A 119,256-nucleotide genomic window follows, 5' to 3' on the forward strand; every position below is an offset into this window, starting at 1 on the left:
TGTTGCAGAATACAATTGCACTCAGACACAGTTAAAATATTTCTTAAACTACAATGAATATCTAAGTGAGAAATTCTTTTAAATGGGGAAAATATATGCATTATATTTGTGGGCTAGTTCTCAAAAGTAGACAATCTGGAATGAGAATGACATCTTAAACAGGGCTCTTTGTAAAGATAAATGACAATCAAAAAGTGGCATTTTTTTTTATCTCTTTATTTGGCTGGTTTATTGCTCTGTATTTAATTCTTTACAAATTTTATTTAATATGTACACTATTTTATTTATATATACATGTAGAGTTTGCATATTACAGTAAGAATGAGTACAGTACAGTATTATGCTCTGTTATGTTAGATTAGACAATGACTGAGAAGATTGTCATACCAAAATCTGGCAATGGTCCATCCCTGAGGGTGACACATATTCAAACATATATCCTAAAAAACTAACTTACCTTATTAAAAATTCTAATAATCCAAAAAACACAAACTTTGATTTATATTAATATTAACAAATTGGAATTTGAACTTATTTATACATACATCACAATACCATTATTATGCAAGTTTGAAGAATTTAATATATATGTGGTGTGATCAAAAAAGCTCAGGGACTTACTTTAAATTTTGAAACTACAGCATAATAACAAGTTGTGAATTGTTGCAACATGTTCAGTGACTCGTCTAGACATAGAAATATATAAATCATCTGTTTAACTATTCACAAAGTTTTTAGAAAAATAGTTATTTCTTATGGTGCATGTCAATTAATTTTAACACAAGATTTGGGAATGCAATACATTTCAGCCAAGTTAGTGCCCTCATTTAACATCACAGAGAGTGGTGAGTTTTTACAAGTCAGGATCTTCATCAACATACTGCTGTAGGCCTACACTTTATTTTTTCTATCAGAACTTGTGATGAATTGTGGGTGTATGGCTATAACTCAGAAACAAAGGCCCAGTCCTCTTAATGGAAGCCGTCATCCCTAAAGAAAGACAATCTCAATCAAACATGAAGGTCATGCCTATCATATTTTTTGACTCTTGGGGATTGTTCATTGTGAATTTGTCCCACATGGTCAAACAGTAAACCAGGAATACTACAAAATAGTTCTACAATTGCACAATGCTATTTAGAGAAAATTGATGGAAAAATGGGCTTTAGGATACTGGAGCTTGCATCATGACAATGCTTTCACATACTCAGTACTTTCCATTTAAGAATTTTTTGCAACTCTAAAACCATGGTCCCCATCCACCTAATGTAGCTTCCTGTGATGATATTTTTTATTATTTCCCAAGTTCAAAAATCCCTTGAAAGGTCACAAATTTGAACAATTAGGAAATTATTCGGACTACAACACAGGAACTATTAGCCATTCCAAAAGAAGCCCATCAGGAATGCTTCCAGAAGTTTCAGAATCAGTATATACAAGGAGACTACTTCAAAGAAGATCTATCCAAATAGCTAGTAGCTTTTTCTCCCAAATTTACTTCAGTCACTGAACTTTTTTCATCACATTATTTATACTCAATTACCCTTTAGTTGCTGTTTTATCTAATTTGTTAGTCAAATGTATATAACAAAGTCCCTAAATGCTTTTGCTTTTTTATTTTAAAAAGCATAATTGCATTAGCAATGAGTGTTTCACCTAAAATCCTCCTTTAAATGATAGGATGTGAAGTAGAGGGGAAACAAATATAAAAGAACAGAATCCTGCATGTACAATATTTATAAGTTAGAAAGTTGTATTTGAAGGAAAAAATTCAAAAATACATACTAGATGAAGGAGGAAGATGGCAATTCACTTGGACAGCAATAGTAGCAGGAACTTGTTTGTGGAAAACAATGCTGAACTGGAAATACAGGTAGCTGCAGAAAGGTAGAAAACATTTAATCTAAATATGAGATATGATGAGAGTTACAACTTCCTTTTATATGAAGTTACCTCCATTTTCACCATTAAGTAATTTTTGTTTTTATTTGTGGACAAATTTAAAGACGACACACACAGAGGTCAGTGAAAAAGTCAGCTATTAGCTTAAAATTTCCCGACCAATTTAATGACACATATAATGGATTAACATGCCACAAATGAGGAGGATGTGTCCATTGCATACAAAATTTACCATACCCCAACTTAAATTGGAAATTATCTTCATTTTAATTAACTCAACCACGTGTTCATAAAATAAGTCTTCAGATATTTAAGAAAGGGATGCTGTACAAAGGCAAAAAAAAACTGAAAATAATAAATAGATACTGATCATAATAATGGTTATATAACACCCATAAAGTAAAATAAAAATTAAATCTATATTTACCATATACTTAACAGAAAATCCTTTGAGACATAATTAAAAATGCCAATGAACATTGGTTTTTTAAATCAACCCTTAGGGTTATAAAATTAGCATCTCAAAACATACACTAGGATCGAAACATACTTTTACAAAATCATCTTTAATGTTTTATCAAGAGGGATGTTGGGGCTTTCAAAGAATGGGTAAGTGACACTGCTTTTTGGTAAATTCATAAAGCATCAGTGCTTCCAAGTTGCTGGTGGATGTAGCTGAGCCAAGTCATATCCAAAAATTGTGTGAAACCATAACAATATTAGATTAAAAAATACAATTATAATTACTGAATACCATATTTCATTTCTTTCAAACAAAATTCTAATAAATACTTTCTTCATAAAAAGTGTCCAGAAAATTCTGTTTGTTCAAGTAGATAAAATGGCAGGTTACTTATTTCAGAATAAAGTGCTGAATTGAGATTCTTATGTTTATGTCCTATGTGGCAGTATGTAATTAAATGCATTTGATACTCGACACAATGGCACCTCTAGGTCTTATAAATTAGTGTGGGGGTGGAGATCTGTGTTCATTTTAAGTTCAAATGCTATATAGATGTTTTTTGAGTAGTTTATATTCCCAATCTATCCTTCAAAGCTCAATTTTTAAATATTTAATTTGCAGTTTCTTCCTTTTAACATTAGCATATTAATCACACATGAATTCTTTTTGCACAAAATGAAATCAGCCTTATTGGGTTCATTTAAGTTGACATTTCATGGATTTATTTACTAATTACACTGGCCTGTGCCAAACCAAGCATAGGGACTTTGCTGTCACACCTTCGGGATTATCTAGAAATCCTGTTTTCTTTTTCTTTTTTTTAAATTTTATGTTAGTTAATCATTATCATATTGTGATATGCTGCATAAAATGCAAATATAAATTCAATTGCAAAAGAAATTTGTAAAATAAAGATAATACATAAATAATGATTTTAAGCAACAGTTGTTTCTACAGAACTTTTTTTATAGAATTGTGGAAGATAAATAGAAAGGGCTGAAAGTGCCATAAAATGTAAACAATCTATTTTTGGTGGAATATGTTGCATATGCTATCACCAAGGACATAGGCAACATTGTAAGTGTCTCAAAAATCTTAAAAATTCCTACAGCTGCTACAAGATGGCACAAATGCTGAACGTCCTGAACAAATTCTGTGGAGAATGATGAAAATGCCACCTGTCATTTTAGATCGTTGTTTATGTGTGTGTTGTAGGCTATTATAACAGCATTTTGTGTTGTTTACTAGCTGGTTTTGATTACTTTATAGAATTTTGTTAATTGTTTTAAGTTTCTTTACGATTTGCTTTGACTGTGTAATATGCAAAAATGGATGACAAGAAAGCATTGACAAAGTCAAGAGTTCATAAAGCCCATCAACTTAAACGGTGATCAGGACAGCCTTATGAAACATGTACAGGGAAGAAAAGGAAGGGTAAGGAGCCACTGAAAAAAAGGACATTATTTGCAATTGCCAGTATCATTGTAAAGAACTATCACGCAAACAGAAAGTGCACTTATTTTTGGAGTTTGATAAGCATCGAGGGACCTGTCTACTTAATAGAAAACAAGATATTGCAAGATTACATAGAAAATATGGCAACCCACAGAAAAGCAGGTGTCAAGTAACAATGAGTTACGTAGTTCTTGATGGAAATGGCAGAAACATGCAAGCATGTGATAAGATTTTTAAATAAATTTTTGTCGTTTTGGTTAGAAAACTCCAAACGCTGTAAGAGAAGAAGAAAAAAAGGCTGTTTCATGTATACTGATAAGAGGGGGAACTCAAATGAGCTCAAAAATAAGTTAACAGAGGATGAGCGACATTTGGGTTCGAGTCGAGTACATGTTTCTTCATTCCCGCATCATATGTCATTATGGATGCAAGAAAAGTTCACTTGAGTAATTAAGCCCAGACTTCAATTTTCATGATGTACCTTGAGTTCAAGAGAAAATACCCAGAGAGCAAGTATCCTATCATTATTATTGCATTGTTTTTAAAAAGGACTTTCCTAAACTAAAATTTTCATCTCCAATTGTTGACATGTAAAAAATGTGACATATATCAAGTTGCTATTTCAAGTGCTTCTAACAATGAAGAAGAAAGGGAAGTGAAGACAGCATCAGAACTTCACCAATGTAAATCAGAGAAGGCGCAGGACTTGATGAGACTTGACCTTATGAACTCACAGCTGCCAAGTCTCATGACATGTATATGCATGGACTTGTGATGTTTGTACCAATGCTTACTCACAGTTCTATGTTTCATTCCTGTCAGCCTACATACAATTTGTGCTTTCATATTGATGACAACAGCAGCAGCTACAATGTGCATGTTGCATGAAGGGATAGCTGGGCAAGGCGGTAATGAAATCGCTTCTTGTTTTTCAAAAGTGTTTACCTCTGGAGTGATAACTAAAGACAGACTTGTAGTATGGTGCAATAACTCTGCTGCACAAAACAAAAATTGCATGCCATTGATGGCTATAATTTAGTTGGTGTCTAAAGGATTTTTTGCATTGACTGAAGTGAAATATCTTTTAAGTGGTCATAGCTACATGTCCTGCAACAGAGACTTTGGAGTGATCAAGAAGCAACAAAAGACATGGAAAGCAATGATCCTGGAAGAGCTGCCAGGGTGAAAAACCCTTTCATCTCATTTCAATGAAAAAAGATTTCATAGATTTCTCCAGTTACGCAATGACTACATCAATGCTCAACAACTACAGATAAGTAAAGTATGTCACATCACAATCTCCAAGGCACACGTCATAAAAACACTGTTACTTTGCATTTGGTCCACTGACATCGGCAAAAACAAACATCTTGAAAAAAAAAACATTGTGTTGAAGACTACCATCTCAAGACAATCTTCCAAAGGTGCAGTTAAAAAACACAATCAGCAAGAAAAAGACAAATGACTTTTATGCTATGTTTGAGTTTTTGAAAGAGCCACGCTGTCCATTTTATGAACAGTTATTTCAGGAACAGGAAGACGATCAGCTCCTACACAGTGAGCAGGATGCCAAAGAAGATGACGCTGTCACATAAGATAAGGTGAAAGAATGGCTAGATTTGCAACTTGTGTTTTGCTTTCTTAATATTCAGCAATGGATTTAAATGAATAATGATGTGTTTAATTTAATGAGTGCTAAAAATAATTAAAAACGATGTAAGTTCATTTTTTTTCTAAAAATAAAGTGCTTTGGGTTAATAAAATTTATAGTCTACTGGTTTCAATGTGAAATTCCTCTGGCATGAACATTTTAAGCTTCTACAAACTGTAGGACAGTGATCACTTTCAAGGATAATACTAGGGCATTTACATTTCTTTCAATGTAAGTAATTAATTTATTTTAATTCATTAAATTCAATTGCATTATCATGAGAGAGATATTTTTTATATTCCTGAGAATTTTTTAAAATTTATAAAAAGGTGCAGTAAACAGACAGTTTTTTTATTGTTTTTGGCACTTTCATCACTTACCATTTACACTCCAGAATTATTCATTGCCTTAATAAACTATTTAAAAATCTCCTTAATTTTTTTTAAGCTTATGGAATAAAAAGTGTATTTTTAGTTTAAGACTAAAATTCTTATCTGATTCTCATGCCATACCCCCTTGCACTTAAGAGCAAAACACACGCACAAAAAAAAAAGTTTATTGGTAGTTGCACGATAGCTTTCTTAAAATTACTAAAATACATATGCCCTACCCATAAATAATCAATCAGTTAAATTTGAGCCATTTAATGACATTTAAATTAAATCAAAAAATATAATAAAGATGATAAGACACAGGTTCATACAATAACTCAAAGGCCTCTCAGAGACCAAAAATCTTAATGCCCATAATTATTTAAAGTTTACGGCTATCAACAAATTCTGGTAAAGAAAGGAAATTCTGTACTATGTGATATATACAAAAGTTAGGCACTTTGTGGAGGAGGACCTTTTTATGATTTTCATCAAAATGTAGCTCTCAACTGGCGATTTTCTTCTTTTAATCTTTCATTTTCTGCAATCAGTTCATCATTAATGGAATACTGCTGCAGCAAGTTCCTGATTTCTGTCTGTAAAATTATTTTAATCAAAGAAGTTTCTTGAAAATGTAAAAATATATTTTATAAATCAATACTATAATGCCAACCTATTAACAGTAATTCCATTTGGGACAAATCATTTTGAAAATAAGTTATTTCAATAAACTAAACACAGCATCCTTATTTTCTGGTGGAAACCTGAACTCATAGTACTCAAACAGCAACAATATCAATTTAAAAATGAATTTGCATTTTATTAAAAATAGTAGAAAACACACACCCAGCCCTATCTGTTGTTCCCCCCCCTCCCACCAATGTTCCATACATTGCTAATGTATTAAAACTTTGTTCCCAAAACTGTTACTGTACTCTGAATATATCTTTCAGTGTCCACAGAAAAATGGAAGGTGCACATATATATTACCTCAAAGCAGTCATCATTAAATACTGATTTAATTTGTAATTTCAGAATTTTATCTTCACTTTATGTAGGTTTTTTTTTTTTTTTTTTTGGAGGGGGGGAAGGTATATTTTTGCAGTGATAACCATACAATGAATGGCCACTTTATTAGGTACCTCTATCTAATAAGGAACAGGTTACTCTTTAGTTCTCAAAACATTTTGGATTCATGGGCTCAATGAGGTACTGAAAGCATGCCACAGGAATGCAGGTTTATGTGACTGAAATGCTTCCTACAGTTGTTGCAAATTGGATGGCTGCAGATCTCTACTCTGAAGAGTTCATTCCACCTCACTACAAATGTGCTTGATTGGATTAAGGTCTGGTCACTGGAGAGGCTACTATAAGAGGCTGAAGTCACTCTCATGTTCCTGGAACCAGCTCTGTACAATTCTGGCCTTGTGACATGACATATTATCCTGTGAAAAGAACCTATTCACAGATGAAGCCATGAAGGGATGTACCAGGTTGGAAACAATTTCCAGATAACCTGTGGCACCCAAATGTTTCCCCCACTGGTGTCAAGGAGTTCAATGCACAAAAACATTTCTCACACTATTAGCATGCATTATTGACACCTAGCAGAAAGGGTCTATGTACTCATGCTGTTTTTGCTATTCTGGTCCGGCAGCACAAAACAGTAGGAACCATGATTTGTTAGACCACGCAAAGTTTTTAAAATGCTCCTCTATCAGTGTTCAGATTCAAGTTTCTTGTTTTATGCCAACAGAAGTGGGACCTGGTTCAGTTATCAGCTGTGATACTCCACTTGTGACAAAGTATGAGCTGTGTTTTCTGAAATGCCTCTTTAGTATCACTTGTACTGAGTTTTTATAGCCTTTCTGTTACCCTGCACAAGTCTTGTCAGCATCTTGCATCAATGAACTATTTCTGACTATAGGATTACCACTGGTTGGATGTTACTTGGTTATTGGACCATTTTGATAAACCCAAGAGATGGTCATACATGACAACCTCAGCAGGGGTGCAGCTGGTATGAGTAATCTCATACCAGCTGTCTGGCACTCCCTGCCTTGCCATGTTAAAAGTCACTAAATCTTTCATCTTGCCCACTTTTGCACTGAATTTCCCATGTATAGCATCCCAACATGCCTACCTAACTGCTTTGTATTGTATAGTACAAATACAAGTCAGAGCTATTACCGAAGGAGTGCTCCGTCTAATGAAAAGCGGAGGTGTATCTAATAAAGTGGCCATTCAGTACTCTTCTAGGTTCACTTCAAAAAGTTTCTCTTATGCTCACTATGACTTCAATTTGGTTTATGTTTATGTCAAAAATACACTGAAATCAACTACTCTAATGAATATATCCATCAGCCCCAAGGGCCTACCTTGACTTTAGGCTTGAAAGTTTTTTCTAATAAACAATCTTATGTAATTTTACACTGCTCAGCTTACAGTTTCTCCTCCTCATGAGAAGAAATTCACAGTTTCTTCTCATCTTGAACAGTCTTCTGAGTTCATAAACAACAAAACAGTCTTGTACAGTTCCCCACAATTGTCTGGGAGGCACCTCCGTGGGCAGGAGCAGTAGTACGTAGCACACGCTTCTTGATTAGACCAGGGTTCGAGCCCATGACCACCCAATATGGAGGATGCGGAAAGGTCAGGGAATGACCACCGCATATCCCCGGAGCAATATGGCCTTAGTTGCTAATGCTCCTAAAAACCAAATAACAAACAAACAATTGTCTGGGATTTTATCACTAGGTATACTGTAACCACTTTGAAAGTACTTTTTTATTTTATAAAATTTGTATACATAACCTTCAATGACATACCTTCAATAAACATGACAAACCTTAAATACTTGAAAAGACAAATATCATCATTCTCAGTTCTGCCTAATTGCTGATATCTTTTAAAATCATACAGCATAATCAGGGCAGTTGTTCTGAAACTTATTGGCTTCTCATCAGCCGGTAGGTGGCTTCCATGAAAAACCATGAATAATGTATATTGTCCAAGTCAGAGCTTTCCAAAGTGGGTGCCAAATTTTGGCATCATATCAGCAATGTTTTCACTATGATTTCCTTTCACTGCATATGTTTATGTAATTGGTTGATTAAAATATAATTATTGAGTAATACATTAAAAATTTAAGACATATTTTCATACTTCATAGTTGATGAGTTCTGGATAATCACTTCTCTTTAAAAGCTAATAACTGACATGGCGATTTCAGATGACCTTGGTTATACTTACATGGATGTCAGATGAACTGATGAGATTAGTGGCAGAGAAAAAAAATGCAAGGGATGATTATAAATTTTCAGGGACATAGAAAATAGTAAGTCTGCAATAAAGTCACTAAGGGTGCTAGGCAAGGTAATTCAGATTATGAGATGTCTTTGGCTAAGAATGCAAAGAAAAGTAGCAAAGAATTCTTTGCCTATGTTAACACTAGAAGGAAAGGATCCACATCGGTCCACTGGATATAAATGGTATAACTATTGATGATCCTGTTCAGAATTCTGACAAACTGAATAAATATTCTGCATCTACATTCATACGTGAAGTTTTTAGAAATAGTTATTTGTTATTTGGTTTTTAGGAGCATTAGCAACTAAGGCCATATTGCTCCGGGATATGCGGTGGTCATTCCCTGACCTTTCCGCATTCTCCGTATTTGGTGGTGACGGGCTCGAACCCTGGTCTAATCAAGAAGCGTGTGCTATGCACTGCTGCTCCTTCCCACCTGGCTACGGAGGCGCTTTAGAAATAGTAATACCACAAGTATACCAAGTTATAACTGAGAACTAAATGATTTTGTGATAACTGAGAAGAAAGTGGAAGAGAAATTCTTGAAGATAAAAGTAAATGAGGTGCTTGGAGCTGATGGAGTCTATCCAAATATATATTACAAGAAGCAGCAAAAGAGGTAAGCAAATCTTTGGCTATAATTATGAGAGAATTCTTGGATCCAGAGAAGCATCTATAGATTGGAGAGGTGCACATGTCTATCCTATTCACAAAGTGGATCAAAGGGTGAAGTGAGTAATTTCAGACCTGTCAGGTTGACTTTCCTCTGAATACAATGGAGTCACTGGTTAAAGAAGTACTGCAAGATCTTGACAGGAATACAGTTATACTGCAGTCACAGTATGGATCTGTTAAGGGGAGATCTTTGACCAATCTGATTGCATAGCATGATACACTAACAAATGAACTGGAATTAAAAAAATTATTTTGACATCATATACTTAAGATTTTAGCAAACCTTTTGACACTGCTCCACATGGAAGACTGCTGTACAGATTGGAGCAGTGTGGAATTAGGGGAAAGTTACTGCCATCAACAAAGAGATGGGTGACAACAGAAGACAGGGTGGTTATAAATGAGCACTTCTCTTCTTGGACTCTTATTAGTAGCATTCTTCAGTGCTGGGTCCCTTGCTGTTTTCAATATTTATTAATGATACTGATGAAGGCATATCGAGCTTATTGTCAAAGCCTGCAGATGATACAAAGGTTGGCAGGGTGGTTAACGATAATTATTAAGGCACACTACTAACAAGAGCTAGAAAAAAATTAAGTAGATGGTCTGATTAGTGTCAATTGAGGTTTAACATTAGTAAATGCAAGGTACTTTTTTTTTTATATAAAGCAATTGTTACACTACACCTTGAGGTACTAAACACAGGTCTGGAAACCATATTTTAAGTAGGAGGTGGATCTGTTGAAATGGGTGCAGAGCAACAAGATCAGTCAAGGACTCAAATTAGTACTCTTACCATGGAAGATTTCAGTTCTGCATATTGTGGCATTTGGAAACTAGCACCTATGAGGAGGCTCAAGTAAAATGTTTATGGCTTTAAACTAAATGCTGATGGCATCCTTACTCTTTCCTGGCCAATAATACATAAGAGGATATAAACGGAAAAAGAATGGCAGCAGCATAGAAAATTTGCTTTTAGCCAGAGAGTAAGTGATTGTTAGAACAAACTACTACCATCTGGTATTGTGAAAGTGGATAGTTTGAAGAAATTTTAGGAAGCATTAAATAGGTTATTATTAGAGGACATGGACAGACAAGGTGGCTACTTTTTTTTTTTAAAGCTTGCTTCTTTACGTCATTTGCTCCTCTTATTACTAACTAAATAGCAAAATTTTATAAAATGTGCAGGGTTAAATTTCTTTAAAATGAAAAGAGTTGTTCACAGGAGGGATTTATTATGGAAATAACAAGAAAGCTGTCATATAACAGTGTTTAACAGGGACTCCTTAAAGCAGGTTTCATTCTATCTACAATGTTGTAGGATGACCACTATTTCTTCTGTTTTTAATCTCAATAAAACACAACTGCTAATTTTCTTGTTGGAATATTTAAAGAATAAAACTTCCATATTAACCATTAAATACAGGTTTGTTAAAATTAAAGTATCCCTATGTAGAGGGCTCTGGAGCGAGTTCTAAGGCTCTTACTGAAGAGAAATTTAGACAACAGGTACAATAAAGAATGCGCTCGCCATTCATTGGAAAAAAAAAATTAGTTACAAAATTTGTTACTGTATGGCACATAACTATCTTTGTTACGATTATGCAAATAATTTAAGTTATTTGCATAATCTTAAGTTATTGCCACAGTGCCACTACTCAGCTCTACTGTACTGTATAAAAGCAAAGCAGTCTCTTCAAAATCATATAGTAGACGTTTGCCTGCACTACAGCAGCAATGCCAACAACGTTGCAGGAAAAGGCACTATTAGTGAAGCTGTACTATCAGAACAGCAACAATGCAGCTGCAGCTATCAGAAGCGCATAAGGCGTGGACCTATGACTGTTTGAAAAATGATTGCAAAATTTGAAGCAACAGGGCATCTTGATGTTCAACCAGGTAGAGGTCAAAAACGAGTGAACTCCTCTCGTGTTCAAGACGTGGCTATGGCTGTCGTGAATTTATCAAGTCAATCTCCATGTGGTAGTGCAAGTGTGCCAGCTGTTTCTCATGAAGTGGATATGCCGTATTCCACTGCAAGGCTAGTAATGCGTCAGGTATTGTGGTACTATCCTTACAAGATGCATATGCTACAGCAGCTAAAGCATGGTGATGCAGATATTTGTTTCGCATATGCACTTGTTTCTGGCATGAATGACAGTGGATATCACTTGGCCATGGAACATCCTTTGGAGTGATGAAGCACACTTCTGCTTAAATGGACAAGTGAATACGCACAACTGTCGCATTTGGGAAACAGAAAACCCTTGAGTCATCCAAGAGGTCCTGTTGCATTCTCCAAAAGTGACAGGGTCGTGTGGATTTATATTCACGATTGGGCCATATTTTTTTTAACAGGTAACACCGACTGGACCTTGCACCTGTTCCGTCACTGGACAGTGATATTATGAAATGCTGGCAAATTTCGCAAGACCAGAGCTGCAACAATGTGGGTGTCTTCAGGATACCATATTCATGCAAGATGGTGTGCCACCCCACATCCACCGTTGTTTCGAGACATCTTGGTCACCCCATGCGACTTCTGGTTGTGGGGTTTTTCGAAGAACCAGGTGTATCGGGAAGGATGTCAAACTCTGGCAGATCTGAAGGACAGCATTAGACATCATGTGCTGGCTATTCCAGTTGACATGTTACGTTCTGCTGTAGAAAATGCTGTTCTTCGAATGGAAACTGTTGTTGACCAAAATGGAGGACACATTGAACAATTACAGTGCTGTTCAAGTGATTTGTATTGCCACAGTGCCATATAGTGACATATTTTGTAACTAATTTTTTTTTTTCAATGAATGGTGAGTGCATTCTTTATTGTACTTGTCCAAATTTCTCTTCAGTATGAGCCTTAGAACTTGCTCCAGAGCCCTCTACATAGGGATACTTTAAGTTTAACAACCCTGTATATATATTTTGGAAGCAATTAAGGTAGTTAGAGAACATGGGATCTGCTCTATTTCCTAGAATACCAGACAGACTAGAAAATTATGCTAATTGTCTAGGGCATGTTATTAAGACACTGTTTGCCACTTGGGAATTTTTTATACATCAACTTCTTTGATTATAATGGGCCAGTTCATATGTTTTATCATTTGTTATGTCTACATATGTCTTTACTGGTTGATTTGCCTGTTGTATAAGCTGAAAAATGTGAAATAATTCATGGAAAAACACTATTCCCTCTGCCTAAGCTCAGCTAACCACAGCTTCTATAGAATAGGCAGCCTTTAATAATTCACAGTCTCCAATGGGATATGTATGAACTAACGTCTTTCTAAATGAGTGATAATTGACAAATGCACTATACAGTCGCAGAAACTGTCATTAAGCAAAATAAAGTAGACAAGTGTATTTAAAAAATCTATTATTGAAACAGAAATTTTTTTAGATTAACTAAAAAAATCTATTACCAGACTGAACCATAAAAGTCAGTATTAGAATTAAATGACTGAAACTATATATTCACATTACTAACCATTTGTTCATGAAACTGCCGCAGAATCTGAACATGGAGATTGAGTAGATCTTTGTGAATATTATCACTAAATTCCTCCATTGCATCTTGGACAATCTGACGGACAAATTCAGTCTAATAAGAGAAAGATTATTATATAAGTAACTTATTAAGTTAAAATTAATCCCTACAAATTATCATTTTTAATGAAATAATATGGCTATACAGGGTAAGTCAAAAGTAGCTTCACTTCTTTGATGCCTTAAAATTTTTTATTATGTTAATAGAGAAGAAATATTGTAGAAAATTAGTACAAATGCAGAGTTGCAATGAAAGTAATGTTTATAGCATTTTGATCTGGCTTCCAGCAGTAATGGTGTGTACCATCTGCAACTTGAATGTTTTAGATAAAACTGCTTAAGCAACATTCTCCATGCTGTTCACTGTAGTACACAAAGTTCTATACAGGATAGTACATTGATTTTTGTGGACTGTGGATGAACCCCCTCCCTTCAATGTTTCCTCACTTACAGTAGGCCTGCCTGTCTTCTTACTGTGACAGACACATAACATCCAGTAGCTATAAAAGTTTTATGCCAATTGTAAATTGAATATCTGCTTGGCAGAATTTTGCCAAACCGTGTACAAAATTTGTACTAAATTTGCATCATAGACTGTTTCTTTCATCCAAAAAATGCACTATGCCTTTTCTGCACTAGCACATGCTGTTTGTTAATGTTATGGCAGAGCCACAAACAGCTACCTCTGCAATCAATAACAAATGCACACAAAAATTCTGATTTTTAGCTATTTTTACCACTTTCAGTAAATGCTAACTATACTGAATATATTTATAAACTTTTAAAGTTGTGAAGCACTTTTCACTTACCCAGTTCAATTTATATAATAAATTAAAATAAAATTTTAAAGAAAACAAAATGTGTTTACTTAATAATATAATTGTTTGTAATTAAAATTACTACAGCATATTTAATAATTATATTAATTTTTTTTAGAAAAACCCTACACACAAAAGGTATTAGAACCTATAGTATTCATATTAGCATGCATTAGTAATAAGTACTGAGATGGTAATAACAGGTAATCAGGCTGAGAAGACTTGAGTTTTTGTAGATTGTAATTTTTAGAAAATACATGGAGGATAGTTATTAGAAAAAGCAGAAGTAAAAGGAGTAAATGAGGAAGAGGAAAACTTGGTTATGTAAGTTTCAAGTTGGATAATGAATGGATGTAGGCTGGTTGCAGAATGTGTTTCGACCAATTTGGAAGTAAACGAAAAACCCCAGTTTTTCCGGGGAGAAGGCCTCCATAGCCGAGTGGTCAGGAGCGGGAGTGTAGTAGCACACGCTCTTTGAGTAGACCGGGGTTCAAGCCCCTGACTGCTAAATACGGTCGATCTGCCAACCCGCACTGGACCAGCGTGGCAGATTATGGTCCATTTCCTTCAGCATGAATTGTTGAGGAGGCTTCCATCCTGCAGTTTAGGGGAATTACAGATGTCAGTTCAGATCAAGATTATCCATAGAAGTATCTATAGAAAAGGTATGCAGCAGAAATTGAATGTCTATAAGATAGAGTGGAAAACCTTTGTAAGAGATAGGTTGTTAATTAACTGGAATGCCTTCTTTTAAATGGAGTCCAGAACCTTGAGAGAGGTTTGAGACACCATTCCACAAGCGGCAACAATATTCCATGGTTGTATGAATTTGAGATTTTCTCATAGTAGTTACAAGCACTCCCTGACTTATGTAACACCCAACTTACATAAATTTGACTTTACATAAGCTTTTGCCAGCTGGTGCAAACTTAAAAAAAAAACATCATGAAACGTATTTTGCGTCCCACAGAAATAAATGGAAGTATTGTGAAAATATCGCAATGTGAACCCAATAACACATTGTTTTTTTTGGTAATTCGTTCCAAGACCTCGGAAGTTGAAATTTTTGCTATATAAATAAGCTATCTCTCTAAAAGGTCATTTTTATAATGGAAATTGCACTATCCTTTCATTGTTATCATATGTTCCATTATAAGAATCAATTTTGAACACCTTTGTTGATATTTTTCTAAAGCACATTTCTGGAAGTCGCAACCATAAAACAATAAAAACAATTTGTACTTTCCAGTTTACTGGGCTTTTCTGTTAGTGCAATCTATTATAAATGGGTAGGAAACTCGATCTTATTGCATTTGCGATAATCCTGATAACTAGAATTGTGTGGGTTTTTACGTTATTATGGTGAAATGTGTTTCCACTTCACTGAAATCTTCAATCATATAAAAAAACAAATAAATTTTCAGGCTCTTCTCTTCATTCCTATTTACTTATTACAATGATGAAGGGAAAATGACCAACAGAAAGTGCAAGTGGTGGCAGTGCTAGAAAGAGAAACATAACTGATTTAGAAATGAGAATGAAAATGATTAAGAAGTACGAAGCAGGACAAAGTTTATCATCTATTGCACGGGAATTAGGTTTCGCTGCTTCAACAGTGAATACTATTTTAAAGAACATTGCATGTATAAAAGAACATGTTAAAGGAGATCAACGTATTTAAGATCAACAGTGATCGCAAAACAGCATTCAGGTGCTATATCGAAGACTGAAAAGCTATTAATATGGATGGAAAATCAGATTCAGAAGCGAGTGCCCCTGAGTCTAATGGCCATTCAAGCAAAAGCAAGAAGTATTTATGAATGGGTGGTTTAATAGGTTCAAGCATCATGCTGGTTTCCACAATGTTAAAGTATGCAGTGAAGTCGCCATTGCCGATTCTGCACCAGCAGAGAAATTTTGTGATGTGTTTGAAAAAAACCCCTTCTAAATTTCCACAGCCCTCAACTGCTGCAGTGGGATACTTATCAGCTGGATATGTTGATTCTGGCAATGATGCTCAAAAGGTAAAACTTGCTGATGTTATGCCTGTCCCCTTTATAATTTTGAAATTTTTGTAATTGCACACTTTTGTAATTTTTCCTATGCATGAGAGAAAAAAATATTTAATAAATAATTCTATTTACATGTTCTTCAAACATTTCTTTTTTGCTTCAATCAAATTCAGCAAGCATAGTTGCGAGTGCTGCATAAGCATTTAGGGAAATTCCAACTTACATAGAGTTCCACAGAATGAAACCCTTATGTAAGTTGGGGAGTACCTGTATTTGGAAAAGTAATGCCAAGAGTAAAAAAGAACCCCCCCCCCCTCTTTTTATTTGGGTTTTATTTTTGCTCTTATGGAAGCAATATTTGTGATGTGTTTAAGCCAAGAGAAATTAGAAGTCAGAGTAATCCCTAACAGAGACATAGTGATCTTGTATAGAACTCTTGAGTGTCATTGAAGATGTGCATAGGAGCAATAGACTCTTTTTTTCTAACTAAGATAAGACTGAGTTTCAGAACGACTGAAGTTAACTTAGTTTTCTTTTCCCCATTGGAGAATTACCTGTAGATTGGCATTTAAGGAATTGGTGGTGAATATTCAAGAAATCCAGGCCATTTGTATGGGGCAAAGTTTATCAAACTGTAAGATGGAATGAGGAGTGCTGTCATCAGCAAAACTATGGATAATATTTCTAGTCATTGGAAGAAGGTCATTAACATACAAGAGGAAAAGAGTGGAGAAAGGACTGAACCAGAATTGGTGGAAAAGTTAGAAGACAGACATATTGGAAATTGGAACATCGTTCTCACATCTGGGGCTTGTTTGTTTGTTATTTGGTTTTCAGGAGCATTAGCAACTAAGGCCATATTGCTCCGTGATATGCGGTGGTCATTCCCTTGACCTTTCCACATCCTCCATATTTGGTGGTGACGGGCTCGAACCCCGGTCTAATCAAGAAGCATGTGCTACGCACTGCTGCTCCTTCCCATCTGGCTACGGAGGCGCCTCTCACATCTGGGGCAGTGCCCCCGTAACCTCTCTCTGGCATTATCAAAAGAGGACAGTTAGGTTAATTAATGAACCATCCCTTACAAAGTCTCTCCACTCTTTGTTTCATAGACATTCTGATTTTGTTGCATACCTTTTCTATAGATACTTTCATGGGCACTGTTCTACTGAATTGGCTTCTATAATTCCCCCTCTCTTCCAAACCAGTGTGAACATGTGACACAACCAGTGAGTATCCTTTTACTGTCCAACTTCAAATCACAGAAAGTGGGTTGATACTAAGTACTATAGGTTCTAATATCTTTCGTGTTTGGAGTTTTCATTAAACACACACACACTGTCACCCCTAAACAGTGAGTAGTCAGAGAGAAAACTGAATATATCCAATTGTAAAAGACAGTTGGCAATCTCTACAATGTGAGCTTATTTCTTAGAAGTGTAAGAAATAATGTAAGTCAACCAATGAAATGACCGATGGAAAATGTTGGAAATCAATGATTAAATGGAAGGTTTCAAGATAGATTTAGGAGTTGGTAGTTGATGAATTTCTTCCTTACTTTGGAAAGAGTATAGGTAAGTGCAATGGGACAATAACTGGATGGGAGGGATTTATCATCCTTTTTAGGAACTGGCTGGATAAGAGAAAATTTCCAAACAAAAGGAAAAACATCAGTAGAACAAGAAAGTATAAAAGGGTAACACAGAACAGGAGCAAGCTCAGGAACACAGCTTTTGAGAACAGGTAGAAAAATACTATCAATACCTAGAGCTTACTTAGCATCAAGATTTTTCGAAAATCTTCTGACATCCTTTTGATGTAAGTATACTCTTCAATGCCTTCTGACAGGAGGCATTGAGGAGTGTACTGGGAACGGTAATGGGTAGTTGAGCAGAGGTTCGTGGGCTTTAACATATAGATTTTGTACTGGACACGTTCTGTAAGCACCTAGATCAGGGATAGCAAACCAATGGCATGTGTACTATTAACAGCATACTGAGGAAAACATATGGGTATGCATCCACCCATAGTTTTTATAATTAAAAAAAAAAAAAAAAAAAAAAAAGAATTTGTCTTACAGCCTATCTATCAGTCACATCTGGCAATGAAAACTAAGTGCAGAAATTATGTGCAGAATTAAACAGCAACAAAGTTCTTATTAGAATATTTCATATATTGTTACTCTTCAGTAACAATATATGAAAAACTGAAAAGACTACTAATTTGAGTTTTTTTTTTTTTATTTATGCCATACAAAAATTGTCATATTTTTGTTTCAGCTTATTTTTGTCACTCAGACCACAAGTTTGCCATCACTATCCTAGAGCAATCTTGAGGACAGAGTATTCAAGAAGGATAAGGCCCAGAATATTCATAAATAGATGTGCTGAAGTACAGACAATATCTGATTAGGGTTATGTAAGATGAGCAGTACATCAATCTCCAACCTATATTAGCATTAGTAGAAGCATCGATGCAAGCAAGCTTAAACAGCATCAGCCAAAAAAAAAAAAAAAAAGAAACATAAAACCTTCCCCATTTCACCCATCCATTCGCTCCAAATTTTTGTCTAGTACTGCCTTGAATTTATTTAAGCTGCCAACTTCTACAACAACAGATGGAAGAGTTGGTTCAAGCAATCAACCACACACTGGCTAAAAGCAAACTTCTGCACATCTATTCTACAACTGACTTTCCTCAATTTGAATTTATGTCCCCTCAGGTGATTAATCTGGGCAAGAGGCAGAATCTCATCAGCATTGAGCTTGCTCAAACCATTCAAGGCACCTCAATCAGATCACCTCGCAGGTGCCTAGTCACCAGACACTGTAATTTGCAACTCTCAAGCCTTTCTTCGTATGAGCAACCCTTTGTTCCATTCAGTAATCTTGTTGCTCTTCTCTGTACTCGTTCCAGAAGCTCTACATCCTTCTTAAAATGAGGCCTCCAGACCTGTATACAGTACTCAAGATGTAGCCTGACCATTGCCTTATACAAGGGGATAATCACCTCCTTATCCCTGCTAGAAAAATTCCTGTATATCATTGACAAGTCACCATGAGCTACTCTTGCAGACTGTCTGTACTGATCAGAAAACTTCATATCTGACTGCACAATTACCCCCAGGTCCTTTTCATTCTCTACCACCTTGAGTGTAGTACCACACAGTTGACATACGTTACTCTGGGGGTTAGTGCTACCCATATGCAATACCTTGGGAAAGTCTGGTCTGACAAATTTGATTGGTTATTATGATGTGCTTACAAAGGAACTGGATGCAAAAAATAATTTTGATATCATATATTTGGATTTCAGGAAAGCTTTTGACACTGTTGCGCATGGAAGACTATTGTACAAATTAGAGCAGAATGGTATTAAGGGTAAGTTGCTACAATGGATAAAAAGATGGTTAAGTGCAAGAAGATAGAGGGTGGTAATTAATGGGTGCTGCTCTTCGTGGACTAATGTTATTAGTGGAGTCCCACAGGATTTGGTGTTGGGTCCACTGTTGTTTTGTATATTTATCAATGATATTGATGAAGGTATATCAGGCTTAGTGTCTAAGTTTGCAGACGATACGAAAGTTGGCAGGGTTGTTAATGACAGTAATTGCAGTGTGCTACTGCAACAGGATCTAGATAATTTGGGCAGATGAGCTAAGAAGTGGCAACTGAAATTTAACCTTGACAAATGCAAAGTACTGCATATGGGTAGAAGTAACCCGAGTGAAAAGTACCAACTATGTGGTACTACACTTAAGGTGGTAGAAAATGAAAAGACCTGGGAGTAATTGTGCAGTCAGATATGAAGTTTTCTGAGCAATACAGACAGGTTGCCAGGGCAGGTCATGGGGTTTTGTCAATGATATATAGGAATTTTGCTAGCAGGGAAAAGGAGGTGATTATCCCTCTGTATAAGGCAATGGTCAGGCCACGCCTTGAGTACTGCTTACAGGTCCGGAGGCTTCCTTTTAGGAAGGATGTAGATTTGCTTGAGTGTGTACAGAGAATGGCAACCAGATTGGTGAGGGGAATGAAGGGTTCCTCTTACCAAGAGAGGCTTAAGTTCTGAAAATTGCAGTAGCTGAAGACTAGGCACCTGCGCGGTGATCTTATTGAGGCGTATAAGGCCGTGAATGGGTTGAGCACACTGAATTCTGATGGGATCCTTCCACTTGTTCAGATAACGAACCTAAGGGGGCATGAAAAGACATGTAGAATAGATGTGCGGAAATTTGCCTTTAGCCAGTGAGTGGTTAATTGCTGGAACAAACTTCCATCTGTCATTATGGAAGTTGATAGGTTGAATAAATTTAAGGAGGAACTGGACAGGCATTTGGAGGGAATGGTGTGATTTTTTTTTTGGCTGATACTGCATAAGCTCATACACTTGCTTTCTTGCATCACATGCCACTACTACTACCTTACATTTGTCAATGTTAAACTTCAGTTGCCACCTCTCAGCCCATCTGTTTACATTTCTAGATCCTCTTGCAGTAGAATACTGTCATTAGTGTCATTAACAACCCTGCCAACTTTCGTATCGTCTGCAAACTTAGACATTAAGTCTGATATACCTTCATTAATAAATAGAGAAAACAACAATGGACCCAACACTGAACCTCGGTGGACTCCACTTATAACAGTCCACGAAGAGCAGAGTCCATTGATTACTATTCTCTGTCTTCTCCCACACAACCATCCCTTTATTCAGAGCAACATTTTGCGCTTAATGCCATGCTGCTCTAATTTGTACAGTAGTCTTCCATGTGCAACAGTTCCAAAAGCTTTCCTAAGATCCAAATTTATGATATCAAAATTATTTTTTGCATCCAATTCCTTTGTGACCACATCATAGAATTCAATCAAATTGGTCAGACAAGACTTCCCCTTAACAAACCCAAGATGTGTCTGAACTATAACCGAAGTGTTGTCTAGATGATCCTGCAGCGCTTCTTTAACCAATGCCTCCATTAATTTCCCCAGAACAGAAGTTAACTAGCAAGTCTGTAATTACTTGTGTCACTCTTTGATCTTCCATTTTTGAATTGGGTCACATTTGTACATCTCCAGTCCATGGGTACCCCCTGAATCCAAGGAAGCTCTCATAATTATGGCTAAGGGTTTGCTGCCTCCTTTAATATAACTGGATAGATCCCATCCACCCTTGAATGGGTTGAGCATGCTGAATTCTGATGGGATCTTTCCACTTTTTCAGATTACAAACCTAAGGGGGCATAAATTCAAATTAAGAAAAGACAGATATAGAATAGATGTGCGGAAATTTGCCTTTAGCCAGCAGGTGGTTAATTGCTGGAACAAACTTTCATTTGTTGTTGTGGAAGTTGATAGGTTAAATAAATTTAAGGAGGAACTGGACAGGCATTTGGAGGGAATGGTGTGATTTTTTTTTTTTTTTGGCTGATGCTGCATAAGCACATACACTTGCTTTCTTGCATCACATGTTACTACTACCACCCCAGGTGCCTTTTTTTATGTTTATCTGCAACAATTTCTCTTCCACTTTGCTCTCAGTTATTAAAAAATCATTTAACTCACCACCATATTTTAATACACCTCTGGCATTCCCCTCCCTGAATAACTCCTCATGTGTGAATGTAGAGGCAAAATACTCATTCAGTTCGTTAGCTACATGAGCAAGATCATCAACAGTTGAACCATCGATATCAAGTGGACCAATCTGATTCATCCCCTTCCTTCTAGAGTTTACATAAGTAAAGAAATCTTTGTTGTTTTTCTTTGCATCCTTTGCCAAAAATTTCTCGTAATGTCTTTGCCTGCCTAACCTCTTTTGTGACTTGATTACAGACCAGCTTATATCTTCCATAGGCTTCTGTGTCACTTGTTAATTTATCTGTATCCCATGCATTTTTCTTCTCCCACATGTCTCAGTTCATTTGACATCCATTTAGGCTAAAACCTTGAACAAAATTTCTTGGTTGGTATGAGAAGCCTAGTAGCTTCCAAGATTAATTCTTTGAATGCTTCCCATTTTGAATTTGCTGTTGGTAACATCATCAGTTGGTCTCACTGTGTAGACTTTAAAAACTGTCTCAGACCTCCGTAATCACCTTTATGAAAGCAAAAACCCTTTCCTTTACCCCTGATGGTAGTTACCTCTTTGAGTAAATCCCACATCAGCATGCTGTGATCACTGCCACCTAGTGGCTCCTTTATCTGCAGCTTCTTAATGAATGAAGAATCACTACTAATAATCAAATCAAGAGTATTACTCCCTCTGGTTGCCTTCTGAACAAGCATATTATAGCAGAAACTGCCTTAAATGTGTGTGAGTGAGAGCATGCACACATACATTTATATATATATATATATATATACAGTGGAACTTCTCTATTACGAACTTCTATTTAAGGAATTTCTCTATATTACGAATTTTTTCGCAACACATTGCGCCTTGAAACAAAATTACATGTAAAATTAACTCCATATAGCGAAGTGTTAGTCTCTCTATAACGAATTTTTTAAAAAATTAGTAAAAGCATTTTTGAAGATTTTCAAGCATTTACTGCTAAACAGCTGCTCAAATATACTGCCTCCTTCTTCGTTCTGAAATTGCGCATTAGCATCTGGAATTAAATAATCATTTTTTTTTGTGAACACATGTGGCCATTGATGCCCATAGGAGGGTCTTTGTTTAATTTTTGTTACAGTTATTAAACCAAATGGGTTTTCTTAAAAGTGGTCGTAAACTTTACAATAAATGGGGTAGATCTGTAATTTGATGTTGGCTCAGGGGAAAACAAAATTCGCTGCAGTAAACCTTTAGCATGCTGCGGCGGCAATACATAGAATGCTACCATAGTCAGTTTTTAGTAACGCCTACTGAGTGACATTCGCTTCTCACCTCAACTGTACCATGTGACCTTCCTGTCAATCATCATATGATATGTCCGTACTCATCTAACTGGACTCCCAGTAAATGGTTTTCATGAATTTTTTTTTTTTTTTTTTTTTTTATTTCATTCTTCATCAATCACGTAGGCTATAATGCTCTTGTATTTTTTTTTTTCTAAAAAGTAACATACAGTATACATTAATCATAAATTTTCTTTCGTGTACATATGAAGGAAAGCAAAATAAAAGAAATTCACAAAGTCATATATTTGTTCAAAGTGATTGATAGGAAAGGTCACGTGATACTGTTGAATTAGCAAGCAAACGTCTTTGAGTAGGCGGTACTAACAATTCACTATATGGCCGGCGCAGCGAAGTTTGCAGTGTATGTATCGGCAAGAGCTGCAGTAATTACAGAAAGAATGTCAAAGAGAAAGTGTTTAAGTATTAATGATAAAGCAAAGACTGTTATGGTACTGACCAGGGTTTTAAGAAAAAAGATGTTGCGGAGAAATATGGCATACCTGCAAGCAGTTTATCTGCGATTTTAAAAAAGTCGAGAATCAATTTTAAATGCAATTGAAGGAGGAGCAGACAAGAAGCGAATTAAGTTGTGTATATACGAAGATGTTGATAAAGCTGTTCTAAAATGGGTGAAAATGATACGTGAAAAGAACATCCCAATATCGCCTAATAATTAAGCAACAAGCTCTGAAATTTGAACAGTCCCTTGGACATATAGAATTTAATGCAAGCACTGGGTGGCTAGATAAATTTAAGAAGCGCCACAGAATTGTGGAAAAGGTTATTTGTGGAAAAAGTGTTAATGTAAGCGAAGAAGATTGCAATAGTTGGAAGAACAATACCTTAAAGAAGATTTGGAAGAATATGAGCGTAAGGATGTTTGTAATGCTGACGAAATGGGTTTATTCTTTAAATGTTTACTGAATGAAGAATACTTGCTTTTAAGGATGATAAATGCTTTGGCGGAAAACAAAGCAAAGAAAGAATCACTGTGCTAGTTGGAGCAAATATGACAGGAAGTGAAAAATTAAGAATTTTAGTCATTGGAATATCAAAAAACCCAAGATGTTTTAGAGGCAGAAAATCTTTGGAAGTTGACTACACCTTTAATAAAAAAGCATGGATGACAAGTGATATTTTTGAAGAATGGATATTAAAACTAGACAAGCATATAACAAAAGAAAAAAGGAAAATCGTGTTGATAACTGACAACTGTCCAGCACATCCTGCCAGTATTTTTGCCAAACTTAAAAGTGCAAAGTTGTTGTTTTTACCACCAAACGCAAACATAACGTAAAAACTCCAGCCAATGGACAAAGGCATTATTAAAAATTTTAAATTTCATTATCGAAAGAGAATAATAATGAAGATTGTCGATGCGTCAATCAATTGTCAATAGAAACTTGGAGGTTACAATTAACCTTAGAGATTGCATCTCTGAACTGGCAAAAGTTTGGACAAACGATGTCACCGAATACACTATTCAAAATTGTTTTTCGAAAGCGGGATTTGCATTGAATACAGAAATCAAACAACAACTGGACGAGCAAGATGAACTGCCAACTGACAACTGACAACTGTCCTGTGTTTTTCACAACTGAAAAACTTTTGGACATTATTAGAATCGTCCGGAAACATCAAAAATGAAATAACACTGGATAGTTATGTTTATGGTGATCAAGATCTGACTACAGCAGAACATCCAAATGAAGATGAAATACTGCTGAACAATGTTAGACGCGACCATGATCACGAAGAAATTAATGATGACGCTGAAGACGCATCAAAACAACCCGTAGAAAAGCCAACTCGCGAAGAAATGATTAACGCTTTTAAAACGGTTCATATGGGTCTACAGTTTTGTGAAAATGTTCCTGATAATGTTTTTAATGCTCTGAACAAATGTGAGGTTTTCTTTGAGAATCAGACATTTTTTAATTGTACTGTGCAAACGAAAATTACAGATTTTTTTAAATTTGTGATACTTACCGGCGAAAATTGTGTAAATGTAATTTAAATAAGTGTTTTTGAAATAAAATACAGTAATACCCCGACTTACGCGAACTCGGAGTTACGCGGTTCTTGATTTTTTCGTTTGGCAACGCTGCCGCCCACTATCTTCAAGGTCGTTTTTCATATGTTATCGATATCCGGTGCGACGGCGGAGATTGAGAGCGAAAGATGAACAAAATTCAACTTTGCTGCTTTTATGCTTTTTATATCAGTGAAGGGGAAACACATTTCACCATAATAACGTAAAAACCAACACAATTCCAGCTATCGGTATAATAGCAAATGCAATTAGATCGAGTTTACTACCAGTTTATAATAGATTTCACTAGCTGAAACGCAACTGGATTTTTATTGTTTTATGGTAGTAACCCCTAGAAATGTGAGGTGTTAATAGTGTATCTCTGCCTTTATGGTGTTGTTTATTCAGTTGCTACATGCGCGCAGCTTTGTTTATGCGTATCAAGCGTGCTCTTCGTTTTGTAATTGTGCTTTATTCCCTAAAAATTAGTAAAATTAAAAGGTGTGAAAAGGAAGCGTCCTGGTGAAGACACTGCAGATTCAGAGAGAAAAAGAAAAGCAATTATCGATAAACAGAGGCAGACTGGATCAAAAATTCTTACCCGGGAAAATTTATAGTGGCCTCACACTATGGTTTATGGCCAAAATCACACTGGCCCACCGGGGTTTCCCCGGTAAGGCTTATGGCCAGTCCGCCTCTGTCGATAGAGAAAAAATATGAAATTGTGAAACGCTTTGAGCGAAATGAAAGACCATGTGATATTGCACGTGCTACAGGCCTAAATGAAGCAACGGCGAAAAGCACATGACAATTGCAAACTTGACAGGTTGAAAATTGAAAAGATCTCAATTGTAAAGGGCTTAAAAATTTTAGAAAACATAGACTCCAATGAAGAATGCGTTATAGCTACAAAGCAAGGAATAAAAAAATTATTAGCTTGCTACGAAGAAATTCTGCGTGAAAAAAAGGAACGCGCTGTGTCGTCAGCCGAATTTGTTAGATTTTATGAAGCCATCGACATCGAAATAACTTTTTAACGTAAGTCATTTGTTTTTTTAATACATATTTTGTATTAATATGTATAAAGAACTGCAATTTTATTAATATTTTTCTTCTAAACTAGTGTTTTTGTTAGTCCTTGGTCCCAATTAAGCAAAATTTATATGTATTTATATGCAAAGTTGTACCCCGACTTACGCGAATTCGACTTACGCGATTTTCGTCGTACCCACCTATCGCGTAACTTCGGGGTATTACTGTACATTAAAAATAAATGTAGATTCATTTTCATTTTCTAATAAAAAAGATATTCTCTGTATAACGAAATTTCTCTGTAACGAATTTTTTTGCTGGATTTATCGAATTCATTATAGGGAAGTTTGACTGTATATATATATATATTTTTTTTTTTTCTCTCTACTGGCTAGAAGATTTATTAGAGGTTTAATATGTTCTAGGAAGTTTTTAAGTTGTTATCAAAAAATTAGACATAGGAAATGAGCACAATTTACAACCAAATAAAATTTTCATATCTTAATGCATTTTATTTCACTCATGGAGATCTTTCTGCTCCCACCAAAGACCAAATACTTGGCATTATATTAGGCTTGGGCTTATGTTTAACTTATAATATTATCCATGGTTCTGCCTCAGCTGCTATCTTTTTAAACTGTACAGCATCACCTGAAAAGCAAATCTGCAATGTCTTTAAAAATCTGAGGCACTACCAGGACAACTATTTCAAAGCTTACTGGCTTCTCATCAGCTAGCAGGTGGTTCCTATTCATTAGATTCCAATTTTCTGCTTTGGGGACTAGATTGTACCCACATAATTGAGTGCTAGGAGAATTAACTGTTTGCACAGATTGAAAAGATCTTTGTCATATGGAAAGAATCTTTTAAAATAAAAACAGCAATGCATTTGAACGGTTTCATGTCAGCAGCAAAGAGAAGCAGCTCAATATTAAATTTGCTAATACAGGTAGGAAAATAATTGATGCAGGTAAAAAATATAAAAGCCCCAAATAACTCTGAAGGAATAAAAAAATGAGTAGATAAAGAACTGTCCACTGTTACTTTGTCTATATCTATGCCACAATGTCTGTGTCTGCAATTCTGCCCAGACACGATAGGAGGGATTATATGTTAAAAGCCTTGTGGATTAACTCAAGACTTGAAGGACTCTGCAAGGCTTTAGGGGGGAAATTTCTATCAGCATGGCCCACACTTGTAGGTAGAAGGAATTTGTTTTGTAGAGAAGGGATACACTTAAACAAAGGTGGTGCAAACGTTTTTGCCAGTATTACTGAGGATACCTTAAAGGTTCAGGGAAACTGCTAGTTAGAGGGGATGTGAGTAATACTGACATGCATTTATCTGATAATATTGGTCAAAGTAACTCTTGCACATACCTTAAGAGTTCTTATCTGTTACACCAACTGGACGTATTATCTAGGTGTTCTGGGGGCAAAAACGTTTCACGTGAGCGGGTAGCTAATGCCAGGGAAGAGAGCCTAAAAAACTTCAAGGGTTGTGTTAGGGTTGTTAAATATACAAGAACAGTAAGTCTTAATTGTTTATACAGTAATGTTAGAAGTGTCGTCAATACAATGAGCGAATTCGAACTGCTGGTTAAAACAAGTAACGTGGACATAATAGGGCTTACGGAGACGTGGTGCCACCCGGAAATTGGGGATGATGAGTTTCAGTACGACTTGTATAATGTATTTAGGAAGGATGGGGTAGATAGAAGGGGTGGTGGGGTAATGCTTCTTATCAGAAGCAGCCTGAGTGCGACGATAGCTTTCCCGGATTCAGATGTTTCACGTGCTAGTATTAAATCTGTATGGGGTGAGTTAGTTGGAAACAAAGGTATAATGCGAGTAGGAGTAATCTACAGACCATGTGATTGTGAAGATTATGACAAAAGCCTCTACATTCAAATGGAATGGGCAAGTAAGGGTCAATGTCTTATTATGGGTGATTTCAATTTGCCTCTAATTGACTGGAGAAAATGGGAAGGAAACTCGACATGGGGAACAAAATTTTTAAATCAACTAGATGACTGTTATTTGTATCAATACGTCATGGAAAGTACTAGAGAAAAGAATATCCTAGACCTCATCATCACCCATGAATCAGATTACATAACAGGGCTGACAGTAGAGGACAGTAGCTGGAAGTGATCACGGAATTCTACAATGGATGATGATGAGAGAGGTAACAGCAGTAAAAGGCAAAGGAATGGGTTTTAATTTCAGAAAAGGAAATTACGATGCCTTAAGGTACTACATGGCCTCTATTAACTGGGTAGATATCGCGCAGAGAATGAACACATTTGAACTGTGGTATGCTTTTAAAACATTAATCACAGATGCCTTGAATGCGTATATACCATTAAAAATCATTAGTGAAGTTGCCACATTACTTGAGCAGAAAAAGGTGGCATGGAAAGGTTACAGAGCAATAAAAAGTACTGAAGCCTATAACAGTTACAAGGTGATCTGTAATAGAGCCACAGAAAAGGTTCGACAGGCAAAGGCAGTTTATGAGAAATCACTAGCAAACAGAGCAAAGAGGGGGAATAAGGAATTCTTCACATATATAAATGCCAAGAAGAGCAGGACAAACCAGATCGGACCTTTATGTAAGGGAAAGGCGATATTATTAAATAAACCAGCTGCTGTTGCAGATGAACTCAACAGTTATTTTGCATTGATATTTACAAATGAAAAACCTTTTGTGGCAATGGGAAATTGTGGGAGCAAAGTTGAAAAATATGTAATTAACGATATTGAAATTTTGCAAGATTATTTAATGAAATAAACTTTCGAGCCTACAGGCTAGTAAGGCTCCTGGAGTTGATGGAATATACCTCATATTCTTAAGGGAGGCGGCAAGTGAGTGCATTGAACCATTGAGGCTAATTATGCGAGCATCACTAGACTCTGAGGAGATTCCCTTGGATTGGAAAAGTGCCAATCGACCTGTCAGTTTGACTTCAGTGGTAGGGAAAATCATGGAGGCAATGATCAAGGGTGGAATTCAGGATCATTTGGATCGAATTGAAATTCTTAAGGATACTCAGCATGGTTTTGTAAAGGGAAAATCATGTTTAACAAATCTGGTTCGCTATTTCGAAAGGGTCACTCGCGAGCTGTATTTAGGGAATAATTTCGACATTGATTATTTAGATTTCAGCAAAGCTTTTGACTCAGTCCCACATGAGCGGTTGCTTTATAAGCTGGAACAGGTTGGAATCACTGGGAAAATCCTTAGATGGATAGCAGAATGGCTTCAGGGCAGGAGGCAGAGGGTTGTGATAAATGGCTATTCCTCAGATTGGGTTGATGTAAGAAGTGGGTTCCCCAAGGATCAGTATTAGGACCACTGTTGTTTTTAATTTTCATAAACGACATGGATGAAGGGATAGAGGGCGTGATGTCTAAATTTGCAGATGATGTTAAAGTTGGTAGAGTGATTAATGATCACTGTCAAGATGAGCTTCTTCAGAGAGACCTAGATAGACTTCAGGAATGGTCAGAAGAATGGCAGCTATGCTTTAATCCAATACAGTGTAAGGTATTACACCTGGGAAACAGTAATCCCAAAATAACTTATTCGCTTGGTGGAGTTGAACTAAACCCAGTACTGGAGGAAAGGGACTTGGGTGTTATGATACGGTCAGATATGAAATTCTCTGAGCATTGTAAACAGGTTGCAAGGAAGGCCCATGGTGTCCTATCGATGATCTATCGAACTTTTGCAAGTAGAGATAGGGACGTGATAATCCCATTATATAAGGCTTTTGTTAGACCACACTTGGAATACTGTGTTCAAGTATGGAGACCGCACCTAAAGAAAGATATTGAGCTTCTTGAAAGGGTGCAAAGATGGGTCACTCGCCTGGTGAGATCGGCAAAAGGGCGTCCTTATGAAGAAAGACCTTGAATATGTGGGTTGCAGAGTTTGGAAACTAGACACCTTAGAGGAGATTTGATTGAGGTGTTTAAGGCTCTGAGAGGCATCAGTAAAATGAAAGAGGACGAAATTTTCAAGATTATAAATGATGCTAGAACTAGGGGACATAAATTCAAGTTACGGGAAGAAATGTTTAGATTGGACTGCAGGAAGTTTTATTTTAGCCAGCGAGTTATAAATTACTGGAATAAGTTGCCTACACGGTTGGTAAAGGCTGACAGTTTGGGGAAATTCAAAGGTCATCTGGATAGTATCTTCGGGTCAGGGAAGTGCATAGGATGATAGGTTTAATTTCCTCTTTTTTATTAATTATTATTATTTATTTATTTTATTTATCATTGTAAGGTTTTTTTTTTTTTTTTTTTTTGGCTGGTGCAGCATAAGCCATAGGCTTTCTTGCACCATGCAGCCATTACTAATATTAATACTTCAGCAGATCTGTTGGATAACCATTGAGAGAACCAGATTTTAGCATATGAACTCTGGGCATGATGCATACTACCAAAAGCTTTGTTTTTGAAGCTACCGTGAACCTGCCTGATAGAAGACCATGCTTGTACTTCAGAACTAAAGGGAGTGAAGCATTCACAATGACTAAATATTACAGTTTCAAAGATTTTGTCTATGGAATTTATGAAGATTGAATTATAATTTTTTTTAGAGCAAAACAATTGCCTGTAATTTTAAAGAATAACACAATGTAGCAAGTTCTGAGATTGGAGGATAAATACTGCAAAGGAGACAGATGTTGAAAAATGAGGTAATTATAAACCAGGGCATGTAATATTTTTTGAATGAACTAATGGACAATCATTCTAAATGAAAGCAAGATGAAGCAAGAGCTGTAGCAATGGGGGGGGCAGTTGCCCCAGGTGCCGAGCTTCAGGGGCACAAACTGAAGGAATTATCTATAACAGGGGTGGCCAACAAGTCAATCACGATCTACCAGTCGATCGTGACTTTAATTTCGATCGATCACGACGAATTTTAAACATATAAAAAAATAGATTACGAATAAAATTTACTCGTATAAAATTCGTAATTTTTATTTGATGATTCTGTCACTAGAGAAGAACTGCTGGGTATGGTTTCGTTAAAAGAAAGAACTAGAGGTCTTGTTATATTTAACACATTCAAAAATTTTATTGAAAAAAAATTAAATTTCCACTATTTAAGCTTGCATCAATAACAACAGATGGAGCCAAAGCAATGACAGAGCATCTTAACGGATTCATCACATTGTGCCAAAAGGATGGTTAATTCCCAGATTTTTTGAGTTACCACTGTATCATCCACCAGCAAGTGTTAGCTAGCAAAAGATTAAATAATAAGTGTTATGGACATAGCTTTCAAAGTCGTGAATTCCATCAGAGGACAATCTCTTCAAAGGAGACTTTTCAAAATGCAACTCAATAAAAATGAACCCGATATGATACTACACACAGATGTGAGGTGGCTGAGTTGGAGTAAATTTCTACAGAGATTTCGAAATTTGCTGAATGAAATTAAAAAATTTGTTGATCAAAGGGGAGATGATTATCAGCAGCTACAAGATACGGAGTGGTTGTGTGATCTGGTTTTTTTGGCAGATTTTACCAGTAAATTAAGTGATCTGAATTTGGAATTACAAGGAAAAAATAAAAATGTGGGTGGCATGATTAGTAATATATTTCTGCATATAAATATCAATTTTTGGCAATGGCTAAGAATCTCAAAGGAAAAAAATTCGATCATTTTGCAAATATGCAAGTTAATTTCCAAAAATATCCTGTTTTTGGATTTAATAGCGAGAAATCTGTTTCTGAAATTGAGAAGGTTGTGGATGATTTTGAAACAATTGAAGACATTGTTCAATATATTTCTTATCCATTTAATGTCGACTTAGATACGAAACAAATTGCAGAAAAAAATCTGCTGGGATTTTTCACATGGAGAAAATATTACTTGAAAATAAAATTATTGCATTGCGAAACAATATGTACTTAAAAGCCAGATCATCAGAAAAAGACTTGGAAATATGTTTGCCGAGAAAAGTACCCAAATGTAAAAAAATGCAGTGAACTTTTAAATTCCTGTTTTGGTTCCACATATTTATGTGAATCAGCCTTTTTGTATTTGAAAAAAAACCCAAAGACGAAGAATCACTCTACTCTTGCGGACTTACATACAGAAGCTTCTTTATGGTTGGCCTTATTACAATATATTCCCAATTTTGAAAGCTTAGCAGATGAGATGAAGACACAAACTTTGCATAAATTAAAAATTTAAATACGTATGAATTTAAAATAAGCTTTCTGAATTGTATTTAATTTTAAAATTTATAAACAACATTTTTCAATATGTGTTGATTAACTTTTTTAACCATGTGCAATGAAATTCTTGAAGATGGTAGATCGCAGCACATTTTGAAGAAAAAAGTAGATCGCACTACAAATTAAGTTGGCCACCCTTGATCTATAACATTCATATTACATTATCACACTCAGGGACACCAGGAAGACATGCTGCCCCCGCTGGCTAAAGGCAAATTTCTACACATCTATTCTATAACTGTCTTCCCTCAATTTGAATTTATGTTTATAGACTTCTTTCAGAGTGTCCTGTCTATAGCACTTCGAGCTGCAGAAAGATGAGGCATCAGTTCCGAGGGAGTTATACATTCCGAATGTATTCACCAGAAACAGTAATCTAAGGCAGTGTTTACAATATACTTACGGAATACTTACAAAACACAAGTTTAGCGGGAGCCAAAGAACTGTTTGATAATATTGTATTACATACGACATACTGTGCAACGGGAGCATCTTTATTTCCAACACATGTAAAGCCGAAATTGAAATAACTGTCTTCATACTTTTGTTTTGGTCTTTTATTAGTTGGTTTCTGTTTTTTCACTTCGGACTTTTGGGGAACAAAAGGCTGCGATTGTTCATTTTCACTTTGAAGTGTGACAATATTGTGTTCGTTTTCATCAACCACAGTTGCACCACTAGAAGTACTTTGCTTCTCGTTTTAAAGTTCCTTTTTTCAACCACAAATCCATGGTCATTTATTTTAATAATAATATTTCGAAATACTGATAATTATCAAAAAAAATTATACAAGGAAGCGAGTTTAGTTATCATATCGGTTCGCTTTCCCCTCTCCTTCAACCCGTGTACTCCAGGCTAAATCGCATACAAATGGCATATTAGATCACCACATTGCTACTTTTTAGCATTAGCATTAGTAAAGGCACATGATGCAAGAAAGCAAGCTTATATAGCATCAGCCAACAAAAAAAAAAAAAAAAAAAAAAAAACCTTCCCATTTCACCCATCCACTTGCTCCAATTGTTTGTTCCAGCAATCAACCACCCACTGGCAAAAGGCAAACCTCCACACATCTATCATACAACTACCTTTCCTCAATTTGAATTTATGCCCTCTCAGGAGATTATTCTGAGCAAGAGGAAGAATGCCATCAGCACTGAGCATGCTCAAACCATTCAAACCATGCTCAAACTTATGCAACCTTGCACTGACCACTCGGTCGAGGGTAGCATCAAGGGACACCTTGACAGAAATCTCTCTCATCAATGATAAGAATTTAAGGAGAAGTTCAGAAGTTTTGCAGTTTTGACTGGTTCAACAATGACTGCAAATATGGAAAGTTGTATGTTCCATTTATGATGCATTTATCTTTAGTCTCTTTGGTAGTCAGGTTGATATAAATCCATGGAAACTGGACTTATGATCTTAATCAATGAGAAGTTTCCATAGTTCCTTCTTATCCTTTAACCTTTGGGGGAGAATAAATTTCTCACCCAGGTTCTAGTCCACCATGTGAAGGTATTTAAGTAACACCACGTAATCTGTCTTCACTCTTGGCCCACACAGACCTGAAATAATCTGTTCATTTGGAAGACTAACTCAACTTCTTTTCAACTGTGCTGACTCAATAAAATATATATTTATTGTATTAATTGCAAGGATTCCCATTACAAGTTTTCAATTTATAACATACTTGCATTGTAAATTTGATCTAAAAAATATGAAATATGTAAATGTCTGATATGTGTTTTTCAATGAAAAACATATCAGACATCGTGCATACCACATGACCTTATTATATACAATAATTCAAAACTTTTGCAACCCAAATTTCAGCAACTCAAAATTTTGGGTTGTTCAAATTTTGAATCACTCTGTAGATCTGACTTTAGTGAAGATCTACTTGCATTACACAACACTGAATCTGCTACAGGGAGCAAAAAACAAAGGAAATTAATTATTAATTTACTATTAGGAACTTAAATATTTAAAATTTTCCAATAATATCTTGTTATCTATAAAATCAGCAAAAGATGCAGTTCTCTTAATTCTAGAACAAGTTCTAAAAATAAACTACCTGAAAATTTTGAAGTGGAGAGGGCAAATCTCCTCTGTCTTTAGCTTGCATTTCAATATCTCTATCATTAGCATGCTGATTCTCCCCTCTGAATTCTAGGTTTTTACAGGCTTCGGGCACTGGCTGTTTGTTGGCATCACATCTAGGATCTTCTAAATTAAAGAGCCTTGGAGCAATGAAACCTTGAAACCTTGTATTTGGGCTGTCTGAAATTGACATGGCAATTGTATGTGTTTTAGTGGCACTTGCGTCAGACCTGCTTACACTTGGCCATGGTATTGGAGATTCAAAAATTAATGGCGGAGAGGTAGTATTTACAAATGGACAAGGTTCTGGACTTCCAAAAGTTTCTGTCTGTACTTTATTCATATTGGATGGAATAAACAAGGATCTTGGGGGAGTCCTGGAATCTGTAAAACACAGTTTGCAGTTAAAAGGAGTCTAAATATACACAACTAGGGTATTTCAGAACTGTGAAAATTCCTCAAAATAACTCAAATCCATGCACCAGTGCAATATGACAAATATCGACACTTTCTATTAGTTAAAAATAACACAAAAACAGTGACAACTTCAACACAGAGGCATCTGCCACTCTGAATTCCCAGACATCTGCATCTCTGTCATGGCTTGCTTATTATTAGCAATCTGACCATGAATGCTTCATTGGTTTAGACTTGTTGATTGGTTCGAGTTGATAGTAAAATTTAAATTTTGCTTTTTGAAGTAATTTTCTGTTTAGAGGATTCTAACCATATTTAAGCATGTGTTTTCAATTTAATTTGTTGTTGCTATTGTTTGCATTGGGGTATCCCTAGTCAGTTCATTGTTAATAAGTAGGTTATGTTAGAAATGTGAACATTTAGGAATTCACAGCGACAGGCTTCTGTGATAAACTGTGTTCATCATTGTAATTATCCATAACTTTTTTTCTGTATTATTATACTGAGGTCATCACTGTAATTATCCATAACCTTTTTTTCTGTATTATTTTTGATTCTATTGGTGAGTGTTAGTATTTGCCTTTGGGGTGGTACATGGATATAGTTTTTCTGTGTTATTCTGAGCAACAACCACACTGTCTTTGTACATTTCTATGCTACTCTAACTATTGGTTCTTGCTTATTAGATTTTTTCATTTTGGATTTTATTTTTGAACTATACATAACTGGGACTATTTTATACTAGCTTTGGACTACACTGTCTTTATTTTAGACTATATCTGTTATGGGATATTGCCGAAAATGTATATTTTGGCAATAAATTGATTATATATATTTAATAATTTCTTAGATGCAATTGATTCACAAGTATAACTTGTTGCAGTTAGTAGCAATTTGCAAATGTGGTAAAAAAATAATAAAAAAATGCTTAATTTTATAAATAATTAGACAATTTATTAATGTATTCAACCTCTATAAAACATCCAATTTAAATCCTACAAAGACATAACATGATCTACTAATAGTAAAATAAAAATGCATACCAAAATTGATTCTAGAAGCAGGAGAATCTGCCATTTCTTCTGTGGTATGCTTGTAACCAAACTTAGTTTCTTCCTGAAAGGATTATGAAAAAAATATGGTCCTTACTGACAACTTTTCTAATGCTAAAGATAATAAAAAAATTACTTCAAAAATTTATAATACAAAAGATGTTTTATTATGTGACCATCAAAGCAAAGACAGAAAAAATTAGAAACCTTTTGACAATAATTATCACATTACTAAAATTAAATCTGATTATAACCTAATATTAATTTTTTAAATATAATATCGGTGTGTAGATACACCATAGACAACTCTTAAAAAACTACAAAGTAGTTGTTGTGGGCATCAACTACACTCTTTCTCATATTGTGCTCTGCCTTCACGACGAGTTGCCATGATATTGCACTACCTCAAATAAGTAATGTTTCACTAATAGAGAAGACTATTGTTACTTATTCTCAGTGAGTACCACCACCCAGACATGTTTCAAGGCTATTGGCCTATCATCAGTGGGTGGGCAGGTACCCTAGTATTGCAGACATTATGACCCAGTTGTGAAGATAATCACACAATATGAGAGATGCCAAAAGGTGTATAAGACAATATTTAAAATAATTAAATGCACAAGGCATAATACATTAAGAGTTTAATATCTATATAATATCGGTGTAAACCTAATATTAATGTTTACATTCTTTATATTCTTTAAGGTCATCATGGCCAGAAGACTAGAACTTCACTGTGACTGTTTTATTGCAGTTAATATACAAGTGCAACATATAACAATGGGCTGTGTATTTTCCATTGTAACGTACAACTCAGTCTCAATGCGTGTACCAAGGTCCTTTTATGTTACTCTGGGATCACAATCAGCATTTGTAACATTATATCAAATTTTCTTTTAACAACAATCTAAACATGAGGTTTATTTTAAGTTACTTCAAGAAATATTTACATGAGACAGATTGATTCAAATGCAATGATGAAGTACTACAAGTCATCAACAGTAGTTTCATCTACACATACTCTCAAAATAAGGAGACTGTCATGGAGTGCTTACTTATTTTGAACACTAGTATGCAATATTTTTTAAAGTAGCATAAATTTGAAATTAGTATTCACACACTAGCTATTCCATTGGACCGCTGTCTTAATTTGCCAACACTGAATCTACGTTGTTCATCGGCAAGAACGGTTACACAGATACTTGTAAATGTTGATTTCTGATGAGAAACAGACAAAAAAAAAAAAAAAAAAAGCTCCGAGTTTAGATAACATTTAGTTTGTTTCCATAATTTGCATATCCTCTATCTAGTGATGTTTATTAACCCTTTCAGCAATGAGTTTGCTACGTGTGGGTAGTTCACTTGCAGTGAATTCTCAATGGCAAAATTTAGGCTCTGCAGAGAGTTTTTTAATGGAATTTTGAACTAAAAAAAAAAATGAAAACTTTCTATATAAATGCTTTAAAATATTAATGTTTTCTTATTTTGATTTTATTGCCTAATGGCAAAGTAAAATTATTGTCAAAAATCAAATTAGAATTTAAAAATAAATAAAATCTGGTTTGTTTTTTTTTGATGCAATAATATCCTCTACATCTGTTTATGTATTACCTGATTCAGTTTTATCAAACTGTTAAACTGAATTCCACAGAAATTCTTCAGTTTCAGTAAGCCTAAACAGGACAATCAAGACCCACAGGTATGATCTCCTATTTTCAAAGCTATTTTTGTGTTACCATCTCTAATAAAATGTGTCTACAATTATTTGGCTGCACTGATAAGAGAAGGCAGCACATACCACAAAAAACTTTAGGACAATTCATATATCAATGTACACATTGTTTTTTGAAAATAAAAGGTGTAAAAAGGTGCAAATTAAAAAATGCAGAAGGTGCGTTTTTTAAATGTTTAATTTTTTATTAAAACCTAAAAAATTAAATACAAGTATTGCAATCTGTTAAGAAAAGATGAAATATTGTATATTCCAAGTAGAATTCAAAAAATCCAAAAACGTTTTCCAGAAATTAAAATGAAAGTTATCATCTGTCAGATCTTTGTTACAACTGAGCATACCATCACTGCCCAGTTAAAATAAATACTTGTCCACGTCCTTTAAAAATTTTTAAAATATATCATAACTCCATTACTGTCCAACCTGTCCAATCTATCCAACCACATTCCTCTCTTTCCTTTCTTTCTTTTTTGTGTTGTGAATGATATCCAAGTAGAAAATTTACAAATACTTATATGCTACAGACAGGGAGATATTGTTAAATGTTACTTCAATGAAAAAGTTCTACACTTCCAAACAAGCCAATAAATTCAACTTATTTCAGATAAAAAGCTTTTCTTATAAGTTAATCCTAAAAACTAAGGAATGACTTTCTCAGAACAATGTAGTATTTTTCTGTATCTGAGTTAAGCAAAAATCAGATATAGGAAATTCATTAAGGTAAAAAAATTGAACTGAACAATAATTTATTTTATTCACAAACAAACTAATATGCACTATGTTACTTTATTATGCACCTTATATTTTTGATGTTACCCAACAAAATAATCATTAGTTATAGCAAAATGCATTTTATTTATGAGTTATCTAATTTCTTGTGATGTCCTCTCAGAAATTATATCAGAATATTTTAAGAAAAGATTTACATCAGCTTACATGAGTTGTAGGGTTTTCAGACAAATCCACTGTTGAAGGATGTTTAGTGACTGGTGAGCTACTACCACTTCCAATTGGTTGTTTCCGGACTATGGCAGGTGGCTCATTGAAACTGTCATCTCTTAAAGGTGAAAACAATGCTTCTGTTAAAAAAAAAAAAAAAAAAAAAAAAAAAAGCGGCTGAAAGGCAAGTTTCAAACTAGTAAAGTCACTTTTCATAGATTATTAATGTATAAACTCAAGAATTTATAAATAACAAAACATTAATTAAAATTTTAAATATAAACTTTTAATCTTAAAAAAAAAAAAAAAAAAAACAAACAATATAAATCAAACTTAAAAGAGGATAAATTACCTGGAAGAGATGGTTTCCTTACTGAGGAACTTGATTCTTGTGTGAGTGTATTGTCTGCAGACTGGGAAAATTGTTTCTCAGTTGTTGAAATAACTGCTTCTAAAATATAATGTTAATCCATATGTAATTATCACATTTATAGCTAATACTTGAAAAAATCTTAATTTAGTGAGTGGGAGATTACATTAATTTTTAAATAAATATAAATGAATAATAATAAAAAATAAGTCAATGACAAAATCTTATATTATATTCATTTACATTCAACTATAGAAAAATTTCTAAATTTCAGCAGTAAAATTCTCTTAGCCTGTGTGTGGATAAGTATTTATTTATGTAATAAGAACTGCATCCATTTTTTTAATAAAACTAGTGAAATGAATGAAGAGACAAGTCTTTTCATTCAGCCTTTGAGATCAATGTCTGAAAAAGCACTGATCTCTCAAACTCCAAAGCTACTCCCCTACACCACTATACTATGAATAAGTCATTATTCTAAAATCGATATATAATGCTACTTATTTACAATATGGTTCTCCTCAACTCCTAAAGTGCTTATTGACACCTCATCAGTAGGAAACCTTATTCTCTTAGGTAAGACAACTTAAGATAGCATTAAGACAACTTTTGATGGTAAACTCACAATTTGAAAGCAATGTTTTGAAATTACTCTTTCAATTTGCCTAAAAGTGGATGCAAGTCCTACAATAGCAATAAATATTTGCAAATATCTAATGAATTCTTTCCCTGCTACTGTACTTCTGCTCTTGGAAACAAATGTCACTGACATGATTTCCAAATTAAAAACCATACATAAATTTTAGCTAACGAGTTTCTTCCTCAGACTGGAAACCTCGATTTGTCATTTTGCTTTAAACTCTATCCTTAAACCTGTTTCTGGACAAAATATAGGGCTTTTCAACATAAGAACAAAGTATATCGCAATGGAGGACAAGATGGTTCCTCATATTTAAGTTTGATGTTTGTTTACAGTCAATCCTGTGAAAGTAAGTTATCTTGAGACAAAAACAGATTACAACTATCAATGAAATAATAAATTTCTCTTTATTCTCTAGACAGCCAAGTCAGAAGAGATTACATATTCATTGTAACTGCGTACATATTGTGTTATTAAGAGCAGCCAAATTTTTGGAACCATAGTTCATAGCTCATGCATTTTCATTGCAATGTATGGGATGAAACTCACGAAATATCACTGCTTATGACTGCACTAGTTGCAACAATTGTTTTAATTTCTTTATTATTTAAGTGATGAGGTTTTGCTCACAAAATAAAGTTCAAAAACAGCATGGTAAATCTTCTCCAATGAATAGGGAAAACCTTACTAACTGAAGGTGCATTGAAAAAAAAGTGAAATAAGCACACACAAGTAAAAAAAAAAAAAAAGTAGGTGTGGCTAAACATTCATCATGGCAATATGATGGATATTTGAAAATTTTCTGGCCTGCCACCAAAAGAATGAGGCAATTGGGAACTGAATTAAGTTTTGCTCAACATAGCTGCTCTAAGGGTTACACAACTGATGCATGTTCCTTCATCTTTTCTAGAGATCCGGTACATAGAAATTGTCTTGGTCCTCTAACCACTCTCCCAATCATATGAATGACACCATTATTAGTCCCAAAATGTACCTTTTTTCAAATGTTTTTTTCAGTGCAGTAAACAGGCCATATCTAGAAAACAAGACAGGTGCAACAACACTTCATAACCTAAATCAGTGGTCTCTGTGGTTACCTGAGCCTTGTGACTGTGAGCACTATAATACAGGAAGAGGATCGATCTGAGGAGTTTCCTGTGACGTTTGTCATTAATTTCTCATGAAATTATAACAGCAAGGAAGAATACTTTCATCCGTAAATAGATTTATTCTTCTGAAGGTAATCAACGACTATCACCCCTTTGTCCCAAAAAACTCATGTCTTCACCTCAGTAGCTGATGACACTCTTTGAAATTCCTTGTGGTGATCCTTCATGATACCAATCCACGGACGGTTTGGTTTCTAGATCACAGTAATGAATCCAAATTCATCCATGGCTCCCAATTTGTTGACAACCTTGTTTGAATCTTGAACAAATTTCAAAGAATTATCATTGCACGATTCACCATCTCCCTCTTCTGGTCTGCATTCAAATCTTCCGGTACTCATTTCGGTGAACTATTTTTTGTGCTCAATTCTTTGTAGACAATGTTATAGACTCATTTTTAGGATATGTTTTGTCCTTTTGCTGGGTTTTGGGTGCATCAGCAACTTAGACTACATTGTGCCATTCAGTATTATGTTTGTACAAGTACGAGTTCACAACCGATTTGTGTTGGGAAAACCCATAATAGTTCACAGGGGGAATCATACTCTCTCTACTTAAAATTGGTTAACTACAGCCCTGAGCAAAGAAGCCTTTAGAAATTTCTCTAGTCTATGGCAGGGCTTGAATACAGACCTGTAATAACGAATGACAAGTGTTGATACTATCATAGAGGACATACATTTAGTGTCTTTATTACACATTGTAATGAAATCTAACAATCTTTCAAAATAAGGTCACGAACAGCATGAATGATTTCAGTGGTTGAAATAAGTACAATTCAATCTGCATACTGGAGATATTATTCTTCAGATGGAAGATTAAAAACTCTATCTTGCCAAAATGAATCTGAACTAAACATAGTTTTGTTCAAAATGGATAATGCATAATAAATCAAATCATTTGTCAGAGAGGTTAAACCTTTTTCGGTTAGGTGTCAAAACAAATAAAATGCTAAAGGTTGCATATTGCACGTACAGTACCTTACTATTAATTATGCATTTTTCAAAATGATTTAATTTTTTGTTGATTAATGTTTATATTTACGGTTTAATTTTTATACGTAATTAAATAAAAAATCAAGCACTATTAACCGAAGACATTAATAACATTCTTTATTATATGGTTGTAACAATACTATTAAACACTGAGGAAGATAAACAAAATATCATAAGAAAGCAATATGGAAAGCAATTACTAAAAACAGATATTTTCAAAAATCTGTCAAATTATACAAGTGTATCTTGCAAATATCAGTTTTAAACTTGGGGGAGGGGAGAAGGGAGGGAGAGCCTAACACTCAGAGCTGCCTATGTAGCTGCAGGTTTGACATCCAATTTATGCAATCCTGATGACTCTCAGGTGGTCAATTTGGGTGAAGAGCTAAATGCACGCCGATGAGCCAAAACATTATGACCACCTACCTAACATGATGTTGGTCCTCCACATGCAGCCAAAACAGCTCGTACCCGGCGAGGCATGGATGCTACAATATTTCTAAATATGTCTTGTGGTATCTGGTACCAACATGTTACCAGCAGATCCTTTACCTCCTGTAAGGTCCGGGGTTGACATGCCGCAAATCGGAGTTGCTGTTCCAACACAAACCACAGATGCTCGATAAGACTGATGTCTGGGGAATTTGGAGGCCAGGGCAATACAGGGTGGAAGTCTTCCTCATGTTTGTGAACCAGTGTTGAACAATCCAGGCAGTGTGGCATGGCGCATTATCCTGCTGAAAGACGGCACCGCCAGAGGAGAAGACCGTTGCCATGAAAGGGTGTACCTGGTCAGCAATGATGTTTAGGTAGCTGGTAGACGTCAGAGTGCCCGGCACATGGATGACTGGACCCACAGTATCCCAGCAGAACATTGCCCAAAGCATGACACCGCCACCACCAGCTTGTTTTCGTCCCACAGTGCATCTAAGCACCATCACTTCCCCAGGTAAACGATGCACTCATACCCGGCCATCCACATGGTGCAACAGTAAACATGATTCATCGTACCAGATGACCTTCTTCCAATCACCCAAGGTCCAGTTTTGATGCTTGCATGCCTATTATTGTAGGTGCTGTTGCCAGTGAACTTTGGTTAGCATTGGCACTTGGAGCATCCTGCAGCTACGCAGCCCCGTTTTCAGCAGGGTTTGATGTACTGTGTGTTGTGACACATTACTCTCGTCACCAGCATTCCAATTACCGGTGAGTTGCGCCACAGTCGCCCTTCTGTTGCCATGTACCATCCAGGAGAGCCTTCGCTCATCTCGAGCATCAATGAGCCGTGGTCGTCCAACACCTTGCCAGTGGTTCGTGGGTTTTTCCTCCTCAGACCACTTTCGGTAGGTACTAACCATGGCTGACCGTGAGCATCTCACCAGCCGTGCCATTTTGGAAATGCTCTCATCCAGTCGTCTGGCCATTACAATTTGGCCTTTGTCAAACTCACTTAAGTCCGCTGCCTTTCCCATCTGAAGAACAAAAGTAACACTGATTAATGGAACTCAATATCAGGTGTTTTTCATACCGTGCCTTGACCTGCGCATATGCATAGTTGACCTGCAGTTGCTTCGATTTGCATAACAACTCGCTGGTCATAATGTTTTGGCTCATCGGTGTATATAACAATAACACCTATTTTTTTCATACATCATTCTAGGCAATTTCAGTTCAACTTATCAAGCTTCTCCTTAGACAATTATAATCCAAGGCATCCTTAGAATTTTCTAAATAGTGACTGGAATAGTTATTTTCAGAAAGTTCTCTCTTAAATTCCCAAGTTTAAACTAGTATTTAAAGCTACAGAAGATTAAAAAAACTCCCAAATGCCAGTTCATATAATCACCATATCCTTCTTCCTTTTCATACTTTTATTTTGATCATTTAGTGAAATATGTATTATTTGTGGGGTGGTTTTTTTTTTTTTTTTTGCATTTTAAAAATTCAAACTCATGCTATTGATCACCCGCACAGTATATCTTCATATTAATTATTATTAAACATATAGAAGTTCAGGAAGAAATGACAATATAATGTAACAGATGGAGTTATAATTGTACCTAATGTCATATTACTGTTTTTTTTTTTCATTCTCAGGATTAATAAGCAGAAAACAAAAGAGACAGTCTATCTATATATTTTATTATTTATTTATTTATTTTTATGTGAACCCCAAACACGAGAGGTATTAGAACCTATAGTACTTAGTACCGTGCTTGGGTATTATTTACTCATTCTATTCTACAGTTTTCTTTTCCTTTAAAGTTTTTTTTTTTAACATAACTGTAAATGCATACACTGGTGATCTAAAACATTATGATCACCTATATCCAAGAGTGGTGCACCCCAAAGTACCTAGGAGTGATGTAACTGAGCAGTGACATACAGTGACAGCATACTAGTGCCTGTTAGTTCATCAGTATGAAGCCTGTGCAATTGGGAAAGGGAAGGACTTGATGCAGTGTTTGAATGGAGAATGATTTGTGGTGCTAGGAAGGCAAAGGCCAGCATCTCGGAAACTGCAAGTATTGTCGTCAGCTATTCAAGAACCACTACAGTGAAGATGTTGTTGTTATTTGGTTTTTAGGAGCATTAGCAACTAAGGCCATATTGCTCCGAGAATATGCGGTGGTCATTCCTTGACCTTTCCGCATCCTCCGTATTTGGTGGTGACGGGCTTGAACAGTGAAGATGTGACAGGAATGGTCTGAAAAAGGAAATGACTAACTATCCAATGTGCCAGGACAGGGAGATCACCACTGTCTGATAGCTGTTGTTATTTGATTTAACGACACAAAGGCTACTAAGGCAAAATTGTGTCTGTTCATTGTTAATTCACAAGAAGCATATTGTTAGAGAGATTAAATTATATGCTTCTGTACAAGCCAATATGTTTTAGATACAATAAAAGTTCTTCAATATTTGCTTAATTTTCTAAGAAATTAGATAAATCAGGTGATATTTTCAACGTGGAGAATGACTGAAAAGTGTTTGATCGGATGGTTGAATGTGAGGGACAATCAACCAGAAAATGACGGACCGTAAGTTGTGTCTGACAGGATGAGCATTGTGGTGGATTTTCTCCCAATAATAGAAGAGATGAATATGATGAGTGTGTCCAATTCTGAGTCTTGCCAGTACCACTTCCTCTCATCTGTTTTGTTGGAAGCCAGAGAGCCACAGCTTTGGATCTTCTTTTATCTGGTAAAGTTTATTGTTGGTGTCACTTTTCCAGATCTGTGACCAACTTATAGTCAGAGTAAGGAATCTGAGGATGTTGCGAGAGAGCGAGTTGAGGATGTTTAGCGACAAAGTCAGCACTTTCATTTCCCGGAATGCCAGAGTGGCCAAGCATCCAGCAAAAACTGATTGGACATACTGCAGGAAAATAGCTGGGAATGAATCTGTTTCAATGTAGCATTAGCACTAGTAGAGGTATACAATGCAAGAAAGCAAGCTTATGCAGAATCAGCCAAAAAAAAAAAAAAAAACCCTCCCATTTCATCCCTCCAAAATGCCTGTCCAGCTCAGCCTTAAATTTATTTAGGCTATTAGCATTCACAAAAAAAGATGGGAGCCTGTTCCACCAATCAACTACCCGCTGGAGTAAGGCAAATTTCCGCACCCCTATTCTATAACTATCTTTCCTCAATTTGAAACTGTGCCCCCTCAGGTTCTTAGTCTGAGCAAGAGGAAGAATCCCATCAGCATTCAGCTTGCTCAACCCATTCAAGGCCTTATACACCTCAATCAGATCACCTCGCAGGTGTCTACTCTCCAGGCACTGCAATTTGCAGAACTTAAGACTTTCTTAGTAAGAGCACCCCCTTTGTTCCCCTCACCAAACTTGTTGCCCTTCTTTGTACTCATTCTAGCAACTCTACATCCTTCCTAAAATGAGGCCTCTAGACCTCTAGGTGTGGCCTGATCATTGCCTTGTATAATGGGATAATCACCTCCCTGTCCCTGCTTGCAAAATTCCTATATATCATTGACAAGACTCCATGACCTGCCCTGGCAGCACGTCTGCACTGCTCAGCAAACATGCATATTTGACTGCACAATTACACCCAGATCTCTTTCACTTTACATTTCCCTGAGTGTAGTATCACACAGTTGGTACGTTTCTCTTCTGTTATGGCTACCCATATGCAGTACTTTGCATTTGTCAATGTTAAACTTCAGTTGCCACTTCTCAGCCCATTTTCCCAACTTATCTAGATCCAGTTGGAGTAGCATACTGTCTTTACTATCGTTAACAACACTGCCAACCTTTGTATCACCTGCAAACCTGGACATTAAACCTGATATACCTTCCTCAATATCATCGATAAATATACAAAACAACAATGGGCCCAACACCGAACCCTGGAGAACTCCACTAATAACATTTGTCCACGAAGAGCAGTGTCCATTGATTACCACTGTATGTCGTCTCCCACTCAACCATCCCTTTATCCATTGTAGCAACTTACCCTTAATGCTATACCTCTCCAATTTGTACAGCAGTCTTCATGTGCAACAGTATCAAAAGCCCTCCTGAAATTCAAGTATATGATATCAAAATTATTTTTGGCATTCAGTTCGTTTGTGACCACATCATAGTATCCAGTCAAATTGGCCAGACAAGACCTCCCTTTAACAAACCCATGCTGTGTCTTAACTATTACTAGTCTTGTTTAGATGATCCTGCAATGCTTCTTTAACCAGTGATTCCATTATTTTCCTCAGAACACAAGTTAAACTAACAGGTTTGTAGTTATTTGTGTCATCTTTTGAACCCCCTTTGTGAATTGGTGATACATCTGCACACCTCCGGTCCATGGGGGACCTCCCCTGAGTCCAAGGAAGCTCTTATAATTATGGCTAAGGGTTTGTTTACTTCCTTTAATATAACTGGATAGATCCTGTCCACCCCAGGTGCCTTCCTTATGTTTAACTTCAACAATTTCTCCTCCACTTTCCTCTCAGTTATTACAAAATCACTCAGCTCGTTGTTAGCATTTGATAAACTTCTGGCACTCTCCTCATTGAATGACTCCTCAGGTGTGAATGTAGATGCAAAATACTCATTCAGTTTATCAGCTACCTGAGCATGATCATCAATAATCAACCTTTCTATGTTAAGTGGTCCAATCTGATTCATCCCTTTCCTTCTAGAGTTTACATAAGTAAAGAACTCTTTGCTGTTTTTCTTTGCATCCTTTGCCAAAATTTCTCGTAATCTGCCTTCGCCTGCCTAACCTCCTTTGTGACTTGATTACAGACTAGTTTATGCTGCCATAGACTTCTGTGTCACCTGATACTTTATATGCATCCCATACATTCTTCTTCTGTGCCACGAGCCTCATTAATTCATCTGAAATCCATTTAGGCCTAAAGCTTGAACAGTATTTCTTAGTTGGAATGAAAAGCCTAGTAGCCTCCAAATTTAAGTCCCTGAACACTTCCCATTTAGAATTCAACGTTAATAACATCATCAGTTGATCCCACTGTACAGAATTTAAAAACTGTCTGTAGGATGAGAAGAGGAATTTTTTTTTTTTTTTTTTTTTTGTAGTTGTTGGCGCATCGGCTTCTGTGGCCATAGTGCACCTCCCAAGGTTTTTGCGGTACTTTGATCCAAGCCCGAGGCGGGATTCGAACCCGCGACCTTTGGGCTGCCAGGCAGGCACTTTACCCACCCGGCTAGCCCGGTCGGCAATGAGAAGAGGAGAAATTCTTCCTTATGGCAGAGACACTTATACAGCACTCAGGGAGTCTGTACAAATTATGGCAGATGAGATGGAAAGCTCAATAATCTTACTAAGTGCTAACTTAATGTCATATAATTCAGCTGTGAAGACACTGCAAGCTAGCGTGGCTGAAATTGTACATAAAGGAAAACTGCTGCAGTACCTACCATACTGTCAGTTTTGGAACCATCTGTATAAATTTTACAGGCATGGCTGTTCATAGTAGCATGAGCTGAATGTAACTGTCTGATCTTGCAGGGATGTATAATATTTTTCCCCCACTGGAGGAAGTGTATATCTTGAGAGACAGACAAATATGTCCAAGGTGGAACAGGTGCAGTCGTGTCTTGAAAAGTTTCATTTAATTTGACATTCCAACTGTGAACAAGCTCTTTGATCCTGAGCGAGACAGGTCTATTTTCATTTGGCTTGCTCTCATAAAAGGCTTCCCACCTTTTATAAAGATACTCCCAACTTGGGTGCAATCGTAGACTCTGGATCTTAGCAGCGTAGCGAAGCAGCAGTGTTTTTCTACGCAGGTGTAATGGGGGATCATGCACTTCAATATAAAGACTTTGGATCGGAGAAGTCCTGAAAGCTCCTAGCGCAGTCCTCAGAGCACTGTGATGGATCACATTTAGCCATTTTAGAGTAGTGTTCCAGGCAGAATCGTACACTGGACAACCATAAACTAGCCGTGAATGGATTAAACTTCTATAAAGATGCAGAAAAGTATATCGATCAGCTCCCCATGACATTGACGAAACTGATCGAAGTATATTCAAATGTTTTATACAAGAAGTTCTCAAATAAGTGATGTTGGCGTGAAAATTTAGTTTGCTGTCTAATATTAGTCCAAGAAATTTAACAGTATTAACGAGCGGGATTGGAGTATTGTTTATTTGTAGTTCAGGTTCAGGATGGAGAGCTCACTTCTTGCAAAAGCGAGTGACAGTGCATTTCTTTTCTGATAGTCTGTAACCATTCCGTGAAGTCCAGGATTCTATTTTGGTTATGGCAAGTTGGAGCTGCCGTTCGATGGTATTCATAAATTGAGATTGACATGAAATGGTAAGATTATCTGCATACATATAAGTCTGAACAGTTTTTGGGATATCTCGTGTCATGCTGCTAACTCGGATTGAAAACAGTGTTGGACTAAGTACTGATCCCTGCGGGACACCCTCTTCCGAATGTGAGATGTAGAGAGTACATTTTTATATTGGATCTGAAAAGAACGCAACTGCAGGAAATTTTGAATTATTTCCGGCAAATGGCCCCGAAGCCCCAGATGGTAAAGGTCCCTAATAATACCATGACACCATGTAGTATCAAATGCCTTTTCAAGATCTAAATTGACCATGACTAGACGTTGTTTCATGACAAAGGCATTGCGGATATGAGATTCGGCTTTGATAAGCACATCCAGCATTGATCTATTCTTCCAAAAGCCATACTGTTGTTCTGGAAGGAGATTCTCTGACTCCAGGATGTAAGTGAGTCTAGTATGAACCATCCTTTCGAAAAATTTTCCTGTGCGGCTCGTAAGAGATATTGGCCTGTAATTTTCAACACGGGAAGGATCTTTTCCTGGTTTTGGTAAGGCGATAAAGAACGAATGGCACCAGGAAGAAGGAAAGGCATTTTCGGAGAAGATCTGATTATAAAAAATTAATAGGGATCTCAAGTCTTCTTCAAGTAAATGCTTTAGCATAACATAATGAACACCATCTGGACCTGCTGCACTACTGAAAGTTCTGTTTAATGATTCTTGAAGTTCTATTAATGTAAAGGGTTGGTTGTATGGGAATGAGCGGTGCATGAAGAAGTTGATTTTATACCATTCTGCACTTGCTATGATGTTCTGGAAGGTGGATGCATAGGAGGCAGAAGCAGAGATTTCAGAAAATGATTCTGCTAGTGCATTGGCAACTTCTTCAGCTGTAGATTGATCTTTCCCTTTCCAATGAAGTATTGGAGAGGGCAGTCGAACGAATTTTCCACTTAGCGGCTGTATTCTTTTCCAGATGACCCATGTATCCGTGTCTTTGGTGATGGTTGAGGCAAAAGCAATCCATGCACGGTTTTTTTCTGTTTGGCAATTAAACGATCTGTATTCCACAAGTGATTTCTTAGTTTGCGATATGGCGTGGATTTTGGAATGGAAGCATTAGCTGCAGTCAGAATCTGATTGGTTATGTAAGTATTTACTTCATCAATATGTTGTTTTTGAACATAAAATCTGTCTAAGAGTATTTGCCACCACAATTTGCCTTTTTAAACTGCCAATTGAATCGTTGAACAGGATTTGGAGTTACCCCTGTTTGTAGTGAGCAAATAATTGGAAAGTGATCACTGTTAAAGGGATCGATTAATACTGACCATGTCATGATTGAAAAGATGGATGATGAACAAATTGACAAGTCTATTGCAGATCCTGTTGGTAGGTGGATGTAGGTAGGAGATCCAGAATTTAATAAATTAAGATCATTATTGTTCATGAATTCCTCCATCAATTTGCCTCTTCTATCCATTGTAGCAGACCCCCACAATGGATGGTGTCCATTAAAGTCACCAAAGAGACAAATTGGAGTTGGGAGTTGTGAAATCAGGTTGTCTGGATACATGGTTACCCTATATGGTAACCATGTATCCAGATGGCACTGGACTCTTTCAACAAGACAATTTCTCGTGTCACAAGCTTGCATTATGCAGGAATTATTTAAGGATCACATCCAAGCATTTCGTGTACTTTCCTGGCTGCCAAATGCCCCTGACATCAACCCCATCAAACACTTGAGGGATGTTGTGGAATGCACCATTTGCCAGTGCTTCGCTCTGATGCCAAACTCCAGGACATCTTTCTGTCCAGTTAGTCAAGGATATCTGAGGACATCATTTGGAGGGAATGGTGTGATTTTTTTTTTTTTTTTGGCTGATGCTGCATAAGCTCATACACTTGCTTTCTTGCATCACATGCCACTACTACTACTATTACATCGTCTGTGGTCTCATGGAACTGATACCACTCTGAATGCAAGCAATCATCATGGTGAAAGGCAGCCCAACATGCTATTACATAGACAATGTAACGAAGTATGAAGGTAGGATGGGAAATTCAAAATTTCATGACAATGTCACTTAGAAATTACATAAGCATAAGTAAGGAAATTATACGGAGGAAGTTTTTATTGTATAGATTATTCTCCTGTTCATTTTATACAAGCAACAAATGACAGGGAATCTCAGAACTACTAAAAATGATGTATACCACACTTTTTTAAATAACAATGAATATTTTCAGAATGGCAGTTCTACTATTCAATTCATTATCTGTACTCTCAAGGTTCATTGAACAAGACATTTACTGAGGTGTGGTATTTTCAAGGTCTGCACACTAACTAGACCTCACACTGCAGAAAATTTATATGATACCCATGAACATGGATAATGTGGAATCCTTTGACTCTAACCACATGAGAACATCATATCAGCTAAACTGGAACTTGAATGACATAATATCTGTCCCAATAATTTTTATACGGTGTAAAAGTTGGCATTATCAGAGAAGGTTGTAATCTTATAACTAATACATTAGCTAATATATGCATATATATTAGCTAATGTATTAGTTTAAAAAAAATGTATTATTTTTTATTAATACAGGCATACCTCGGTTAACGTTACCTCTGATAACGAAGCTTCGATATAACGAAGTCCGCAATTTCAAGCCCCATTTAACATAAAAAAAATATTCCAGTTTAATCACCTGAAATCTAAACAAACTGAAGAAATTACGGAAACCTTTGGGGCTTCTCGTGGTTGGTTCGAGAAATTTAAAAAACGGGCCAGGATTCATAGTGTAAAATTAACAGGAGAAGTTTCCAGAAAAACTAAACGAAATAATTGAACGCGAAAATTTTCCACCAAATTTGGTGTTCAATGTTGACGAAAGCGGTTTGTTCTGGAAACGGCTACCAACAAAAAGCTTCATTTCTATTGAAGAAAAATCAGCTGCTGGGTTCAAAGCAGCCAAAGACCGTTAACGTTACTCTTTGGATCAAATGCCTCTGGCGATTATAAATTAAAATTGTTATTAGTTTACCATTCAGAAAATCCGAGGGCATTAAAAGGTAACATAAAAATGAATTTACCTGTAATATGGAAAGCAAATAGAAAAGCGTGGGTTACCAAGGAGTTATTTACTGATTGGTTTGTTAACCACTTTTGTCCTGAAGTAAAACGGTATTGTCAAAAAAACAACTTTGAAAAAAAAGCTCTTTTGTTGTTAGACAATGCTCCGGGACATCCTACTGATCTTAACACGTTGGACACATGCATTCCTGTCAAAGTTGTGTTTCTTCCAGCAAACACAACTTCCCCGCTTCAACCATTGGATCAGGGAGTAATAGCATCATTTAAAGCTTATTATCTGCGTCGAACATTAAGCAATTTAACTGAACTAGAGGATAAAGGGAAAATGACAGTTAAAACTTTTTGGAAAAACTACACCATTAAAAACGCAATTGAAAACATTGATAGTTCTTGGAAAGAAGTCACTAAGAAATGCTTACATGGAGTTTGGCACAAAATATGGCCAGAAGTTGTACTAGAAGAAGAAAATAACATCCAAGAAATTAGAAATGAAGTTATCCAGATGGCTCAATCAATAGGTTTCGAAAATGTCGATGAAGAGGATGTTAGAAATTTATTGAATGCAGAAGATGATGGTTTTTCAGTGGAAGATTTAGAAAACCTTGTTAGCAACGAAGACAAAAATAATGAAGACGAAGTTAAAGCAGTTCCTGCCGAAAAAGTGTTAACAACCAAAGATTTAAAAGGTGCTTAAATGACATTGAAAACGTTTTAATTTTTTTAGTGAAAATGATCCTGATTTAGGAAGAAGTTTTATTGTTAAGCGATCAGTGTTAAATGCAATAACTCCGTATAGGCAATTGTTAAATGAAAGAGAAAAAAGCATAAGCAATCAACTTTAGACTCATATTTTAAAATGTGATTTCACTTTGTATGTAAGTTGACTGTTTATTTAATAAAACTTTTCTTTGTTCGAAAAAAAAGCTTTTCATTTTCTTTACGTAGGAACGTATCCCTATTCTGGCCATAGTATTTTTACCTCTGAAAACGAAGTTTCGCTTAGCGAAGTAATTTTGAGGAACGCATCCTATTCGTTATTCGAGGTATGCCTGTATATGGTTTGACTTTGCTACCTTATAGTTCAAAATGGTAAAAAAAATGGTAAATTGAAATTATTTCATACTGAATTGTATAACATCATCTTCATTCTCTAGTAATTCTGAAACAGTACTGATAAATGTCCAGTTAAAGCCAAAGTTGAAAATGTACAAACAAAAGTGAGTATTTAAAGAGTTTTTTTTTTTTTTTTTGTCTCCTTTTCACCTGCTTACCTTTGTTGGTTTCAATCACAACATCAGAAGTATTACGAATATTCTGCTCTTCAGTATTTGGTGAAATTTTTCGCAACTTAAAAGAGTCAACAGTATTAGTAGTTTCTGGTCTTGTTACTTTCCTAGTCATTTCAACCTAAAAACAATAAATGTACAATATGAAGATTATTCAATTTGGTATGCTGGACTGACACAAATTACATTTTAAAGACGAGATTAAAACATCATGCAAGTGCTTACTAGATTTCTGATAAATAACTATTATTATTCAAAAATTACATAACATTATTTACAAATTTACCGATTATATTCATTCACTAATTACACTTGTCTCTCTCTCTCTTATATTAATTCAACTAGTATCTTAATATCATGTATATGTCATAATTATTATGATATGTTTGTACAGCAGGGCCTCGTTATAACGCAGTTCGCTTTATGCTGATTCGCTATAACGCTGTTCTTATATTATGAACCCGTATCTGACTATAACGCTCTTTTACCAGCGTACAGAAGATTGCATTTTTGGCATATTTAACGAAAATGTTTCATCTGATGGAGTTGATAACTTGAAAACGAATGGCAAAACAGCATTAAAACATTTCTCACACCGACTTGAGAAATTTTCCCAGGCTTAGTGAAATTTTCTCGAACGCTAATTTAATTGCAGTACAGTGACTTGTTACGTAGTTCTGAGATCAACATTTTAAAAAATGATCAAGTATATTGCTTGTAATATTTGCATTATATGCATTTATCCAAAGTCTAGTCATCACTCAGTATAGTATTAGACATTGTGCGTAACAGACAGTTTACTTGAACGTTGAATCATAAAAATGTAACACTGAAATTTAACTGTGTAACACTGAATTTAACTGCGAATATTGAAAATGTAACTGCATTGAACCAACGCAGTTACATTTTCGAAGAGTTAATAATGGCGGATAAGAATGAAAAAGCAACAATGTCTGGACACAGTACGAAGACTACAAATGTAAGAAAAAGACTGAATTTGAAAATTAAATTACACGTTTTTGAAGCAAATCAATTCTGGTCAACGACAAGTAGATGTGTGCCATAATTTAGGACTGGCAGGTAGAACTGTAAGAACAATTATAAAAATAAAGAACTAATTTTAGCAGTGGGAAAGACAGCGGTTCCACTGCAAGCAACTAGGGCTAGGCTGGCTATTAGGATTGAAATGGAGAGACTTTAACTAATTTTAGATAATATCCAATGCAGAATTCAGTTAAGTTAATTATATATAAAAAAAAAAAAAAAAAAAATGCGAAACCATTTAAAACTAGTAAGGGCTGGTTGAATAGATTTAAAATCCAGGTAGAAGCCGCAAGTGCAGATCAAGGAGCAGAAACTTTCAAAAAAGAGCTTGTTAAAATTATTGAAGAGGGGTATTATGTGTTATACTTCTTAACAGGTTTTTAACATAGATGAAGCAGGACTTTTTTGGAAACGAATGCCTAAAAGAAGTTTCATATTGAAAGAAGAAAAAAAACATGCCAGGTTTCAAAGTGGTGAAGGATCGGTTGACGTTATTGTTGGGTGGTAATGCTGCAGGAGATTTTAAATGATTAAATTCATGATTTTAATTGGAATTTTAAGTTTAATTTTGATAGGTAAGTAGTACCACATAATTATATACGTATGTAATGCAGAATATTTTATATGTACAAATATTTGAATATTAAATATTTTGGCGGACATTTGTGCATCTTTTCACTACCATTTGTTATTGATTAGGAAATATCCTATGGCACCGACTGCAACTCACAAATACACATGTTACCTTATGGGAATGGGGCGCTCGCTTAGCATGGATTCACTTTTCTCCGCTTTTCCGGAACGAATTATCAGCGTTAAGCGGGGGTCACCTGTATTATGCATTTATACTACAGTAATACTGGACTGACATTTGTGAATACAGTATGATGGTTAGCAGGCATAGTAATGAAGGTTCTTTAAAATATTCTAATGAAAACACCAAAAAATGATTGCAATTTTTGGTAGAAAGAATTTATTTTTTGGGTGCCAAAAAGTAGAAAATGTTGCAGAGGTTCTCCACATATGCATATCAGTTCAGAGATATCGATAAAAGTCAAATCTCATGGATCTATCTGTGCAGCAGAACATTAGAAGTCTACAGATTTTCAATGTGGGATGTGGTGAATGCAACGTCAGTAACCTTTTTGTGTGCATAGCTGCAGCTCATTTGTAAGTGTTCCCTATAAAAATTCTAGCCAAAACTTTCCAGAAGATAGCAGAAAGCATGCCTAGGACAGCTGAAACTACCATGCAGACCAAAGGAGACCTACTATATATTAGGATTTTGAATTAAAAGCCTTTTTTGCAATTACCTGCGTGAGTATAATTTTGGTCATATACTGTACATCACTCAGGCTTCTAGCATTCCACTGAAGGGTAAAAGCATTATTAAAAGCATCATTTTTGGACTATATACAAAATATAAAATGTTAGTAATATGGTTACAAAGAAAACATTACTTATAATAAAAAAAATAAAAAAAAAGTCCAAATAACAAATTTAAAAATAGCTTACAAACCTTTGAATTTGCTCCATTAGATGTAGTTTGGAAAGTTAAAGACTGAACTGACACATTATGTGCATTTAAAGTTTTCACCGGAGAAGAAGAGGATCGTAAATCATAAATATATATTTTTCCTCGGCTGCTGCCAGCTGCTACTGTTACTCCATCTTCAAAAAAATCTACAGAAGTGAGTGGTGCTTCACAGTCAAGGTACTTTACATGACTATTGAAGATATAGAATATTTTATTAATATAAATTGTATGATGTTAGGATAAAGCTGAACAGTAAAACAAAGTCATTGAACATTGAAAATAACTACAAATCATCCTCCCTCCACAAAATACCATTCCCACATCTATGATGATTCTCCTGAAACTAAAAATCCTTGACTTACTTTGAAATGAGAATAGAGTAATCTAGTCTCATTTCAAAATAAACTAATCATTTTGTTTCATAAAATCACTTCTGTTAATGGCATGTAAAATTTTGGATAACTTCTTGATCCATGGGCTGAATGAGAGAAGTGACATTGGATGGTAAATAACAGGAAAAAATATTTCCACAATCAGAAACTAATTTGGATTCATGAGGATGAGGCCCTACTATCAAAAGTATGGCATATTTAGAATTTGGACTCTTTTTCCATATCACGTAAATTCTTTCAAATTGCTGGAACGAATTTACGAGTGAACCAATCATGAAAAATTTCCTTATACATCCAAGCATTTTTTTGGGCCTTATAAGTCACTGACAAATGCATAATTTCCTACAAGGTTCATGGACGATGGCATTTACCAATTACTAAAGGCTTAATTCTGTGTTGGCCCAATGCATTAACATATGCATTGGGCCAACAATGCATATGTAATTACATTACAATTACAATGCAATTACATTAGCACACATAAGAACTGTCACTCTTTCTTATTTTGCTTAAACCACTAGCACTTTTTTCTTTGCAACCAGTCAATGTTTTTTGTAGCAAACATTTCCAGTAGAGACCAGTTTCGTCGGCATTGTATATTTGGTTAGCTGTAAGATTACTGTCATTAGCAAGCTTCTCAAATGTTGCACTATATTCTTTACCAATTACTAAAGCCTCTGTGTCAGCAGACTGTTTTTCTCCCACAATGTCTAATTCCGTGTCATATCTTAAATTTAGTTAACCATCTATCAGTAAAAGCAATTGTTGTATCAATGCCCATTTTTTCTTTAAAATCTTTTGCTTTGGCAATAATCATTGACCACCTTCATTTGCCACCTCTTATTGTTAGGTCCTGATATAGCCATAACCTCTGATTTTTAATAAAAACCACTCATGCAGCACTTTAAGTTTTCTAATTTTGGCTTATGTAAACTTTTTCTATCAGCTATCTTATTGTTAGGTTCTGAACATGCAGTAAATTATAAAAGTTTGTGCTTCGAATGTTTAATATCATACAATGTTATATTCTGCCATTAATATACTCCTACTTATGCCCTGTTCTACTTTATTATATTAAGTTTGTCACAAAGCTTTAATGTTGTTGTTCTTTTCTTCTCTGTATGAGGTTTATTAACTTTAGGAGCCATGAGGGGTTTTTAATTTAAAATAAATGTAAAATAGTGGCATAATCTGTGATATCAGTACAGAATTCACTTTCAAAATGGTGAACATAAACAAATACAGTAATCATGTGACTTGCCGTTTTCTTTTTTTTTGCTGCATGCAAACATCCAATCTGAATGTGCCGTTAGCTCGAATTTTCCATTATTTGGGATGCTGTTATTTCAACAGTTTACTGTATAAAAGTTATCAAAAATATTCTTTAGTTGTAACAAATTTAAAGTTCATGGAACTTAATACAAATATAAAGCATACACTCATTTGCTGTATTAAATCTATTTTAGTTAGGAATTAATTTACATTAGGCTAAGAATGTAATTGTGTGTGCGTGCATGTGCGCGTGAGAGAGAGAGAAAGAGAAACAAAATGTGAAATTTCATTTATAAAGCAGAATGTGGTTTTCCACCAAGACTGTTGTAGGGGAAAAAAAAGAAAGCTATTAAACCCCAAACAGTAACAGCATATTAATTCAGCAATTACGGTTAAACTTGGAAAGGTGTGATTCTGCTATCTAAGTACCAAGATACTTCAACATTCAAAATAAAATCGAAAAATTAAAAAAAAAAAAAAAAAAAAACCCTCTATTCTTTCTTGTAGTGTTTTAATTTTATAATTTTAATTTATTTTTGATGTTAAAGTACCTTAGTTCTCAGGCAACAGAATCACACCTTGTCAAGTATAACCTTAATTGTTGTATTAGTGTGCTATACTTGTTTGGTGGATTAATATTGTGTCTTTTTTCTAAAATAACATGTGAAATCATTATTTTTCAATTATTTTTATATTAAACTCTTTGGATTAAAAGACTGGTGCGTAAGTTGATGTAAAAAATAGTGTTGAGTGATTGTCTTGCTGGGATAATAGAAGAGAAACCAACCACCTCAATCTCAGGTTCTTTATTTTAAACTTCCAATCAAAAAAAACCCGACTGAATCCAAATTATTGAAATTTTGAAAAACTGAAATCATGGAACTCATCCAATTCAAGAGCAGACAAGGTACAGCAACAATCTTTATTGTATGTTGGCTTAAAGTAAAGATATCAATGGCTAAACCCAAAGTGTGATCATATACTAGAGAATATACTATTATTGTCAGTAGTGTTTTGCACATATCCAAAGCACCAATATCAAACTCAATAAAAATGCCATTATTAACCCTGGAAGGGAGTTAATTATGGCTGTTTGGCAGGGTACATAACATCCCAAGCATTATCCTTTTTACTGTCAAATTAATATTTTTATAAGAATTGACTGCTGACTAACTTCCTAAAAACAGATTAGCTTTCATCCCTTAGCTGGAATTTTTCTATAGTGACTTTGATATCAGTGCTGCAGACATGGGGTAATCATCCCTTCCCCTTACCAAAAGAGTTACTAAGAGAAATATAAAGCTACTCGATAAATAATCTGAAATATCCAATATAGATATGGGTGATTATGAAAAGAACAACAGAGATTATTAAAGTCGTTGGAGGATGTAAAGACTGGTTGGTTGTTCTTTGATTGCTCCTTAATGCAGTGACTACTTTGAGCATGGTGCAATATTTCATATTATAAATCATTCTTGCTACAACTGTACAAAAATTTTAAACAAAAAATTTGACAAAATAAAATATAAAAGGAAAACAGAATGACATATATATAAGATTATAAAATAGTAAAACCATTTAAGAACTGATAAAAACATTAAAATTCACAGGTAAGAAACCTCTTTATCAACTTAAAATGAATACAACACAGCCTTATTCATAATAGTGATACTGATACAAGTATTTCATATTAAGAGTCCAAGTATATTGATAAACATAAAAAGTTGAGCAGTTAATGAAGTAACAAGGGTATTTGGATGGGCTGATATTTGGAATATGAGGTTAAATACAAAAAAATGCAATTTTATTTCTGGGTGACATTAATACTAGAGTAACGTACTATCTCGGTACCAACAAACTCTATTGTATATAATAAAATGGATTTGGGAGCAACTATATAATCTGTAAATGGTATATAGCAGGGGTGGTCAACAAGTCGATCGCGATCTACCAGTCAATCGTGGCTTTAATTTCGGTCGATCACGACGAATTTTAAATATATATAAAAAATAGATTAGTCAAAATCTAAATGTTATTATTATTATTATGCACCCCACTGCATATGCTTATTACAAATCTGTTGAACCACATGACTACTCTTGTTGCCACGCAGCCGCTAGGTTTGTCTAGTGAAAATTCACGCAGTTACATTGTGGAGAGCATAGTGTATGTGTCGAATTCTTATTTAGCTTACTTAACATTAATAACTGGACAGTGCTTATACGTTAATTTAATACCCTTTGATTTAAAATGAATACAACAAAAGAGTAAAATGTATCATTTTCATCAAGAGTGGGAACCAGAATTCTTTTTTATAATGATAAAAGAAACATGTTGTTTGATTTGAAATGCTTCTGTGGCTATATCCAAAAAAGTAAATTTAGAAAGGCACTTCAATGCACTCCATGGTAAATAGTGACCTTAGAAAAAATAAATTAAAAGAACTTAAATCCAGATTATTTGCGCAACAAAATTTCTTCGTGACACCTAACTTACAATCTACAGCAGTAACAGTAGCATCATTTAAAGTGATTAATCTTCTTGCAAAAAAATGCAAACCATTTTCTGATGGTCAAATCATCAAAGATGCATTTTAAGAAATAACAGATTTTTTTTAAAATTTTAAGAACAAAAATGAAATTAAAAGTGCTCTTCAAGATCTGCAATTATCTTGAAATACTGTGATGCGATGCATTGAAAAAACAAGTAAAAATGTGAGCAAACAATTGTGTGCTCATATTGCTGATTGTGTGTCCTTTTCTTTACAACTGGATGAATCTACAGATGTCAGTGATACAGCTCAATTGCTCGTTTTTGTTCATATGGTTTTTGATGATTTTGCCACTAGAGAAGAACTGCTGGCTATGGTTTCATTAAAAGAAAGAACTAGAGGTCTTGATATATTTAATGCATTCAAAAATTTTATTGAAAAAATTAAATTACCACTATTTAAGCTCGTATCAATAACAACAGATGGAGTTAAAGCAATGACAGGGCATCTTAATGGATTCATCACGTTGTGTCAAAAGGATGACGAATTCCCAGATTTTTTGAGTTACCACAGTACCATCCACCAATAAGTGTTAGCCAGAAAAAGATTAAATACTAAAAGTGTTATGGACATAGCTTTCAAAATTGTGAATTCCATCAGAGAACAATCTCTTCAAAGGAGACTTCAAAATGCATCTCGATGAACATTAATAAGATATTACACACACATGTAAGGTGGCTGAGTCGGAGTAAGTTTCTACAGAGATTTCGAAATTTGCTGAATGAAATTAAAAAATTTGTTGATCAAAGGGGAAATGGTTATCAGTAGCTACAAGATACAGAGTGGTTATGTGATCTGTCTTTTTTGGCAGATTTTACCAGTAAATTAAGTGATCTGAATTTGGAATTACAAGGAAAAAATAAAAATGTGGTTGACATGATTAGTAGTATTTCTGCATATAAATATCAATTTTTGGCAATGGCTAAGAATCTCAAAGAAAATTCGATCATTTTGCAAATATGCAAGATCATTTGCAAAAATATCCTGTTTTTGAATTAATAGTGAGAAATATGTTTCTCAAATTGAGAAAGTTGTGGATGATTTTGAAACCAGATTCAGTGATTTTAAAACAATTGAAGACATTTTTCAATATATTTTTTATCCATTTAATGTCGACTTAGATATGAAACAAATTGCAGAAAAAAATCAGAGATTTTTCGCATGGAGAAAATATTACTTGAAAATGAAATTACTACATTGCAAAACGATATCTTCCTAAAAGGTCATCAGAAAAAGACTTTTGGAAATATGTTTGCCGAGAAAAGTACCCAAATGGAAAAAAATGCAGTGAACTTTTAAATTTCTGTTACAGTTCCACATTAGCATAGGCATATGATGCAAGAAAGCAAGCTTATGCAGCATCAGCCAAAAAAAAAAAAAAAAAAAAACCCACTCCCATTTCACCCCTCCATTCGTTCGAAATACCTGTTCAGCTGAGCCTTAAATTTATTTAGGCTATCAACTTCCACAACAAGGGATGGAAGTCTGTTCCACCAACCAACTACCCGCTAAAGGCAAATTTCCGCACATCTTATCCTACATTGGTCTTTCCTCAATTTAAATTTATGCCCTCTCGGGTGATTATTCTGAGCAAGAGGAAGAATTCCATCAGCACTGAGCATGCTCAAACCATTCAAGGCTTTATACACCTCTATCAGATCACCTCGCCGGTGCCTAGTCTCCAGACACTGTAATTTGCAAAATTTAAGCCTTTCTTCTTAAGAGCACCCCTTTGTTCCATTCACTAATCTTGTTGCCCTTCTCTGTACTCGTTCCAGCATCTCTACATCCTTCTTGAAATGAGGCCTCCATACCTGTATACGGTACTCAAGGTGTGGCCTGACCATTGCCTTATACAAGGGAATAATCACCTCCTTATCCCTGCTAGAAAAATTCCTGTATATCACTGACAAGACACCATGAGCTACTCTTGCAGCCCGTCTGCACTGCTCAGAAAACTTCATATCTGCCTGCACAATTACCCCCAGGTCCTTTTCATTCTCTACCACTGTCAGTGTAGTATCACACAGTTAATACGTTGCTCTGGGGTTACTGTTTCCCATATGTAGTACTTTACATTTGTCAATGTTAAACTTCATTTGCCACCTCTCAGTCCATCTTCTCAACCTTTCCAGATCCTGTTGCAGCAGCATAGCGTCAGTAGTGTCCTTAACAACCCTGCCAACCTTTGTATTGTCTGCAAACTTGGACATTAAGCTTGATATACCATCATCAATATCATTTATAAATACAGAAAACAACAATGGACCCAACACTGAACCCTGAGGGACTCCACTAATATCATTAGTCCACGATGAGCAGTGTCCATTGGTTACCACTCTCTGTCTTCTCCCCCTCAACCATCCCTTTATCCATAGCAGCAATTTGCCTCCAATGCCACACTGCTCCAATTTGTGCAGCAGTCTTCCATGTGCAACGGTATCAAAAACCTTTCTAAGATCCAAATATATAATATCAAAGTTATTCCCTGCATCCAGTTCTTTTGCGACTGCATCATAGTATCCAATCAAATTGGTCAGGCAAGACTTTCCCTTAACCAAACCATGCTGTGTCCGAGCTGTAACTGAAGTCTTGTCTAGATGATCCTGCAGTGCTTCTATGTAAATGGGCCTTTTCACATTTGAAACAAAGACGAAGAATCCTCTACTTCCTCTACTGTTACGGACTTGCATACAGAAGATTCTTTACGGTTGGCCTTATTACAGTATAATCCCTGATTTTGAAAGCTTGGCAGATGACATGAAGACACGAACTTCACATAAATTAAAAATTTAAATACGTATGAATTTAAAATAAGCTTTCTGAATTGTATTTAATTTTAAAATTTATAAACAACATTTTTCAATATGTGTTGATTAACGTTTTTAACCATATGCAATAAAATTCTTGAGATGGTAGATCACGGCACATTTTGAAGAAAAAAAGTAGATCGCATCACAAATTAAGTTGCCCACCCCTGGTATATAGGAACTTTTCCATTAGAGATAAAGAGGTGATATTGCATACAGGCTTGTTGACTCCACTTTAGGAAAAATAGAGATCTGCTCGAAAGGGTATAGAGAAGAATGATAAGATTGGTTAATGGTACAAAGGGATATTTTTATCAAGACAGACTTGATAAAAATATCCCTTTGAGTTATGTGATCTGCAATGTTTGTAAACCTGTATTTGTGGGGATAACCTGTTTCAGGTGTTTAATGCCTTGAAAGATTTGAATAAACTAAATGCTGCAGGAATTTTTATGCTTAGTCTCATGAGATACACAAGGAGGTATAAATTTTAAACCAAGAGGGAATAAATGTAGACTAAATATCTGAAAATTTCTTTCGGCCAAAGAGTGACTGGATATTGGAATAAACTCCATTTACTTTTTTTAAATGGAGTTTATTCCAAGTAACCTGGCAACTTCATTATTCATCCAACTTGGAATCCTCCTTGTGGAGTATTTTTTTAATGGTATATATACATTCAAGGCTTCTGTGATTAATGTTTTAAAGGTATACCATAATTCAATTGCATTCGCTCTCTGTGAGATATCTACCCAGTTAATAAATGCCATGTAGCACCTTAAGCCATTATAATTTCCTTCCCTGAAACTATAACCCATTCCTTTGCCTTTAACTACTGCTACCTCTCTCTTTATTGTCCACCATAGAACTCCATGATCACTTCCTGCTACTGGTTCCTGTACTACCAGCCCTATTATGTTGTCTGGTTCATTGGTAATGATCAGATCTAGAATACTCTTTTTTCCCTAGTACTTTCCCTGACATGTTGATATAAATAACAATCGTCTAGTTGATTTAAAAATTTTGTCCCCCATGTCGAGTTTCCTTCCCATTTGCTAATTGATTCCAATCAATTAGAGGCAAATTAAAATCGCCCATAAACATTCAAGCTTACTTGCCCATTCCATTTGCATGTAGAGGCTCTCATCATAATCTTAATAATACTAATACTAATGTGATATATTGTATGCAAAGGCGCCTCCATAGCCAGGTGGAAAGGAGCAGCAGTGCGTAGCACAAGCTTCTTGATTAGATCGGGGGTTCGAGCCCATCACCACCAAATACGGAGCATGCGGAAAGGTCAGGGAATGACCACCACACCGGAGCAATATGGCCTTAGTTGCTAATGCTCCTAAAAATCAAAAAAAAAAAAAAAAAAAAAAATTGTATTCAAATACAATAAAATCAATTGGAGCCATTAACTGTAGCCAATTAATGGCTCCAGTCAATGTAGCCACATTTGGTGGTGTAAGTGGCCTAGTAGCAGGCGAAGTTCACTGATGTTTGTCACATCGTAAAACTGCAGCCTCCATAACAGGATGTGCCATCCCATATAATGCTCAAGGTCTATTTTCTAACAGTTCATATAGTACAACTAGATGTGATCTGTATCATTTATTATGTATGAATAACTGTTTTCATGGTGCAATCTGCATGTAATGTGAGACTGGGGAACTGTAATTGATTTATTTGGAAGAATCTGCCCCACCATCTCCAAAAATGACTGGTTCATCTGGATTGAAAGGCCTTTGGAGGTTTCTCTTGTGACACAGTTTAAATCCAGACTTTTCCAAACAAGTGACAAAGAGTAAACTACTTATACTGTTAACAAGAACAAGCAAGGATAGAGAAATAAATGATCAAAACTTTGAAAGTGAATCCTGTAAAATAAGAGAAGATAAAGTATGTGACAGTTATCATAACACAGATACAGACAAGGAAAATTGCTCAGATAATGAATCTGAACAACAACCAAAACAAAAGGCAATGGTCAGGCCACACCTTGAGTACTGCATACAGATCTGGAAGCTTCATTTTAGGAAGGATGTAGAGTTGCTAGAACAAGTACAGAGAAGGGCAACAAGACTGGTGAAGGGAACAAAGAGGTGATCTTATGAAGAAAGGCTTAAGTTCTGCAAATTGCAGCTTCTGGAGACTGGGCATCTGTGAGGCAATCTGATTGAGGTGTATAAGGCCTTGAATGGATTGAGCAGACTTAATGCTGATGAGATTCTTCCTCTTGCTCAGATTAAAACCTGAGGGGGGCATAGTTTCAAACTGAGGAAAGACAATTGTAGAATAGATGTGTGGGAGTTTGCCTTTAGCCAGCAGGTAGTTGATTGCTGGAACAAACTTCCATCTGTTGTTGTGGAAGTCAATAGCTTAAATAAATTCAAGGCAAAACTAGACAACCATTTGGAATGAATGGATCAGTGAAATGGGAAGGGGTTTTTTTTTTTTTTTTTTTTGGCTGATGCTGTATAAGCTTGCTTTCTTGCATCATGTGCCTCTGCTGATGCTAATGCTAAAAAAAAGCTCAAGAAAAAATATAAAATGTGTTCCTTTAGATTTCATTCATCAAAAAAAAAAAATAAATAAAGCAATTGGCTTATTTATTTCAATATACAATTAAATTGGGTGCCTTACAACACACTGTATCATATACTGTAACAGATTCTGGTGAAATGAAATTACGCTTTTTGATAAATTATATCTAGCAGGCATCTTTTGTCTATTGCCAGTTAATAGCTCAAATTTAATTTATTTTATATTCTCATAAAATAAAAACAAGTTTTGCCCACACCTGAATGGACTTTGCATTATGTGTTTTCCTATTTCTAGTGGGAAGCAATGAGCTATATAAATTGATCAAATGAATTAGAGGCATCTCAGTATTAAAAACAGCTACATCAATCAGTCTAAAAGTCTGAGTCAAAAAGGCTGTGGCTGTGAAAAAACGTGCATGAAGTGCACAGCTTACTTTTAATATTTTTGTTATCAAAATTTTTATTATGCTTATAAGTTTTAATTAATTAAAAGCTTGAAAGCATAATATAAAACATAATATAGAAAGCATAATATAAAACTCAAATTTCAAGTAACTCTAACATTATAGAATATAATGTTTATTTTTGAAACATACAAAACATACAAATTACCTCAAACAATATATTTATAGTAAAATATATTGTTTGAGGTAATATGTTATAGTATATAAGTTAATCAGAAAAAAAAATCAAAAAAACTACAGTATTTCTTACTTCTTCACTTGCAAATCATAACACACAATCCTTTTGTCCAATCCAGCACTAATAAGAAGAATACTATTAACTGGGGAAAAAGCTAATCCTGTTGCAGGAGCACTATGAGAAGATACAAACTGATGAGATAATTGTCTCGTATTTGTATCCCAGAGACAAACTCCACCATCATCTGAAGCTGAGGCAAGTAAATAGCGCTTAAAGAAACTATACCTCATATCTCTAATACCCTAAAAAAACAAACACACTGTATTTAAATAGCATTAAATCTAACAATTAATTATAAAGTTTCTTCAAGGAGCTATAGTAACATTTCCCTGCAATTATTTGTAGAATAGGGCTGAAGATTTCATGGTCTTTTTATTAGGTATGCAACTGTAATTTCTGCATGCATTATGTATCGCAGAGATACATATGCATGAAGATGGGAAAAGTACTTTATAATTGCTTGTTATATCACACACAAAAGACTTTGAAATGAATAACTATCAAAGAAAAAAATTCATAATTTACAAAATCATCATTATGCAGATACTATCAGACAGTCTCTTATGTCCTACTATCAGAGGACATAAGAGACTGTCTTAAGTGGCATTTACCAATTGCTACTTAGCTTAAAAAGGCAAATCATAACATAAGTTACTAGTATAAAGTTTCTAAAAATGGCAATCATTTTGTGCAACTGCAATATCATAATGAAAATGTCAATTCACCCTTTTATGTAATGATGATTAAGATTAACTTTTTTTTTTTATCATACAATATGTGAAGCATTCAACTTCTTAGCAGATAATACACAGACAAGCGTACTGCCCTTTCTTCAATAGTCAGAAGTAAACTGTTTCGTGTTTTGCTCAAGTATGGCCCATAGCAAAACAGAAAGCAGGCATCGCAGGGTTTCAAACAAACAACAAGAACAAGTGTGCCTCTTGTTTCCATAACAAGAGGTGCACTTGTTCTTATAACATCTGCAAAGAGGCTGGATATTTCATGAGAATATGATAAAAAAAAAAAAAAAGCATAAAACTAAAGGAATAAAAATAAGAATACACATAAAAAAAGAATAAACATTCAATGGAACCCACTTAATACAAAAACAATTAACATAAAACACATGTCAGGTCCATTCAGACACCTGTAATTTCCAATGTATATTCATTTGGTTTAATCAAAATGGACACAAAATACCACTTAACAAAAAATATTTTTTGTCCTAGTAAAAAGGAATATATGTCAACTAAGATTTTCCATTAACCCATCACTATGAAAAATCTCAAGCAAGCCTTGACACTTTCTCTCTATATATACGTCTCCTGCTGTCTCTGGTGAAAGCTATTAATGGTGCAACAGCCACCAATTATGTATACATGATCTCATGAAAGCATTATAATTACGGCACTATACATAAAACAAATAAAATCCATCTTCTCTTTGAATTTTCAAGTTAAAATGTTGCCTGCACAGAGATCTTGTTTTTCTATCAGTTCATTCTATGACAGAGTTATATTTTTGTTTTTTTGTTTTTATTCATATTACAACTCCATATTAAAATTGGCCAGTAAAATCCATAAAAAGAATGAATGCACTACAGCTGAAAAGGAAAATGCAACTCCTACAAGTAGATGATGTTGGTTTGTTCTGCCTCAAAAACAAACATTTGCAAGCAATAAAATATTCCAATTTCATCAATGATTATAAAAAATTGTGAAAAAATAACTTTTGTTTGAGAGTAGCAAGTATGAATTGGAATGCAAGTGTTTACATATGGCAAAACACAAAGATTTAGACACTGCATACTCGACTGGTTAAAACAAGTGAGGGCAAAGAATTCTCCATTTTTGGCCCTCTTTTGATTCAAAAGGTAGCTGTCTTAGCTGCAGAGCTGGGAATTGACCTCAGTTCTAATGAAGAATGGCTGAAAGGAAGAGGAATAATATTATTTAAAAAAATGTTTGTGGTGAATCATGGGAGGTTTCTAATGACATGAGATCAGATCAGACAATTTCTACTTTGCATTCACAACTGAAAAATATTAGTACTATATTGAGGTAAACTCCTCTTATTAATTTACTAATATTATTATCAACGTAGAACATATTGAGTATTACAGCTCTGATTCATACTATCAAACAACTGAAAAATGAAACAGCCAAAGATATTTTTAACGCTGGTAAAATGATTATTAAATTTTATGCTCTGCATTCCAGATAAAACTTTGGCATTTAAAGGGATTATCAGTGTTCTGGGGAGAAAAAGTCAAAAGAACATATTACAGTGATAATTCAGATGGTTCTGAATTATCACATCTGAAGTTTGTGACTGGAAAGTTTATAAAGCTTTTCTGTTTAAAGGAGTTAAGAAATTAACTACTCTAAAATGGAAGCTTTGAAGAAGTAATTTTTTAAAGTTCAATACCCTACCAAACAAGGAATGGAAGCAATAAAGAATCCATCCTACTCACTAGATTTCATACTATGCAATTTTTTCTTTTTCTTGATTATATTATTTACATATTTATGAATAAGAAAAATTTTATTTTAATTTCTGTTTTATTTCACTGAGGATTAGCAGTAAAGCTGAAATGGTAACTGCTATGCCATCTCAAACTGTTCTAATCATGTCATGCTGGTTTTTCTGATTCTAGTTAAATTTCCTCATTTGTTTAATTTGCTGCATACCATATTCAAAGTGTTCGCGCACATTGTTCCTCTTATTTCTAATATGCCAATGTCTTCTCTTTTCTGACTGAGGAACTAATTTATTTTTGATCCCATTGATTTGACCATTTTCTTTTTCTATTATTCTAATGCTTTTTTCACTTAGGGTTATTGCTGGTTATCGCTCATCAGTGAAGACAGGATATTAGAGCTGGAAAAGGAACTAGAAAATGTGAATTGGGATATCATCGGTTTGGCTGAAACAAGAAGAAGAAATGAATCACTTATTTTTTTTTTTATTTTTTTTTTGATTTGGTAGTTGTTGGCGCATCGGCTTCTGTGGCCATATTGCACCTCCCAAGGTTTTTGCAGTACTTTGATCCAAGCCCGAGGCGGGAATCGAACCCGCGACCTTTGGGTTACCCACTCGGCTAGCCCGATCGGCCGAATCACTTATAGGTTTATCAAGTGGAAATCTGCTGTACACCAATGGAAACAGTGAAAGGAGCGAAGGTGGAGTTGGGTTTCTGGTCCATAAAGATATAAAAAACAACATTTTGGAATTCAAAAGTACATCACCAAGGGTTTCAAGACTAATACACAAGATTTCTAAGAGGTACAAACTAAAGGTTATAATGATTTATGCACCAACACTGAGCCATGATGATCAAGAGGTGGAATAAATGTACACTGAGATTGAGAGTCTTCTAGATGAGCAGAAAACCAACTACACTATTATTATGGGGGACTTCAATGCTAAGGTTGGAAAAAGACAAAAAAGTGCAGAAAGAGGAACTATAGGAAATTTGGAATTGGTGAAAGAAATGAAAGAGATGAAAGACTTGTGGAATTTGCAGAATCTCAAGGATTGTCAGTAATGAAAACTTTTTTCAAGAAGAGGGTGAACAGAAAGTGGACATGGAAGAGTCCAAATGGATTAACAACTAATGAAATCGATTTCATCCTCACTAACAGAAGATATACCGCGAATGGTGTTACCGTCCTGAATAAGGTAAATGTTGGAAGTGATCACAGAATGGTAAGATGCACACTTGATATAGATATAGGAAAGGAAAAAACTGACTTGAGTAAATAATACAAAGGTCTTTGAGATAACAGAAGAGGAGAAAAAGCAGCATGTACTGGAACTCAAGAATAAGTTTGAGCTTCTGCAGACTGCTCAGGAGCAAAGATATCGATGAGGAATATTACAACCTTCTGAAAGTGATAAAGCCCATGAAACCTATAGGAAAAAAGAAATCCAAAGAAGAAAAAATTAGTCAAGAAACACTTGTTATGATGAACCGAAGGCGACAAATGAAGAGCAAGATAAACACTGACAAGTAGAAAATTGAGTATACTGAGTTATGCAAAGCCATTAGAAAGAGGCTCAGAGAGGACATAAGATTTAACACAAGAAAAATATAACAAGCATTAAGGGAAAAGAAAGGACTTAAATCAGCAGCCAAGAGCAGTAATACAGAAAGACAAATGATACTGAAACTGAAGGATAGCGATACAGAGAAGGCATAATTCAAATAGCAGAAGACTACTATAGAGAATTATACAAGGAGCAAGGGAATGATGCCAGCAGTGGGGAAGATGGATTGCAAATTAGCAACACATACGACATACCCGATATTCTTCCTGATGAGGTAGAACAGGCGTTGAAGAAAACGAAGAATTAGAAAGCCCGGGGGAATATGACGTTACTGTAGAGTTGATAAAATTGGGAGGAAGAGACATAACACCAAAACTGGCAAGGCTCTTCACAAAATGCATTAGAAAAGGTGTGACGCCTAAGCAGTGGAATAATACAATCATAGTTTTGCTGCATAAGAAAGGAGATAAATCAGAAATAGGAAATTACAGACCAATTAGCTTGTTATCCCAAATCTACAAGTTATTCACAAGGGTCATTACTAACAGATTAGAAAGAATACTTGATGAGAATCAACCGAAAGAACAAGCTGGCTTTAGGACAGGATTCTCAACTATGCATCACCTTCAAGTAATATCACAGCTAATGGAGAAAGCAAATGAATATAAAACACCATTATGCCTGGCATTTGTGGATTATGAAAAGGCATATGACTACATACAGCATAAGGCAATGTTTTGGACACTGGAAAGACAAGGCATAGATACCCCATATATTATGATTTCGAAGAAAATATATGAGAATGCTATCTCCTTTATTAGACTAGACAAAGACAGTAATAAATTTAAAATTGAGAAAGGAGTTTGACAAGGAAACACTATCTCCGAAGTTGTTTACTGGTGCCCTTGAGGAAGCTTTCAGAAGATTAGACTGGTTGCAGAAAGGAGTCAATGTGACACTCAAGTAAAGGACATTCTTATCAAAACTAAAGAACTAAATGGTCTTGGGCAGGACAAAGCTTGAAGACATGATGACAGATGGACTAAGAAAATAACAGAATGGTACCCTAGAGGAGCTAGAAGAAAACCTGGATGACAACGGCGGCGATGGATAGATGAAATTCATGAGTTTGTGGGTAGTAAATGGATGGCCATTGCACAAAACAGAAGGAACTGGAAAGTTGCTGGAGAGGCCTTCATCCTGCAGTGGATTGAAAATGGCTGATGATGATGATTTCTTTTCTGAAAGTGCATCTTTCAATCTCATACTGCATATTCTTATTTTCTTTTCTTATGTTGTTTTGTTTCCATACATACATGTTAATCTTTGGTAAATATTAATCATTTTAACTGATGAGGAACAGCCTGCGATTACTTGTTTTAATTTGTCTCTGTAACATATAAATTTATTATTTTGTTTAACAATATCAGTGGTCTAAGTATTGACTTATGAGATTTGTTTCAAAATAATATTCTATAATCAAATCAAAGTAGTGAATGAAGTTCCTAAAAGTTTATTTTTCATTCAAGTTCTTGGTGAATTTGGAATGCAGAAAGACAGTTCAAAATTTATATTATTATGTGAAATTCTGTGAAATCTTTATATAAACAATAAAAAATTTGTATATTTAAAAAAAAATTAATTCTGTTATCCATTTTCATTGGTTTACCTGTACTTTGGAACTTCTCAAAGGAGCAGAGCTCTGTCCAGTCATTACACTATGCAAAATAATATCTCCAGTACCTGAACCTGAAGATATATATGTATCCTTGCCACTGAATTGAAGACAATTAATTTGACTAGTATGACCCTAGAAAATTAAAAGTATTTTAATGAAGAAAAAAAAATATATATATATTACATTTATTTATTTATTTATGCTTTGCAGTTTAATAACATAATTATGTAAAGCTACAATGGTTTTGGGATCTAGATCACTATGGGTCATTAGTAATTTATGTAGCATTGAGTTCAAAAATGACATCCAAAAGTGATCAGAATGCTCAGCACCATATGGTGGTAATACACTGAGTGATCACTGAATTATGACCACCTACCTAATACTTCGTAGGTCCTCCTTTTGCCCTCAGTACAGCAGCTATCCGACGTGGCATTGATTCAACAAGATGTCGGAAGCGTTCTGGAGGAATGGCCAACCGAGCTGTGTGTAATGCGGTCAGCAATGCAGGTATGGAGATGATTGGTGTGTCCAGATGCCCGATATGCCTTTCCATAGTGTCCCACAAGTGCTCTAAGTCCAATAAATCCTTCCTTTAACCATCATGCTTGGAATTTTACAACCTATTGAACCACTGACACCTTATCTATGCTACGTAGGTTGACTAACTGCGCCTCTCATACCTCACGTGGTCAATGGATCGCATTCAGTTTTCATAGGGGTGGACATAATTCAGTGATCACTCAGCGTATATAAGAGTATATAAGCAATATGCAATCCGACTACCAAGAAGAATTACTCTCTGTGCTATTTTAGTTTGTACCAAACAAATCAAACTAATTATTTCTGCATTTTAAAATTTTGTGGCAAGAAGCTGAATAAATAAAGTTAACATTTTTTTACATTTGTGATGACTTTGTTGTAAAAATGAAGAAAAAACATTCACTGTTTAACTAATTCATTTTTATATTTTAGAATATTTTGGGATGAAAACTTGGCAACTAAATACAGATAAACCATGGGATCCACACAAATTTTGTCATACTTGTGCTGTACAGTTGAGGGAAATGGAATCAGGATAAATCAAGGTAGAAAAGACTCTGCCATTTGCTATTCCCATTGGTCTGATGTGAACTGAGACACCATGGAAATAATTGCTATTTTTGCTTATCTAAAGAGCAAGGCCAAAATGTTTTTACCGTCCTTAATAAAAAGGACAAACTTGCCATAAGACCCACTTTACTGATATGCCTATACCTTCGCCACCAAAAAAATCTCAGTACAATTCATCCCAATCCATCTCAAATTCTGAATGTAATATATATATGATAACAGTGATTTATAGAATTAAAATTTATTCTATAAATCAATGTTTGTAAAATTCAACAATCATATAAACCATGCTAAATGAGCTGGTGAAAGGTTTTTGGTCATCCAAAATCTATACAGATCCTTATCCCTGGATCAAGCCTAAAAACCTGCTCTGTCTAGGGATATCATTTTTCTCAGTAAAAACATTGAGCAGTTCAATTCCATAGTTTTCTCAAATTATAGCAATATTTTGCAAAATCAGTCATTAATCTGCAAATATTGCAGCAATATTTCCAGATTGATGACTGCCTTGGCAGATCCAGTATATGAACAAATTCCTTCAAAATTAGTCTGAAACCCTTCCACTTCATAAGGCGTCTGTTCAAACTGTGCATTTGGTTCACTGAATGAAGTATGAAGCCTCAGACTTATTCTTAATAAAGTTAAATATGAAAGGCATCATTGGCTACATTCTGGAGACTTAGGTTATGTGCATTTTGTTTGATCAGCAGTTAGGCTACAATACAATGACATGTTTCATATGAATAGGAGCAGAGCCCAAAACCAGAGTGGCTATGCAGAGAGAGCAGCCTTGTGCCTCATTCAAAAAGTACTGAATGCAAAAGTCTGGTGTACCCAATGAAAATCCTATTACACCCCTTCACATCAAATTAGGGTTAATTAAGCAATTTATAAAGGCTTTATAATACAAGGCTAGTAATTGCTAAGAGTGATTGTTTTCATATTTATGGACTACCAAAAATGCCTTGTTTTGAATTTTACATCAGATAAATGTGGATTTATTATAAGCAAATTTCAGATGAGAAAGCCAAAGGAATGATTAAAAAAAAAAAAAAGACTGACAGGCTCAAAAGTTGTAAGATTTTCTGGCCTTGGTCGTCTAGAGGCATATAAACAAGCACTTATTTTATTTATTTTTATAACTTATTTAATAATGTCAAAATTATCCCAATGCAGTATTAACAGAAGTATTTCATCCACTGACAATACAGAATAATTTGTTTATATTATAATAAAAATTTTTAAGCAAATCAGATAGATAGATTTTTCAGATGTGCTGAGTTATATAAATATTTATTCAGTAATTTTGGCATTAATAGAACTCAGATGAAATTAAAAGCTTATTACTTACTGCAAAACTCTTCTTAGCTTTCCGTGTTTTTAAATCCCATAAGAACACTTCACCTGTAGAAGCACCTATAGCTAGAAACCGAGGTGTTAAAGTGCTGAATTTTGCATAAGTGTTGGTCACCTTCAAAGAAAATTGTTATTAGAGTTAGTAGTAATCAGTATAAGTTCAGAAAAAAAATTTTCTGAACTGCAACAACAGCATAAACATAACATATTATTTAAAATTCTCTTAAAAACTCATTTCCAAAATGTTACGCATAAATAGAAAGTCAGTCTAGAAAAACTTTACTCGTCCATAGTCGGAGTGGACTTCCATTTAATTACTGTAAATGGTGACTGGGAGTATACAATTAATTTGAAGTTACATTTTAAGCTTGAAAAATAAAAATAAATAAACGAGCATAGTGAATAAACAGGTATTTATTAAGCAAAAACAAACAATTTATCAATTACAGATATACTATAAATACCTATTTACTGAGAACTTTCATAAAACAGAAAATAAAGCTAGAGGTTCGGATGTATGCCAATTGCAACATGCTTTATCCTTCTCTTGCATAGTTTTAGCACATTTCTTGAGAAGCAATAGTTTAGATTAGTGGTTCTGAAACTTTAGTAATTTGATTATAAATATACAATACACTGCCTTGAATTAATATAATTTAGAAATTTAATTAATTAATAACTATACATTATATGTTTCGGACACTGTGGTTCCTTCATCTGTGGGAATTGGTATAACTATACAATTATAAAATTACATCTTAAGATACCTATGGTCATAATGCTTATTAGGAAGAAATAATAATACATACGGTATATAAGAAATAATGCATACAGTACACTCCCACTTATCTGGAGACAGTTTAACCGGGTTGTGAATTAACTAGGGACAAAGAAAAAATTTGATTTAAATGTCTAAAAAATCAATTACTGTACCTACTTACAAAAATTTATTTTTAACTTTAAATGTTTTCAAAAAAAAACCAATATGATGGGAACATTTTTGTAAAATATTTGCCACCAAATGTGACAGCTTTAACACAACCAATGGACCAAGGGGTGATTCAAAATTTTAAAGAAATTTATTAATCAAAAATTAATCAAGGATTCGTTGTCATTTAGGGAAAATGTGACAGTTCTGGGTGCAATTTATGAAATCTCAATATCATGGACATTGATCAAAAGAATTACATTAGAAAAATCTTTTCAGAAAATATTACATGCAGGTGCTAAAGACGAAGTTCTTAGTGACAAGACTAATAATGACATATTATATGATTTATGACGGACTGAAGGTTTCGAAATTTTAGATGCAGACGCACTTGTTGAGTGGTTTAATTCAGATAAAAGTTTAATTTGCCATGAAATGTTACGTGATGATGGAATAGTAAGTAAGGTTATGAATGAAGAAGAGGCAAACAGAAAGGAAGCCTGAAGATGCTGAAGAAAATCTACTTCCAACAAATAAAATCTCACATAGTACTGCTTTGTGTCATGTGGAGGCTCTTCTTGACTATTCAGAGCAAGGTCTTGCTGACAAGATGATGATGCGTAATTTATGTTCTGCCATTCGTAGGAAGGTCAGTGATGCAATGAAGCAAACTTTTTTACTTTCCTTTTTCAATAAATAATAAAACATATGAATATATCATCATCATCATCAGCCATTTTCAATCCACGGCAGGATGAAGGCCTCTCCAGCAACTTTCCAGTTCCTTCTGTTTTGTGCAATGGCCATCCATTTATTACCCACAAACTCATGAATTTCATCTGTCCATCTCTGTCACTGCCTTCCAGGTTTTCTCTTAGCTCCTCTTGGGTACCATTCTGTTATTTTCTTAGTCCATCTGTCATCATGTCTTCAAGCTGTGTGTCCTGCCCAAGACCATTTTAGTTCTTTAGTTTTGATAAGAATGTCCTTTACTTGAGTTTGCTGCCTAATCCATGTGTTTCTCTTCTTATCTAACTGTCTGATTCCCAATATAATTCTTTCCATTCTTCGCTGTGTAGTTCTCAGTTTCTCTTCCATTCTTTTGGTGAGTGCCCAAGTTTCACTTCCATAAGTCATGGTGGGGAGTATACATTGGTTCATTATTTTACGTTTGAGACAAACTGGGATATTGCTCTTCAGTATGTGACTATATTTCCTGAATGCTATCCATCCAAAATTTATTCTTCTCTTGACTTCCAGCCATTTATCATTATTACAGCTAATAACTTGTCCTAGATAAGTATATGACTCCACCTTTTCAATTACTGCTCCTTCAATCATTATATCCCTTTTTTGTGTCATACTTGTTCATCATTACTTTTGTTTTAGCCATATTCATCTTTAGTCCAAAATCCTTACTAACTCTGCATAACTGATTAAGATTTTCCTCTAATTATTTGGGATCGTGGCTTATGACCACAATGTCATCTGCATATCGTAAATGGTTTAGGTACTCTCCATTCACATTGACTCCTTTCTGCGACCAGTCTAAACTTCTGAAAGCTTCCTCAAGGGCACCAGTAAACAACTTCGGAGATAGTGTCTCCTTGTCAAACTCCTTTCTCAATTTTAAATTTATTACTGTCTTTGTCTAGTCTAATAAAGGAGGTAGCATTCTCATATATTTTCTTCAAAATCATAATATATGGGGTAGCTATACCAGTGCCCGAAACATTGCCTTATGCTGTATGGAGTCAAATGCCTTTTCATAATCCACAAATGCCAGGCATAATGGTGTTTTATATTCATTTGCCTTCTCCATTAGCTGTGACATTATGTGAAGGTGATCCACAGTTGAGAATCCTGTCCTAAAGCCAGCTTGCTCTTTCGGTTGATTCTCATCAAGTATTCTTTCTAATCTGTTAGTAATGACCCTTGTGAACAACTTGTAGATGTGGGATAACAAGCTAATTGGTCTATAATTTACAATTTCTGATTTATTTCCTTTCTTATGTAGCAAAACTATGATTGCATTATTCCATTCCATTGGTGCCACACCTTTTCTAATGTATTTTGTGAAGAGTCTTGCCAGTTTTTGTGTCATGTCTCTTCCTCCCAATTTTAACAACTCTAAAGTAACTTCATTTTTCCCCGGAGCTTTCTGATTCTTCATTTTCTTCAACGCGTGTTCTACCTCATCAGGAAGGATATCAGGTATGTTGTATGTGTTACTAATTTGCGATCCATCTTCCCCACTGCTGGCATCATTCCCTCACTCCTTGTATAACTCTTTATAGTAGTCTTCTGGTATTTTAATTATGCCTTCTCTGCTATTCATAAGTACACCATCGCTATTCTCCAGTTTCAGTATCATTTGTCTTTCTGTATTACTGCTCATGACTGCTGATTTAAATCCTTTGTTTTCCCTTAATGTTTGTTCTACTTTTCTTGTGTTAAATTTTATTATGTCCTCTCTGAGTCTCTTTCTAATGGCTTTGCATAACTCAGTATACTCAATTTTCTCCCTGTCGGTGTTTTTCTTAAAAAATCAGTCAAGAAACAAGTGTTTCTTGACTGATTTTTTCTTCTTTGGATTTCTTTTTACCTATAGGTTTCTTGGGCTTTATCACTTTCAGAAAGTTGTAATATTACCTATAGGTTTCTTGGGCTTTATCGCTTTCAGAAAGTTGTAATATTACCTATAGGTTTCTTGGGCTTTATCACTTTCAGAAAGTTGTAATATTCCTCGTCGATATCTTGGTCGTGAACAGTCTGCAGAAGCTCAAACTTGTTCTTAAGTTCCAGTACATACTGCTTTTTCTCCTCTTCTGTTATCTCAAAGACCTTTGTATTATTTACTCAAGTCAGTTTTTTCCTTTCTTTTCTTACATCTATATCAAGTTTGCATCTTACCATTCTGTGATCACTTCCAACATTTACCTTGTTCGGGACAGTAACATCATTCACGATATATCTTCTGTTGGTGAGAATGAAGTCGATTTCATTAGTTGTTAATCCATTTGGACTCTTCCATGTCCACTTTCTGTTCACCCTTTTCTTGAAAAAAGTGTTCATTACTGACACTGACATTCCTCTAGATCAGGGGTGGGCAACAGCCGGCCCGCCAGCCACATCCGGTCCCCTCCGTAAATGCATAAATATAGAAAATCCATACCTGACTACACTCGCCGTAAACCGTAAACGTTCGGCTTAATTTGGTTCAATTGTGAATCGCGACCAGTACAGCAGTAAGCAGCGTGCAGTTAATCAGGTGATTCTATGCAGCATCAAAGAGTATTATTTCCTAATTATTATTGTAGCATTGATCGAACTAAGTTCCTTTGGGTTTGACTTCTTATTGAAAAAAATAATATTGGTGCAAGATATTTTATAAGTCAGTTTATGCCTTTTCTAATTATTACAATTTTTAATTTAATATAATTTATTGCCCATAAAATGAGCCAATTAAAAAAAAGAAAAATTGATGCCGAATGCCGCACTTTCAATGATAATTGGACATTCAAATATTTAACTGCAAATATAGACGATAAAGCTGTTTGTTTCGTTTGTAATGAAACTATTTCCGTTTTTAAAGAATATAATCTAAAGAGGCATTTTTCAACAAAACATTTCTTAAAATATAAGCTATTTTCACCGGAACAAATGAAAATTGAAGCGAAAATTTAAAATGTGGTTTGCATAAGCAACAAAATACTTTGAAAATTTTGTCAAATACAGATAGAGCTCTGAGAAAAGCTAGTTACATTGTTGCACATAAGGTTGCAAAACAATGTAAATCATTTTCTGACAGGGAATTTAGGAAGGAATGTTTGATAGATATTGCTGAATTATCATGCCCTGATAAAAAACTGACGTTCGAAAAAATTTCTCTGCCACGAAGAACTCTTGTGAGACTAATTGATAATATTTCAAGTAATTTATGCGATCAGTTATAATTAAAATTGGAAGATTGTACTTACCATGCACTGGCTTTAGATGAGTCATGTGACATTACCAATACGAGTCAACTTTTAATCTTTATTCGAGGTATAAATCATAGATTTGAAATTACGGAGGAATTACTTTCTGCATATCCCATGAAAGACACAACAACTGGGGAAGATTTTTTTATAGCTTTTCAAGAAGCTTTGCAAAAACATAATATAAAGTGGGACAAAATTGTCAACATCACAACCGATGGGTGTCCTAGTTTGACAGGATAAAACATTGGATTATTAAAAAGAATAAGCGACGAAATAAAGTGTATTCCAGGAAAAGAAATAATTTTCTTACATTGTATAAAATTCATCAAGAAACCCTTTGCAAAAGAGTTTTAATTTAAAACTGAAGCACGGTTGTAACGAAAGTAGTTAATTTTATTCGTGGAAGAGCTTTAAACCACCGGCAATTCATAACATTTTTTAAAGAAATTGAATGTGATTTTACTGATATTCCTTACCATATGGACATAAGATGGCTTAGTCTTGCAAAAGTGTTAAAACGATTTCATGATTTGTTGGATGAAATTGTAAACTTCTTAAATGCTAAGGACAAGCTGAATGAATTTTGTGAATTAAAAGATGAACAATGGCTGAACGACTTTTTCTTCTCTGTTGATGTGTTTTCGCATCAAAATGAATTAAATTTATTATTACAAGTGAAAGGACTATTTATTTTTGATATGTATACATATGTCACATCGTTTACGAGAAAACTCAAGTTATTTTCCCAACAATTCCAAAATAAACAGTTAACTCACTTTCCAATCTTACAAAAAAGAGAAAAAAAACTTGAAATGTGCTGATTTTAAGAAATGTGAGGCTATAATAAATGACTTATTTAATGAATTTACAAGAAGATTTGATGATTTTCAGAAAATTTCTAAAGATCTATCTTTAGTAAGCCTACCATTTCATTTTAATGTCAATGATGCACCATCTTGTATCCAGTTGGAACTGATAAATTTACAATCAAATTTAATATTAAAGAATCAATTTGCTGAAAAAACAATAAGACTTTTATGTCTCGTTAAATCTAAAAATGTTTAAAAATATTCTGGATAATGCACAGAAATATTTGGCATTCTTTGGATCGACATATCCATGCGAAACTACATTTTCTTTAATGAAAAATACAAAAAGCAAAATTAGATAAAGAATAACGGAAAATTTAGGAGCAGTTCTACGAATAGCCACTAGTGAATTGAATCCCAATTTTGATAAAATCATAAATCAGGAACATTCTAAATGTAATCCCTCACATTAAAGTTTTTGTTTTCTGCATTTACTTTGTTATCATAACAATAAAAATGTTTATTCCAAATTGTAGTTCTTATCTGTACCTAGCTATAATCAACTCATATTTAAATATTGTATTTACTTTTTTTTAAAAAACATTAATAATTGGTAATTCAAGTAATATAACATTTTTTAGGTTCTGATTTTTTTTTTTTGTTAAATCGTTCAATCTATTCCGGCCCGCGTTATGATACGAAAATTTCATTCGGCCCGCTGACGAAAAAGTTGCCCATCCCTGCTCTAGATTCTGCAAATTCCACAAGTCTTTCACCTCTTTCATTTCTTTCACCAATTCCGAAATTTCCTATAGTTCCCCTTTCTGCGCTGTTTTGTCTTTTTCCAACCTTAGCATTGAAGTATCTCATAATAATAGCGTAGTGGGTTTCCTGCTCATCTAGAAGACACTCAATTTCGGTGTACATTTCTTCAACCTCTTTATCATCATGACTCGATGTTAGTGCATAAATCATTATAACCTTTAGCTTATACCTCTTAGAAATCCTGAGTAGTAATCTTGACACCCTTGGTGATCTACTTTTGAATTCCAAAATGTTGTTTTTTATATCTTTATGGACCAGAAAGCCAACTCCACCTTCACTCCTTTCACTGTTTCCATTGGTATACAGCAGATTTCCACTTGATAAACTTATAAGTGATTCATTTCTTCTTCTTGTTTCGGCCAAACCAATGTGATTCCAATTTACATTTTCTAATTCCTTTTCCAGCTCTAGTATCCTGTCTTCACCGATGAGTGATCTTACGTTGTAACAGGCCAAGTACAGTTTCCGTGCATGGCAGCCTGATCGTACCCAGAGATTCTTAGCACCTCTGCTTCCACTCTGATCCTCTCGCTGCCATAAGAGGGGGAGTGAAAGCCGCTGGCAACTGAGGACCATTTGTTTTGTTGTGTTGTGCTGTCATGTGCTGGAGGGTTTGGTCTTTTCCTCATGCTGACCAGGCGTCTTGAAGAGAACCACTCTACATGTTCGTTGCCACCTAAGTGACGTAACAGGGCTTACCATCGAGAAGGTGTGCATGAGTGGATTTTAGGGAGGCAGGCCAACCGAGCTTCTCCTAAATCTTCTGAAATAGAAAGATATTGGATCTATCAGTGTTTTAGACTGAGTGTCTGATAACACACAGAATGCCTGTTCCCCTCTATGAATATATGTATATATACAATTTTTTTTATATATTAAATGCATATTGTTCATAATCCTGATTTTTTGCTTATTTTGAGGATTATCTGGGAAATTGATTATCCAGAGAAATTAATTTCCCGACCTCCCTGGTTAATCTGGAGTTTATTGTACATTATTTCTTATATATTTCTAAATTATGTTAATTCAATGCAATGGTATATTTTAATCAAATTAGTTATTCCTGAATACATAACCATGTCCATCAATCATCTTACTGTGGACCCCCGCTTTATGATATTAATCAATTCCAGAGTCACCATCTTATCGTAATGTGAACCCAATAACACATTGCTTTTTGGTAATTCGTTCCAAGATGCCAGAAGTTGAAATTTTTGCTATATAACTAAACTATTTATCCTCTAAAAGGTGATTTTTATAATGGAAATTGTACATATTGATTAAAACTAATATATTAATTAAAGTACAACACAAAAAGTCACTTCAACTAAAGGATGCAAAATGCATCCTTTAGTTGAAGTCCTTCCTCTTAGCCAATAGCAGCAACAATGCTGCTATTGGCTAATAGGAAGGACCGCATGGCCAGGTGGGAGACAATCGTAAGCCTATCATAACGTGAAATAATTAGATACCGATTAACATGATCACTGGTTAGTAGAATCAGCTGCTTTACAGAATCAAATTTCAAGAAACTAATTCGAATCATCAAAATGCACTACACTTTTATCGTTATCATATGTTCAGTCATAAGAATCAATTTTGAACGCCTTTGTGATATTTTTCTAAAGCATATTTCTGGTGTCACTACCATAAAACAATAAAAACAATTTGCAGTTTCGGGTTTATTGGGCTTTTCTGTTAGTGCAACTATTATAAATGTGTAGTAAACTCGATATCTTATTGCACTTGCAATAATACCGATAGCCGTAATTCTGTGGGTTTTTACATTATTAGGGTGAAATGTGTTTCCCCTTCCTCTTCAATCATATAAAAAACAAATAAATTTTCAGAATCTTCTCTTCATTCCTATTTTTTAAGCTTCGTAAACTTGTTACTCTGTATCTCACTTGCATGTATCATGTTAGTTGCGATTTGTGCATGCCGTGTTCTTTGTTATTGATTGCTTATCTTTATTGTTTTAAATTTTACAACCAAAAAAAAAAAAAGTCAGTGAACAGAAATATCAATTAGTTGGTATGTACATATTACAGTGTTATTTAAATTATAATACATCTAAATTACCACTCTTATACCATGTGGAGTTTCGATATATTTTATTTAGATGTTACCTAAACTAATATACAATGAGTAACATTTCAGGTATCTTGCCAATACCCATCATCACACCTTGCTGCTGACCGATACCTCCTGCCGGATGCTCAGTCCTAAATGGGCATCTGGCAGGAGGTTTAAACAGGTTAGGGGGGCTTCGAGCCCATCATAGGAAACCAGTGGAGTAGCAGGTGCCTCCATGCAGTGGTTCTCCCAAAATTTTCACAAGTACATGATTGTAAGTGAGTGGGTGAAACACATATGCGCACAGCATTTTGCTACGTGTGTTCCACCCATGGCATTACTACTACAGGCACTCCCTAGCTTACGTAATATTCGACTTTACGTAAGTTTTTGCCGGCTGGTGCAAACTTAAAAAAATCATGGAAACGTATTTTGCATCCCATAGAAATAAATAGAGGTATTGTGAAAATATTGTAATGTGAACCCAATAATACACTGTGTTTTTTTTTGATAATTGGTACCAAGACCTCGGAAGTTGAAATTTTCGCTATATAACTAAGCTATTTATCTCTCTAAAAGGTCATTTTTATAATGGAAATTGCACTATAATGGAAGATGGAACAGCTATGAATAATATGGATGGAAAATCAGATTCAGAAGACAGTCCAATGGCCATTCAAGCAAAAGCAAGAAGTATTTATGAAGATATTAAGGATAAGTACAGCGAACACCAAGCCAAGTTCGTGGCAAGCAACAGGTGGTTTAATAGGTTCAGGCATCGCGCTGGTTTCCAAAACATTAAACTATACGGTGAAGTCGCCAGTGCCGATTCTGCAGCTGCAGAGAAATTCTGTGATGTGTTGGAAAAAACCCCTTCTAAATCTCCACAGCCCTCAACTTCTGCAGCGGCGTGCTTATCAGCTGGAGAGTTAATTCTGGCAACGATGCTCGAAAAGTAAAACTTGCTGACGTTGTGCCTGTCTCCTCCCTCTTTTTGTAATTTTATAATTTTGAAATTTTAGTAATTTCATACACTTTTGTAATTTTTCCTGCACATGAGATAAAAAAAATTGAATAACTAATTCTATTTACATGTTCGTCGAACATTTGTTTTTTGCTTCAATTAAATTCAGTGCACATAGTTTCGAGTACTGCATAAGCATTTAGGGAAATTCCGACTTACATAGCATTCTGCGGAATGCAACCCTTACGTAAGTTGGGGAGTGGCTGTACTTCATACTACAGTATCACTATTTCTTGTGTGTGTTCCACTGACTTCTTTTGTAGTTCTCAAAATGTTGTGTGTGTTTTACCCACCCAATGGTGGGAGAAAACACACACAACATTTTGAGTTTTCACACACACACACAGCATTTTTAGAATTATGAAAGAAATGGGAATTTCTACAGCAGGTGTTTTGCATCCTTACCACACACGTAGGGAAGAGGAAAATTCATGTTGTAAAGTAAATTCTATATCTACTGAATGATTAACAACATGCCATGCTTTTTGCTGCTGTACAACATAATTTCTTGATTGCATTTTGGTAGTGGAAAATACATGGATGTACTCATTTGACCTGGAAATGAAATAGTGAAGTGCTAAGTAGTAGTCTCTCATCATGAAAGACTGCACAACACATCAAGGCACTCTAAAAGTGATGCATATCAAAATTGGTGGTGCTTAGATTGAGTATATGATAGATGCAAGTTGTTAGCAAATATTATTTCAATTGATTACTTGTATCTGTATAATATATTGATGACACATACAGGAAATTTCTGAAATGACCTATGCATTTATAATAATAAAGAATGAATAACATATTTGAATTGGAGGGCTCTCCTAATAAAATGTTTAATCTTTTCAGATATAATCTTGAATTTTGGATATTTCACAAATTATTAACTATAACTCTATGGTTAAACTATCAATTATTTGTGTAACTTGATTCATAAGCTTGATTATTCTTAATGACCATGGCTAAATTACACTGCAGTTCGGCGCCTTCATAGTCAAGTGGGCAGGAGCAGCGGTGCGTAGCACACGCTTCTTGATTAGACCACCAAATACGGAGGATGCGGAAAGGTCAGGGAATGACCACCACATATCCCCGGAGCAATATGGCCTTAGTTGCTAATGCTCCTAAAAACCAAATAACAAACAAACACTGCAGTTCAATGTTCATAAAAATGTTATACTTTCCTATGTTGCAATTCTAACATACACACATACGCAATTTCAAGTTTGATAAACAAAACAAGACAAATACTAATATACTAAAACCTACTTACTCCTGTTACAATTTCAATATTATGAAGAGTGGAATTTTTCATCAAAGTCAAGAAAACCTTTTCTCCATTATATGGCACAGACACAATTTGATTACTTAGCCTGGTTAAGAAATCATAATGCTGTAGAAATCATAGTATATCATGGTATGCATCATTAGGAACACTTCATAACTTTGTTAAAATTGTAGATTCATCCATTTCTGTTATGATAATTACAAATCAAGTAAATGTTTTAACTATTTTACCCAACATAAATCTTATTCATGAATATATATTAATTCCCAAATGCTTGTACTGATATTGTTATGATAATTACAAATCAAGTAAATGTTTTAACTATTTTACCCAACATAAATCTTATTCATGAATATATATTAATTCCCAAATGCTTGTACTGATATTGTAATTTCTGTAATATTGTAATATTTGTTTGTTTATACCAGCGTTTCCCAACCGGGGTCCATAGAAGCTTTGAGGGGGTCCACAAGAATAAAATTGTATTTCGGGGGTCCATAATATGAGCTAAGGGGTTCATGATAAAATATTATAAATAAAATAATTTGTTAAATAAAAAAAATAATAATAAAATAAACTAATGTCATAGAAAAGTCCAGAAATTCACAGTTAGAAGATACTCGTATTTTCTGGAACCTTCTTTAGTTGACGCAAAAAAAAATTTCTTTCCATAGAAAATTCTCGAAGAAGAAAACATTATTTAAGCACCGAGTAATCTAGAAAGAGTCAGTCAGTTAGAGGCAGTCATTTCATTCTATAGTGAGTAATCGGCATCATTGTGGTGAAATCTATTGTTTGTGTTATTGAACGTTATTGTTCTAGTGAACTATATTTCCATTAGTACCTACAAGCATTTCCAACATTAAATATTTGAGGTTAATAATATTATTATTGTTTTTGGATTACCCATGGCTCATGCAAAGAAGAAAACAAGACAATATTTGACTGAATATCTGTCGTATGGTTTTATTGAATCACTAGAGAATATCACAAAACCAATGTGTCTTATATGCATGACTGCTGTCTAATGATAGCATGAATTCAAGTAAGCTTCGTCACCATTTGGAGACAAGGCACAGAGAAAGGAAAAATAAATCAGTGGAGTATTTCCAAAAACTACAAGACAACAATTTTCAAGGAAGAAACAAATTGGATCAGATTTTTAGTAAACAAGCAAGCAATAAAGATAGTAGTTTATTAGCATCATATGAAATCAGCAAAATAATAGCAAAATCTGGAAAGCCACATAGCATTGGTGAAACTGTCATCTTGCCTTTGATATCAGTTGTAATTTTAACAATGTTAAACAAAAATGCATGTGAAATTACCGATAACCTTCCTTTGTGCAATAACACAATATCCAGACACATTGATGAAATGTCTGAAGATGTAGAAAATCAACTTATTGCTCAATTACAAGTGAAACAGTTTGCAATGCAACTCGATGAATCAACTTTGATGGGCAATGAAGCACTTTTATTGGCATATGTAAGATGTATGGATGATAATCAACTCAGAGAGGAAATGCTTTTTGCAAGATTCCTCAAAACAGATACTAAAGGTGAAACAATATTTAAGGAAGTCCAGTCTTATTTTAGAGAAAAAAATATTCCACTCGAAAATTTAATGGCTTGTGCTACTGATGGCACTCCTTCCATGGTCGGTAGGTACAGAGGGTTTATCACTCATTTAAAAAATGCATTGCCAAAAGTATTTTGCATACATTGCATGATTCACTGCCAACATCTGGTGGCGAAGAGATTGAGTGGGCGTCTTCATGAAGCCGTCCTGTAATAAAAGCCTCTTGTAATAAAAGCTGTCAACCTCATTAAGGCCTAATGCTCTTCAAGATCGTCTCTTTCACAAATTTTGTGATGAAAATGAAGAAGGATTTGACTGTCTTGTACTGCATACAGAGGTGTGATGGTTGTCTAAAGGCAATTGTCTTCGTCGTCCTTTGGGACAGTATCGTATCATTTCTAAACGAAAAGGAGATTGGAAAACAGTTGGTTACCATGAAAACAGACATATTTTACCTCTCAGATGTGTTTGAAAAACTGAAATCTCTTAATAAGCTGCAGCAAGGACATAATTGTGATTTAATATCTAGCAAAGAAGCCATTAATGCATTCCTAGGAAATCTCAAATTGTACAGTCTTAATATCTCACGCTGTGCGTTTGACCAGTTTCCAAACCTTGCTTCAGTTAGCAGTGATTTAAAAGATGATGATTGTGTTGTGTATGTTGATCATTTAAAAAAAAATTATGAAGACATGCAAGTTCGGTTCAAGGACCTACTAGAACTGAACATCCCAGATTGGGTGCTGATTCCATTTGAGGTAAATATTGCTGATGTTGAAATTAATTTACAAGAGGAACTTGCTGAATTGCAGTCGGTCTGATGAGACAGTCCAAAGTCTATTCAAAAAAAGGAAAGCATGTATGGAAAAATAGTGACATTGCACGTAAATATCCGCTTTTATGGGAGAAAGCTAAAATGTATGTCATTGTTTTCCCATCATCTTATCTTGTGGAATCTGGCTTTAGTCATGTAACACAGTTGTTAACAAAAAATCATAATCGCCTTGATATAGTAAAAAGAGGTGATCTTCGTCTGACTCTCACAAAATTGGAGCCAGATATAAAAATGCTAATATCAAAGCATCAGCCACAAGGACCTCATTAGTAGGGCCTATTTAATGGGATCCTATTTAATAGCCTTAGGAATAAATTTATATATGTTGTTTGAAATAGTATTTTTTTTAATTTTTTTTTTTACTAATTCCGTCATTACAAGTAAAATTATGTTTCGGTTTTATCAATTAAAATTTTCAAAATTTGTAATTTACATTTTTTATATTATATTGGAATTGTGTAATTATTAGCTTTTACTAACCTACAAATAAATATTTCATTCAGGAATATTACATATGCGATATGGGGGTCCACATACGTAAAGTTAGGACTCAGGGGATCCACAAGCAAAAAAAGGTTGGGAACCCTTGGTTTATACTAATGTTTTTTTACTTTTTACACCACTTGTAAACTTATGCATCTAAAGCTGGACCAGAAAATGGTAAACTACATGAATGGAGAGTAAGTGTAATTTCCAAGGTAAACTGAGAGAAATAGCATAAGACGTGTTCAGATTTTATCACTGCACTTGTTTTGGCATTGTTGTGGATTTTGGAATGCAAGTAAGAGAATCAACTGATTGGTAGAAAGACAAAAATGGACAAAATCTAGTGTATACTGAAACTTTGCAGAGTATATGGTTTCTGTAAAGTTACTCCTGTTAACACAAAAATAATATAAACCCTATAGAAATAAAAAGAAAACCAAGTCAAAATTAAATTTTATGAGTTCATAAGAAACAAACTTCTACTTCTTATGAAAGAATCTGAGAGAGAGAGAGAGAAATATGAATTATACCAACATTAGAGAGAAAATGGATAATAAAACAAGCTTACTCAGAAGACAGTATTCATAGATATTTTTGAAATGTCAGAAGTAACTGAATTCCCTTTCCTCCCATTATTTTCATGGGTCCTTCTAATACTAAGGTGTATTACTAATGTGAAGTGTTGCCTATGACAATTCTATAAGGCTTGCATAACAGTTAAGACTAACACACCTATTGTGTTGTGTATCCACAAGTCATCAAAAAATTTGTTCCAGATCTAGGCACAACCCACAAAACTCATCCACCATGATTAAAGCCAAAAATCATGATCACATATAAAAAAAAAAAAAAAAAAAAAAACAATGAAAAATGATTCAGATTAGGAAAAGAAAGAGTAAAAAAGAAGCAGTTTTCAACAAAAAAAATGCTCTAGTCCCTTGATGCTCATTATAACCAAGGTTCAACTGTATGTGCAACAAAAAAAAAAAAAAAAAGCTATTTTGTTTCTGAAAAGTTACCACTTCTTTTGGTTACAGATACTACTAACCAGTAAGATTTGTGCCATAACAGAATGCTCATTAAATGCTGCTGTAATGGTCAGAAGTTAACTATTATCAAACCTGTGACAAGACATCAAACAAGGCAGGAATTTCAAAATATTTCATAGCTGAAGAAAGATAAACTAGAAACTGTAAATTTTTGCTGCCAAGATGGCCTGGTGCCTGGGATTTGTGTCGTAGATTCACCTATAACTTTTGTCTGTTTTTCGTGCGTTGTCATTAATTTCTTTTCAACTTTTTTATCATGGCTTAAATTTTATTTTGTCATACAATATAGCGGGAGTTGAGTTTTATTATTATCTTAGTAATATTTATTTTTATGAATAATATATACCAGTGAAAAATTTTTTACTGGTTTTTATGTCAAGCTCAACAAGAAAATTAAAGCTAATTAGTTTAGATCCTTTGTGTCCACTTCATATTTCTACATAATTAGTTTTTTATTCATACATTCCTTCAAAATCTCCTGTGTCTTACAGAGGCTTCTCTGCTTGTTACCCAATTGGAAAGGTATGGATTCAATTTGCCAATAATTTAAAATGTCATTATGAAGGAATTTCATAAAGGCTTTTTTCACTTGAAGTAGTAGTAAGCTAATTTCAGGAGAAAAGATTTCTTCTAGATTTCATATCATGTAACTTAGCCTGTGAATGCATGCAATTTACAGACATGATTCTTAATCTTAATTCTTGCCACAAGGAGGGGGGGCATGCCACATGTGTGCAATTTTTCCACTCCCATGATGCTTCTGACAGAATATTCTCACAAATCTAAATTTTAATACGGGCTCTAAAGCATATGGGCTTGTATGAGTCAAAACATAGCAACCTTCATTTTAAAAATAAATGTATGTAAACAAACTTATAAAAACAAAATTAGAACCAAACATTCAGTGTTAATTCATATAAATAGTTATATTATTCAAAATTTTAAAAGATATCATCGGTACTCCAGTGTACACTCCTATAGAGGGCTGATGGCTGTGGAGAAAACTGATGAACGACGTGAAAGGACGGAATTTCCCAAATCTTTATATCATCACCAGCAGATGCAAGCTTTAGGTTTGTGGGAGTGGTTAAAGCCATCTTGGGAATACTTAAACAGTAGCAATATTAAACTGATCTGTTGTATACTGTCAACCTAGTGTTGATGAAGCAAAGAAAATAAATTCTTTAAATATTTAATAAATGTTTTAGACAAGTATAAGTAAAAAAAAAAAAAAAAAATATCAATGATTATAAAATAAAAAAAATTAAAACAAATGATTATGATAAAATTAGAGAGAGAGAGAAATTTAAATGAGCTACCAACTTCTTAACACAACAGAAATGTAATAATATATAATAATTTAAATAATAGTTCTTATTAATGCTAGTAACATTCTATTTAAGAACAATCCATATAAGGGATATTTAACTTACATAAAAGGTAGAAGTGTACAACTGATTCAAAAAAATCTTTTTAAGAATTAAAAAAAAAAAAAATTTTTTTACTGAAAGTTCCTTTTTTACTAACACAAAATTTGGCAAAAATGCCATATCTGGATGTATCAATTTTAAATGTTTCTGAAGACACTACTCACACAATTTACTCGTAACAGGCACAGATTTCTGATTGAAAACTGACTGAAATTTTAGTTAATTTCCCAGTTTACATTTATTTTACATACTTCTTGTAAATTAAAGGATAACAAGGTGCTGTGATTTTGTCTTTTCTTAACTGTTTCAGTCCTACATATGTAATATAATTGTTGTATTTATCTATCATCTCAGTCACATATTTTCACATTTTTCTGATGCAGATGCCAAATATCTGTCTACAAAGCTTATGGGATGTCTGATTTAGAAACTATTTTGGATGCATACTTGAATGTCTTAAATTGTAATAACAAGTTTTGATTGAATAAAAGTGATGAATTTTATTATAATTAAAATATAATAACTTTAATGTCAAAAAAATTTCTCTGCCCTTGATTGTTTTTGGGTTTATTTTAAAACGAACACCCTAGATATGCGAATGTTGATATGCAGGAGCTTGGGGTGGCTCTTCTTGTACATTTTAAATATAGGCAATAATTTAATCGCACTACATTTAACAGGTTAATTTCATTATGTTGTTTTAAAAAGTCACTTGTCCAAAACTTTTTTCTTTTCTGACTTCCAACAAATAATGCAAATGCAGCATCTACCCAGTATATTCTTCCAATGATGATATTTTTTGAACTACATTGCATAGGTTTTATGTTTACCATAAAAACATGAAGCAACATGCATCTTGAGTCAAGTAACACATCTCTTGCTCTTGCATAAGTTGCATGCATTATAGACTGTGAAAATGCATGAAAGGAGGCACCATCTAAATATACCTTAATGCATATCACAGTGCTTTAATTAAAATATTTTTATTCTAAAAAAAATAGTAGAGTAGCATTTCTTTTGATAAAATATTTATATCTTGCTCAATAACTTGTGAAGGTGACTCCAAGCTCTGAGGAATGACTTCTTGGGTGTACCTAAACTGCAGGGCTACCAGTCAGGATTAACTTTAATTATTATTCAATACTAGCTTATTCATCATAATATGAAAGAAAAAAATACAAAAGTATAGTTAGTTAAATTTTAGAGAGCAAAATTTTCCTAGCTATACAAGAAATACAGATCTCATTTTAATTACACAATAGCATCATAAACACTTTTTCCAGCTAATTTTCTTTTACTTTTCCACTTGATCAATTTCAAAAGCTCACTAAATATAGAGGAATAATAAAAATTTCCTATATTTATACTCATATAACCAAGATATACTTCAAAAACACTAGGAGAAAAGTTCAAAAAGACTGAATTTAGAAGAACAGTAACAGAGTTTAGTTCTAACGTTTTAAAACATGCAGATTTTGGTTTTCTGCTTTTACTCAATCACAATACTGTGAATACTCGAGACAACACTCAACATTACAGTAGACTAAAAAGAAATACTGTAAATAACGATTAATACCAATATGTAATTTGTATTAGTAGCTTTTTGCAGCTGTCAAAGAAGATCACATTAAACAAATGGCTGGGAATAGCTGTTATACAGATGCTACACAATAATAAAGTACGACTATAATTTTTTATTTATAATGCAGAATAAAAGGAGGAAAGTGATACAAGATTTAATAGGAAAACAAATTTATTTAAAAATACTCTTAAAAGACATTAATATAATTTATCTCATTGAAAAGTGATACAAGATTTAATAGGAAAACTATTAAATTTATTTAAAAATACTCTCAAAAGTTATTAACAGATTTATCTCATTATATCATCAGTCTATTCATACTGCTTTTACAGGACTATGTTAGCTGCAGCAGTATTTCTTTAATTACAGCTCTCTTTTCATTATTGAGGTTACACCTAAAGCCTAAAACTTTTGTTTATGTTCTCCAAACACTTGGTAGTCAAAAAATAACACATCTGAAATGTATGGTTCCTTTGTTACTGCACCATAATAGCTAATCAGATTCGTCAGACAAGATCTCCCCCTTAACTCAACAACAGGTACAATGACAAAAAGAAAAATTTAAATTTATGTCAAAATGATGTAAGGGTCAATTTTAATATTCATTTAGTGTAGTTTTGAGCTCTTTTAATCAGCATCCCCAATTTTGTTGGAATTTGATAAGTATATCCATAAAAAAATTAGATCTCAGTTTCAGATGTTCTGCATATACCTATGTGCTGGTTCATGTAATGGTAGACTTCAGTATTTGTTGAGAACTCCACATGTTTGTAATAAAAATGAACATCAAGATTCAGAAAAATTACTTATAGAAGGATGTAGTTATCTAATATTAATTTATTTTTGGTTTTGATTTCATATCTTATGTGTCACTATTTCAATTTAAAGTGTGGTAGTTGGATTATAATTTGCCAATGGGAAATGTAATTCGGATTACAAGTTTTTGATGGATGTCTTGTCAACTGTTGTTTCACTGTTAGCGGACTTTACATTCTATTCAGCTGATTGTGTTAATTGGAATTCTTATTTTTATATGTCTTCTTGCCAGTTTTTCAGTAATAGCATTCAGCTAGCAAAGCCTGGTGAATACAGCAGCCATTAATGGGCCTCTGATATGATATGAAATTTCCGAATGCATAAGCACTTCGATTCCACATGTAGCTGTGATCCACAATACAAAAAAAAAAATAAAACATAAATTTATTATTACATCAGTGTACAATATTATCAGTTTCATTTGCAGATTTACTATCAACTTTTATTTGTGATCTGATTCATACACATTATGTGCTTTACAGCGTTGGATTAGGGTATTTTGGCACCCCGGGAGGAGAGATTTTTCAGTGCCCATTTATTACGGATATATATATATTTTTTTGTTTCATTGTTGTTCTTTTTTTTGGCACCCCTTGAAGAACGGTGCCCCGGGCAAGGCCCCTGCTAGCCTTGTACTTGATTGTGCAAATTTAATCAAATGCAGGAAAGTGCCACAATCAATTCTGGCTCTCAAATTCTGTTTTTAAAAAAATCTTTAAATTTTTAAAAATATTTTTAAAACAAAGAATGTATTGAAAAACTTAAGATTTTTATTTAGAAGTTTTTTTCTTAAACTTTTATTTAAGACAAGTTTTAAATATATTTTTTCCATATATACTTAAAGATATTCCACAAGATACTTGTGTGTGCATTTAAATGCATATAAAAATCTACTATGCTATTGTGATTCTTAATCCTGATTTAATGTTAAATTCATAAAAAAAATAAACTAAAATAATAATTAAAAAATTATATATATTATTTTTTGTTGTATCCACTATACTGCCATGATAATGAATACATTAAGAAGTGCCCAATTTTCCTCTTTTCAAAACATTTTCATGGTATCATAAAAAACTAACATGAGCCAGCGAAAATAATGGAGTTACTCCATTATTTTCCCTGGAGCAGAAATCAAACTTTACAGGTCTGTAATTACACTTCACCCTTTATGAATAGAAGACATCTCCAATCTATCAGGAATTCCCTTGAATCCAAGTATGCTCTCATAATTATGGCAAAGTTTGCTTACCTCTCTAGCTACTTTTTTATATAATTATATATATATTCTACCAAGACCCAGTGCTTATTTACTTTTAGCTTCAACGGTTTCTTTTTCATCTTATTCTCAGTTATCATGAAATCATTTAGCTGCCAGTTACACCTTGGTATATCCAGTGTGTCAACCAGTTCATCAGTGGGTATGTGTCAATTGTCATGACCAAAATCTACTTTGAAATTTGTCTTTTGCAATTACACAATGAAGCTAGCCTGGTTGCTCAACTTCACACCAATGTGAAGTTGAGCTGTTTTACTGCCAAATCATCCATCTGTAAATCTCTTGTTATTTTATTACTGCATTTGTTCAAGTATGCATAATTGCCAGAGGTGCATTTATTCATCTGGTGCACATATTAAACAATGCAAGAATAATGTTTGGCAGTTACATGCACAGTACATCAGCTATCATTTACAAAATAATGAGAGGAATTAGCATTAGTTGAGGCATATGATGATGCAAGAAAGCAAGTTTATACAGCATCAGCCAAAAAAAAAAAAAAAAAAAACCTTCCCATTTCGCCCATCCGGTCATACCACACAGTTGGTACGTTTCTCCTGAGTTACTGCTAACCATATACAGTACTTTGCATTTGTCAATGTTTAAACTTCAGTTGCCACTTCTCAGCCCATCTGCCTAATTTTTCTAGACCTTTTCTGGAATTACCTTGATATATGCATACAGGATATTTCTTTCCTAACACTCTCCTTGAATTAAATGAATTTTAAAATATCGTAATGAATTCTAGCACTCGGAGGCAAAACATTAGTGATCCAATGCACCCAGAATCTGTGGCTCGAGAGCTCTAAACCCATCACCAAAATACATCAGAACTCCAATGAATATCAATGAGAAAGAGAAGACATTGTGTCTATAAATTAAAAATGAACACAAATAACTTCTGAATGTCCTAAAATTCTAAAAAAAAATTTTTTTAGAATTTTTGAATCAGCTATCATTGTACATGTATGTTTAAAATTCTGAATTAATCCATTTAAACATGTGGGATACTGGCTCAGTATCATTTGAGTGGCCTTTGTATTTGAAATCTTAATGCATTAAATTAGAAAAATGTAGCCATTTTGTAATCTTTCATTAATTGTCAGTATAAGAGCTACACCAGAATATGTCAATATTCAAATGTGGGAATTATCTATCTATACATTAAAAAAGTTTTTTTCCCAGTGATATTTATTCAGCCAATGGAAGAAGAGGGTGAGGCAATTACATCACTACAAATGCAATTAATTATTGACACCTGCCTCCATAACATTCACCAACCTTGTGCACGTGATTCACTGTCTAACGTTTGATGTTACATTGTAATATTTTTTGTATATTAATGAATATTTTATATTAGTAAATACTGTAGTTTAGTAGTTTAGTATTTAGTAAATATTTTAAATATTTGTATAGTTTGTAAATATTTCAGTTAAATATTTTAGCCCTGTTCTTTCGGATGCAACAATATTCTTCATGTATTATGGAACCCGAAGCAAAAGGCCTTTCCCTAAATGACCTATGTAAATGCAGGTAAATAATTACATAGTGATATTGGCTGAAGTCCAGTATGCTATACACAGGCAGGTACTTTGATGAAAATGAGGAAGATGGAGATAATTGACAGGTGAAGGCACCTCCCTTTTCTGATTGTTTTGTGTCATCGAGGAGGGGGGGGGAGCTTAGCTTAAGTAGCGTGTTTATCTCTCCATCCCGCTGTTTTAAAAGGGAAAAATGAGTTCCCGATTTAAAAACAGCAGGAAATGTGGGAAAAAACACCCTAGGCATATCAACCAAGGAGGACAGTGGGTGGGGAAAGCAGTGGCACTGCCAATCACTGCTTTGTTCCTGTCCGTTTGTCGAAATATGGGAGTCACTGCTTTCCTACTGTTTTGCTTGCTGCCATGTTGGAGGGTTTACACCATTCTGGAGATTTACCGCGATATTTAATTGACCGTGAGAATGCTGCACACTACAAATGCACAGGTAAATAATTACATAGGTCATTTCCTGGTTAGATATCAACCAGTGTTTTTCGACAGGTGTGTCTTTTACGTAGAAAAGATTTGACTTACTCCATATACCTCTACATTTTACATAGAAAAGTGTGTGGGGGATGAGCAAAGCAAGCAGGGGGCAAAGCCCCCTAGTGTATTATTAAAATAACATTCAAGACAAAATATAGCATAACATTAACTTTGCCAGCCAAAGAGGATGATCCTGATCCTCATGAGAAACATTGTAGTTGGTTGGTGTCATTCTGCACTGTGTAGAAAAGGCCTGTCCCATCAAAATGGGAGTAATTTTTATGGGATTTTTCCAAACACTGGCCAAGTTGTCAGCTGGTCTTGGACAAGGGGTTGCCCACCTTCTACCACCCAAATAAACTCAGGTTTTTCATTCAGAAAAGCAGGCAATCCAACCACAAAATACAAGCACAATAAACTGCTCATAGTTTTGGGTGCTTTAGTGCAAAAACACAAAGGGGGTATATGAATGCTTGAAAAATGGCCAAGCTTGAATTGTGTGGAGAAGGGTAAATTTACTTTTATTTGAATAGGCTGGGCACACCTTTTTGTAAATTAAAACTTATTAAACAATTCCTTGATATTAATTTATGCTAATGAGATCTGACAAAGGGCCACTTCATTATAATGCCACCATGTTTTAATAAGGTTCTCCACCTTTGTAAATATAAAATTGAGAGAGGCCTACAAAAAAGGAGAAAGTTACAGCTTTTAATAATTCATTTTATAATTGTATCATTCCAGTAGTTCAAAGTTTATGCATCATAGAAAAAATGCAATCAACAGCTGCAATAGTTCTGGTAAACATAATACATACTCCATCAACGGTTTTAAATTTTTGTGAGGCATTTCATTTTTTGAAAAATGGAAAAATATGCTTACCACTTCATATCAATCAATTTGTTTTGTTGTTCTATTCTGAAATCCACAATATTTAAATACACCAAAAATGTCTATTGTCAAAAACAGAGAATAAACATCATCGAACACTATGCAAGATGACCAGAGTGCCGAACCGTAATATATATAAATATATTATTACTCAAAACATTGCAAACACAGTTTTACCATGAGAAACAGTGGTACCAAAGATACGCACTTCTCTTCAAAATGCTGAAATCAAATTAATTCTATTTTTGTATCTTCGCAATAGACAAGGTTGTTTGTTAAGTATAAAAATAGGACAGAATTTTAAAGGTGGGACTTTTGTGGGCAGCAAGATGAAAAACTGAAAAGTGGAACAAATGGTCACCATATATTAATTATAAGGATTGGCATGTGTGAGATGAGTGTTTGAATGCATATGCATTGTTAGGCATCAAAAGAGATTTGGCTTGATAACAAATTTTTTTCAGATAGCATTGAAATTATTAAAGATTTTTGCCAAATAAATAAATTAAAGTTTATTAATATTCTTTTATCCCAGACATTATATTTCCACCTAGCATTGTGGACAGCTTGAATAAAGTTAAATGTTAGTAGAAACAAATTATTAGGCAATGAGCCCTAGGGGCTCACATCTGGTGAGTATGGGCTTAGCACACCCAGGGTCCCGAGCTGGATATCATTATTCTTCTCTTTCTTGGTGATTTCCTTCTCTCTCACAGGGTAGCTCTGATTTTTTTTTTTTTTTTTTGCTTGGTGCAGCAAAAGCCTCAGGCTTCCTTGCACCATATTATTATTATTAGCCATATGGTGCAAGGAAGACTGAGGCTTATGCTGCACCTGCTGAAAAAAATTCTGAGTTACCTTGAGAGAGAGAGATATGGCTGATAATGAATTTTTTTTTTTTTTTTGGTTGGTTTTGTTCTGTATGAGCTTTGCATCATGGACTACCCTCAATGTTCCATTAACATGTTCCGCTGACCCCGTTATAACCTACTTCTTCAAGGTCAGACTGGAAAGAAAATGGAAGTACTGCGCAGCACAAAAAGGGCTGAGATTTTTCTTGGTGACTTCCCAGTTCGGCCCTATCCTGTATTCCTATCCCAATCTGCAACTAACGATAGGTACCTCGATATCGGAGGTGGGTGCTTCCATCTATCGAATTATCTATCAAATTCAAAATAAGAGAAGTTCATTCACGATTACTTTTCGATCATCCTGTATAAAAATGTCGAACGTGGAGAAGGAGATGCAAACACTGTAGTTTCAAATTCCCTTTCCTAACATATTTTTATTCTTCCACTTATACTGTATTGTGTTAAAACTTCGAAACAAACGAAATGAAAGGTGAGCTTCATGCAGTCTCAGATTATCATGATTATGATAGCTATATGGTGATCATGATAGCTATATGGTATATCATGATAGCTATATGGTGCAAGGAAGTCTGAGGCTTATGCTGCACCAGCCAAAAAAAAAAAAATTTTGAATTACCCTGAGAGACAGAGAGAAAACGAGTCACAAGTAGAAGGGATTCACCAAGAAAGAGAAGAATGATGATATCAAGCTCAGGACCCTGGGATCGCTTACATATGATAAAACAAACACTAAATATCACTCTGTGATGGGGCAACGAATGGCTGCTAAAACCAATCAATCGAAAAAATTAGGTCAAATGCTATTGTATATTTAAATATACCTTAACAAATTACATACATTCATAAAAATATATTAAGCTTTAATGCAAGTTACAAATTTCCAAAACCTGACACGACACCATAAAAGAATCATCCATTACTACAAACACATCAAAAATCCCGCAGTTTCCATATTACACCTATAGGAGGCTTTGATGCTGTACATATACCTCCTTTATTAATGCATGGCAGCCAAGTTTCTTAAACTGGATTTCGGTGAGCTCGGGAAATATTCCTAGTGACGTTAAAATTGTATTATAAATATTGAAAAATAAACAACTCTTACCGCATAAAGCAACGTTTCATTATTTAATAATGTTAAATAAATTATTAAAACCTTTAATGAATTACGTTCACTTTTGAGGACGAGATTATGAAAAACGTGTGTATGAGTAAAATGGTAAATTCATGTCAGCAAATACGCAAGTCATGAATTGTAACAGCGAATTGCCTATCTATTCAAGGATGTCGAGAGCAGTGCCGTTTCAGAGAGGCACACACCCTCACCGGATCATCTCTACCTTCCGATTCCTCTTTTCTGTAACTTATGGAAGTGGTTCATTCCGTACACAACACCTGCGCCCAGAGTAGCTCGCTCACCAATCGACGAACCCTGCTTTGACTGATGTAATATGGAAATTCTGGATTATTAGAAAAATTTATAGGAGATTATTATTATTATTATTATTATTAGCCATATAGCGCAAGGAAGCCTGAGGCTTTTGCTGCACCAGCCAAAAAAAAGAGAGAAAAATCTCAGTTACTCTGAGAGAGACAGAGAGAGAGAGAGAGAGAGAGGAGTCAGAAGTAGAAGGGAATTACCAAGGAAGAGAAGAACGATGATATCTAGCTCAGGACCACGGGTGTGAGAAGCCTATACTCACCAGATGTGTACCCATGGGATCCCATACACATTAAATTACGTATAAAGAAGAAACGCTCGTATCACGTATATAGTTTCGAAATTAGTTTATTGACTAATAACCGACTACGTGAAAATATTCTCTCTAAATAACCACTCCTTTCCTATATGGGTTTTTTAAAGGTTAGATTATTTAGCCTTATTGACAAAATCAGTGGTTGCCAAACTTTTTCCGCCATTTACCTCCCCACCTAGGTAGTAGTAGTAATTGTAGTGGCATGTGATGCAAGAAAGCAAGTGTATGAGCTTATGTAGTATCAGCCAAAAAAAAAAAAAAAAAAAATCACACCATTCCCTCCAAATGCCTATCCAGTTCCTCCTTAAATTTATTCAACCTATCAACTTCCACAACGACAGATGGAAGTTTGTTCCAGCAATTAACCACCCGCTGGCTAAAGGCAAATTTCCGCACATCTATTCTACATCTGTCTTTTCATAACTTGATTTTATGCCCACTTAGGTTCGTAATCTGAACAAGTAGAAGGATCCCATCAGAATTCAACGTGCTCAACCCATTCAAGGCATTATACACCTCAATCAGATCAGGTGCCTAGTCTCCAGACACTGCAATTTGCAGAATATAAGCCTCTCTTGGTAAGAGGATCACTTCATTCCCCTCACCAATCTTGTTGCCCTTCTCTGTACACGCTCAAGCAAATCGACATCCTTCCTAAAATGAGGCCTCCAGACCTGTACGCAGTACTCAAGGCGTGGCCTGACCATTGCCTTATACAGAGGGACAATCACTTCCTTTTCCATGCTAGCAAAATTCCTATATATCATTGACAAAACCCCATGACCTGCCCTAGCAGCCTGTCTGCATTGGTCAGAAAACTTCATATCTAACTGCACAATTACTCCCAAGTCTTTTTCATTTTCTACCATCTTAAGTGTAGTACCACACAGTTGGTACTTTTCTCTCGGGTTACTTCTACCCATATGCAGTACTTTGCATTTGTCAAGGTTAAACTTCAGTTGCCACTTCTTAGCACATCTGCCCAAATTATCTAGATCCTGTTGCAGTAGCACACTGCCATTACTGTCATTAACAACCCTGCCAACCTTTGTATCATCTGCAAACTTCGACACTAAGCCTGATATACCTTCATCAATATCATTAATAAATATACAAAACAACAGTGGACCCAACACCGAACCCTGTGGGACTCCACTAATAACATTAGTCCACGAAGAACAGCACCCATTGATTACCACCCTCTGTCTTCTCCCACTCAACCATCCTTTTATCCATTGTAGCAACTTACCCTTAATTTGTACAATAGTCTTCCATGCGCAACAGTGTCAAAAGCTTTCCTGAAATCCAAATATATGATATCAAAATTATTTTTTGCATCCAGTTCCTTTGTAACCACATCATAATAACCAATCAAATTTGTCAGACAAGACTTTCCCTTAACAAACCCATGCTGTGTCTGAATTATTGCTCCAGTCTTGTCTAGATGATCCTGCAATGCATCTTTAACCAATGACTCCATTATTTTACCCGGAACAGAAGTTAAACTAACTGTTCTGTAATTACTCGTGTCACCCTTCGATCCCCTTTGTGAATTGAGGATACATTTTCACATCTCCAGTCCGTTGGAACCTCCCCTGAGTCCAACGATGCTCTCATAATTATGGCTAAGGGTTTGCTTAGTTGCTTTGCCGCCTCCTTTAATATAACTGAATAGATACCATCCACCCCAGGTGCTTTTCTTGTGTTTAACTTCAACAATTTCTCTTCCACTTTGCTCTCAGTATTACAAAATCATTAAGCACCCTGCTACAATTTGATAACCTTCTGCCATTTTCAAACCTTAATAATTCCTCACGTGTGAATGTAGATGCAAAATACTCATTCAGTTTGTTTGCTATCTGAGCAGGATCATCAACAGTCGAACCATCGATGTCAAGTGGACCAATCAGATTCATCCCCCTCCCCTTCCTTTTAGAGTTTATATAAGTAAAGAAATCCTTGCTGTTTTTCTTAGCATCTTTTGCCAAAGATTTCTCGTAATCTGCCTTCGCCTACCTAACCTCCTTTGTGACTTGATTACAGACTAGCTTATATCTGCCATAGGCTTCTGAGTCGCTTGATAATTTATATGCATCCCATGCATTTTTCTTCTCTGTTATGAGTCTCATTAGTTCATTTGATAACCATTTAGGCCTAAACCTTTAACAATATTTCTTAATAGGTATGAAACTTTTAGTAGCATCCACAATTAATTCCTTGAATGCTTCCCACTTAGAATTTACTGTTGGTAACATCGTCAGTTGATCCCACTGTACAGAATTTAAAAACTGTCTGAGACCACTGTACTCACCTTTACGGAAGCAAAAACCCTTTCTTTTACCCCTGATGGTAATTAAATCTTTAAGCAAATCCCACATCAGTACACTGTGATCACTGCCACCTAGTGGTTCCTTTATCTGCAAATTCTTAATACACGAATGATCACTGCTGATAACCAGATCAAAAGTATTACTCTCTCTGGTTGCCTCTCGAACATGCTGCTGCAGAAAACAATCATCCAATAAATCCACAAAAGTCTGACTAGTGTGTGAATGACAAACTCACAAGTTCCAGTGAATATCTGGGAAGTTAAAATCCCCCATTATAAGACATTCTGATTTACTAGCCCACTCTATTTCTCTGTACCATTGTACTCATTCGAGTCATTAGGCCTATAACACACTCCTACTCTTATTTTTGCTTTCGCAGTGCTTATGTCACACCAAACTGACTCAACAGTGCACTGTTCATCTATATCAACTGGGTGCACTTCTTTTGATTTTATGTTTTTCTTAATTAACAGCATAACACCTCCTCCCTTCCTATCCCGTCTGTCCTTTCTGTACACATTGTACTCCCCAAATTCCAGTTCAGCATTCCTTATATCTGGGTGACACCACGTCTCTGCTATCCCAACAATATCCACCTATTCCACAGACCCATTCCCAGTGGCCCCTACCCCACCCTTTTAAAAGAATTATTCAGACTAGCGGTTTGCACGACCCACTAAGGAAGATAATGGCACAATAAAATTAAAAACAGCAACAATTAAATCCATATTTATTCAAAATAAAATTAAAACATTTTAGTTTAATTAATTCAAAAAAAACCTGATGAAACTGATCCAGTGACAACAGCTTTTCAAAGTGATAGTCATTAGTAAGAGTCTTAGATTCCACATTTAGTAACTACTTCACTGTTCAATAAATTCATAATGCGATGGATGGGCTTGATGAAGTGATACCAGGTTCCCAATGCTTGGTTTAAAGTCGCTTTCAGCAGGAGTCTTAAATCACCACGTTTAGCAATCTAGAATAGATTTGCTTTGAGAAAAGTTCGACTTTCGCATTAAAACCACGTTACACTAAATATAACATTGGAAATGCACAAGGATCGCTTGCATTTTCATCATAAAAACAAAGTGACTAAAGGAAATAGCTCTGAAAGTGATAAGATCAGTAAAACTTTAAATACGAAGCAAGGAAGACTGTAGCCTGGTCAATCGTAAATAAGAGATCAACGCACTCGAGCCAACCTCCTCCAGTGCATCCCTGTTCCCCCTTGCCTCTTATCCCCCTAGGTAATCCCACTCTCGGAGTAGTAAGATTACCTAGCAGTTTAGTATAATAAAAAATGTGTACATGGGAGACAAATAACATGTTTGTGTTTAGGGGGATACGGTCTTGTCTCCGACCGCAAGGTTATGAACGGAACAAGATAAATGTGTTGGAGGGGCACAGGGTTTGTCCCTGCCAGAGACCTTACACACCAAACTGCTCGGCCCACCTAGGCCAAGTGCCAAAAGAACAATAGACCAAAATAACCCAACACTAGATGATGCAAACTACACAATAAACACACTCTCTAGAGTTTGTATAGCGTTACGTGGAGTACGGAAGACTCCTGGAGCTGCTTGACAAGAAACACTATACTCCCAAGGGCACTATTGCCTATTCTCACTTTGGGAAAATGGACGAAAACCCATAATTGTATAGCACATTTAGTCAATAGGGCTAAATAAGCTAACTTAAAAAAAAAAAAAAAAAAAAACATGGTAGAAGAGTGGATATTTAGAGAGAAAATTTTCCCGAAAAGTCACTGCGTAATATCATTTCCAAATTATACTGGTACTTTTTTTTTTTCTTTATTAGAAGCCAGTCAAGTTGACTACATAATAGGAAATAATCATTATCACTGCCATCGCCATAGCTCAGTGGATATAATCACCATCCTCCCCACACTGGGTGGAAGAAGTCTGGGTGCGAATCTCATCCATGACGCAAGCAACTGTTATGCGTTTTTTCACTCCGTGGCTGAGTTATTCGGATTCCCTCCTCACTCAAAAGTCAGGCTTTTCGTCAAGCAAAACAAGCAGTGGCCAGAGAATGCACGATGATACACATTAGTCGATTAGGTAATTCGCTACTGGTCTTGATTCAACGATTTTTTGTTTTTGTATAGCAATGTGTGTATTTTAGGCATTACAGTAACTCGTAACTGCATGTGTTCTTTGTTTGATTTGTTGCTGGATAAAAAACCCAAATTTCCGGAAGAAAACACCATGTGATCCTTGCCTGATTTTTTATGGTTTGTTAATGGGAAGTCTTGTCAGACAAATTTGATTGGATATTATGATGTGGTCACAAAGCAATTGAATGCAAAGAATAATTCTGATATCATATACTTGGATTTTACGAAAGCTTTTGATATTGTGGCACACAGAAGACTACTGTACAAATTGGAGCATTATGGCAATAAGGGAAAGTTGTTACAATGGATAAAAGGATGGGTGAGTGCAAAAAGACAGAGTGGTTATCAATGGACACTGCTCTTCATGGACTAATGTTTTTAGTGGAGTCCTCTAGGGTTTGGTGTTGGGTCCATTGTTGTTTTTATTATTTATCAATGATATTGATGAAGGTATATCAGGGCTAATGGCTAAGTTTGCAGACAATATGAATGAAGGTTGGCAGGGTTGTTAATGATAGTACACTACTACAACAGGATCTGGAAAAGTTGAGCAGATGGGCTGAGAGGTTTGTTTTGTTTGTTTATTATTTGGTTTTTAGGAGCATTAGCAACTAAGGCCATATTGCTCCGGGATATGCGGTGGTCATTCTCTGACCTTTCCGCAACCTCCTTATTTGGTGGTGATGGGGCTGAGAGGTGGCATTTACAAATGTAAAGTACTGCATATGGGTAGCAGTAATCCCAGAGTAAAGTATCAACTGAGTGGTACTGCAGTCAGCGTAGTGGAGAATTAAAAGGACCTGGGGATAAGTGTGCAGTCAGATATGAAGTTTTCTGAGTAGTGAAAAAAGGCTGCAAGACTAGCTCATGGTGTCTTGTCATTGATATACAGGAGTTTTGCTAGCAGGTCTAAGGGAGTGATTGTCCCCTTGTGCAAGGCAATGGTCAGGCCACACCTTGAGTACTGTATACAGGTCTGGAGGGCTCATTTTAGGAAAGATGTAGAGCTGGTGAAACAAGTACAGAGAAGGGCAACAAGATTGGTGAGTGGAACAAAACATTGCTATTACCAAGAAAGGCTTAAGTTCTGCAAATTGCAGCTTCTGGAGACCAGGCACCTGCACACTGCAAGGTGATCTAATTGAGGTGTATAAGGCCTTGGATGGATTGAGCAAGCTCAATGCTAATGGGATTCTTCCTCTTACTCAGGTTACACCTGAGGGGGCATAGATTCAAATTGAAGAAAGACAATTGTAGAATAGATGTGTGAAAATTTGCCTTTAGACAGAGGGTGGTTTCTAGTTGGAACAAGCTTCCATCTGTTGTAGTGGATGTTAGCAACTCAAATAAGTTCAAGGCAGAACTAGACAAACATTTGGAATGAATGGATGGTTGAAATGGGAAGTGTTTTTTTTTTTTTTTTGGCTGATGCTATATAGGGTTGCTTTCTTGCATCATATTCGCTACTAAAATGCTAACTGTCTGTTGAAGTTAAGCTGTCTGATGCATTCAGATTGTAATCACAAGGACTATGTGGAGGGGGGGGGAAGAGCTAAGAGTTAAATAATGTCATAATAATAACAAGCATAACAGTTTATTACACATTGTTTATAGTGAGATATAATTACTGGATTATGATATAATCATACAGAAAACATATAATTGAAATAGGAACTATTAAAAATAACATAATCACAAAATTGTACACATTTAAAATAACATAATCACAAAATTGTACACATTTAAAATAACATAATCACAAAATTGTACACATTTAAAATAACAATATAAAATATCTACAATCATCACATAACAAACAACACAAAATCAGATTTCACAAAACCAGAAACTGTTTAATAATATACGGAATTTTAATTCCTATCAGACTCAATATTTGGGGATTACAGAGATATTCCATGTTTTAAGGTATTCTTTTTGCTTACTTTGATTATGATGAATATTCATCCTTCACAACTACTGTTCTCTACATGCCATTATTCTAGCTAGTTAGAGATAATTATGCAAAGCAGTCACAAACTAGTTTCATATTTATTTATTACAATTTATTGTACATTTACCCATCACTAAAATCCAAAAACCTTGCCACTGAATAATGCACTGTGCCAGCATTACTTATGTGTCTAGCAAGGTAGCATTTGATACAACAGATCTGAGTGTACTGTACAGGTGAAGCAATGCAACCATGGCTGTGGTTTAATGACTTAGAACAGGGTATAATCATGAATACTGTGTTAGCAGCATAGCATGAAAAGTGTGTTGTTCACACTACAGAAGTCTGCCCTGACAATTAATCGTAAATCAGGCAGCAACCACAAAAAAATGGATAGTGTTACAGAAGTGTACTTAACAGAGTAACAGAAGTATGTGGAGTGAATGGTTCAAGTGAACAGGAGCAATATCAATTAATTTCTAACAGTATAAGGTCAAATCCTCAAGCAGTTAAGACATAGGAACAGAAATGCTTTCATTGGCCATCCCATCTAACAAATCCTACAAAACACTGACCTGCATAGTACTCTAGCATCATGAGTTGGCCAATCATTAGCATATATAGGTTCATGAGCCAAAAAATCAAACTAATTTACACTATGCAGACAACATGGTAAGTGAAAGAACCTATAAAGGTCAATTGACCCTTTATACAAGGTAGAAGTGACACAGCAAGCAGTGATGTCATACTCTGCAGGTATTTTGTTGGAAATCCATGATAATCTGTGTAATGATGGCTGCAAACCACCTAAATGTTGTTGCAGATCAGGTGCCTATTAATATTCCTTTTTCAACTGTAACATTTTCCAGATAGGCCAGTGCACTGCATGACTGGTGTTACTAGGCCAAGATCTCCTCAACTGTTGTCATGGCTAACACCATAGCTTTAATTGCCATTCCTCCACATCATGTGGAAAAGGCCTGCATTTGAATCCCAAGGAGGAAATTTTTATAAGTTATCTGCACACTGTAGCTGAGTTAATCCTGGTCAAAGGTTCCATGGTTTTGGCCTCACAAAATTCAGATTTTCAGCCAGTGAAATAGGCAAACCAGCCACAGAATATAGGCAGTTAACAGGCAGAAAATACTTATGGCCTTAGATGCCTTGGCACTTCATCTAAAAACAAAAACAAACCAAATCCAACTGAACATTTAGGGGACGAAGCTGTGCATCGTACTTGAGCTGTCCAAAGTACAGCTCTAGCTGTAGGTTATACTTGAGCTGTACTTTGAACAGCTCAAGTACAATCCACAGTACCACAGTTATGGGACATTCTGCAGGCAAAACAGCAAGCTAGCCATATAGATAGTGTTTCATCAATTCATGGAGTCAATTGCACAGTAGCTTAAAGCCATTTCTGGAATGAATTATAGTAAAAATGTTAAGTAATGTTCATATTCATCAACAGATAAGTATAATATATGATAATTAAAATTATAATTTGAGTTTATAATTTTAGCACTTAATTTTTAACAATAACTCTAAAACATAACATTTTAATATTATAGTTTGGTATTAACAGATTACTCAATATCATATGTATTTTACATTAAATAATATCCCTAAAAATAAATGGAACTTAAACATGCAATAAAACATACTGATTTGTCTACTATGCAAGTGACTTCAATAAAATTATTTAACAGAGCTGAAATTTACAGGTTCTCCTTAATAGGCATAGTAAAATTTTGAACCCTAATAAAGTAAGGATAGGAAGGATACACTTTTCATATAAAATAATTTTATTTTCATTTGGGGAGACTAGTTGTTTTATAAGGATGAAATTTATAGAACCTAAGCCTCTAAGGAAGTCCACGATATGGTAACATTCTGCACTCCACGGTGAAAATATTGATGAGGGGAGAGTACTACTTTTAATTTATGGTGATGTCAAATCTATTTTATTAATATTTTAAGAAAAGTTAAAAATAAAATGATGTTCCTTTTAATTACAAACAAATTAAGATTAAAGATTATTTATCAATTTATCTATTAATTCAATTTTTCACTTTCTCTTCCTGACAGTTAATTTCCAGACTCCTTTCAGGTTGGCCAATGATGAATGGCAGGACCCATTTAATTAAGCACTCTTGGGACCCAGGGTTAGAAACAATTTTAGACCCTAGATTGCCTGCTAACATATGTAAATTCTGTGAGACCGCCCCCCCCTCCTGCAGCCTCAGGGAAGAGAACTGCAGCCCTGATGGAAAAAAAAAATCATAAGCCACATACCCATTAGTACTATCGGCCTTCTTATTAACTTAAAACACATCACTTCAACTTTTTTTTTCTAGTTATCTTTTTACTAATAGCAAGCTATATGTTATGAAATATGCAAAATTTGCTAATTACACTTTTTCCTTCCCTTAACAATCACTAGGATTCACAAATTTAATTCTTTTAATCTAGTTCAGATACTAAGTAGTTTTTAGTGTAAATCTGATGAATCATAAAAGACACTTCTCATTTCATAGCTTTATCAATCTATGAAGGCATCCGATGTTTTTTGAAGAGCAAGTATTTATATATATAAATAGTTATAATACAGTAATTATATTTTGCATACATAGGACTTAATAATAGAGGTGGAGGAGACAAAAAATTGCAAAAACACAAAGAACAAAAAACATGCAAAAAGTTTACATACCTGTATTTATAGGTAATACAGAAAAAATAATATACGTGATTAAATAATTTTTAAAAAATCATTTAACCTAATACTAGGCACACAGAGTTGCACCCCCTTTCATAAAATACTTTTTCCCACCAAAAATTAAATGATCAGACAGTGATTTTCATTGAATATTAAAAGTTCCAATTATATGTAATAATTAGAAAAGCAAATAAGAGAGGTAGGTAGTACTGGGGGTGTCACTGCATAAAAAAAGTTGATTTTTGTTTCCTAAATGAGAAAAGGGTTCAGCAAAAGAGTTTACATTTAGTAAAATTTAAGTAATTTCATGTTTCCTGTAGGAAATTAATAGCTCTCTGATAATCTACAGAGAGTTCCAACATAATTTCAACACCTTAAAAATCCACTAGGCTTTTAAGATGTTGGAACTGGGATGTAAAAAAGAGTTAGGAACTGATACCCAAGTGAGACTTTCAGATTATTGTTTATTTAATCTAAATGAGGTGTTCCAAAATAGTAGCTTTTGTAATAACTTAGATGATGAAATAATTGAAGTGATTACACATGCTGCTGCCAATAGTGATTTTCGTTATAAATATGATATTTAATTCTTATTAAATATAATGTGAAAAATTTATAATATAAAAAATTGCTACTGCCATTATAAATATGATATTTAATTTTTAAAGCACTTAACACTGAGCTAACCAGAAAAAAAAAAAAAAAATAGAGAAATATTCATAAATAGCCAAATTGAAACTTTTAAAGGACTGGGTATAATCAACATTCCATTCAGTCATTCTGGTTATAAAATGAAGCACAACTACTGATAAAGGTTTTGCTTTTTGTAGTTTGATATACTTTTATTTATTTTTTTTAATTGCAGATTAAATTCTACAACTTATCTTCTTTCAGAGATGAAAACAAACTCAACTGTTCTGCCTTCTATTGGTTAACCCATTCATCTATTAGCCTTGTCCATGTAGATGATTTCTTTATTTTTCAACTGAATAAACTACTTATACTGTTAAGACTACTAATTAAATTAATCTCATCTAATAATTTATACTGAAAAAAGTGCAAATGATTTTGCTGTCAAATATTATTCATCCTTTCTAATCACATCTGGTGAGTATGGGCTTGGCACACCCAGGGTCCTGAGCTGGATATCATCATTCTTCTCTTTCTTGGTGATTCCCTTCTACTTTTCTTGATCTCTCTCTCTCTCTCTCTCTCTCTCTCTCTCTCTCTCTCTCAGGGTAATTCGGGATTTTTTTTTTTTTTTTTGGCTGGTGCAGCATAAGCCTCAGGCTTCCTTGCACCATATAGCTAATAATAATAATAATAATAATAAATAATACTTATTTATGAATTATCAGCTAAATGCTACTGAGGAACAGGCCATGTCTATGGTCAAATTATTTAACCATGCTAACTATACAAGTTATTGCACGACTATATCACATATACCATCACACTTTTCAAAGTGATTTCCAACTGGCCACCTTCTAGCTCTTTGTGCACTATTTGGATCACATGTACATAAATATCAACAAAGCAATCCAGACGAGAGTAAAATAGTAAAATAGTAAGAGTAAAATAATGATAATAATAATAATAATAATAAATAAACATATAATCTAAAGCTGTTTCCAATACATAATTTACAATACTCCTATCAAGCAAGCATATTATCTAAAACAAAGAAAAAGAATCACAATCAAAAAAGGTCTACAGTGATTTCAGCATACATAAAATACAAAAACTATAAGAGGAAACCTCGTAACTTTATGTAGGACTGGAATTCTCTCAACCCTCACGGTTGAAAGATTATGTGATTATATGATTATATGAATAAATGTCCCATGTTTAATAATTAAAAACTACATTAAAATTATATCGATAGATATGTATTAAAAGATTGTCGTGTATTCAATTCTCATCCCCAACAATAACGCATCAAGAAAAGCTAGGGGAAGCCGACAGCCATCAACACCCCCAAAAACCCAACCAATAACCGCATGCCAACATGAGAACTGAAAACAATTGTCAAATTAATCCTTAAGAAACATAAGATAAATGTACATCGAATTAAAATATCTAAAAACATAAAATTGTCTCAACTTCTTCATAGTTGGGTCTATATGGAGGATGTGAAAGAGGTTTAGACAATTTTATGTTTTCAGATATTTTAATTCGATGTACATTTATCTTATGTTTCTTAAGGATTAATTTGACAATTGTTTTCAGTTATCATGTTGGCATGTGGCAATGGTTGGGTTTTTGGGAGTGTTGATGGCTTTTGGCTTCCCCTGGCTTTTCTTGATGCGTTATGTTGGGGATGAGAATTGAATACATGACAATCTTTTAATACGTATCTATTGATATAATTTTAATGTAGTTTTTAATTAAACATGGGACATATAATCATATAATCACATAATCCTTCGACTGTGAGGGTTGAGAGAATTCTGGTCCTACATAAAGGTATGAGGTTTTTTCTTAGTTTTTAATAATAACTTTAGTAGGACATATTGAACTTTATTGTTCTTACAACCTTAATTAATAAAATATAAAGAACCTCAGGGCCACAGCTGAAAAATGATGTCACAAGTGCTTTCTCCTACTGCCCTTCAAAACAGCATATAATTATACCACAGTCAGTAGGGATAACTGATATTAGCACCACCCACCCACCCACCCACACACACACACACACACACACACACACACACACACACACACACACACACACCAATAATGCTTACACCTTGTCATAAGTTCTTGGCTTCTATCTCATCAAACACGCACTATATTCTCCATGTTGACCTGCCCTCCTGATACCAGGTGACCATACAAAGGCTGTTCAAAAAAGAATGATCTTCATTTTGAATTATTTATCTTAATATGAACCATTCCCCACATCCTCCATACAGACCCAACTATGACTTCTACTTTTTCCTTACATTAAGAACAAATAAAGGGGGTGGGGTGGGGGTTGGGGGAACATGTTATTTCAACTCCAGAATCATAGTGATCAAAGCATTGGAAGTGATTTTTAAGGATATAAATAAATAAATTAATTCAATTTCCATTTATATTCTAGATGGCTGAGGCCAGAAGTGTTTACAACTTTACTCTAACTATTTCACTGCCAATTTAGTAGCATAGTAGCTAACCTAACAATGGGGAGTGCTCTTTCTACAGTAGTATGCTAGCTTGACCTTGAGGAGTGCTCAATGGTGTTTGCATTATGTTGCTTCTGACCCACTGCCATTAAAGAATGGATTTTTCACACGTTTTCTGAGAAATAAAACTAAATATGCTGTTTATACTCCAGGACAACCACACGGTTAGAGGAGTTCACAAGATACAGAGAATACGGGAAACAGCACTGTATTTAGCAGTCACGGAGCTTGAACCCCGGTCACTCAAAGCATGTGTGCTTATGCACCTTCGCACTTGACCACTCAGCTAAGGCAACCAATTGCAATAAACATGGGCGCCTCCGTAGCTAGGTGGGCAAGAGCAGCAGTGTGTAGCACATGCTTCTTGATTAGACCGGGATTCGAGCCTGTGACCACTAAATACGGAGGATGCGGAAAGGTCAGGGAATGACCACCGCATATCGCCGGAGCAATATGGCCTTAGTTGCTAATGCTCCTAAAAACCAAATAACAAACAAGCAATAAACATTAGAATAAGTGCATTACATAAAAGGAGATTTCAAAAAGACCATAAAAATTTGGGTGCATGTTAAGATCATTCTTTTTTGAACAGTTTATAATTAATTCAACTGCTATCATCTATATAAACATAAGCATTCCTAATGACAAGTGTATTAATGGCTAGATAAATATGCAAGTTAATTTATAATGAAAATATGATACTTCCCACTGCATGGAATGCATCACCTTTTATTACAAGCATTCCCATCAGGCTTATATAATTTCGCTCTTCTGTTTATATCTATCTATCACATTTCCATCACAATGAAAAAACAAATAGTAGGCTGAAATCAACTAACAACTCAATCATCATGCCAATTATAAACCTGATTTTATGTATGTTACATTTACGTTGTCATGGTAAAATGAAATTTGTGGATATTTTCAATTTTATAAGTTTAATATATATGTAATTAATTGTAATGTTCATTCTTCTTGATGTTATATAATTAGTTTGTATTTCAAATAATTATCATCATCCAATCCATTCCTTGATCTTAATCACTCTTATCTAAGAATTATTCATGGGTTTCCTAATTGGATAAAATTGCCACAAACAAAATATGTATAGGGTTTTGAATAATGGCTTGGCTAATTTTGAAACAAAGAGAAGGCATATTCTTCTACTATAGCATTTTGAAATATTGCATAATTGTATTATCTGTATTTTTACTAATGAGAATTAAATTTTATGTGCAATGTACAGAAAGTATTTCCTACCCATGCTGTATAATTATACTTTCAATTCTTGATTAACTTTTCTGTACTTTAACTTTCATTACAACAATAGTGCCATACTGCCTATCAAAATGGAATGTAGGATCAATGGTAAAAGTATTAAAATTTAAAATACACAAATATATATATATATACATACACTTCCCTGATTAAGCTTTGAATAAAACCAAAATATGTCAGGACTGCAGGTTAAGGCAAAGCCACCTTTCTGAGAAAAGTGAGCAACTTTTTTTTGAAACTAAAAAACATGCAGAGTAATATGGTTTGACCTTTACATTTATCTTTAGATGAGACAATTAACTGGTTAAAATATAAGAACTTCTGCCCTATTTAATAAAATATAGATAATATAAAATAATGTAATATTATAATATATATTTTTTTAAGCTGGTACAAAACAGTTCACTGGGACACAAGTCAAATTTAGAACCTTCACAATCAAATTTCTAAATCCACCACCCATAAAATATTTGTAAAAAAAATAGTTTTTTTTAAATGTCATTTGATTATGCATTTTGATTTACATATTTAAAAATAACTGGAAGATATAAAACCTCCAAAGTTAAAAAAATTCATAAATATCCCAAGTTAAAAATGTCAAAGATTATGCCTTTCTAGGATTATGCTTTTGCTGCTGCAGAAGAATCACTGTCTTCAACATTATCAGAAGTTTCAGTATCTGGAGGGAGAAAAAACAAACAAACTTCAACATATAATATTCATTCAAGTGTATTAATTAAGCAGTTATTTAGCAACTGCAATTACTAGTTAAAAGAACAGAAACAATATTTTAATTATCTTTACAATGTCAATTACATTAACATTGCAAAGATGATTACACATCATCTTTCTTAAAGCAAGTGATGTAATATGGCACTGTTATATACAATATTTAACTGAAACATAGGAAGATGTTGTCCGATGATCACATGCTTAAGATGCAGGAAAGTTGGTTGCAAGAGTAAAAACATACTACACTAGCAGAATGAACAACAAATTCTGAGAACAAAAGACAGGAAAAAAGACTGAAAACAAATTACTCTTCTGAAACAAAACAATTTACACTGAAATGTACTGAAAAAAGAAAAAGGTTCCCTAAAATCTCAAAAATATGACCCCCCACACAAGGGCTAGAGGAGTTTACAACAGTTTAGTTGATTATGGTAACCAGCAGACTAGCACCACATTTAACCATGGGCTTTTCATACCTTGTGGTAGCATACAGATTCAACTGCAATATGCAATTCAACATGAGTGGTCATATCCCAGGACTACAACTAACTATGAAACCTAAAAATAAAGAGAATACAAGTAAAAGCATAAAATTTAAGTCCTAGTTGAATTCACTAAAACTGTCTATGGTGTATCTACACTAGTATTATATATGTTGATTTGGAGAAGAATAAGGATCAAGTTGTTTGAGATCATGATGCAAAAGTATGTCTATGGCTGGTTTGCCTGCTTGCACAATGAAAAAAATCCAAGTTTGCAGGAGGGAAAAAAAAAAAAAAACTTAAAATAACATCCAAACCAACTAATTCAAAGTATTTCACTCACTGTGTGAAAAAAAAAAAAAAAAAAAAAAAAGCAACAATTCTTTATGTTCTAACAGAAACTTAACTTGGAAGCTCTTTCCTCACAGCTGTTGTGCTCAGCAAGCACAACCCAGAGCTGTTTTTCTGAGCCTGGGCAAAATAAAAATTTTGCAACTCTGGCTCCATGAATAAAAATTATACAGTAATAATGAATAAATAATGAAATACTGCAAAATGTGTGCACCTCATTTTACAGTATTTCAAAAAAGTAAAAATAAATACATTATATATAATAAACTAAATAGACAGGACAAGTCAAAATTATGTATACACACTTTAAAAATTCATAATTCCCAAATTAGATGACTTGCATTATTTCTTTTTTTCATATTAGCTGAAACACAGAAATGACTGAGAATGCACAATTAAGTTTTAATGAATGACAGAAAGGCAGTTCCTAAATTGGTACTAGAAATTTGAAATGTCATAGAGGTTCAGCATGCATAGAAAAGACATGGAACAAGGACACCTACTCTGATAACAACTATCTATGTGATAAATCTGAGGAAGATGGAATAACATCAATATCAGTTAAGACAAGCAATGGGGAAAAAAAGGATATCAAGAAGTATTGAAAACATTGAAGCTATCATGAATGCATTTGAATGTTCACCACAGAAGTCAACAGGACAGCATTCGTGAGAACTATAAATGAGTCAAACATTTGCAAACCGGACTCATTAAGAATCTTAAAGGATATAAATTTGAAGCCTTTTAAACCACAAGCTCTTTTGCATGTATTACTGCACGTAATACAAGATGATCCAGGTTGAGGAACAAAAAATTTTGGGACTGGTACTGCCATCAAAATGGTGGAATCAGTGCTTCTAAGAATGCGACTGTATGGTCAGACAAAGCCACATTCAAACTAAATGGCATTTGAATTGTCATAACTATGTTTGCTGGACCAGTAAAAATCATAACCTCACCTAGCTGTTGTTGTTGTGGTGTTTTCTGGTGCAAGGAAAACTTAGGCCATATTGTACCTCCCAAATCAATTGACTTTACATACAGGAACTGCTTGTACAGCAGTTAGAAACGATCATACATTTGAATTTGTTTTAAATAGAGAAATAATTCAGAGAGATTTGCTTCTTTACCTATGATGCTATTGAGAGACAGAGGTTGTTGCAGATCTGAGATGAAACTAAAAGCCATTCGTTGGGCATTGTTAAACAAGCTACATTCGAGAAGTATATGTTTTACTGTAAGTGGTTGCGAGCAGTTTGCACACTGAGAAGGATCGTTCCCTGTAAGCAGATATAGATGAGTGAGGTGAGTGTGACCTATTCGAATTCTGGCTAAGATTATTTCTTATTTTCTATTTTTACGAAGGCTAGAAGTCCATAATTGTGGTTCAGGTTTTATTTGAAATAGCTTGGTATTTGTTTGCATTTTCCACAGAAGTGTCCATTGTTCCATGCATGTTCTCTGTATTTTGTGTCTATAATCAGGATATGGGACAAGATCATTTGTTGAGGCTATATTGGAAGGATGCTTTGCAGCATCATCTGCACATTCATTTCCTGGAATACCACTGTGGCCAGCGATCCAAGAAAAGATAACAGTTTGTTGATGCTCATGAAGCTGATCAGCTTATGTCTTATGAGTTTTAATAAAGGATTGTTAGGTGAGGAAATGCCTTTCAAAGCTAAAATAGCACTTTGTGAATCAGTATATATTATACTTTTATTTATTGACAGCAGTGAGATATTTTTCAGAGCAAGCATAACGGCATGAAGCTCAGTGGTATAACTGCTACATTCAACTGGAAGTGAAAACGAGATAGTTAAATTAGGGAAGGCAGCAGCTGCACCCACTTGATTGTCAAACTTTGAATCATTAGTATAGATCTTTGTGAATTCGGGGTACTTTTGTGTACGAGCATAATGTAGTTGTTGGATGTTAATCTTTGCTATGAAACTTTTAACCCATTGCTCAAGGTATTCATGAGAAGAAAGTGTGAAGGTAGTCCACGGGGGATCTGGATCTTTTGATTCTGTGAGGATGTTCCTTCAAATTGGATGTTCCAGCTTTCTGCTAGAATCTGCAGTCTGATACCAGCAGGCTGAGTTGTTCTGGGTTTATTTGTATAGTGGGTTTTCCACTGAGGATCATGCAGGAGTGGCCAAACAGGATGAGTAGGCAGGCTTTTAATTTTAGCTGAGTAATTCTTTAGCAACATTTTTCTTCTGATGCTAAGTGGAGGTTCGTGAGTCTCAACGTAAAGACTTTGAACTGGTGATGTTCTGTATACACCTAGGGCTATCCTAAGAGACGAATGTTGGAGGGCGCAAGATGTGCTAAGGTGCGTTCCCTAGCTGAGTCATAAACAGGTGCTCTGTAGTCTAGCTGAGATCTAATTGGGGACTTATATAAGTGGAGCAGGGTATAGCAATCTGCACCCCAAGACGTACTGGAGTTTACCCGGAGTATATTCATTTTCTTTGCGCAAGTGGTTCTTAAATATTTTATGTGCTCCTGGAAATTTAATTTCTTATCAAAAATTAGCCCTAGGAGACGAATACTGTTCACAATTGGTAGAGGGTGATTGGCCAAGTGCAACTCAGATTCAAGATGCATTCTGTGCTTTGTGCAGAAATGTATGGCTGTAGATTTGTGGCTTGACAATCTGTATCCATTTTGTGCCATCCATAATTCAATGTTGTTTATGGATATTTGTAGATGCCTCTCAATATAGTTCATATTCTGGGAATGGCACCTCACCTAGCAAAAAGATGTTAACCTCAGTGATAACTGTGTAGATGGGAACGTCCTCATGCAGGATTAACAGCCCTTACAGATTCAATGGCACTGTTATGGGGAAGGGTCATCTTGAAAGCCAAGGAATTTAAACATTATCATATACACCTTTTGGCATCTCTCATATTGTGGGATTATCTTCACAACTGGGTTGCATGTTTGCAATACCAGGGTACCTGCCCACCCACCGATGAGAGGCCAACAAGCCTTGAAACGATGCCATCTGGGTAGTGGTACCCACTGAGAATAAGTAACAATAGCCTTCTCTATGTGTGGAGCGTTATTTATTCGAGGTAATGTAATACATGGTAACTCATTGTGAAGGATGAGCACAATATGAGATACAGATGAAATGATGCCCTTTTACACTACTATCATATTTTTTCTTTAAGAGTTGTCTATGGTGAATCACTATGGTGTATTTTTTTTTTTGGCTGATGCTATATAAGCTTGCTTTCTTGCATCATGTGCCCTTGCTAATGCTAATACCCAATGCAGTACCCAATATCATATGTGTGTTTTTAGATATAATGGTGTTTTTATAACAGGATGGCATACCTCCACACTTTCATACTGCTATCCATGACTATCCGGACAGAGAAGTTCATGAACAATGGATAGGTTGCTGAGGGTTGGAGAGCTTCTGAATACTCTTCAAAGTCTCCGTACCTCAGTCCCTTAGATTTTTTTAGCATATGCTCAAAAACATTGGAGGATCTGTGAATAGCAAGACAGCATGAAATATGCTGACTAGTGCATTGTTGAAAAAAGATGCTGTTTATGCATATGTGCTGAAGGAGGACATTTTGGCCATCTTAAATGAGCTTCTTTTAAATAGAAGCCAAACACATAATTCAGCTGATAAATTAAAAAAAAAAAGTATTTAAATTTATTATAAGATTCACAAATTATGGATTGTTAAATGTACACATAATTCTGACTCACCTGTGTGTGTGTGTGTGTGTGTGTGTGTGTGTGTGTGTGTGTGTGTGTGTGTGTGTGTGTGTGTGTGTGTGTGTGTGTGTGTGTGTGTGTGTGAAATTATTTTTAAATGCTATGTTATAGCTGTGGTGGCCACAAATTAGGAGGTTCTAGGTTTGTAACCACATAGTACCACGAAAATGGTAGGACCCACTGTGAACTGTGACACCAGAAAAACTTTGGATCTCCTTAATTCAATTTGATATATGGTCACTAATTTGCAAAAACAAAGAGATCCCATTGCATAAGACAAGGATTAGCAAGGATTACATCTCGAATACTGCACACAAGTTTTGAAACTTCATTTTAGGAAGGACATTGATCTGCTGGAAAGGGTGCAGAGAAGAGCAGCAAGATTAGTTAGAACACTAAAGTATAATCTTACCAAGACAGAGTGAAGTTCTCTAAATTGCAACTCTGGAAGCATATGCATGATGGCCCAATTGAAGTGTATAAGGCTTTAAAAGGGTTAAGTTCACTAAATGCTGATGACATCTTTACTTTTGTTCAGTGACACAGACACGAAGATATAAATTTAAATTAAAAAAGGATGCATAACCAAAGTAGGTAATTTGGATAACTTTAAAGAAAGTTTGGGCAAATTATTGACAAGAATGCACAACTGAAATGGGTATACAGTGAAACTTCCCTTTAACGGACAGCCATGGGGAATGAAAATGTGTCCGTTAGAGAGAAGTGTCCGCTAACAAGAAGTCTGAGGGAGAAAAAAAAAA

General features: G+C 34.8%; 1 protein-coding gene across 1 annotated transcript; it reads right to left on the bottom strand.

Annotated features, from left to right (window-relative positions):
* Positions 1-6,302: 6,302 nt before the first annotated feature.
* Positions 6,303-86,778, bottom strand: LOC150088791 (protein NEDD1-like). The gene is made up of 13 exons (XM_090370324.1): positions 86,723-86,778; positions 84,985-85,084; positions 74,065-74,184; positions 71,592-71,732; positions 65,885-66,114; positions 55,582-55,789; positions 53,004-53,139; positions 39,021-39,119; positions 38,666-38,808; positions 35,989-36,061; positions 34,503-34,912; positions 13,314-13,427; positions 6,303-6,438 (listed from the first exon to the last, which is right to left on the bottom strand). The coding sequence occupies exons 1-13, from the start codon at positions 86,776-86,778 to the stop codon at positions 6,334-6,336; spliced, it is 1,935 nt and encodes a 644-aa protein (XP_090226450.1). The 3' UTR covers positions 6,303-6,333.
* Positions 86,779-119,256: the final 32,478 nt, after the last annotated feature.

Source organism: Mastigoproctus giganteus, chromosome 3 (assembly GCF_048544385.1).
Source record: "Mastigoproctus giganteus isolate SK-2022 chromosome 3, ASM4854438v1, whole genome shotgun sequence".
NCBI classification, from domain to species: Eukaryota; Metazoa; Arthropoda; class Arachnida; order Uropygi; family Thelyphonidae; genus Mastigoproctus; species Mastigoproctus giganteus.

What these genes read in the sequence shown, in the direction of transcription:
- LOC150088791 (XM_090370324.1), bottom strand. Translation starts at nt 86,778, where the DNA reads ATGAAGACGCCCACTCAATCTCTTCGCCACCAGATGTTGGCAGTGAAT. An exon ending in TTGGCAGTGAATCATGCAAT is followed by an intron (nt 85,085 to 86,722) that starts GTATGCAAAATA and finishes TTTCTTAACCAG; the next exon opens with GCTAAGTAATCAAATTGTGT. An exon ending in CTCCACTTCAAAATTTTCAG is followed by an intron (nt 13,428 to 34,502) that starts GTAGTTTATTTT and finishes TTCTCTTATTAG; the next exon opens with ACTGAATTTGTCCGTCAGAT.